We start from the raw sequence: 144179 nt of genomic DNA, 5'->3' as shown, positions 1-144179 counted from the left end.
GTCCTGTTGAAAAACAAATTATATTCACACTAAGCGCTAACCAGATGGGATGGTGTATCGCTGCAAAATAATGTGGTAGCCATGCCTTGAATTCTAAATCATTGAACAGCCTGCTGTCATTTCATGCCCAACCCACCTCGTGGTAAGATTGTCCTCCTATAGGTTTTCACTTCATCCTTTACCTGCACTACTCATATTGTTTAGCAATGACAATCACATACATTCAGTACAGAACCATCCTCTGTCTAGAGCAATCTTTCTAACCAATAGAAAGCAGTTGGTCATCATCCTCTCTACGTGACAAATGTCCAATGCACAATGCCTTCATGGAGTGTACCAGAAATTTGAGGAACTCTCAGTACCACTAATGATTAATTCAAGGAAAAATCCCCCCAAAACTACTCATCGCTATAATTTACAGTGTTACGTAACACTATTATGTGAGAACAATATTCTTTCGTCGTTATAATAAGGTTGGTAGTAACATGAAAATCGTTGTTGAAATCTGTTTCAAATCAAGTCTACGAGAAAGCCACAATGCAATGCTATCTCTATGGGCTGACTGGCTAGCAAAAGTAGCTACACACAATAATACCAAAGTCAATATACGCATGTGAATTAGCTAGTTAGTGCAGTTTGTTTAGGTGATTTTATAACTATCTCACCATGTTCAACCTGCAGATCGATGTGCCTCAGAGTGGAGTCTGACATTTGTACCGGCACAATGCGATGCACCCTGGACTGAAGAGGCAGACAAATAGGAGAAATATGTTAGACCCTCTGTTAAATTGCAAATTTCTCAAGGTAGGAATATTGCAAAAATATGATCAATGGCTTATTCGAGAGACGACAACCTACCGCATTATGACATGGCAGTATTGAAATCTGACATGTATGATAGACGTGTTCGCGATCTAAAAGTCGTATTCCTATTAACTTCCAGTGTAGTGAGAGCGGCTTTATCTCAATGCTACGTCATAATGGCTGAATTTCTGCCTGCTTGAACGACAATATCTCAGATACACTTGAAAACATTAATTGACACGGGGAATTGATAGGACATCGCTCAGCGATGCACAAAAACAGTATAACATAAAAAATAGGCAAATATTTACTGTAAGTTATGGGGGTGATTGGTTAATGTCAAGGTTACCTGTAGGAATTCCCTAGAGCTCTGTGCATAGAGATGAGCTAAGGTAACCTACAGGAGAATGGACTTCTGTATCTCCTGTCTCTGTCAGCTGAACAGAGAACAACTTTACCACCTTAAACTAATGACAGTAGACCTGCATTGAAAGAGGGTTTGGAGAAAGAGAAATGGTTTGAGGTCATTCGCATTGATTGTGACTTCAGAAAAACTGAGAGTAAAAGTTAACAAATCTTTATTTCAATACGACTGTATCTCGAAGTACGCGATTAGCGGTTTGTAATACTGGCTATTATTCGGAGTATGACATCTTCCCTGTCTGTTCTCACCCTGCCTTCCCGCCCTCTTCTGCCACTCAGTCATGCTCTTTTTCCAAGTCCTCCTCTGCCAAATCCCCTCCTCGACTTAGCTACAATGCTTTCAGTTATACCAGAGACAGTATTGAAAATTAAACCAACTTGGTTTAGGTTAAACCACATGGTTAAGTGTTAGCTAGCAAGTTAGTTAACTAACATTAGCTAGTTAGCCTCCTAGCTAGCTGAAGTTAACCTAGCTTGCCTCATTAATAGCCTGCTTTAATAACAGAAGACCAAATAACTACATACTTTAATTTCAGGATTGAAATCATTGTTTATTAGCTAGCTAGTTAGTTGGTTAGCTAATTTCTCTACTGAATTACTATCGAATTTACCTCTTTCTTGTCAGCTATCATTCACCTTTCACCATCCCATTTCATCATTGTGGTCAAAAATTAGCTTAGAAGTGACGAAAGCATGGATTAGCTTTTCAGTGTTTTTGCAATGTTACAGAGATGGAAAATATTAAGATATTAAATATTATTCAGTAAGACGATTCAACTGTCAATGTTTGTCTATGGAGATTGAATGGCGGTGTGCTTGATTTTAAACACCTGTCAGCAACAGGTGTGGCTGAAATATCCTATCCACTAATTTGAAGGGGTGTCCACATGTATTCGGAAATTTCCCTTGGACTTTATCCATATTTTGTTACAATACAGCATTATTCTAAAATGTATTAAATTGTATTTTATTCTCTCATCTATCTAAACACAATACCCCATAATGACAATGCAAAAACAGGTTGTTCTACATTTTTGTAAAAACATTTTTTTTTAAATAATCACATTTGTACAAGTATTCAGACCCTTTACTCAATACTTTGTTGAAAAACCTTTGGCAGCGATTACAGCCTCGAGCCTTCTTGGGTATGACGCAAGCTTGGTACACCTGTATTTGGGGAGTTTCTCCCATTCTTCTCTGCAGATCCTATCAAGCTCTGTCAGGTTGGATGGTGAGCATCGCTGCACAGCTATTATCAGGTCTCTCCAGAGATGTCCGGGCTCTGGCTGGGCCACTCAAGAACATTCAGAGACTTGTCCTGAAGCCACTCCTGAGTTGTCTTGGCTGTGTGCTTAGGGTCGCTATCCTGTTATAAGGTGAACGTTTGCCCTAGTCTGAGGTCCTGAGCACTCTGGAGCAGGTTTTCATCAAGGATCTTTCTGTACTTTTCTCCAATCCTCTTTCCCTCGATCCTGACTAGTCTCCCAGTCCCTGTCACTGAAAATCATCCCCACAGCATGATGCTGCCACCACCATGCATCACCTTATGGATTGTGACAGGTTTCCTCCAGACGTGACACTTAGCATTCAGGCAAAAGAGTTCAATCTTGGTTTGATCAGACCTGAGAATCTTGTTTCTCATGGTCTGAGAGTCTTTAAGTGACTTTTGGCAAACTCCAAGTGGGCTGTCATGTGGCTTTTACTGAGGAGTTTATTCCGTCTGGCCACTCTACAATAAAGGCCTAATTGTTGGAGTGCTGGAAGTTTCTCCCATCTCCACAGAGAAACTCTGGAGCTCTGTCAGAGTCACCATCGGGTTCTTGGTCACCAGCCTGAAAAAGGCACTTCACTCCCGATTGCTCATTTTAGCCAGGCTGCCAGCTCTCTTGGTAATTCCAAACTTCTTCCATTTAAGAATGATTGAGGCCACTGCGTTCTTGGGGACCTTCCATTCTACGGACAATTCCTACGACCTCATGGCTTGGTTTTTGCTCTGACGTGCACTGCCAACTGTGGGACCTTATATAAACAGGTGTGTGCCTTTCCAAATCATGTCCAATCAATTAAATTTACCACAGATGGACCCCAATCATGTTGTAGAAACCTCATGGATGATCAATGGAAAAAGTATGCACCTGAGCTCAATTATGAGTCTCATAGCAAAGCGTCTGACTGCTTATGTAAATAAGGTAGTTCTGTTTTTTCATTTTTAATACATTTGCAAATGTATAGAAACCTGTTTTCATTTTGTCATTATAGGATATTGTATGTAGATTGTTGATAATTTAAAAAAATCAAATTTAGAATAAAGCTGGAACGTAACAAAATGTGTATAATGCGATGCTACTGGCCGCAGAGAAGTCAGGTGCAGGAGAGCGGAAACTGATTTACAACGTTTGTGAGTAATAACCATAAACCACCGTCAACAGAATAAATACAATAAATGGATCAAACAAAACCCGGTAAATACCAGCATACTGTGAACAAGCAATACAACAAACAACTACGGACAAGGACATGGGGGGGGGGAACAGAGGGTTAAATACACAACATGGAATTGATGGAATTGGAACCAGGTGTGACAAGACAAAACCAATGGAAAATGAAAAGTGGATCGGCGATGGATAGAAAGTTGGTGACGTCGACAGCCAAACGCCGCCCGAACAAGGAGAGGGACCAACTTCGGCGGAAGTCGTGACAATGTGGATAAAGTCAAGGGGTCTGAACCCTTTCTATCTCGAGCTTAAACTGATGGAATTTTATGGGGATTTCTTTATTATGCTATTTAGATTTCCACGGGGAGCAGACATTGGCCTTAGAGGGTTTTCATACAAACATGCATAGTAATTAAAGGAAAAGTATATAGAAACATTGTGAGAGAATACCAACATCAGAAAGATTGACTTGAAGGTATTGATGTGGTAAGTATGTGGTAATAAATAAACAAAATATCTGCAGATGTTGTTACTAGGTATTTATATGATAATTAACTTGTACCTACTTTTAAGGTTCTCAATACCTCTGGTTGATATCCCTTTAAATGGAGGATAGGCATGCATAGGAACAGAAGGGTTTCAAAATAAGAGGCACTTCCTGATTGGATTTTCCTCAGGGTTTCGCCTGCAATATCAGTGCTGTTATACTCACAGGCAATATTAGTTTTGGAAACTTTAGAGTGTTTTCTATCCTAATCGGTCAATTATGTGCATATTCTAGCATCTGGTCCTGAGAAATAGGCCGTTTACTTTGGGAACGTTATTTTTCCAAACATAAAAATAGTGCCCCCTAGCTTCAAGAGGTTAAGACATTTTACCACAAATTTGGAAGTATGCCTGGGGTCATTGTCCATTTGGAAGATGCATTTGCGACCAAGCATTAACTTCCTGACAGATGTCTTGAGATCTTTCTTCAATACAGTGCCTTGCGAAAGTATTCGGCCCCCTTGAACTTTGCGACCTTTTGCCACATTTCAGGCTTCAAACATAAAGATATAAAACTGTATTTTTTTGTGAAGAATCAACAACAAGTGGGATACAATCATGAAGTGGAACGACATTTATTGGATATTTCAAACTTTTTAACAAATCAAAAACTGAAAAATTGGACTTGCAAAATTATTGATTGTGTCCCACTTATTGTTGATTCTTCACAAAAAAATACAGTTTTATATCTTTATGTTTGAAGCCTGAAATGTGGCAAAAGGTCGCAAAGTTCAAGGGGGCCGAATACTTTCGCAATGCACTGTATATCCACGAATACCTGTCTCATGATGCCATCTATTTTGTGAAGTGCACCAGTCCCCCTGTAGCAAAGCACCCCCACAACATGATGCTGCCACCCCCATGCTTCACGATTGGGATGGTGTTCTTCAGCTTGCAAGCCTCCCCTTTTTCCTCCAAAGATAACGATGCTCATTCTGGCCAAATAGTTATATTTTTGTTTCATCAGACCAGAGGACATTTCTCCAAAAACTACGATCTTTGTCCCCATGTGCAGTTGCAAACCGTAGTCTGGCTTTTTTATGGCGGTTTTGGAGCAGTGGCTTCTTCCTTGCTGAGCGACTTTTCAGGTTATGTCGATATAGGACTCGTTTTACTGTGGATATAGATACTTTGTACCTGTTTCCTCCAGCATCTTCACAAAGTCCTTTGCTGTTGTTCTGGCATTGATTTGCACTTTTTCACCAAAGTACGTTCATCTCTAGGAGACAGAATGTGTCTCCTTCCTGAGCAGTATGACGGCTGCTTGATCCCATGGTGTTTATACTTGCGTACTATTGTTTGTACAGATGAACGTTGTGTCTTCAGGCATTTGGAAATTGCTCTCAAGGATGAACCAGACTTGGCTGGAGGTCTTCAATTGGCTGATTTCTTTTGATATTCCCATGATATCACGCAAATAGGCACTGAGTTTGAACATAGGTCTTGAAATACATCCACAGGTACACCTCCAATTGACTCAAATGATGTCAATTATCAGAAGCTTCTAAAGCCATGACATAATTTTCTCGAATTTTCCAAGCTGTTTAAAGGCACAGTCAACTTAGTGTATGTTAACTTCTGACCCACTGGAATTGTGATACAGTTAATTATATGTGAAATAATCTGTCTGTAAACAATTGTTGGAAAAATGACTTATGTCATGCACAAACTACATGTCCTAACCGACTTGCCAAAACTATAGTTTGTTAATTAACAAGACATTTTTGGAGTGGTTGAAAAACGAGTTTTAATGACTCCAACCTAAGTGGGTGTAAGCTTTTGAATTCCACTGTGTCATTGGAATGAATAAGTAAAACATGCAATCTTTCACGAAAAGTTGCCTATTTCCCCTGTTGCATTGTGTTTAGCTCCATGCATGTATAAAGACACTGAATCATTTAGACTGATTTGCAGGTTTGTAAAGTAAGTCATTACAACTACTCTTGTTACTGTAATTAAGTAACTTTTCTGACTACTTGCACTTTTTTGTAATTTTTTAAGTCAGCAATTTTACTTTTACTTGAGTATTATGTTTCAGTACTCTTTCCACCCTTGGTGAGTGAGTGAAAGAGTGAGTGAGTGAGTGAGTGAGTGAGTGAGTGAGTGAGTGAGTGAGTGAGTGAGTGAGTGAAGTAAGAGGTAGTGAAGGAAAGAGGGAGTGAGGGGAAGATGGGTGAATGGGTGAGTGTGTGACTGTCAGCCAGTCCCATGGACAAGTAACAAGTAACAGCGTTGTGAATGAGTGATTGAATGGGTGAAGGAATTAGGTACGTTTATTGCTGGAGGAAGAAATGTATTGAAGTCTGGCAACTATTGTATATGCACTTTATTTTGTATTGCTTGTAAATCCTTCGTTTTTTTCTACTATTAATTTTTATCTCTTCTTTTTCAATTTAATGCTTGGAAAAGAGAATGTGTGACATATTTTAGGTAACCTAAGTGAAATTATCGAATTATCAAGTGTCACACCCTGACCATAGAGAGCCCTTGGGGTTCTCTATGGTGCAATAGGTCAGAGCGTGACTAGGGGGTGTTCTAGTCTAGAACTTCTATGTTGGTTTGAGTATGGTTCCCAATTGGAGGCAGCTGATGATCGTTGCCTCTAATTGGGGATCATACTTAGTGTGGTCCTTTTCCCACCTGCATTTGTGGGATATTTTTTCATTTTGGTTTAGTGCTATGTGCGCTACGAACTTCACGTTTGTTTATTCTTTGTTTTGTTTTGAAGGTTCACTTTAATAAATATGTGGAACTCTACTCACGCTGCGCCTTGGCCTGCTCATTATGTATACAATGAACGTGACAGAATATCCCACCACTACAGGACCAAGCAGCATACCATGGAGGTAAAGGAGAGATGGACATGAGAGGAAATAATGGGTGGATGTGAGACCCTTCCTTGGCGGAAGTCGCCAATGAGTTTAGGAGGACAGTGACAACGCCGGGGTCCGCGACCACAAAAACCCCAAGATTATTTTGGGGGGGGGGGGAACAAGGTGCTGTCGGCCGACGAGAGAGCCAGAGACCGTCTGGGAGTCGGTGGAGCAGTTTAGGGAAGGATATCGGAGAGAGGTGTTGGTTCACAGTCCTCCAGCGATGGTTCATGGTCCGGAGCTTCCAGTGACGGTTCACGGTCCGGAGCTTCCAGCGACGGTTCACGGCCCGGAGCCTCCAGTGACGGGTCACGGCCCGGAGCCTCCAGCGACGGTCCACTGCCCGGAGCTTCCTGCGCCAGTGCTATGGCTGGAGCCTTCTTCTGCACCGGTGCCCATTCCAGGCACGGCGACCAGTCCCGCTCCATGGCCAGAGTCTTCCTCTGCACCGGTGCCCAGTCCAGGCACAGCGTCCAGTCCCGCTCCATGGCCGGAGCCTTCCTCTGCGCCAGTGCCCAGTCCAAACACGGCGTCCAGGCCTGGTCCATGGCCGGAGCCTTCCTCTGCGCCGGTGCCCAGTCCAAACACGGCGTCCAGGCCCGCTCCATGGCCGGAGTCTTCCTCTGCGCCGGTGCCCAGTCCAGGCACAGCGTCCAGTCCCGCTCCATGGCCGGAGCCTTCCTCTGCGCCGATGCCCAGTCCAAACACGGCGTCCAGGCCCGCTCCATGGCCGGAGCCTTCCTCTGCGGTTTAGTGCTATGTGCGCTACGAACTTCACGTTAGTTTATTTTTTTGTTTTTTGAAGGTTCACTTGAATAAATATGTGGAACTCTACTCATGCTGCGCCTTGGTCCGCTCATTATGTATACGACGAACGTGACATCAAGGTACATTTTTTTTCTTTTACCCAATTACATTTACTCTGAGTACTTTTTAAATGAGCTACTTTTTACTTTTACTTGAGCCGTTTTCTTTACACCTGTAATTTTACTTCTTGAGTGAGATGTAATTAAATTATTAACAGTGCTTCTACTTGAGTTGGATATTTCAGTACTTTTTTTGTTCCTACTGATATGTGGGTATTGAATCACGTTTGCTTGTCATAGTAATGAAATGACTCTTCCGCTAATGCTGCATGCATGCACTAAGTACTTTATCATCTCTCCTACAGGTCATTTAGCCTTTGAGGGTCTCCAAATGTATTATTTGTTATATCTAAATAATGCAGGACATAGCATGCTCTCTCTCATGTGTTTTGCTCTCCCTCCATTATACTATTCCAGATTCATAGATTAATGGGACTGCACACTAAGTAGCAGAATCTAATTGCTGTGCCATCCATGTCAACATGGGTACAACTGTTTAACTAAGTGCAGTCATGTAAATGAGTGACCCCCATTGAAATCATTTGCATGTTCCTGGCTGGATCTCTTTAGATCAGGTTCTATGAAAGTAGTTGATCTTTGAATCTATCCTTCTAAGGGCCCAATGCAACTATTTTCATCTCAATATCAAATCATTTCTCAGTAACAATTAATTAAGTAACAAAGGGAAAAATAATTGTTATTGTCAGAGACTTGGAACTTTCTTGTGTAATAGCTAATTTACCACCTGGTGATATCACAAGGAAGGCCAAAACTCCATCCCACCAAAACATGCAGTCTTTTCAAACAGCTCTTACACTAAAAGGACATTATCATTTTCAAAATGTCACAGTATTGTTCCAACCTCAGTGTGGAGATATAGGATGGGTCATACTGTAGCAATTGTCAAAGATTATGAAATCTTATGAGATACATTTTGATGCTTATCTATTTGCATTTTTATTCAATACCTTGCCTTTTCCATTATCAACCACTTGGTCAATTGGCCTCAACAGTAATCAACCTGTTTGACTGCACACCGCTTTTTATTTTGCAAATCTCCCCAAATTTCTGATGATTGTCATGCAATCCCCTAAAGGTGCTTACAAGTTGATCGTACAATAGTTGTTCTACTTGATTAGTGCAATAGATCTCAGCCTTACATCATTTAATTTCTCTGAAAGTATTTAAATCTTGTTTTATCAAAACCACCTGATTAATTAAGTCCAATCCTCAAGAGTCTGTTTACTTTGTTCTCTCCTGAGAAGCAGGAGGAGGGTTTTCCACAATCTTAAGACTCCAACTGCAGCTTGGAATGAAAAGAGTATAGTAAATGAATAAAAGGTACCGAGGGACCTGATCAAAGCAGTCTAAGAGTTTGCTTGGTCTAATAAAGCTAATGAATAGGTGTTACAATCACAGGGTCTGGTCCTTAGCTACCGTCCTCAACCCTGAGGTACTGTAAAGTGCATGGAAATTAATGCAAATGTGCTAACAGGAGTATTGCTGTAGCACACATCTACACTAACAACAATAATAATCAAATCGTATTATACTATATGTTGCATAATCTTTCAATTTAAAAATACAGAATGACACTTGCACATTGTTCCCTTGAATCTAACTTATTTTTATGATAATACTTTCTAAATTTTAATATTCTTTGGTACTTTTAATATTCTTTGATATTCTTTTGATTATTTGTTGTGGTTTTTCATGCCAACCAGTTTCCTGTGTACATCAAGAATGGTCCACCACGAAAGGAAATCCAGCCATCTTGACACAACTGTGGGAAACATTGGAGTATACATGGGCCAGGATCCCTGTGGAATGCTTTCGACACCTTCTAGTCCATGCCTGACGAAGTGAGCTGTTCTGAGGGCAAAGGGGGGTGCGCAACTCAATATTAGGAAGGTGTTCTTAATGTTTGATATACTCAGTGTATAAAGTTTTAGATTAATGTGTCCAGAATGTTCTCCCATGCAACAAGAATTAAAGACTCAATGAAAATACAACCACAAACTGTATTAGGCTGTGTTCAGACAGGCAGCCCAATTCTGCATTTTTTTTCACCAATTGGTCTTTTAACCAATCAGATCAGCTCTGAAAAAAGATCTGATGTGAATAAATCTGATGTGATTGGTTAAAACACCAATTAGTGGATAAAATTGGGCTGCCTGTCTAAACACAGCCTTAGCTACTGTAGTGAAAGGGGCAGCAGGGTAGCCTAGTGGTTAGAGCATTGGAAGAGTAACCGGAAGGATGCAAGTTCAAATCCCTGAGCTCACAAGGTACAAATCTGTTGTTCTGCCCCTGAACTGGACGGCACATTAGAGAATTCTATCAACAGTGACTCTCAAAGGGTTGACATGCTTTTTCTTTGAAGTTTGCACACTAAAAAGAAAACACAAGTGTTTGATGCAATGCAAAACAATCTTGTCTCGACAGTAAAATGCAGTGTTACTAATACATGGTTTTAACAGGGTATTACATTGACAATATACCAAATCTTGGCCATGTCTCGCATATCCTCAGCGTGGGCATGATTCCTAACTGCATTTATCTAATTTCCCCCTGCCACCTGTATTGACCGACATGTCTGGTCTCTCCACAGTAACTTGTATCCATCTCAACTAAATCAAATCAAATTGAATTCATCACAGACTTAGTTCCATCAAGGTGTAGACTTAAAGTGCTTCCCAACAATTCAGAGAGAAATAAAATAGAGAAATAATAGAATGGTAAAACACATAATAAAAGTAATAATAAGTACACAATGAGTAACAATAACTTAGCTATAGTACAGGGTACCAGTACCGAGTCAATGTGCAGGGGTATGAGTTAATTAGGTAGATATTACATATAACTAGAAATAAAGTGAGAGATAATAAACAGTACCAGCAGGATATGAGATGAGTAAAAATGTTAGTGTAAAAAGGGTCAATGCAGATAGTCCAGGTAGCTATTTGGTTAACTATTTAACTAACTATTTAGCAGTCTTGGCTTGAGGGTAGAAGCTGTTCAGGGTCCTGTTGGATCCAGACTTGGTGCATCGGTACCGCTTGCCGTGCAGTAGCAGAGAATACGGTATGACTGGCTGGAGTCTTTGACAATTTTAGGGCCTTCCTCTGACACCACCTGGTATAAAGGTCCGTAAGCACTACACTCTGTAGCGCCTTGCGGTCGGTTGTCAAGCAGTTGCCATACCAAATGGTGATGCAGCCACTTGGTGGATCTGAGGGCCCATGCCAAATCTTTTCAGCCTCCTGACGGGGAAGAGGCGATGTCATGTCCTCTTCACGACTGTGTTGGTATGTTTGGACCATGATAGATACTTAGTGATGTCGACGGTGGAATTGCACTACAGCCCCTTCGGTTCCTTTATTCCACGATCAGCTCCTTTGTCTTGCTGACATTGAGGGAGAGGTTGTTGTCCTGGCACCACAACTAATCAACTGAAACCCAGTCGCTCACGATCCCTCCCCAGCTACCAGCCTCTTGGCAGCCAGACAGATAGCTCACATTTCCAAAACGGAGATATAATTTGTGTATACAAATGTCAAAATGTCAATGGATGTAATCCTTTCAAAAGGTGATTGGGGTTATTCATTTATGTTTTGGACGGTTTCTAATACCCGGGGAGTGCTTTTTACAACACATAACACGCACACACACACGCACATACATACACACACTGTGGAGGAGGGTGCTGGTGGTGTCCACAGGATGGGGTGGGTGGGGGATGCTATTGAACAGATTGGGTTCTCAGATGGGATTGCCTGCCCTTTCTGAATTGCTGGCCTCAGAAGCGCTTGCTGCTTTCACTCAGAATAGACGTATAGGGCGCTGAGTCTCACTGGAGACTTTTGTGGAGGTGTGCTTGGTTTTCATCCATTTCAATCTAAGGTAGATGAAGGACACTGATTGAAGTGGATTTAACAAGTGACATAAATAAGGGATCATAGCTTTCACCAGGATTCACCTGATCAATCTATGTCATGGAAAGAGCAGGTGTTCATGAAAATGTAAAAGAATATGCACTCACTACTGTAAGTCGCTCCGGATAAGAGCGTCTGCTAAATTATTCAAATGTAAAATAATGTTTGCTTACTCTGCTTACAGTATATAGATATATCCCCTCTGTAAATTGTATATTCCCACTGCAATCAGCCTGTCCTCCAGAGTTTACTGTTATGATATTTGATATTCTGTATGATATCTGTGGACTGTGGAAATGTGGAAATGAAGTGTGATGATCAGCCTCCAGTATTTAGGCTGCAGTAGTTTATGTGTCGGGGGCTAGGGTCAGTTTGTTATATCTGGAGTACTTCTCCTGTCCTATCCGGTGTCCTGTGTGAATTGAAGTATGCTCTCTCTAATTCTCTCTTTCTCTCTTTCTTTCTCTCTCTCTGAGGACCTGAGCCCTAGGACCATGCCTCAGGACTACCTGACATGATGACTCCTTGCTGTCCCCAGTCCACCTGGCCGTGCTGCTGCTCCAGTTTCAACTGTTCTGCCTGTGATTATTATTATTTGACCATGCTGGTCATTTATGAACATTTGAACATCTTGGCCATGTTCTGTTATAATCTCCACCCGGCACAGCCAGAAGAGGACTGGCCACCCCGCATAGCCTGGTTCCTCTCTAGGTTTCTTCCTAGGTTTTGGCCTTTCTAGGGAGTTTTTCCTAGCCACCGTGCTTCTACACCTGCATTGCTTGCTGTTTGGAGTTTTAGGCTGGGTTTCTGTACAGTACTTTGAGATATAGCCCTTCGTACATCAGCTGATATAAATACATTTGATTTGATTTGTATTATGTTTGTATATTGTCTATTGCTGGCAGCACCTATTCACTAATCAAATTCTAGGTATGTGTAAATGTACTTGGGGAAAAAAGGTGATTCTCATTCTGAAACACCCCCCCTTTGGCCCTTTGCTTAGAGTAGAAGACAGTGCTCTTAGTTATATGAATTGAAGTCACCATTAATGTGACCATTTATGCAACATAGCTTATTATCTTTCTTCATTTTACATTTTGGGGAAAATTTGCCTTACAAATGTGACCATTGTGAATTGAATTAAAGGACACAGACTACCACTTAGAGAACATCGTAACTGAGTTATTGCTTTAAATGTCTTTACGTCAAAACTATAGTTTGTGTTCAAAGTAAAAATGCAAAACACCCTCGCTTCTGGACAGCCACATCTAAACAAATGGAGCATTTTAGTCATGATGTCAGATGAAAACAGTAGGTTGTTAACACTATGTGACCAGTATGTTAGATTTACATGCAATTGGCTCATCAACTCGTCTTGACAACACAACACAACAGCATGAGCTCAGTGGACAGATTGAGGTTAATAGTGTGTGTGTGTGTGTGTTCGGGTTTTATTTGAGTAGTACTACACATTATGTAGCCTTATCATTAAGGGCATGTGGCATATTAGATGCACGGAGGAAGGGAAAATAATTCTACCCACCTCAACAGACTGGCATTAAAATTCATGTGCAGGAAGGATGTGAACAATCTTTTTTTCTGCTGAATTTGCCATCAAAATTAAAGAGAATCCAGTATCAGGTAGGTAAACTGCATTGGAGCATGTGTGTGAATGTGTGTGTGACTGTGGATGTGTGCAGGGGTGCTGATGTCTGAAGGAAAGAACAGGGTTCAAGAAGAAGAGGGAGCCGAAGCAATCAACCCACTCCCACTCGACTTGCTCCCACAGTTTTGTGAAGTGGATGATCTTTTGCACATGTCTGCATCTGTCGCCTAATCAGATTCATAGTGGGAATAATTCAGTCACAGTCCTGCATGGAGAAATTAAGTGTGATGATTACTTCAAATAGATGCTAACCCGATAATTTCATGTTGTTTTCTCAAAGTGCTCAGGCAAATGAATAATCACATTTAATCAGTGCATGCATTGTGGGCCCGCTGTGGGTTCAGGGAAGCCTGTCACAGGGACGAGTACAGAGGTTTTAGGTGTTGGAGGTGTTGACATCACCGTGATCTTAGCCTCTGATACAAGGTAACAGAGAATACATGATTACACATAACCACACAGGCTCACTCATACACCTGGACACATGCATACACACACTAAACGTCACGCATTCTCCATCCGAATGTGTTTGCATTTCATATCTCAGGTCTCCCTTGTCTTTAATTGATTAAATATCCCATTTCAGACATGACTCAGGCATGTTATGTGACATTGGAATCTTTTAACATTACAGCTAAGCATGTTTCCAGATGAAGATAAACCTGACATAAGAAAGGTGTTCTCATTGTCATGTGGAGCAGTGTCGGTTCTTCAGGAGAGGGATTGGCCCTACATCCATGATGTAATACATAGCCAACTGGCTAACTGTTCTGTAAATGTTAGATGAACACTGATTTCTTACTTAGTAACTATAGTATGTCTTAATTATGGAATATTACACATGGGCAAGTGAAAAATCAGTGCCAGAAAGAAAATAAAAAATGAAGATCACTCTGACCTTTCATGAAGCTAGCTTACTTCCTGCTTTCTTAATCCAATTATTGATTGGTAATGCTTAGTGGTGCTCTATATATATACTGAACAAAAATATAAGCTCAACATGCATTCATTTAATAACTTTACAGAGTTACAGTTCATATAAGGAAATCAGTCAAATGAAATAAATATTTTAGGCCATAATCTATGGATTTCACATGACTGCACAGGGGCACAGCCATGGGTGGGCCTGGGAAGGCATAGGCCCACACACATGGGAGCCAGGCCTACCCACTGGGAAGCCAGGCCCAGCCAATCAGAATAACTTTTTCCCACAAAACGGCTTTATTAAAGACAGAAAAACGCCTCAGTTACATCAGCTGTCCGAGTGGCTGGTCTCAGACGATTCCACAGGTGAAGAAGCCGGATGTGGAGCTCCTGGGCTGTTGTAGTTACATTTGGTCTGCGGTTGTGCGGCCGGTTGGACATTCTGTGGCTTATGATAGAGAAATGAACATTACATTCTCTGGCAGCCGCTCTGGTGGATATATCTGTAGTCTGAATGCCAATTGCACGTCCCCTCAAAACTTGAGACATCTGTAGCATTGTGTTGTTTGACAAAACTGAACATTTAAGTGGCATTTTATTGTCCCCAGCACAAGGTGCACCCCTGTAATGATCATCCTGTTTCAAATCAAATTGTATTTGTCACATGCTCCAAATACAACAGAGCTAGACCTTACCGTGAAATGCTTACTTACAAGCCCTTAACCAACAATGCAGTTCAAGAAGAAGTTATGAAAATATTGACCAAATATACTAAAGTAAAAATAGCTAAATTAAAACAAAAGGTGACACAATAAAAATAACAATAACGAGACTATATACGGCTGTATACTGAGTCAATGAGTGGGGGTACAGGTTAGTCGTGTTATTTTGTACATGTAGGCTGGGGTAAAGTGACTATGTATAGATAATAAACAGCGAGTAGCAGCAGTGTAAAAACAAAATGACATACCCAAATCTAACTGCCTGTAGGTCAGCACCTGAAGCAAGGTTATGCATATTCTTGATACCATTTGAAAGGAAACACTTTGGAGTTTGCGGAAATGTGTAATTCATGTAGGAGAATATAATACATTCGATCTGGTGAAAGATAATACAAATATCATCTTTAAAATGCAAGAGAAAGGCCATAATATAATATATCAGTTTAGGTGCAATTTAGATTTTGGCCACTACATGGCAACAATATGTGTGTAATGGTTCAGATTGAACCAGTGAAGCATTGCAATACTGGACAATATTTTGAATGCCCAAATGTGAGGAATTGGTCAATTGATACATTTTCAAGTACATAACTATAGAGAACATTCAACAATGATGTGGAAATACAAAATGCAAGATTGCACAATCCCAGGAATGTCATAAATGATGGATCATTAACTTATATACTAACTTTCACACATCTTGACGGCCAGGCGGGTTTAAACTGTAGAACCCAGTTCCAACATTTGTTATAAACAATGATTTTATCAAAAACTATGCAACATTTTATCTCTGGGACACTCAGAATGACAAATTACTAAAAGATTACTAAATGTAAGTACATTATTTATCTTCAGAGGTAAAAAAAAAACAGTAAAGTATTTTTTCACTGTAACAGCTACTGTAAATAGGACAGTGCAGTTAGATTAACAATAGTTTAAGCTTTCTGCCCATATAAGACATGTCTATGTACTGGGAAATGTTGTTGTTACTGTCGTGCTAATCACATTAGCGCATGTTAGCTCAACTGTCCCTGTATAGGGACACCAATCCCATGGAGGGTAAGGAGCCTTTTGGTCCTAGATTTGGCGCTCCGGTACCGCTTGCCATGTGGTAGCAGAGAAAACAGTCTATGACTTTCGTGACTGGAGTCTTTGACAATTTTCTGGGCCTTCCTCTGACACCGCCTACTATGTAGGTCCTGGATGGTAGGAATCTTGGTCCCAGTCATGTACTGGGCCTTACGCACTACACTCTGTAGAGCCTTATGGTCAGATGCCCGAGCAGTTGCCATACCAGGGGGTGATGCAACTGGTCAGGATGCTCTCGATGGTGCAGCTGTAGAACTTTTTGAGGATCTGTGGACCCACGTCTCCTGGGGGGATAAAAAGAGTTGTTGTGCCCCCTTCATGACTATGTTGGTGTGTTTGGAACAACATAGTCGTCAACTCCTTATGTGGACACCAAGGAACATGAAACTCTCGACCCACTCCAGTACAGGCCCATTGATGATAGTAGGGCCTGTTCGGTCTGCCTTTTCCCGTAGTCCACGATCATCTTCTTTGTCTTGCTCACATTGAGGTAGAGGTTGTTGTCCTGGCAGCACACTGCCAGGTGTCTGACCTCCTCTCTATAGGCCGTCTCATCGTTGTCAAGGGAGTCAGGCCTACCACTGTTGTGTCATCAGCAAGCTTAATGATTGTGTTGGAGTCGTGTTTGGCCACACAGTCGTGGGTGAACAGGGAGTACAGGAGAAGACTAAACACGCACCCCTGAGGGGCCCCAGTTTTGATAATCAGCATGACAGATGTGTTGTTGCCTACTCTGATCACCTGGGCGCGGCCCTTCAGGAAGTCCAGGATCCAGTTGCAGAGGGAGGTGTTTAGTCCAATGGTCTTTAGCCTAGTGATGAGCTTTGGGGGCACTGTGGTGTTGAACGCTGAGCTGTAGTCAATGAACAGCATTCTCACATAGGTGTTCCTTTTGTCCAGGTGGGAAAGGACAGTACGGAGTGCAATTGAGACTGCATCATCTGTGGATCTGTTAGGGTGGTATGCGAATTGAAGTGGGTCTAGGGTTTCCGGGATGATGGTGATGATTTGAGCCACGACCAGCCTTTCAAAGCACTTCATGGCTACCGACGTGTGTTACGGGTCAGTAATCATTTAGGCAGGCTACCTTTGCTTCCTTGGGCACATGGACTATGGTGGTCTGCTTGAAACATGTAGGTATTACAGACTCGATGAGGGAGAGGTTGAAAATGTCAGTGAAGACACTTGTCAGTTGGTCCATGCATGCTTTGAGTGCAAGTCCTGGTAATCCGTCTGGTCTCGCATCTTTGTGAATATTGACCTGTTTAATAAAGGTGTTGTTCACATCGGCTACCGAGAGCGTGATCACACAGTCATCCGGAACGGCTGGTGCTCTCATGCATGCTTCAGTGTTGCATGCCTTGTAGCAAGTATGTTTAATCAGCTTCTTGATATGCCACACTTGTCAGGTGGATGGATTATCTTGGCAAAGGAGAAAAGCTCACTAACAGGGATGCAAACAAATATATGCACACAATTTGAGGGAAGCTTTTTGTGCGTATTGAACATCTCTGGGATCTTTTATTCCAGCTCATGAAACATGGGACCAATACTTTACATCTTGGGTTCATATTTTGGTCAGTAATAGATCAGAGAGCACTAATGTAAGAACTCCAATACCATCTATGCGGTAGAGACGCAGCTTAGCAACTCAAACCAGTGTCCATGACCCACTAGTTCTACACACATTTTGGATCATTGTAATTAATATGAAAGTTGTGACAGTTCAAATGACGTGCCCATTTCCATTGACCTCCCTTGATTTTGTTCATATGTGCATGGTTTAATCATTGACTGGATAACAGGCGGACATCAACTCCTTATCAGTGCATGTTTATCGAGGGAATGCAGGGGTGGCCTTTCCTACCTATGAATGTTTACTGGATGATTGCCAAACGTTTCATTAATTTCAGAGAATTTGGATGAATTAAGTTCATGATAACTGCCCCATACTGACAATGCCCCATACTCTTCCACATCTCTCTGCTCTTTCCACATGGTTTATCAGAGGCACTTTGCACGCTCCCATCTATTGATAGGCATAGCTGACATTTTCTGTGCATGAGCTCTTTCCTCTGGAGTTAAGATGGGGATGGAGGACATCTGACCCACTCAGCTGTACAGTAACATCAGAGCTAGCCATCCATTACCTACTGCAGTTCTAAACTCTTGGTCAGAGTAGCCATGCATGGCAGGATGAAGTGTAACATGGCAGAAGCTATTCAGACACTGTGTGGTACTTTATCAACAGTGGCATGCAGTTAGGAAGGAAAAAAGAAAGCACCTTAAGGCTTTCAAAACACAGCCATGTTGTCACTAGACAGTTAAAGTTGAGTTGGATCCTTGCACCTCCCTCACTTTGACTTTTGTTTTTATTGGATGTGTGCGGTCTCCCCTGCACTGTGCCGCAGTACAGATGTCTAACTACCTCTGAGCAAACATGGAGGATGTTAGAGCTTCACAGGGAGCGCTCCCTCTGAGGCTTATCTGTCCAGGTCCAGGTGGTGGGGACAAACCAGAACGAGACAGGGCCTGGCAGAGGGCTGAAGAAAGGAGAGAGAGGAGACCGGTTAAGAGGCAGCCATCATTTCAGAGGCTGACAACCACCCAAGGGGGGATGGAAAGTGTCAAGACAAGGAAGGCACGAGAGAGACACACTGTGAGACCCACACATAGATCCAAATGAGGAGAAAAATGTATTACCCTTCAGAAACATTTGTATAAATCCCCTTGTTTCGTTTGGTTTGTTTTTTGCACTGACATTCTTCCACTGGCTCTATGCACACTCACTGGACTCTACCCACACACTCAAACATACTACACTGACACTCCAACACACACACTATATACGCTCACACACACAAAACACACAAATGCATATTGACGCCACACACACACTCACACATAGACACACTTTCACCCTCTTCACATACGGTCCTGCTACTCTGTTTATTATCTATCCGGATTGCCTACTCACTTTTACCTCTACCTACATGTACATATTACCTCAATTACCTCAACTACCTCGTAGCTCTGCACATTGACTCAGGACTGATAGTCCTTGTTTATTGTTGAAATTTTATTGTGTTACTATTTCCTTTATTTTTTATATTATTATTTTTTGCTAATATTTTCTTACTTTTTACCTCTGTATTGTTGGGAAAGAGCTCATAAGTAAGCATTTCATGGTAAATTCTACACCTGTTGTGTTCAGCGCAGGTGACAAATAACATTTGATTATGAAAATCTAACTTTTTTTTATTTCAAGTTAGAATTTCAAAGTTTCGAGCAACGTTATCAAAATGCAACATTGGGCTTCATTCAATGTTATGACATTTTTTGGTAAGAGATATTTTTTCCACATCAAAATGGATAAAACATTAGATAGACTGACCAGGTGAATCCAAATGAAAGCTATGATCCCTTATTAATGCCACTTATTAAATCCACTTCAATTAGTGTAGATGAAGGGAAGGAGACAGGTTTAAAGAAAGATTTTTAAGCTTTTAGACAATTGAGACATGGATTGTGTACATGGCCATTCAGAGGGTGAATAGGCAAGACAAAATATGCAAGTTCCTTTGAACGGGATATGGTGGTACAGTAGGTGCCAGGCGCACCGGTTTGTGTCAAGAACGGCAACGCTGCTGCTTTTTCACACTCAACAGTTTCCCGTGTGTATCAAGAATGGTCCACCACTCAAAGGACATCCAGCCAACTTGACACAACTGTGGGAAGCATTGGAGTCAACATGAGCCAGCATCCGTGTGGAACGCTTTCAACACCTTAGTACGTCCACGCTCTGACGAATTCAGGATATTCTGAGGGCACTCGTCTGTGGTCTCAGACAGGTTTCTAATGTTTCAGAGGCTACTGATGCCACAATAATTCTCTGTGCCAAGTGTATACTGTTAGTATTGTGCATACACAGACACAGTAGGTTATTTGTTCTGCCAGATATCGTCTAACTTTTCAGGCCAGCTGTTCTTGCTTCATGCAAGCAGATGCTGTATATCTTTCTATTCATTATATATTTACTCAGTCTGCCCAATAATTTTTGTGATGGCAGCAAACTACTCTATAAAAAATGATATGTCAGTGATTTTCTTGGTTTTATTTATCTACTTCATAAATGGATTGAAATAAGTGAGTGCACGCCTTTTACTGAAATTGTATGCCTAATGAAATTGGGTAAAAATGAATTCAAGTCAATGTAATCTTCTTCACAAAGGGAATTCTGGATTGATTGGCAGATTTCTCTATCAGATCAGAGGAAAGATATGTGCCATATTAAACCGTGGAGGGGAAGTACTCTCTAGCAATGCCAGTAAAATAAAGAGCTGTGTACAGTATTTTCTCCCTCCAGAATGGTTTATTAAACATGTGGCTTCAACAGATTGAGTCAGAGACACTGGGAAACATGAGGTCGAGACAGCATATGTTCCAGTACTTTGTCAGTACATTTGTCCCAGCCACACCACTTTCAAAGCAGCAGCACCGACAGAGCCAGTTACATCTCAGCACATTTTTGCGTTCCAGTTCATAATTGATCTACTCTGCCGCAGTCTACCATTGAAAACCATTGAAGACTACGCACAGAAAAGTTGTGCTATTTGTATTTGAGCAATATGATTGGCCATTCATTCAAGCACCACAATGCTACCACGAGTCACAACTTCTTGAGCACTCGATCAGTGCAGAAGTTGATGGTTTCGTTCACACAGCTCATGCGAGCTGTCCTGAGCAAAAACAAACACCCATCAATCTACTCGCTGAGCTTATTATTTTTATGGAAAGTGATTTACAAAAGTTATCATTCAATAGTGAACATACTAGCAATATCCTGGCTACTGTTGACAGTCTGCAGAAATAAACCTACAAAAAATACACTTCTGGTTAGCCTACTGTAGCCAGGTCAATATCTGTTTCGAAAGCCAAATGTTTTAAAGAGGCAGCGTCCTATATTGAGATTTTAAAATAAATGAATGCAATTAATACGATGCAATTCTAAAGAGTATGGTAATGACTTACATTACATAATTTCAAATCATATCAATGATCCGATGTGAACAAAAACTTGAAAAGTACACTTGCTGAAGAAAATGTGCTGTGCATGCTAGCTTGTGAATTAATTGATAGGATGGCCTGAACATGTGAAAGTTGGTTTGGTGTCTAGCTTGATTTTTATTTATTTTTTAATTTGACCTTTATTTAACTAGATATAGAGTTATAACTAGTTATAGACTACGTAGACACCCCACAAAACAAAAACAAATTATTATTTTCAATGACAGCCTAGGAACAGTGGGTTAACTGCCTGTTCAGGGGCAGAACGACAGATTTGTACCTTGTCAGCTCGGGGGTTTGAACTTGCATTCTTCCAGTTTCTAGTCCAACACTCTAACCACTAGGCAACCCTGCCGTTAAAGAGTTACTGTTGGTGGGTTATTTTATATGGTTATAGTCAATAAAAGTTTAAAGAAGTTGAAGTTAGGATATCCTGAACATGAGTACGTTTGTTGAGTATCTCTTGCTTGAATGGGACTGTGGTGATTTATGTTATGCTAATTTATGCAAATTAATATAATTGAAGTTGATTCGAGTTTTAAAGAATTTGAATTGAAGATAGCTTGAACATGTGAAAGTTGGTTTGATGTCTCTAGCTTGAACGGTTCAAGAGTTATTTTATGCAAATGTATGCAAATGTATGCAAATGCGAAGTGGGGAGAACAAGTATTTGATACACTGCCGATTTTGCAGATTTTCCTACATATAAAGCATGTAGAGGTCTGTAATTTTTTTAATAATATGTACACTTCAACTGTGAGAGACGGAATATAAAACAAAAATCCAGAAAATCACATTGTATGATTTTTAAGTAATTAATTTGCATTTTATTGCATGACATAAGTATTTTATACATCAGAAAAGCAGAACTTAATATTTGGTACAGAAACCTTTGGTTGCAATTACAGAGATCATACGTTTCCTGTAGTTCTTGACCAGGTTTGCACACACTGCAGCAGGGATTTTGGCCCACTCCTCCATACAGACCTTCTCCAGATCCTTCAGGTTTCGGGTCTGTCTGTTACGGCTTTCTTCCGTCGAAGGAGAGTCGGACCAAAATGCAGCGTGGTTAAATCGAGACATCTTTAATGATGATAAATACGAAACATACAAAAACAAGAAACGGAACGTGAAAACCTAATACAGCCTGTCTGGTGACAACTAACACAGAGACAGGAACAATCACCCACGAAACACTCACAGAATATGGCTGCCTAAATATGGTTCCCAATCAGAGACAACGATAATCACCTGACTCTGATTGAGAACCGCCTCAGGCAGCCATAGACTACGTAGACACCCCACAAAACCCCAAGACAAAAACACACCACAATAACCCATGTCACACCCTGGCCTGACCAAATAAATCAAGAAAACACAAAATACTAAGACCAAGGCGTGACACTGTCGCTGGGCAATACGGACTTTCAGCTCCCTCCAAAGATTTTCTATTGGGTTCAGGTCTGGAGACTGGCTAGACCACTCCAGGACCTTGAGATGCTTCTTCAAAAGCATTGCTTTGAATGCAAACATAATTACTTTAGGATGAGAGTGAAATAGGCTAATGATAAACATATTTAAATATAGTTGTAACAGCTGTTCATAGATTATTTCACTATAGTGCATTCAGTATTCAGACCATTTCCCTTTTTACCAAATTTGTTACGTTACAGCCTTATTCTAAAATTGATTAAATGAATTTGTTTCTTCCCTCAATCTACACAATTATCCCATAATGACAAAGCAAAGACAATTTATTGGAAATTCTTGCAAATGTCTAAAAAAACTAAATCAGACATACCTTATTTACAGAAATATTCAGACCCTTTAATATCAGTCTCGAAATGAAGCACAGGTGCATCCTGTTTCCATTGATCATCCTTGAGATGTTTCTACAACTTGATTGGGGTTCACCTGTGGTAAATTCAATTGATTGGACATGATTTTGAAAGGTACATACATGTCTATATAAGTTCCACAGTTGACAGTGTATGTCAGAGCAAAAACCAAGCCCTGAGGTCAAAGGAATTGTCCATAGATCTAGGGAGGGTACCAAAAAATATCTGCAACATTGAAGGTTCTCAAGAACTGTCACGTCGTTCGTAATAATGAGTGGACCAAAGCGCAGCGTGATCTGGGTTCCACATCTTTTTATTACTAAGTGAAACTCACAGTAAAACAAAACAAGAAATCTCAAACGAAATGTGAAGCTAACAATAGTGCTAACAGGCAACTATCCATAGACAAGATGCCACAAAACACAAGGGGGAATGGCTGCCTAAATATGATCCCCAATCAGAAACAACGATAAACAGCTGCCTCTGATTGGGACCATACCAGGCCAACATAGAAATATAAATCCCCTAGATGACCCACCCTAGTCACACCCCGACCTAACCAACATAGAGAAGAGAAAAAGCTCTCCATGGTCAGGGCGTGACAAGAACACAGTGGCCTCCATCAGTCTTAAATGGAAGAAGTTTGGAACTGCCAAGACTCTTCCTAGAGCTGGCCGCCCGGTAAAACTTAGCGATCAGGGGAGAAGGGCCTTGGTCCGGGATGTGACCAAGAACCCGATGGTCACTCTGACAGAGCTCCAGAGTTATTCTGTGGCGATGTGACGTGACGACCATTAATGGGAGATGACGGCTATTCATTGAATAATTACATACCAGGTTGAATTATTATGCGATTCAATTAATCATATAACAACTAAATAAGTAGTATCTGCGACACGACGGGAAAAGTTTATTTAACGAGTTACTGTTTCCCGAATTAACTCAAGAATATCAGAATATCTCGATTTACTATCTGTCATCATCAATCATTTGCTCTTATTTCAGTCTCATTCTGAACATCGTACTATCCTATAAATCTGCATGAACCCTAGTTTCCATGAGGAATCAGCTTACACATAATTATTGATTCACTAACTAATGATATAATCACACAGAAATACATAAACATACACACAGGATAGATTAAACACTGATAATTAACATGATGCAATGAAAAGTCCCGAGTGGACTAACCCGATAAGACGGTTGAAAGGGGGTGGGGAATGAAAGAGCGGGAGAAGAAGAGACAAAGGAATTCAACTATCCTACATACAGTTGAATAATACGCTCATCATAAAAATGGATATTTAGCACCCTAACAACCCCTCATTCGTATTTAGAAATGCAATGTACATATTTACTCTTGTATGTCCTTGTCATCAGTCTGTTGAAAACGCCTGGTCCATTTTCTGGGGAGTCAGTCGACAGAAAGTCTCTGGTTGTATAAGTCTGTGGTTGTCCACCAGAGATCACCATGTCCTTTGTAGTCGTAGCTTCTTGGTCTCGGAGCGTCTCTTAGGATCGGATCTTCCAGAGGTGTATCACGCAGTGTTCAGCGGGCTTTGTCCTTCACTTTGTTTGTTTAGAATAGATACCCTAGAGATACCGACAGTGGTGAGAGGAAATTGTTCTTTTTCTCTACTCTTCGGGCGAGTTTCCTAGGCTAACAGTGCATAAACAGCTGCAGACTGAATGTTCCTATGTATTCTTCTTCTATCAGAGAGTTTGAGTGGGTCTTAACTTTTTCTGATATTGAAATCTTTAATTAACCTCATGGGGGCACTATTTTCACCTCCGGATGAAAAGCGTGCCCAAAGTAAACTGCCTGTTACTCAGGCCCAGAAGATGCCCAGAAGATTGGTAGATTTGGATAGAAAACACTCTAAAGTTTCCAAAAATGTTAAAATTATGTCTGTGAGTATAACAGAACTGATATGGCAGGCGAAAACCTGAGAACAGTCCATCCAGGAAGTGGGATTTTTTCATGTTTGTAGTTTTCTATTGAATGCCATTACGGTATCAATTGACTTAGGACTCAAATTGCACTTCCTATGGCTTCCACTAGATGTCAACAGTCATTAGAAATAGTTTCAGGCTTGTATTCTGAAAAAAATGAGGGAGTAAGACCACTTTGAGTGAGTGGACCCTGCAGGGTCCCAGAGCTGTTTACTGCGCACGACCGAGAGAGCGCCTTTCTTATTTATTTTTATATTGACGAAGCTATTGTCCGGTTGAAATATTATTGATTATTATGACAAAAAATAACCTGAGGAATGATTATAAACATGGTTTGACATGTTTTGACGAACTTTAAAGATACTTTTGGGATTTTCCGTCTGCCTGTTGTGACCGCCTTGGATCCATTGGATTACTGAACAAAACGCACCAACAAAATAGAGGTTTTTGGATATAAAGAGGGACTTTATCAACCAAAACAAACATGTATTGGGTAACTGGGAGTCTTGTGAGTGCAACCATATGAAGATTATCAAAGGTAAGTGATTAATTGTATTGCTATTTCTGACTTTTGTTACTCCTCTGCTTGGCTGGTAACTGTTTGTAATGTTTTGTGTGCTGGGTGCTGTCCTCAGATAATCGGGTGGTATGCTTTCGCCATAAAGCCTTTTTGAAATCTGACAGAACGGTTGGATTAACAAGAAGTTAATCTTTAAGCCAATGTATAACACTTGTATGTTTTTTGAATTTTTATTATGAGTATTTCTGTTTTTGAATTCACCACTCTGCAATTTCACCGGATGTTGGCCAGGTGGGACGCTCTACACTGTGTGGTCTAATGTAAATGTCATTAGGAGTCCTTTTACAAACACTCTGGGGAAAAGGGGCGTTCCATCCTTTTCGCATGATGTCTGTGCTCACGTGGGCATGGTTACTGGCAGGGTAAAACTTTACATGAAAAACTATTGTCTAATTTAGAAGGCTAGAATCAAATCTTCTCACAAATAGTTTCATATTTAATTATATAAGTTCGACAACATTTAGATGTAAATCTGCTAACTGGGACGTATACATTTGTAGAGTTACCATTATTTGGTTATACCATCCTTGTAAGGGATGCGTGACTGGCTGCAGGGAAGTCAGGTGCAGGAGAGCAGAACTGGGTAATAACCGGAGCAGTTTAATATGCCAAACCAACGGCACCCAAAACAACAAAACATGGGTACAAAGTAACCCGTCAAAAAAAATGAAAGATGGCTCGCCGATGGCGAGAAGACCGGTGACGTCGACCGCCAAACGCTGCCCGAACAAGGAGAGGAACCGACATCGGCGGAAGTCGAGACAATCCTTAATGATACCACAAAACAACAACTGATTTGACATGACTGTTTAGAGACCGACCAAAAACTTCCAACCTTATTATGTTATAAATGTTGTTTCAATGTCCATAGTAACCCCCCCATCCTCTCTTGATCCTCACCCAGGAGGGAAAGACATGACAGTAGAGATGGAAGAACATTCCAGAAAGACAACCATCTCTACAGCACTGTATCAATCAGGCCTTTATGGTAAAGTGACTAGACGGAAGCCACTCCCCAGTAAAAGGCAGATGACAGCCCGCTTGGAGATTGCCAAATGGCACATAAAGAACTCAGACAATGAGAATCAAAATTCCCTGGTCTGATGAGGGATCCTAGATGAAACCTGAGAGATCCTTGATGAAAATCTGCTCCAGAGTGCTCAGGACCTCAGACTGAGGCAAAGGTTCAGCCAAGACAACATAGGAGTTGCTTCAGAGACAAGTTTCTGAATGTCCTTGAGTGGCCCAGCCAGAGCCCGGACTTGAACCTGATTAAACATCTCTGGAGAGACCTGAAAATAGCTGTGCAGCGACGCTTCCTATCGAACCTGACAGAGCTTGAGAGGATCTGCAGATAAGAGTGGGAGAAACTTTTCAAATACAAGTGTGCCAAGCTTGTAGCGTCATACCCAAGAAGACTTGAGGCTGTAATCACTGTCCGGGGGTATCATCGGATGGGGCCACAGTGTCTCCTGACCCCTCCTGTCCCAGCATCCAGTATTTATGCTGCAGTAGTTTATGTGTCGGGGGGCTAGGGGCAGTTTGTTATATCTGGAGTACTTATCCTGTCCTATCCGGTGTCCTTTGTGAATTTAAGTATGCTCTATCTAATTCTCTCTTTCTCTCTTTCTTTCTCTCTCTCTGAGGACCTGAGCCCTAGGACCAAGCCTCAGGACTGCCTGGCATGATGACTCCTTGCTGTCCCCAGTCCACCTGGCCGTGCTGCTGCTCCAGTTTCAACTGTTCTGCCTGTGATTATTATTATTTGACCATGCTGGTCATTTATGAACATTTGACCATCTTGGCCATGTTCTGTTATAATCTCCACCCGGCACAGCCAGAAGAGGACTGGCCACCCCACATAGCCTGGTTCCTCTCTAGGTTTCTTCCTAGGTTTTGGCCTTTCTAGGGAGTTTTTCCTAGCCACCGTGCTTCTACACGTGCATTTCTTGCTGTTTGGGGTTTTAGGCTGGGTTTCTGTACAGCACTTTGAGATATCAGCTGATGTACGAAGGGCTATATAAATACATTTTATTTGATTTGAATCACTGACACAGGTGCTTCAACAAAGTAAAGGGTCTGAATGCTTCTGTAAATGTGCTATGTTTTTCTTATACATTTCCAAAAATGTCTAAAACCTGTTTTTGCTTTGTCATTATTAGATATTGTGTGTAGACTGATTAGTGAACAAAAATGATTTAATCAATTTAAGTAAGTCTGTAACGTAACAGAATGTGCAATAAGTCAAGGGTTCTGAATACTTTCTGAATGCACTGTATTTTGTAAAACGTTTTGTTTATTCACATTATATAACAAATTACAGTAAATACAGGTGAACATTTATATTTATTATGTGGCAATGTCTACAGATAAGATCATCATAAACTGTATGTGAATAATGACTTGATTTTGCCTCCTGTCCTGGGTTGGCAACCTCTGTGGAGACTCATTCTGCTGGTGAATGCTGTTTCTGTATCTCCTCTTTTATGTCTGCCACTGTCTCGCTGTCTTAAAAAAAGTTTTATATTTGCCTCAAGAGGATCAACCAAACAGTGTGAAGTGGAGTGAGAACAAATATGGATGAAATAGTGCTGTTCGGACACATCCCCATGGCATTCCAGCTAAAGCACTGATCTCATCTCTAAGAAGCTAATCTGTTTTGGGCTTAATTGCCATGTACAGTGCCTTGCAAAAGTATTCATCCCTCTTGGCATTTTTCCTATTTTGTTGCATTACAATCTGTAATTTAAATAGATTTTTATTTGGATTTCATTTAATGGCAATGTCACGGTTTTCTGTATGGCAAAGAGAGTCGGACCAAAATGCAGCGTGGCTATTGAGATTCATGTTTAATAAACACAAAGTAAACACGAATCAATACAAAAACAATAAACGTAATGTGAAAACCGAAACAGCCTAAACTGGTGCAAACTAACACTAGACAGTTACAAGGACAATCACCCACAAAACCCAACACCAAACAGGCTACCTAAATATGGTTCCCAATCAGAGACAATGACTAACACCTGCCTCTGATTGAGAACCATATCAGGCCAAACACAGAAACAGACAACCTAGACACACAACATAGAATGCCCACTCAGATCACACCCTGACCAAACAAACATAGAAACATACAAAGCAAACTATGGTCAGGGTGTGACAGTACCCCCAAGGTGCGGACTCCGGCCGCAAAACCTGAACCTATTGGGGAGGGTCTGGGTGGGCATCTGTCCGCGGTGGCGGCTCTGGTGCTGGACGTGGCCCCCACTTCACCATAGTCTTAGTCCGCCACCTTGTCCGCTTCCTTGGCCTCCTAACTACAGCGACCCTACTACATGACCCCACTGGACTGAGGGGCAGCTGCTCGGGACAGAGGGGGTCTGGTGCCTCTGGGCAGAGGGGGTCTGGCGCCTCTGGGCAGAGGGGGTCTGGCGTCTCTGGGCTGACTGGCGGCACTGGCGCCCCCTGGCTGACTGGCGGCACTGGCGGCCCCTGGCTGACTGGCGGCCCCTGGCTGACTGGCGGCACTGGCGGCCCCTGGCTGACTGGCGGCACTGGCGGCCCCTGGCTGACTGGCGGCACTGGCGGCCCCTGGCTGACTGGCGGCACTGGCGGCCCCTGGCTGACTGGCGGCACTGGCGGCGCTGGGCAGACGGGCGGCACTGGCGGCGCTGGGCAGACGGGCGGCACTGGCGGCGCTGGGCAGACGGGCGGCACTGCCGGCGCTGGGCAGACGGGCGGCACTGGCGGCGCTGGGCAGACGGGCGGCACTGGCGGCGCTGGGCAGACGGGTGGCTCAGGCGGCGCTGGGCAGACGGGTGGCTCAGGCGGCGCCGGAGAGGAGGAAGGCTCTGGTAGCACCGGAGAGGCGGGAGACTCCGGCAGCGCCGGAGAGGAGGAAGGCTCTGGTAGCGCCGGAGAGGCGGGAGACTCCGGCAGCGCTGGAGAGGAGGGAGCCCATGTAAGGATGGACCGGAGAGACAGCCTGGTACGGGGGGCTGCCACCGGAGGACTGGTGCGTGAAGGTGGTGACGGATAGACCGGACCGTGCAGGCGCACTGCAGCTCTTGAGCACCGAGCCTGCCCAACCTTACCCGGTTGAGTGGTCCCGGTCGCCCTGCCATTGCGGCGAGGTGGAATAGCCCGCACTGGGCTATGCAGGCGAACCGGGGACACCGTGCGCAAGGTTGGTGCCATGTAAGCCGGCCCAAGGAGACGCACTGGAGACCAGATGCGTAGAGCCGGCTTCATGGCACTTGGCTCGATGCCCACTCTAGCCCGGCCGATACGCGGAGCTGGAATGTACCGCACCGGGCTATGCACCCGCACTGGGGACACCGTGCGCTTCACAGCATAACACGGTGCCTGCCCGGTCTCTCTCGCCCCCCGGTAACCACAGGAAGTTGGCTCAGGTCTCCTACCTGGCGGAGCCATACTCCCTGTGAGCCCCCAAGAAATTTTTGGGGCTGACTCTCAGGCTTCCATCCACGACGCCGCGCTGCCTCCTCATACCAGCGCCTCTCCGCTTTCGCCGCCTCCAGTTCTTCTTTGGGGCGGCGATATTCTCCTGGCTGAGCCCAGGGTCCTTTACCATCCAATTCGTCCTCCCATGTCCATTCTTCCAAGTAGTGCAGCCTCTCCCACTGCTGCTGCTGCTGCTCCTGTTGCTGCTGCATCTGTTGCTTCTCCTGCTGCTGCTTTTGCCGTTGCCCATTGCCACGCCGCTTGGTCCTGTTGTGGTGGGTGATTCTGTCAAGGATTTCCTCCTCTTCATCTGAAGAGGAGAGGCATTTTGGTCCTCCGATCCTTCTCGCCTCTCCTCTTCAAGAGGAGGAAATCCTTGACAGGCAAATTGGTGAAGTGAAATTAAATAAATTGTTTAAAAAGATTCTACACAAAAAAAAGAAAAGTGGCACGTGCATATGTATTCACCACCTTTGCCTTGAAGCCGCTAAATAAGATCTGGTGCAACCAATTACCTTCAGAAGCCACATAATTAGTTAAACAAAGTCTACCTGTGTGCAATCTAAGTGTCACATGACTCGTCACATGATCTCAGTATATATACACCTGTTCTGAAAGGCCCCAGAGTCTGCAACACCAGGAAGCAAGGGGCACCACCAATCAAGCGGCACCATGATGACCAAGGAGCTCTCCAAACATGTCAGGGACAAAGTTGTGGAGAAGTACAGATCAGGGTTGGGTTATAAAAAATATATCTGATATGGCACCACAACAAACCTGCACAACAAAACTCAGGGACCAGACAAAGAGGGCATTAATCAGAGAGGCAAAAAAGAGACCAAAGATAACACTGAAGAAGCTGCAAAGCACCACAGTGGAGATTGGAGTATCTGTCCATAGGACCACTTTAAGCCGTACACTCCACAGAGCTGGGTTTTATGGAAGAGTGGCCAGAAAAAATCCATTGCTTAACTTCTTGGTGACAGGGGGCGGTATTTTCACGTCCGGATGAAATGCATGCCCAAATTCAGCTGCCTGCTACTTATACTCAGGAGATGAGATATGCATATTATTAGCAGAAGTTTCTAAAACTGTTTGAATCATGTCTGTGAGTATAACATAACTTATTTAGCAGGCGAAACCCTGAGGACAAACCATTCAGATTTTTTTTTGAGGTCACTCTCTTTTCAATGGGAATCCAGATTTCTAAGGGACCTTCTTGCAGTTCCTACCACTTCCACTGGATGTCACAAGTCTTTAGAAATTGGTTGAGGTTTTTCCTTTGTGTAATGAAGAAGTAGCCCTGTTCAGAACGAGGATCACTTGTAGTATACTGTTAGATAGAGGCGCATGACCAGAAAGCTAGCTAAAGTTTGTTTTCCTCCTGTATTGATCACAGATCATCCCATTTTCAATTTTATTGATTATTTACATAAAAAATTACCAAGAGTTGTATTACAAAAGTAGTTTGAAATGTTTTTGCAAAGTTTACAGGTAACTTTTGAGATATTTTGTAGTCACGTTGTGCAAGTTGGAACCGGTGGTTTTCTGGATAAAACACGCCAAATAAATGGACATTTTGGATATATATCAACGGAATTAATCAAACAAAAGGACCATTTGTGATGTTTATAGTACATATTGGAGTGCCAACAAAAGACTCTCGTCAAAGGTAAGGCATGAATTATATTATTATTTCTGCGTTTTGTGTCGCTCCTGCAGGGTTGAAATATGCTTTTCTCTCTTTGTTTACGGAGGTGCTATCGTCAGATAATAGTATCGTTTGCTTTCGTCGAAAAGCCTTTTTGAAATCTGACATGTTGGCTGGATTCACAACAAGTGTAGCTTTAATTTGCTATCTTGCATGTGTGATTTAATTCAAGTTTGATTTTTATAGAAATGTATTTGAATTTGGCGCACTGCATTTTCCCTGGCTTTTGGCCATTTGGGACGCTAGCGTCCCACATATCCCAGAGGGGTTTAACCTTTCTGGCACAGGCATTCCGCTAGCGACCCACTTTGAAAACATCCGGCTAATTTGCGGAGCGCCAAATTCAAAATACAGAAATAGTCATAATAAACATTCATAAAAAATACAAGTGTTATACATCAGCTAAAAGATTAACTTCTTGTTAATCCAGCCGCTTTGTCAGATTTCAAAAGGCTTTATGGCGAAAGCATACCATGCGATTATCTGAGGAGAGCGCCCCGCGTACAAAAGCATACAAACATTTTCAAGTAAAGGAATTACAAAAAGTCAGAAATAGCGATAAAATTAATCACTTGCCTTTGAAGATCTTCATATGGTTGCAGTGACAAGAGTCCCACCTACACAATAAATGTTTGTTTTGTTTGATAAAGTCCCTCTTTATATCCCAAAAACTCTGTTTTGTGGGCGCGTTTTGTTCAGTAATCCACTGGCTCAAAGGCGGTCAAAACATGCAGACGAATACATCCTAACAGTACCGGTAAATTTTGTTGAAACATGTCAAATGATGTTTATAATTAATTCTCATGTTGTCAATTGTCTAAACAATCGATAATATTTCAACCGGACAATAGTGTCTTCAATAGAAAGGAAAAACAACGAAGGGTGCGCACTCAGTCATGCGCGCAAACCAGCTCTGCCATTCTTCCTTAGTCCACAGACAGAAAGGTCTCCTTCTTCTTAATTTTTCAGAAAACAAGCCTGAAACCATGTCTAAAGACTGTTGACATCTAGTGGAAGTCATAGGAACTGCAATCTGGGTCCTAACCCTTTAGATACTCTATAGGTATTCAAATAAACAAAATCCAATTTCCTGGATGGATTTTCCTCAGGTTTTCGCCTACCATATCAGTTCTGTTATACTCACAGACATTATATTAACAATTTTGGAAAGTAGAGTGTTAGAGTGTTTTCTATCCAAATCTACCAATTATAAGCATATCCAAGCTTCTGGGCCTGAGTAACAGGCAGTTTACTTTGGGCACGCTTGTCATCCAGACGTCGAAATCCTGCACCCAAGCCATAAGACGTTTTAAAGAAAAAAATAGGCAAATACGTTCTGTGTTCACCAAAAGGCATGTGGGAGACTCCCAAAAATATTGAAGAAGGTACTCTGGTCAGATGAGATTAAAATTGTGCTTTTTGGCCATCAAGGAAAATGCTTTGTCTGGCGCAAACCAACACTTCTCATCATCTTGAGAACACCATCCCCACAGTGAAGCATGATGGTGGCAGCATCATCCTGTGGGGATGTTTTTCATCGTCAGGGACTGGGAAACTGGTCAGAATTGAAGGAATGATGGATGGTGCTAAATACAGGGATATTCTTGAGGGAAACCTGTTACAGTCTTCCAGGGATTTGAGACTGGCATAGAGGTTCACCTTCCAGCAGGACAATAACCCTAAGCATACTGCTAAAGCAACACTTGAGTGGTTTAAGGGGAAACATTTAAACGTCTTGGAATGGTCTAATCAAAGCCCAGAACTCAAAGAAACATACCCCACGAGACTTGCAGCTGTAATTGCTGCAAAAGGTGACTCTACAAGGTATTGAATTTGGGGGGTTGAATAGTTATGCACACTCAAGTGTTATTTTTCTTTGGTCTAATTTCTTGTTTGTTTCACAATAAAAAATATTTTGCATTATCAAAGTGGAAGGCATGTTGTGTCAATCAAATGATACAAACCCACCAAAAATCTATTTTATTTCCAGGTTGTAAGGCAACAAAATATGAAAAATGCCAAGGCAACTGCTGTGGCCCAATGTCAAGTACTTTCGCAAGCCCCTGTATCCTCATGTCCTCCTATTCCTCATTGGGCCACAGCAGTTGCTTCTCTATCACTATGCAATGCTAATGTTCTAGATGTTTTTTAATGTCCTTGAGATTGTAATGCCATGCTAATAATAGAAAACCCCTATGTATTATTCTCTGTATTCATCCAGACACAGTTTCCTATGAATGAGGGATGGGAGTATAGTGGTATTGCTTAGTAAATCATGGTAGGAGATACATTACATATATAGTGTCTTATATGCTAGGGGAAAATGTACTGGGAAAAAAGGCATTTGACAGAAACAAAATCAATGACTCCATTGGTGGCTATTGAAGCACACTGAAAATAAACATTTAAGATTAAATTCAACCGTGGCACAAAATGACAATCAAAATCAAAACTTTTACTCGCGCCACAGTAATGAAATGGTTTAGATGGCATGATTCTTTTCAGCCACAAAGCCAATCGCCTGATACGTCAGCATTGCCCGCGGGCAGAGAGATCCATCCAAGTAGTGGCATTAATCTAACAGCAGGTTCCTGGTGCAGACCCACAGCTGTCTGGCTGTCTGCGATGACTAAACGTCCCAGTGTTTCTCTCAGTGGGGGGGCTGTGCAGTACCCCTTCAACACACATACTGTACACACATGCACACAAAAGCTCAGGAGTACTCACCTTGAGTCGGGACAAAGGGAAGGTTCTACAAAGTCACCTCATCTGGGGCATGTCCACCTTCTGCTGTCAATTACAATTACACAACTGTCTTGCTTTTCTCTCCCTCTCTCTACATTTAAAAAAACCTATCTTACTTTCTCTCTCTCTTTCTCTACTGAGTGTACAAAATATTAGGAACTTATTCCTAATATTGAGTTGCACCCACTTTTGCCCTCAGAACAGCTTCAATTTGTCGGGGCATGGACTACGAGGTGTCAAAAAAGCATTCCACAGGGATGCTGGCCCATGTTGATTCCAATGCTTCCCACAGTTGTGTCAAGTTGACTGGATGTCTTTTGAGTTGTGGACCAGTCTTGATACACACAGGAAACTTTTGAGTTTTAAAAATCCTTCTTTAACCTGTCTTCTCCCCTTCATCTACACTGATTGAAGTAGATGAATATGTGACATCAATAAGGGATTATAGATTTCACCTGGATTCACCTGGTCAGTGTGTCGTGGAAAGAGCAGGTGGTCCTATTGTTTTGTATACTCAGTGTATGTTCCCCAGTGCAGCCTAGGATGATTACAAAGTGTCACCAAACAGGACAGGTTTCTGCTTAAAAGCATTATGTATGCATTGTCGTGTCTTTGGCTATGTCGGATTAAGTGATATGACATGCTATTCTATGAAATAATTTCTCTGTAATTAAAAAAAACGACTCCGAAAAAGAGGGAAACGAGGCGGTCTTCTGGTCAGACTCCGAAGACAGGCACATCGTGCACCACTCCCTAGCATTCTTCTCGCCAACGTCCAGTCTCTTGACAACAAGGTTGATGAAATCCGAGCAAGGGTAGCATTCCAGAGGGACATCAGAGACTGTAACGTTCTTTGCTTCACGGAAACATGGCTCACTGGAGAGACGCTCTCCGAGGCGGTGCAGCCAGCGGGTTTCTCCACGCATCGCGCCGACAGAAACAAACATCTTTCTGGTAAGAAGAGGGGCGGGGGCGTATGCCTTAAGGCTAACGAGACATGGTGTGATGAAAGAAACATACAGGAACTCAAATCCTTCTGTTCACCTGATTTAGAATTCCTCACAATCAAATGTAGACCGCATTATCTACCAAGAGAATTCTCTTCAATTATAATCACAGCCGTATATATCCCCCCCCAAGCAGACACATCGATGGCTCTGAACGAACTTTATTTGACTCTTTGCAAACTGGAATCCATTTATCCGGAGGCTGCATTCATTGTAGCTGGGGATTTTAACAAGGCTAATCTGAAAACAAGACTCCCTAAATTTGATCAGCATATCGATTGCGCAACCAGGGGTGGAAAAACCTTGGATCATTGTTACTCTAACTTCCGCAACGTATATAAGGCCCTGCCCCGCCCTCCTTTCGGAAAAGCTGACCACGACTACATTTTGTTGATCCCTGCCTACAGACAGAAACTAAAACAAGAGGCTCCCACGCTGAGGTCTGTCCAACGCTGGTCCGACCAAGCTGACTCCACACTCCAAGACTGCTTCCATCACGTGGACTGGGATATGTTTCGTATTGCGTCAGATAACAATATTGACGAATACGCTGATTCGGTGTGCGAGTTCATTAGAACGTGCATTGAAGATGTCGTTCCCATAGCAGCGATTAAAACATTCCCTAACCAGAAACCGTGGATTGATGGCAGCATCCGCGTGAAACTGAAAGCGCGAACCACTGCTTTTAATCAGGGCAAGGTGACTGGTAACATGACCGAATACAAACAGTGCAGCTATTCCCTCCGCAAGGCTATCAAACAAGCTAGGCATCAGTACAGAGACAAAGTAGAATCTCAATTCAACGGCTCAGACACAAGAGGCATGTGGCAGGGTCTACAGTCAATCACGGACTACAAGAAGAAATCCAGCCCAGTCACGGACCAGGATGTCTGGCTCCCAGGCAGACTAAATAACTTTTTTGCCCGCTTTGAGGACAATACAGTGCCACTGACACGGCCTGCAACGAAAACATGCGGACTCTCCTTCACTGCAGCCGAGGTGAGTAAGACATTTAAACGTGTTAACCCTCGCAAGGCTGCAGGCCCAGACGGCATCCCCAGCCGCGCCCTCAGAGCATGCGCAGACCAGCTGGCCGGTGTGTTTACGGACATATTCAATCAATCCCTATACCAGTCTGCTGTTCCCACATGCTTCAAGAGGGCCACCATTGTTCCTGTTCCCAAGAAAGCTAAGGTAACTGAGCTAAACGACTACCGCCCGTAGCACTCACTTCCGTCATCATGAAGTGCTTTGAGAGACTAGTCAAGGACCATATCACCTCCACCCTACCTGACACCCTAGACCCACTCCAATTTGCTTACCGCCCAAATAGATCCACAGACGATGCAATCTCAACCACACTGCACACTGCCCTAACCCATCTGGACAAGAGGAATACCTATGTGAGAATGCTGTTCATCGACTACAGTTCGGCATTCAACACCATAGTACCCTCCAAGGTCGTCATCAAGCTCGAGACCCTTGGTCTCGACCCCGCCCTGTGCAACTGGGTACTGGACTTCCTGACGGGCCGCCCCCAGGTGGTGAGGGTAGGCAACAACATCTCCACCCCGCTGATCCTCAACACTGGGGCCCCACAAGGGTGCGTTCTGAGCCCTCTCCTGTACTCCCTGTTCACCCACGACTGCGTGGCCACGCACGCCTCCAACTCAATCATCAAGTTTGCGGACGACACAACAGTGGTAGGCTTGATTACCAACAACGACGAGACGGCCTACAGGGAGGAGTTGAGGGCCCTCGGAGTGTGGTGTCAGGAAAATAACCTCACACTCAACGTCAACAAAACTAAGGAGATGATTGTGGACTTCAGGAAAAAGCAGAGGGAACACCCCCCTATCCACATCGATGGAACAGTAGTGGAGAGGGTAGCAAGTTTTAAGTTCCTCAGCATACACATCACAGACAAACTGAATTGGTCCACTCACACAGACAGCATCGTGAAGAAGGCGCAGCAGCGCCTCTTCAACCTCAGGAGGCTGAAGAAATTCGGCTTGTCACCAAAAGCACTCACAAACTTCTACAGATGCACAATCGAGAGCATCCTGGCGGGCTGTATCACCGCCTGGTACGGCAACTGCTCCGCCCACAACCGTAAGGCTCTCCAGAGGGTAGTGAGGTCTGCACAACGCATCACCGGGGGCAAACTACCTGCCCTCCAGGACACCTACTCAACTCAACTCCAGCCACTTTAATAATGGGAATTGATGGGAAATTATGTAAATATATCACTAGCCACTTTAAACAATGCTACCTTATATAATGTTACTTACCCTACATTATTCATCTCATAAGCATACGTATATACTGTACTCTATATCATCGACTGCATCCTTATGTAATACATGTATCACTAGCCACTTTAACTATGCCACTTTGTTTACATACTCATCTCAGATGTATATACTGTACTCGATACCATCTACTGTATCTTGCCTATGCTGCTCTGTACCATCACTCATTCATATATCCTTATGTACATATTCTTTATCCCTTACACTGTGTATAAGACAGTAGTTTTGGAATTGTTAGTTAGATTACTTGTTGGTTATTACTGCATTGTCGGAACTAGAAGCACAAGCATTTCGCTACACTCGCATTAACATCTGCTAACCATGTGTATGTGACAAATAAAATTTGATTTGATTTGATATTACCTGATTAAGCTAATCAGGTAAATAATTAACTAGAAAGTCAGGGCACCACGAAAGAATGTTTATAGAGCTGTTATCTTCCAAATAAACTCTTAAAGACCTGGTAATATTTTACATCAATAGCAGTCAATATTTAATCGTCACCTTGGTTAGTCTCATCTGAAAGTGGTACATTTTTGGTTATCTTCACGAACCCTGGCTAACAAGTTGAATCAGCAATACAAAATTGTGTTTAGTTATTTATTGACTAAATACCTAACTAATCACACAGAATTACATATACTCAGAATGAATCATATACACATAATGAATAATACATTGATGGACTTATTATGTCGTTAAAGAAAACGTCCCTGGTGGACGGAACAAATACAACGGCTGGTTACACAAAGAGAGGGGGTTGGGTTTGAGTGAAAGAGCAGGAAGACTGGGTAACAAAGGGAGAAGCTATGCTATCGTGAATACAGATTTCTTATGCATTCTAAATAACCAGCCATTTGAAAGGAGAATGCAATAAATATTTACTCTGAGCTGCGTTTCGGTAGATTGGTCGTTGATGGATGGCCGGTTTGTCCTTTATGGATCTCTGGTCCTCTGAAGAATGTCTAGTGGTGAACTGGAGTGTGGTAGAATGGATACTCTGTCTTTCCTCTCATAGCCCACGTTTAGCAACTGCTGCTAACTCAACGGCTAGGTGGTATCACTTCTGGAGTGAATAAGAGTTCAAAGTTCATACCAAATTGCCGTACTTTTAAGCTCATGCTATATTCTGGCTGGTATAGTCGAAATTCATCCTTCCGCGGTGTAGGTCGTCACCTTCACATTGAAATTCGATGCTAATTTCATTAGGTTCTCTAAGTTTGGTTTTGTTCTGTAGGTGGTCATTGTCCTTTCAACGTGGGGACCTCACGTCCACACATCCTTGGAACAGCTTATTATCTGAGCCATTTTACGTGTAGGACTGTCGCCCTAACGTCCTCGGAACAGAAAGGTACATTTTCGTCAAGGGCTTTATGTAGGAGGGGAGAGAAGGGCGTGTTTAATAGTTCATAACCAATGTCTGTTCACATGGGCAGAGCCACTGAGTTGAGCATAGTTCACTCATGAAAACCCAATTCTCTCATTTGGAAGCTAAAATTACATAGAATATTTTCACAAATAGTTTCATATTTAAACATTTAAATTGCCCAACAATTCCATGTGAATCTGATAACTACAGTGGGGAGAACAAGTATTTGATACATTGGCGATTTTGCAGGTTTTCCTACTTACAAAACATGTAGAGGTCTGTAATTGATATCATAGGTACACTTCAACTGTGAGAGACGGAATCTAAAACAAAAATCCATAACATCACATTGTATGATTTTTAAGTAATTAATTTGCATTTTATTGCATTCACTAAGTATTTGATCACCTACCAACCAGTAAGAACTCCGGCTCTCACAGACCTGTTAGTTTTTCTTTAAGAATCCCTCCTGTTCTCCACTCATTACCTGTATTAACTGCACCTGTTTGAACTCGTTACCTGTATAAAATACACCTGTCCACACACTCAATCAAACAGACTCCAACCTCTCCACAATGGCCAAGACCAGACAGCTGTGTAAGGACATCAGGGATAAAATTGTAGACCTGCACAAGGCTGGGATGGGCTACAGGACAATAGGCAAGCAGCTTGGTGAGAAGGCAACAACTGTTGGCGCAATTATTAGAAAATGGAAGAAGTTCAAGATGACGGTCAATCGCCCTCGGTCTGGGTCCCCATGCAAGATCTCACCTTGTGGGGCATCAATGATCATGAGGAAGGTGAGGGATCAGGCCAGAACTACACGGCAGGACCTGGTCAATGACCTGAAGAGAGCTGGGACCACAGTCTCAAAGAAAACCATTAGTAAAACACTACGCCGTCATGGATTAAAATCCTGCAGCGCACGCAAGGTCCCCCTGCTCAAGACAACGCATGTCCAGGCCTGTCTGAAGTTTGCCAATGACCATCTGGATGATCCAGAGGAGGAATGGGAGAAGGTCATGTAGTCTGATGAGACAAAAATAGAGCTTTTTGGTCTAAACTCCACTCGCCGTGTTTGGAGGAAGAAGAAGGATGAATACAACCCCAAGAACACCATCCCAACCGTGAAGCATGGAGGTGGAAACATCATTCTTTGGGGATGCTTTTCTGCAAAGGGGACAGGACGACTGCACCGTATTGAGGAGGATGGATGGGGCCATGTATTGTGAGATCTTGGCCAACAACCTCCTTCCCTCAGTAAGAGCATTGAAGATGGGTCGTGGCTGGGTCTTCCAGCATGACAACGACCTGAAATACACAGCCAGGGCAACTAAGGAGTGGCTCCGTAAGAAGCATCTCAAGGTCAAAATCCCTGCTGCAGTGTGTGCAAACCTGGTCTAGAACTACAGGAAACGTATGATCTCTGTAATTGCAAACAAATGTTTCTATACCAAATATTAAGTTCTGCTTTTCTGATGTATCAAATACTTATTGCATGCAATAAAATGCAAATTAATTACTTAAAAATCATACAATGTGATTTTCTGGATTTTTGTTTTAGATTCCGTGTCTCACATTTGAAGTGTTCCTATGATAAAAATTACAGACCTCTACATGCTTTGTAAGTAGGAAAACCTGCAAAATCGGCAGTGTATCAAATACTTGTTCTCCCCACTGTATAATGTGTAGACTTTCCAAGATACAGTTTGTCGTGCTATCATCAGTAATCATGTCTCAGACGCCAAATGAACTGACATCATATTCATGAATTCCCAACACATATTTCCAACAGGTTTGATTACTGAAATATGGTTCCTTTCCCCGCAACTTTTAATGTTCCCAGACTCTCCATGTTTAACAAAGGCTTTTCAAGAGTCCTTCTGTTGAGTCAAGAGAGAGGAAAGGGAGAAAGGTATTTATGGGGGGGTCATAAACCTTACCCACTGGCTAACGTCATGACAGCACATAAAAGGAGCACTTCTCTCAAGTTCATAGGAACACATAAAAAAGCATACAGAAACAATGCATGCACATGACTTCTCACATGACTTCTTCTTCCCTCAGGGCAAGAAGGCATGTCAAAAGGTGTAGGTAGTCTAGCGCTTAAGAGCGTTGGGTTCAAATCCCATAGCCAACTAGATGAAAAATCTGTCGATGTGCCATCAAACAAGGCACTTAACCATAAAAATAAGCAACCCCCCTCACCTGGTTGTCTAGGTCTTAATTTAAAGTAAAAAACAGAAACTGCAGACATTAAGACCTCAGTGGAATGAGTTTAACACCCCTAATGTACTGTACAGTATACAATGTATGTTACATGTGTTCAGCATGCTGTAAGGCTCGGCAGAATGGTACTGGAGAATGCAGAAGTTACCGTGAAGGGACAAACTTAGTCCGAAATTAGATCAATATTTTTGTCAGGATGAAGCAGTTATTGGGAAACAGAGATACAAGAGATATATTTTGGGTTTGCAAAATGAGCACATCTATCAATGTCATCAACTTTCTGCCAGTTTAATTTCACCACAACTTTATATGGATTACTTGCTCAAATTTCACTTGCTGACATAGACAATTCATCAAAATAGCCATATTGCGTTCTTGCAGACAGTTAGATGGCACTGTCTAGAGAAAAAGCATGAATAACATTTCAGTAAGATGGGTATATATTTGTGTTCCAAATTAGCCCATTTTAAGGTAAAGTTGGAAAACTTTGTTACAAAAGGTGTAGCCTACGTAAGTAGATATCTTGCTTGTATGGCAGTCTGTCTCCTCATAGATTAGCATTGCTAGGTAATTATATGCTAATAGGATTGCAGCGGTATCAGTCATTACACAGTTGGAATGAGGAATGTGTAATTACTGATGTTTTACACATTTTCTTTATTCCAATTTGTAACTAATGTTACATACATTATTATTATAATTATCATGCACCTACAGAGGAGCAAGCAACTTAATGTAAAGTGAAACTCAACAGGGTATTTAATTACAATGTAACAACCTTTGCAGACAATTGAGTTACCAGGAATAATTAGGAGACAAATAACCACTTTAGTTACATTGTACTTACAATATAATAATCTTTAACAACCAATTATGTCATTTCAATGTTTTTACAAGGTATATACATGTATTTAAAATATACTTATCCAGGAGCAAGCAACTTAATGTAAAGTGAAGTGATATGTTTAATTACTAATGTAGTTTCAATATAAGAACCTTTGTAGATAGAATAGGCTAAACATGACACATTTAGGAGAAGGAGGAAAGTTGGTGGACTTTTTTTTCAGGTGGACTTTTCATTAATGGATTTGACAAAGATTCATATTGAATCCTTTCAATTTAAATTCCCCCTTTTCAAAGTGTGTAGTTACAGGTATCAAGGTCACATTTTGGTTTGAATTATTTACATGGTATTTCACAGGTAATTTTCAGGTGATTAAAATCAAAGTTCATTTGTCATTTACACAGATTAGCAGATGTTTATGTGCATCCACTTGCTGGAGGTTATTACACATGTAATTACTAAACATTAGTTACATAGTGGAACAACAACATTTGTAAAAACATCAGCAATTACACGTGTGGAATAACCTCCAGCAAGTGGATGTGTAATTACACAGACCTTGTTCCAATTGTGTAATAACTAATACCACTACAACCTATTATACTGCATTAACATAGTATTATCAATGTAACTACTATGTTGTTACTACAGTTATTACTGTGCAGTTACATAGTAATAGGGGCAACATAATTTAAAGTGTTGCAATTTTTTACTCTCAAACTAGGGCTCTCTAGTTAGCATGTGCACTCAGAGGTCATAGAGAGAGCTAGATACAATATACCCAGGAGCTATCTGCAGACGGGCATACATTAACTTCAGTCTTCATGAACACATTTTTATTTCCTCTATGAGAGAGTTGGACTGCTCCACATACAGATGACATGTCAGAATGAGGATTTTTGATTGACAGACAAGATCGTGACTGGGATTCATTACGACTTAATTTTTGTCGAGCACTGTCAACCATACTGCTTTTAAAGGCAATGGTCCCACGTTCGCAGAGATCACGTTCACTGTAAAAACTGCAGAATCGGAAATTACCTTTAAATGTCAAGCACTCTACAATGCGTGATCAAATTTATCCTAGGGGTAAATCTTTTTAGGATCTGAAAGGGTTTGGCATAACTCACAACTCTCCCAGAAGCTTTACTATGTTCTTTCCCTGAAGTAGGCCCTTTTCTTGTCCTGAAGTAACTCATGTGCATGCATCTTATTTGATCTCATTCAATATTCTATATCCATGGTCTCCAGCTGTACACCCAAGGACTCCTCCTGTATATTCTGTTTATCCTCACCGTGGTCCACATACACAGCTAACAAATGGCCTATGAAGGAGTAATGCAATAATAAGCCTCTCCACACCATTGATGGAAAGATGAATTGGAGGACCATATATTATTAGCCTACCAATTACATGCATATATCATTTGTTTGTAGCTCAGCTCTTCCTCCCCCGAAAGTCACAACAGAAGTTTTGTTGCAGAGCACAAGGCATTAATCTCTCAGAACAAATGGGCCTTGTGACCTGTGTCATTTGTATATGTTCAACAGCACTTAGTCATTCCTTTCTCTCAGACTCTCCTCCGCCTCTGTATATCCAACAAAATCCCTGTAATCATTTTCATGCAACTTTTCCATATTCACCAGTGGTAAACATATGCAATGAATCATAAATCTGATACAGAAAGACCCATTCCTCTACTCCATTGGATCCTAGATATAGAGTTTCCAGAATGCTACGCTAGCTTCCTCTTTTCACAGATCTATGCATTTAATGGGATTTTGCTGAGGGCAATTATTGTCGGTAGTTGTTGGGAAAGCATATGTTGGGAAAGCAGATGAAGTGGAATGGAATTTTTAGACAACGTGGCCCTGCAGGACTAAGCTGAAGAAAGGTTGGCTGTGGAGAGGGAGGGAGGGAGGGAGGGAGGGAGGGAGGGAGGGAGGGAGGGAGGGAGGGAGGGAGGGAGGGAGGGAGGGAGGGAGGGAGGGAGGGAGGGAGGGAGGGAGGGAGGGAGGGAGAGCATTTTCAGCCCCTTAATAAACAGAGTGGTTTTCAGGGCATGCCCTTTATCAGTAATGTACAGGGCAAGACCACATCCAACTCATTGATGGACAGCAGTAGCAACAACAGACACAAGCTGCCAAGACCATATTATTCATATGTTGCAGTTTTGTAAAATCCAAGATTTTTGATAGAAAAACATAAAATCATGACCTCAAAATCATGACCTGTAAACAAGTTGTTCTGGGATATACAGTGAGGTACAGAATTATTTACACCCTTGATAAAGATTAGCAAAAATTACTGTATGAAATAAATTATTATTATATTGTTTGCAAAAAAAATTGGGCAATTATATTATTTTATACTAATTAAATAGCTCAGAGAAAGAGATTTTGTTTAACAAGTAATTTTTTTGTTCGTCAAAAAGGTAGGGAACAAAATGATTGACATCCCTATTTTCAATACATTTCAGTACCTTTTTCTAAAAAGTTTAATGAGTTGGTGAACACATTGGAAGGGATCTTAGACCATTCCTCCATACAGAATCATTCCAGATCCTTGATATGCTTCGTCTGCACTTATGGACTGCCCACACAATGACATACAGAGCCTTCGGAAAGGCACACCTCTCTACACACTGTTGGCAGAGCATGTCAGAGAAAAAACAAGCCATGAGTTTGAAGGAATTGTCCGTAGAGTGCAGAGACATGATTGTGTTGAGGCACAGATCTGGGGAAGGATGCCAAAACATTTATTCAGCATTGAAGGTCCCCAAGAACGCAGTGGCCTTCATCATTCTTAAATAGAAGAAGTGTGGGACCACCAAGACTCTTCCTAGTGCTGGCCGCCCGGCCAAACTGAGCAATCGGGGGAGAAGGGCCTTGGTCATGGAGGCGACCAAGAGCCCAATGGTTACTTTGACAGAGCTCAAGAGTTCCTCTGTAGAGATGGGAGAACCATCCAGAAGGACAACCATCTCTGCAGCACTCCACCAATCAGGACTTTATGGTAAAGTCGCCAGACGGAAGCCACTCCTCACTAAAAGGCACATTACAGCCCGCTTGGAGTTTGCCAAAATGCACCTAAAGACTCTCAAAACATGAGAAAAAAATAATCTCTGGTTTGATGAAACCAAGATTGAACTCTTTGGACTGAATGCCAAGCATCACATCTGGAGGAAACCTGGCACCATCTCTACTGTGAAGCATGTTGGTGGCAGCATCATGCTGTGGGGATGTTTTTCAGCAGCAGAGACTTGGAGACTAGTCAGGATTTAGGGACAGATGAACGGAGCAAAGTACAGAGAGATCCTTGATGAAAACCTGCTCCAGAGAACTCAGGACATTAGACTGGGGCGAAGGTTCATCTTTCAACAGCACAATGACCATAAGCACACAACCAAGACAATGCAGGAGTTGCTTTGCGACAAGTTTCTGAATGTCCTTGAGTGGCCCAGCCAGAGTCATTGACTTGAACCTGATTGAACTTTTCTGTGAGACCTGAAAATAGCTGTGCAGCAACGCTCCCTGTCCAACCTGACAGAGCTTGAGAGGATTTGCAGAGAAGAATGGGAGACTCTCCCCAAATACATGTGTGCCAAGCTTGCAGCGTCATACCCAAAAGCACTCGAGGCTGTAATTACTGCCAAAGGTGCTTCAACAAAGTACTTAGGAAGGGTCTGAATGTAATACATATTTCAGTAAAAATAAAATATAAATAAAAATAATGTTATTTCCTTTGTGATATTGTGTGTAGATTGATGAGAGAGAAAACATGATTAAATACATTTTAGAATAAGGCTGTAACGTAACAAAATGTAACAACAGGTCTGAACACTTTCCCAATGTACTGTAGGTGACCCCTTCACATTGACAGGCCTGCTCAATTCCATTGAGAAATACAATGAGGTGTGCAGTGTTGTAGGATCCAAGGAATGGCCTACGACCTACCACACCATCTTCAGAGAAAGCTGTGCGCATGGAGATGCTTCCCCCACATTGTCCAGGCACTTGGATGGTTGCCCGTTCGCCGATGAGGTTCCGCCCACGGTTTTGGCCGGGATGAAGCCTGCTTCATCAATAAAGATAGTTATTTTTGCAATATAATTCTAAGATGATATTGTAAAGTAGCATGTGCATCAAATAGTAATACAGTATATAGTGCTGTACCTGAACGTACTCGGCCCTCAGTTGATTCACTCAGGGGTTGTTTCTCTCAAAAGGCATCAGGTAAATGTGTTTCATAGATACCTGGTGCCTCTTCAAAAGGTGGGCAATTGTTGGTAGGCTGATGGTTGCCACATTGTTCTCCTAAATGGCCTGCTTTATTTCAGACAGCCATATGACATTCCTGGTTGGTCAAAACACACGGCCACGGTCCCCACCATGGGGCCATCTAGCAGTTCTGAGGATAGAACTCCAGAGTGACGCAGCAGTCTAAGGCATTGCATCTCAGTGCTAGAAGCGTGACTGCAGACCCTGGTTTGATCCCAGGCTGCATCACAACCGACCGTGATCGGCTGTCCCTTAGGGCGGTGCCCAATTGGCTCAGTGTCGTCCGGGTTAGGGGAAGCCGGGGTAGGCCGTCATTGTAAATAAGAATTTGTTTTTAACTGACTTGCCTAGTTTAAATAAAGGTTAAATAAAAAATAAAAAATTATGGACTATACTGTCAATAGATCATATTGTAAGAATAATGCAACATGTTTTGTGAATTTACATGTATTACCAGAAGTAATTGACTTTAAAAGTAATGGTAAAGCATTTTTCTTGGCGAAATGTTCTTATAATCAAATTGACAGTTGATCTTTTCAGATTGGGGTGAACTAATCTGGCAGCCTCTGCCATGGTAAGGCCTCTGTTTACCACATGGTCAACGACGATTGTATGGACTCCATTAGACACAACAGTTCCCTGCCGTCTGCCTCTCCCTCTCTGATGTCCACCTCTTTGACGGGGCCCATGCCAACCTTTTTGACCTCTTTGATAGGACCCCTGATAGGACTACAAAATAATTTCCACTCAATGAAAACAATCCAGTTCACAAAAATGTAACAACAGTTTAACACAGAACAAACACGCACAAAACCATATTTAACCAGAGGGTTAAATAAGGAACATAATTATGGGAATGGAAACCAGGTGTGTACAATGAAGACAAAACAAATAGAAAATGAAAAGTGGATCGGTGGTGGCTAGAAAACCGGTGACGTCGACCGCCGAACGCCGCCCGAACAAGGAGAGGGACCAACTTTGGCGGAACCAACATTGAGTAGTCATTATGTATGGTTATCATGTATCATAATGTCATTCATAAACACACGTTTATTTCTGTAGTTCTCAAAATCCATATTAAGTAAACAAGCCCGTTTAAAATCTATAGGTTTATCAAATGGTTAAGTGATTATCCATTAAGCGAGATTGGATTAAGTTAGAGTCAAATGTATTCAAACAAATGAGCAGAGAAAAATATTGTGAGCATTGCATTGTGAAAGGCAATTACTTTATATAAAAGTTATTTCTAGATGAAACACTGATTAGGTTTGGTGAAAAAGTTACTGTGTGATTTTGTGTGCTGCACAGTCAATTGAAAATATGCTTAAAGTTTAGATGATTGTTTTGAGATTTGTACAGTTGTGAAATTTTACCAAATACTTGTGAAAATTGCACCAAAGCGATTAAAAAACACTGTATATATATCCCAGAACAACCCATTTAGAGTTCTTGATTTTGTGTGTGTGTGTGTGTGTGTGTGTGTGTGTGTGTGTGTGTGTGTGTGTGTGTGTGTGTGTGTGTGTGTGTGTGTGTGTGTGTGTGTGTGTGTGTGTGTGTGTGTGTGTGTGTGTGTGTGTGGAGAGCCTGTAGGCAGGACTAGTTCATTGTGGTTAATTGGCTGATTGATTAATTGATAAACATAAATGACAAAGCGGATTAATAAGCCCTCTGGAGGACGGGGAGATTGATGTTGTGATGTAATTATGATACCAATCACCAGCATATGAAATGAAAAGTGAGTGACAAAGCATCCACACCAATGCAAACCAGAGATCCATTCTGAAGGGTGCTCTGAAAGGGACTGGAAGACCAATATGGTTTCACTGACATCAGTCATTTATTTTCCTAAAAAAGGAGAATGTAAGAGGCTCTAAGAGGTACACAACAACAAAGCTGCACATAGATAGATAAAACATCTCTAAGAGTGGTTCCAAAGAGACAGGGCACAGCTAAGAGGAACATGAGAGTGGCACACTAGGCCCTAGCATTGATCAGCCGTTAATTTACCCAGGCTGCCTGAAGCGAAGGCTAAGGAGAGAAATGAGGAGTTTAATGGTGTATTAAGGAGAAGCAGGTGGAACAGTGGGCCCTGGGCTGTGTTTTGAATAGACTGATGTTATGAATACTAACCATGGCACATCCTCGACCTTGATCAAAGGGAAAAGTGCTTGGCATCGTAATGCATTGTTCCTTCAAGGAACAGCAGGGGCCTCAGCTTTTTGTATGTGCACCTTGCACATCGCTCTGAGTAGAAAGGAAAACATTTGAAAAATGTAGTGTAATGAATTGCGGTTGAAATAAATTATTTTGGCAATTGAAATAGCATTCATTGAAAGAGATAGAGACAGAGGTATCAACAACAATACCAATTATGTGCACCACACTGCTTAAACCATGGTGCATCGTTTTGTCCCCATTCTAAAATCAGGAGTAATGCTGGATCAGTCCTACGCATTGGCAGTCAAGCCTGCTAGAGCTAAAAAATATTCAGCACTGCCCACTCTCTTGCCTAAACACCTGCTGGAACCAAAGCAGCCCACCACAACCTGTCCTTCAAACACACACACCGTGGGGCAAAGAGAAAAAATGTATAGCTAATTGCATAGCTAAAGTTGTATAGCTAATCTCATGCTATTCCACACATTTTTCCATGAGGCTGAGAGAAAATGTATTCTCCTCAATAACAAAGCAAACCCGACAGTAGACTGTCATGCTGTTTTTAGTGCTCAAACATAGTAAGAGTAAAACAGGTACAGTACATTTAGACATTGCTAACTACACATTTGCCTGCTGTGTTGTAAAGCAGCTGTAGCATTTCTTGCAAGATCAGACAGTAGCACACACTGTGTTTACTGATGCACAGGTCCTATACTCAGGCTTCTGAATCCCTCATTCAATAACGCCTGCAAAATGTAATCCAGGCAGAAAATGACACGATCCTGTCACAGGCTGGTAGGCATTTTTGTCTAATAAACATGCATCTAAAGTCCTCTAAAGTTTGATGTTATTTTACACACCAGAGAACTTTGAGTCTATCAGATACTGTACATAGATTTTTCTTTTGTGTTATTGACTGTACCTTTGTTTATGTCTAACTCTGTGTTGTTGTTTTTGTCGCAATGCTTTGCTTTATCTTGGGCAGGTCGCAGTTGTAAATGAGAACTTGTTCTCAACTGGCCTACCTGGTTAGATGAAGGTGAAATAAAAAATATATAAAAAAACATACATAGATCCGTTTTAAGAAAAATGTGGCTACAATGGATACAAGAACACATAATTTCAGGTAAATGTCATTTTACTTGATTCTGCAAACGAAGCCAGACATCCCATTTCAAATAGTTTACAGGTGCCTATTACGAACTTCAAAATATGTTTGCACTGAGGAAGCAACTGGGATTTGATTTGATTTTGAGGAGGCAACTGGGTTATAATGACTGTGGCTTGTATCAACACCCTGTTATTGCACAAACAAACACACAAAAGACAAATTCATCCAAGTTGCAGAACATTTATGTTTCAAATTAATTTCATTGCTAATGCTTCTTCTCCTTCCCTCAAGCGTCTGAATCCTCAGTTATGTAAAGTGTGCTAACAATAGACTTGCCGAGATTATCTGTAATTACAATCAGATTTTATGATTAGTTTAATCCAAATCTCATAAACCTTGGTGTGAAAAAGTCAAGCGCAGTTGTAAATCCAGACCTCTCCTCCCGGGAGGGTACTGTAAGAACACATGCTTTTCACTAACTACTGATGGTGTGGGGTTTTACGGGGATGGTGGAAATGTGTTTACTGTTGTGGTTGTTAAATCAGAGTTAGTTATCATTACTAGTTAGTAAGTAGTTAGTAAGAGTACAAGTCATTTGAGAAGCGAGGCATATTGTTAGCACCTTGTATCCTTTTGACCCTGTTACAGTTTCCTGTTCTTCACCAGATTGTACAACAATTAAAGTAAGTAATAACCACCATCATTCACACTTTCCAGGTCTATATCTAAGTCTTTAATATGAAACTTGACAAGGACGAGTGCTAGTGGTAATTTGATAATCATTCCCACTGTAGACAATCAACCATTTACAAGAACATTAGTCATTGTTGTAACCTGCTGGCAATCTCCATAATTATATGCAGAGACCGTGATGCTGTATGCAATGAATAGAAGGAGAAAAAGCTATTATCACTTCATATACAGCTGGCATATTCACTTACTTATACCGCAACCTCAACGGATGACCTCCCTTGCACAGAAAACACTTCTGGGTGGTGTGTTGTTTTGTGGCTCTAACTACAGAGAAAAAAAGGTTGTAAATAAGAACCAGACCGTACAGAAAAACAACAATAGTTTATTTGTAACCTTATTTTTGTGTATGAACTACAAACTCTGGTTTCTATAATCAATCTTAATCTTTTTTAAAAGGTCATGAAAGTATACTTACATGATAATCAATTTCTTATTCTTTTACAGCATGTTTCTCTTTTTCACTTGTTAAACAGTTTGTTGGCACATGTCAAATTAAAATTTACAAATGTTTTTTTTTTGTTTTATTTTATTTCAAAATGTATCTTGATATAAATCTACCACTAGAACAGCATTCCCTTTCAGAGAAAAATAAAAATGACGTGGAAAGAAAAACATCTTGCCCCATCTACCCAACCAAAACATTGAGATACAGTACATACAGAATGAGATGGATTGACTAAATGTCAATAGATTCACCATAAAAGACTCCAAATGATGAAGGAAAGAGAAGGGAAGATGGATAAACTCTTATTTCAAACTTTTGGATCCAGACCACACCACACCACGATCCCCAAACACACAAAGACATGGTTTACCACTGTGCTAAACTTCATGTTTCACCATGAGTAATTATTGTATTGGCAGGGATGTCACACTGAGGAACATATTTGTTTCATGTTGACTAAAACTGGGTTGTAGAAGCTCATGTGAGATGGAGTTAAATTAATTATTAATGATGTCATTAAGTCCCACATGACATTAAAATGAGTTATTCATTCATCTTTGTGGATTACGTCTTTCTGTGCACCTGCTGCCAAAAGTATACCATAGAAGTGACTTTTATACTGATTGCATCATTTATCTATTCTCTGGTTCTGCATCCCCTACTGTCTGGGTTTAAGTGGAAAAGTAACTGGGATGACACAACTTCGCATTATCATCTGCAACAACCTCTATACCCTATTGTTAAATGCCAAACACTGGTCAAGTGCAAGGGGATGACATGCTATTACGTCACTGTAAAAATATTGTAACATAGTTGAGGTGTATTTCCATTAACACTATCCATAGAAATATTTCCATTTGACTATGATTAATGAGTAAAGCATCTAGCCAATGGGAACACTGTTAGCTCATGCCTTTCCGCTCAAGGTCAAGATTTATATGGTGAATGAATCAGCCCACTACTGTATTTGACATCATATCATTAATAGTGCTTTCTCCCAGAGAAGAACTAGATGACATCTGGATGGTAAACAATGATAAGAATTTACCCCCAACCTTCTGGAAAATGTAAAATACTACACAATCATTTATTTTCTCAGAAACAGAATGGAACTGAATGAAAAAGGACTGTTGCATACTCTTTCTTAGATGTTTGACATTATGGAGGGTGTGGAGATCAAAAGTAAAAGGGAGAAAAAAATATCAGTTCACTTCATCTATAAAGAGACACCTGGGGCATGTGGCTAAGCCTTGGATGTGAAGGGTACTTGTTTGGCCTCTGTATTTATGGCACCATCTTTCACTGTGGGGCCTATTGAACGTTTTCCAGGGAACAGGGTGCCTGTGAAAAGCTGTCCACCCAAAGCCCCTGCAGGCACATCAATTAAAATGGAAATGGTGCCATGGCCGAGGTAGAGGGATGCAGGTGTGACCTGAACATCTGCTTGATGCCTGACGTCACACGCTTCATACCTAAATCCTCTCTCTGCAAAAGCCCTGGCACTCTGTCCTCTGGGCTTCATCCTGAACTTGGCAGGATCCCGGTGTGAATCTGAGGCTGCCGTGCCCAATGTGGGAACAGAAAACAGACGACAGGCAATGTGCTGGAAGAAACAGCTGTGTTCGGGGTCCTAAACCCCCTCTCCCACTCACCAGTCAGCTCCTTGAATCAGGGGTCAGAGGTCACAGAGAGTTCATACAGGAGTCTCATCAGAATTATTGGGGGAGTTCTAGGTATCTTATTTTGGACAAATGATTAGATCTTTCAACACCTGGAGAAGTGCTTAATTTCTCAGGAACCACATTAATATGAAACAGCAATCTTCTGGAAATGCGCCCATATCTGTGATGGAATGGCACACCATTATAACAGATGGTGTCAGATGGAAACAAGGGGTGTGACATTCAGGGAGCTCTCATATGCCTGACTACATTTGCCAAAGTGATCTTAAAGCATCTTTGTGTGACTCACAAAGTTATGATGGATTAGAGCAAATAGAATAAAGAAGGAATCACAAATAGTATAAATGCACAACGTGTAAATGAGACAAAAACACTGTGTGAAACGTGTGATTTTCTGGCAAAATAAACACAGTGAAACAACTATGAATCGCTTGTTGCTAACAGTTGGCCCTGGGTTAGTTTGGAACACACTTCCCTCGTTTAACGTCCCCAATCTATCGATGGCAGAGCCAAGTGTACATCTGTGTCTAATGCATTTGAGTGGAAGATTTAATGAAATATTGTGTTATTATCAGATTTCATCGCTGACAGTCCCAGCGTTCACCCTCAGATAACAACCAAGCTTTTAATCCATCTAAATTAACAGATGGTCACAAAAGATTTCATCAATTAATTTGTGGCAGGAGGAAATCTCTGCGGTTATCTAGATATTCTCAAAGTATGTGGGGTAAAAAGTGATTGCCAACTTGCCATCACATACACACTTATGGTTAGCATTAGATTCACATAGAGTTTGTAAGCATATTAGTAAACCACCCTCCCTCAAATGAAGAAAAACAAAACATCTGATGAAATAAGTACTGAAAAAATAATTGCAGAATACAGTTTTTTTCTTGATTAACCACAATATATTTTTTCTTAAATAAATAACTTCTGTTTTGTAAAGACACTTTTTGAAACATTAGACATACCCTAGTTCCTTCTCAATGTCATTGAATAAACATCAACCACTGATACCCTGGACACACAGTGAGTCAAGTCCTCCACTTCCCATACATAGTCCTCATAACTAATGTCCCTATTAGTAATTTTATCAGTTCGTCTCATTATGAAAAAAGTTTTAGATCTGGGTCTCTTGTACATTGTCTTTCGAGCTGGCCCGGATTAACAAAGGTTCGTGCGCCGAGCTGTGTATGGAGTTGATGGTGGAGACGTGGTTGTACGCAGTCTTATAGGTGTTGTAATGGTTGAGGTGCTCATGCTCGAGCGGGGGAAGAGTCAGGTGGCCCTCCATGGCCGGCCCGCCCGTCACACAGTCCTCGTCCACGTTGATGATCTCGATGGTGCGCTGGGGTGCATGGTGATTCTGCTGGTGGTGCTGCTTTCTCATCTTGTAGAAGATGATGAGCATGACAGCGGCCATGAGGGTGATGGCCACAAAGCAGCCTATGATGATCTTGGTGGTCTTCATCACCTCGTCCAGGCCGGTCATTGAGCCACCGTTCAGGTCTGTGACGGGGATGGTAAAGGTCTTCTCTGTGACCCGGGTCGAGAGGGGTGTCCGGGCCGTGGTGGTGGTGGTAGAGGTGGATGAGACGGTCTCCCAGGAGCCGGCAGAGGGGGTAGGGCCCACATTATGCCCAACTGTGGTGCGCCCCTCGTCATGCACTGGCTCTATGGTCTCCACTGTCACTGTGGTAAAGTAGCTGAGGACGTTCTCTGTGGATGACACGTTGAGCGTGGCAGATGCTGTGGTATTGCCGGCTGAGTTGCTCACCATGCAGGTGTAGGTGCCCGTGTCCTGCATGGTGACGTTGGTGAAGTTGAGAGTGCCATCGTTTAGCACGGAAATGCGGATCTTGTATGCACCGTGGGTCATAATGGAGCCGTTAGGTGTAATCCAACTGACTGAGGTCAGAGAACTGGCCCTGCACTTCAGCTCCGCTGCCATGCCCTCTGTCACGTTCAGGTCAGCCGGAGGCTCTACAATAACCGGTGCATAACAATGGAAATAGTTCTGATCCAGCTCACCAATGTAGCGCCCCTTGTGGCTTGCTGGGGAACTGCAGCGGGCGCAGCAGCTGGTGTTGGCCGGCACCATCTCTTTGAGCCACCAGCTGAGCCACAGGATGTCACAGTTGCAGTTCCAGGGGTTGTGGTGGAGGTGGACTCTCTCCAGGTGGTGCAGGGGGGTGAAGAGATCATGGGGCAGCAGAGTGAGGTTGTTGTGGGCCAGGTTGAGCTCCACAAGCGACTGCAGGTCATCAAAGGAGTTCCTCTCAATGGTCTGGATCTGGGCGTGCATCATCCACAGCTTCTGCAGATGGATCAGCCCTTTGAAGGAGCCGGGTCTGATGACCGTCAGCTGGTTCCCTGACATCTCTAGCTCGTCCAGCTTGACCAGGGGTATGAGGTTGGGAATCTCCTTGAGATTGCACATGCCTAGGTTCAAGTAGCGCAGGTTGCTGAGTCCCTCGAAAGCTCCCTCTGAGATATACGAGAGGCGTTTCAGTTCCCCTAAGTCCAGCCTCCGTAGTGAGGGCACCCTGTTGAACGCATACGAGGGAATGCTCTCGATTGGGTTGTTCCTCAGCCACAGCTCCTTGAGTTTGGAGAGGTACTCAAAGGCCCCGTTGGGGATGGTGGTGAGGCGGTTGTCGAACAGCTCCAGGGTGTTGAGACTAGCCAGGCCGTTGAAAGCCCCAATCTCAATGTTGCGGATGTGGTTCTTGCTGAGCTGGAGGATCTCCAGGTGCCGCAGGTGCTTGAAGCTGTCCACCTTGATCACCTGGATGAGGTTCTCCTGAAGGTTCAGATATCGTGTGTTGGTGGAGATGCCGTCTGGGACATCACGAAGTCCCCGCCGGGTGCAGATCACCTTGCTGAACTGGTTGCTGCAGGAGCAGACGGATGGGCAGGTCTGCGCGCGCACCAGGCCCGCCACCGCCAGGAGCTGGAGGGCCAGAAGCAGCACAAACAAAGGGTCGGACAGGACCCGGTTCCACCTAGGACCTCTCATCGTCTGCTGCTGCCAAGAAGAGTTCATTTTGTTCAACATTCATAATTCATTGGCTGGATCATCCACTCTTTGGGAAGAGGCGGGGTTGGGGAGAGCTGAAATGAGAGAAGAAGAGAGAAAGCGGAGGGGTAGGTTACAAGGGAGGAATGTAAAAATGCAACTCCATCATGTATTGCAATATGATGTGATTATAATGTGTTTACAATATATAATTATAACATGTGTACATGAGCTCTGAGTCTTTTAATGCAGTTCTTGTGAAATTAAACATTGAAAGGATAAACCGTGCATAATTAGGGATGTGGCGGTCATTACATGTAGTCAGCCGGTGATTGTCAAGCAAATAACTGCCGGTCTCACGGTAATTGACCGTTAATTAACATAAACACATTTAGCTTCTTCTGGTTTCCACATTTCGCCTACAAGCCACTGATGCAAACCTTTGGAACATCTACATTTGAAAAACGAAACATGATATGTAGTCTATTTTAGAAGAACAGAATAGCATACTTTGAGTTGTCCTTATGTTACTGTAGGCCATGATCTGGCTATGCCAATGGCTATGGGCTACACTAATTAATTTAGCTGACAAGATATTCTTAGAGACCCATGGCATTATTTGTATTATTTTATAGTATGAAGAATACAACTGAACATAGCTGAATAAAATAGAAAGGATATTTTCCCAAAATGATTATAGGGAGTGCACACAAGTGGCTATTCTGTGTTGAGCAGTTAACAAAGAAACAGGTACTCCTATATGCTTAAAACCCCTTTTTTTCAATTTTGTCCTGAATGACATACCCAAATCTAACTGCCTGTAGCTCAGGCCCTGAAGCAAGGATATGCTTATTCTTGGTAACATTTGAAATGAACCACTTTGAAGTTTGTGGAAATGTGAATTTGTATGTAGAGAATATAACACAATAGATCTGGTAGAAGAAAATATAAAGGAAAAAAACAACCAGGGGAATTTTTAACACAATCTGAAACGCAAGAGAAAGGTCACTGTTATAGCCATCACTCTGGTTTTAATTCCGATAGTGTCCACAAGAGGGCAGCAGTGTATGTGCAAAGTTTCAGATGGATAACTTGGAGTATGACTGCTCCTCAAGACTTTTAGTGTGAAGTCCCCATGTACATTTGGGCAAATCATGAAAAACACATTCGTGTTCATATTCCATTTTTCTGCAAGAATATCATCAAATCTGTATACTTGAACATTTATTTAGCTTGCAAAACAACCAGTTTTCATAAATTCATAACTCTGAATATCCTAATATTTTTTGTCCAAAATGAAAAGGCATGATGTCGTACAAGGTTAGTACCTACATTTTATGACATGGTTTACTCCTGTAAATCCCAGCTCATTGACTATCTAGATAGCTTTGTTTGAACCCGATTGTTGCTTATTTGACAAAGATACAGTCGTTCAAGTGATGGCTACCCGCGTCTTTGGCGTGCCATGAAGTCCTCGCTCTCTGACCAAATATGGTGTCCTATAGGATATACTACACTCCTAATGAAATAGTGAAGTCATGTTACCTTCTAGGATCTTTGAGGAATAGATATGAACGTGATTTGACTTGTTCAAACAACGTTCAGGGTGAGATTTTCACAGATTCCTTAATTTGCAAATTGAACATGTGGAAATACAAAATCAATCGTGTGTGTTATATGGACCTTTTTAGGACATGAAAAAGGATTTTATCTAACAGAACGACACTTCATGTTATCTTTGGGACCCTTTGGATGATAAATCAGAGCAGGTTTTCAGGTTGTAAGTACACATTTCACCTTCAGAGGTGAATTTATCAAACCTATCACGTTGAAAAAAAGTGTTTTGTTGTTAGGAGCTCTCCTAAAACAATAGCATGGCATTTTTTTGCAGTAATAGCAACTTTACAATGGACAGTGCAGTTATATTAACCACAATTTAAGCTTTCAGCCAATATAAGACACTTATATGTACCGAAGTTTGTTGTTTCTCTAAAATCTGCGATCTTGACCTAACACACTGTATGATTTACAACTGTCCAGTTGATGGAACGCCGATCCTCTTAATTTAGTCATTTATGTAACTTTAATTGTGATACAAATGTTGGGGTATATGATTACATGTTTATACATTCTAAGGCTGCATGATGCAACTCTAATGATGATTTGAAAAAAGTTCAATGAAAGGCATGAGCTCTTTGTTTGTTGCGAAGGCTGAACACACTTCATCAGTCTCTCATTTCCAATTTGACAAGCACTTGATAATGCCTCGAGTTTCCCGGCTGCATCCACTTTGTGTGGCCGTAATGCCCCCTAAAAGAATCTATGCCTTTTGGGGCTAGTGCCCATTGTGCCCTTGGGCTGAATATAATAATGATAGTTCCCTTCTCCCGGCTGCATGTCGAAGCACCTCTCACTCACATGGCTCTCGGTCTCGTGATCTGTGTCCTTATCCAACTCTGAGGTGCATAAGGAAGATATTGGAAGAAATGTCCACATTTACTTTTCATCAGTCAAAAATATGAGTAGGCCTAACGAACTGTCACGATTGTTTGAATGATTGGACCAAGGCGCAGCGTGCGTAGAATTCCACATGTTTAATAAATAAGAAACTCACCAAACAAAACAGAAGAAAAAATAAATGTGACATTCTGGGTTGCTCACAGGCAGCTACACAAAAACAGGATCCCACAAACAACAGGTGGGAAAGGGCTGCCTAAATATGATCCCCAATCAGAGACAGTGATAGACAGCTGCCTCTGATTGGGAACCATACCAGGCCAACATAGAAAACAAAAAACTAGAATGCCCACCCTAATCACACCCTGACCTAACCAAATAGAGAAATAAAAAGGCTCTCTCAGGTCAGGGCGTGACACGAACAGCAAAAGCACTAGCCTATGTCAATCTACTATCCCCCCTAGTACAACAGTTGACCTATTCTATTCTGTGCGAGAAACAAATATTCCAAACATAGTCTGGGACAGTTGTGGGATGCGATAGATCCCAAATGAATACAATCACTATCATCAAAACACCTGTTTTAAGCAATGAGCCTGACGCAACAGATGAGAACATTTAGGTTAGAGTGTTGATCAACTATTAGGCTGTTTCTTCACATTATAAGCGTAGCAATGTTCACACAGCAGTAGGCCGGCTATAAGAGCAAATGTTCCATTAAGCAGGAAAACCAATTCTCAAAATTGACCACAAATGCAATTAGGCATGTAATGCTTTTATTATAAAGGTGCATTTTAATAGTGAAAAGTATCTTCCATAAACTCATGCCAGCTAGGCTCTACACCCATTGCAAAGCAATAAACTGGGCATCATTCACAAGTGATAGGCTAATATATCATTCACATGTGATAGGCTAATATTGTTAACCATCACACTATTCTTGATGTAATCTTGTCTTCACGTACACTAAATAATATATGTTTTAAATGTGTTGTGATTTAGAATGGACCATTATCTGCACCTGACTCGAAACAGGGGCAGTGGAAAAAATACATATCATCTATGCACTTAAATAGCATATGGAGAACACTTTTCCTGTGTTCCTTTTCATGCCAGCCAGGTAGGCTACACTCCTGATGTAAAGAGAAGCAAGGTGCTTAATATTAGGAAAGTTGAGAAATAAATATAGTAGGCCTAGTGTGTAGAAAGCTGATGGGATCTTCCTTTTTTAAACCTTTTGCCGAGGCCATCACTTTTCTCACGCAATTCCATAGCCTATAGAAATGTTGCGCAACATGAGCTCATGCTGTCATGATTTTCAAATTTTCATTGATGTCAGAGTGATTAGAGGGCCAGTAGAGTGATGAGTACCAGGCAGTTATCAAGTTTGGTAGGCTATTAATGGCCATCAGCAGCATCAGAGCTTGGAGAAGCCTAATTACTGTGACTAAACGTTCACGTGGAATTTGACTGCTGTCATGACTTGTGACCGCTGGTGTGGCGGTAATACGGTCACCGTAACACCCCTATGCATAATCTGCCTAAATAAAAGGTTACAGGATTAAGTACACACACACACACATACACAAAACAGAGACAGAGACACCAACATACACGCACACACATGCACACAGACATGCACCACACAGAGCCCAAAATATAAGCAATCCTCTGTCATTCACAGGTTATTCACAGGGTATGGCCACATCAACCATTTCAGATAGGATCTGACAAGACCATAAGGTGCCAAAACCCCAAACATAAAAACAGAGAGGGAAATGATCCCATCCACCCCACAATACACTCACTCACTCACAATGTGAACCACAATATGAACCGGCGATGACCTTGGCAGTGTGTTTTATATCTATTTCTGTCTCTGAGAGTGTTCCCTTGCAGTCTCAATCTCAGTCACATAAAACAAAATCACAATAATTCCTCCAACATGTGTGCTGTATCTCTCCAGTGGAGAGGAGGAGTGGAGGCAGGCACAGCCATGTCTGAAGCTGTGATGTGATTTATATTTCAGACTGTGGGGACATAAATAACAGGAAAGTTGCCACCCACAAGTACTTCAATCAAGCAGACATTTTAGGAAAGTTCTGATTACACTTCGCAGTGATGCTCAGAGGCCTCTGTGACTGGACTGTGAAAAGGCAGAGCCACAAAGATAGCAGGGAATGATTATCTATCATATGTCATGTTGTTAGGGGATGTGTATGCTGTACTATGCTTTCGTCCCCTCTGTGCTGGTGTGTGTGTGTGTGTGTGTGTGTGTGTTTGCAGGCATGTGTGTGTAACAGTATAACTTTAGACTGTCCCCTCACCCATACCCGGGCGCGAACCAGGAACCCTCTGCACACATCAACAACAGTCACCCACGAAGCATCGTTACCCATCGCTCCACAAAAGCCACGGCCCTTGCAGAGCAAGGGGAACAACTACTTCAATGTCTCAGAGCAAGTGACGTCACCGATTGAAACACTATTTAGCGCACTCCGCTAACTAAGCTAGCCGTTTCACATTTGTTACATGTGCATGCATGCCTTAGTATGTAAGAATAAATTATGCATGTGTACTTTCATGTGTTTGTGCTCTTAAGTTTCTATATGTACTTTTGCAGCAGGTTCAGACATGAGTATATATTTGTCATGCTTGTGCTCATATAGCTTTGTGTCTGTCTGACTGTCACTATGGATCAGTGGAATCACCATGATGCAGTACTGTATTTTAATGACATTTGACTTCAGTGTTGCAACCTACCGTATGTATGAGGGAGCCACACTAGTGCTCTTGAAGAAGGTCTTAGCTACAGTACATTCTCCAATGTGTCAGTCTAGCCATAGGGCCAGCTCTGGAACAAAATACGTCCCATTTTCACTGGAGGATGGGCAGGCTATTACTGTAACTACCGATTCATTTCATGATTACCAAGGCCATTCATTATTTAATTACCTTTACCCCAATTCTGATCAGCCCATAGCCTGAGGGTGGACATGGTGTTTCTGTTCAGGAGATCAGGGAAATGTGACAGGGAACACACACAAGGCTGAAAATCACATTCCATTACAGCTCCTTTAATTTGTTGGGCATTAAGGCAGAAAGCAATTGACAATGGTTAGAAATTTAGAGCACAATGTTACTTTATTTTGGCATGCCTGGTCTCTTTCTCATAACTCATTGCTTACCATGCCTTATGGATTGACATTGTATTGGAGGTGACTATTTGAGGTGATATATTCAGTGCAGTACATTAAATTAAGCTGATCAAACTTTTGTCCATAAGATACAGTAAGACTCACTACCTACATCCAGCAGAAGTTAAATTAGCAGCTACTTTTAAAGCACCCCATAGACAGCTGTATCCCTTATCCCCTTATGCAATGTCATTCTCTACTTATTTCCTCATCCCCTAATTCTCCACCAATAGAGCCTTGAAATAAATTAAACAATGAAATCAAAGGTACGCAATCCAATTCATGACGAGAGAGAAAAGAAGATGAAGTTGATTTACGAAGCAATCCGTCTCCTCACTGACAATGAGAGCAGCGAAATTGGATTTAGAGCTGGGAGGGAATTAGATGGAAAAAAAGATAAACAAAATGAGATTAAGAAATGAATAGGTTTTTAAACTTTTGTCCCCATAAGAGACGATGAACTGGCAGTAGGCTTCTTGGAAGCCTGAGAGCAGGGGAAACGGCTAAAGCATGACCCAGATTGGCAGAAAGCAGCAAAAATTAGATAAGCAAGATTTGTGAATTCATTTTCTATGTAGCTGACAATGGGGAGAACTGTTTGAGAAGGAGAGCTGTTTAAAACTTGCCATCTCTGTCATGAAATGAAAAGGCCTCCACAATGTCAACAATCAGGCAATTCCAGGTGATTAGAGTTACGCACAGGGTAAATGTTGTGCCTCACCAAAGATGTAGGATCAGATTCAGACTGAAAACCCAACCTTGATCATTAGAAGTATAACACCATCTGACCCTGGACAAGCAGTCTGAGACAATTACTACCGAATCCTAGAGCTGGACTGCAGAGGCCAATTACCCTGATCAGCACAGTAGCTCTCTGCCCTCAGAGCATGGCCCAGCATCATGGCGTAGCTTCATGCAATCACGCTCCCTGATAGTCCTCTCGCCACACTGCTAGGTACAGTGGGTGTAATGACTACAGCCCATGTGACATCAGGCAGCAGGAGAAGAGCATCACGAGTTCTGCTGCCCAGTCTCTTTATTTTTGGGATGTATATGCCCTTTGATACGACAAAGCCAATGGAGCCAGAGGTATATGTTTCAACTAAATTCCAAGCCATCAGATAGCAGGGGAAGAGTAACCAATGCAGACCCAGTTCAGAGCAATGACTGGACAATACTTTGAGGTTAAGGATCTCAAACTGTACACAACATCAAACATGAATACAAATACCAGGGTAAAAAAGGTCAACCTTTACAGTATATAAGGCGTAACTATTGCAATATAAATTTGACTTAGATTCACCACATACTGTAGGTAGGAATATAAACTGGGTATACCAAACAATAACTTCCTAATATTGAGTTGGACGCCAAATCCTTCTTTAACCTGTCTCCTCCCCTTCCTCTATGCTGATTGAAGTCTATTTAACAAGTGACATCAATAAGGGATCATACACTACCTGACCAAAAGTATGTGGACAACTACTCGTCGAACATCTCATTCCAAAATCACAGGCATTAATATAGAGTTGGTCCCCCCTTTGCTGATATAACAGCATCCACTCCTCTGGGAAGGCTTTCGACTAGATATTGAAACATAGCTGCAGGGACATGCTTCCATTTTGTGCAGGCCAGTCAAGTTCTTCCACACCGATCTCGACAAACCATTTCTGTATGGACCTCCCTTTGTGCATGGGGGCATTGTCATGCTGAAAAAGGAAAGGGCCTTCCCCAAACTGTTGCCACAAAATTGGAAGCACAGAATCATCTATAATGTCATTGTATGCTGTAACATTAAGATTTCCCTTCACTAAAAATAAGGGACCTAGCCCGAACCATGAAAAACTGCCCCAGACCATTATTCGCTCTGCATTCGGGCAGTTAGTGTTCTCCTGGCATACACCAAATCCAGTTTACTCTGTCGGACTGCCAGATGGTGAAGAGTGATTCATCTCACCACTGTTCCAGTATCAGCAAACTTTGCGCATGGTGATCTTAGGCTTGTGTGCGGCTGCTTGGCCATGGAAACCCGTTTCATGAAACTCCCGACAAACAGTTATTGTGCTGACGTTGCTTCCAGAGGCATTTTGGAACTCGATAGTCATTGTTGTAACCAATAACAGACAATTTCTACATGCTTCAGCACTCGACGGTCCTGTTCTGTGAGCTTGTGTGGCCTGCCACTTCGCTGTTGAGCCGTTGTTGCACTTCACAATAACAGCACTTACAGTTGACCGAGGCAGCTCTTGCAGGGCAGAATTTTGAAGAACTGATCTGTTGGACAGGTGGCAACCCATGACGGTGCCACGTTTAAGCCATTATGCCACAACTTTGGAAGTATGCTTGGGATCATTGTCCATTTGGAAGACCCATTTGCGACCAAACTTTAACATCCTGACTGATGTCTTGAGATGTTGCTTCAATATATCTACATAATTTTCCTCCCTCGTGATGCCATCTATTTTGTGAAGTGCACCAGTCCCTCCTGCAGCAAAGCACCCCCACAACATGATGCTGCCACACCCGTGCTTTGCGGTTGGAATGGTGTTCTTCGGCTTGCAAGACTGTCCTTTTTTCCTCCAAACATAATGATGGTCATTATGGCCAAACAGTTCTATTTTTGTTTCATCAGACCAGAGGACATTTCCCCAAAAAGTACAATTTTTGTCCCCATGTGCATTTTCACACCATAGTCTGGCTTTTTTATTGCGGTTTTGGAGCAGTGGCTTCTTCCTTGCTGAGCGGCCTTTCAGGTTATGTGGATAAGGACTCGTTTTACTGTGGATTTAGATACTTTGGTACCTGTTTCCTCCAGCATCTTCACAAGATCCTTTGCTGTTGTTCTGGGATTGATTTGCACTTTTTGCACCAAAGTACTTTCATCTCTCAGAGACAGAACGCGTCTCCTTCCTGAGCTTTATGACGGCTGCGTTGGCCCATGGTGTTTATACTTTGCTTAATGTTGTTTGTATAGATTAACATGGTACCTTCTTGGCGTTTGGAAATTGCTCCCAAGGATGAACCAGACTTGTGGAGGTCTACATTTTTTCTCTGAGGTCTTGGCTGATTTCTTTTGATTTTCCCATGATGTCAAGCAAGGGGCCCTGAGTTTGAAGGTAGGCCTTGAAATACATCCACAGGTACACCTCCAATTGACTCAAATGATGACGCTTACACGTTATAGTGCAGCTTTCAACAAATTCATACTACAGATATGACAATGTTTGTATTGGTAGTATTATGAGTTGGGATTATGCTGGTTCATTCTTTAGCTAGCTAGCTAGCTCCATGTCTAAATAAAAGACTCCACTTCAGCCGGATTATTACATAACCCATCAAATTAGCCAGGTGCGTCTGGGGGTGATTATGGCCATCTATTGTATTTCATGTGTATATGTCTAAACAATAGTGACCCATCCACTTAGCTAGATGTGGCTGGGGGGTGGTTATAGCGTTTCCTTCACATGCCCCATACATTTTGAGAAGTGTGTCAGGTAAGCGTCATCTAATCATGATAAAATATTTATACAATGTTTTTTATCTGGACACTTTCTGTTTTTGATATTATTACTATGCAAGTAACCACTGTATCATTTACACCTTCTGTATCCTCTGCATGTGACAAATAAACTTCAATTTCATTTGATATACTGTTTGTTTACCTCATGGCCTCACATGTGAGTCCTTAAAAGATGGGTGTGGCTTATGCTTAAGAGGGTGTGAACGATGCTGAATCGGTTTAGACAAAGATGAGCTCTCTAGTAGGTGTACCCAAACATTCAAGGGCCATTTTCTCAAAAGTGGGGTTACAAGATTACTTTCAACTGTGAAATCAGAATTACTTTGCCATTGTTCCTCAGCTGTAGTGTATGATATACAAATTTTCAGTTCTGAGTCTTTACTTTTATCCCAATGTAAAACACACAATTTCAAATTTTGCTACATAAGACCGAATCGAGCCGGTCGGTCACATATCTAGTTCTTACCACATATTTAGAGATGGGTTATCTTCTTCATCCGGTTGTTGGATTACCTCATTCACATGCTTAATAATGTTTCAAATAAAGTAGCTTCCATGTGATTTGTCAATGGCTGAATCAGAAAATGAAAGGCTATGTAGTGAGTGAAGTGATGTTCTTTTTTAAGGTTAAAATATAAATATTATCTGCAATAATCTGAACCAATTTCAATGTTTCATTTGATATACTCTTTACCTATGGAAAGGCATAACTGGTAACTGCATAATGTAAATAGTATGCAAACTGTAGATGTAACCTAACTCTGTTTGACTGGAAGCATTAGTCACACAGTGTCTGAAAACACTGTCATTTCTATTACAGCCCACAGGACACGGCACAACTACTCACAGAATCCTGGTATGATCCTGCCTCACACCCTCTCCCTCTCTCTCTCTCTCGCTCTTTTGGACATGATAGGAGGACCTGTCAACGCAGCACCTGGAGGCAACCAAGTGGAAATAGACTTTGGCAGCGGCAAAAACAAAAGGCCCATCTTTTACATGATACACCAAATCAATATCCCTCCAGTGGAGGGGCTCATACTTCACAAACACAAAGGACACCTTGCTCAGTGAGCTCAGCCCACCCTGGCCTGTCAGATACCTTCCTCGATGAACCTGAGAAACAGGGAAACACACACACACATACAAACATATATATACACACACACACTAAAGTATGCCTGCTCAAAGGCACATGCATGTGTACAAAAACACAAGCACAGTAACTCACACACAACCCCCCCAGCCCCCATAACAGCAGCACACAAAGATACAAGGGTGTCTGCTTCTACCCTGGGCAAGGAGCACTACATAGAAAGGACTTTAAAAAAAAATTGCGGCCCACAAACGTTCCCTTTCCCCCTTCACTGCAGCCACATTCACGGCTGCCATAGAGCAGAGATAAAAGAGAGAGAAGAAACCAGCGAAAAATGCTGCTGAGGCTTTTTCCACTTGGTCATCGCTTCAGCGCGCAATCATGATGAGTTTTTTTTGTCATGACTGCTAGTCACATGGTGGGGTTTTGACAGAGCTTGGCATGTGATATGGATAACATGGATGGTATGAGAGGATAGGAGAAGGAGGATGTTGGGGACCCAGAAGATGTTCTGTGAGGGAGGAGGAGGTGGGCTGGGACGGCCTGTGGATGGTGGAAGGAAATTACATGATGGCACTGTGAGGTGCCTACAGAGAGACACACATTAATGAGATGCAAAACTGAATCAGGTCAGCTCTGGCAGAGCCTGAAGTTTTACACAGTACTCCAATAAGAGGAGAGAACAGGGGACCAAAAATACCAAATCAATGACACTCGCAATGCAGTATTTAAGCAGGAGCTCCTTTTCTTGTATTTTTTTTCTCTCTTTTACCCATATTTTAAATCCTATTGTTAACACCATGTAAAATTATGTTAACATTGCTGTGGTGGATTTGACTGAATTCGAGCTGTCAAGGGATGTTTTCTGGGTGGGATAGTCCCTGAGAAGGATTGTTGCTAGAAGTGTGGAACCTGCTGTATACCAAAGTTACCGGAATCTTTTGTCATTTTGGTCATCAACAGTATCTGCTTGTATCTTGGTAATCAACAGTATCTGCTTGTATCTTGGTAATCAACAGTATCTACATGTATTTGTGAGAGGTATTAACATGTTGAATGCACCGAGCTGTCTGTTAAACTACTGGCACACAACTCAGACACCCATGCATACCCCACAAGACATGCCACCAGAATCTTATCAAGTCCCCAAGTCCAGAACAGACTATGGGATGCGCACAGTATTACATAGAGCCATGATTACATGGAACTATATTCCACATCTAATAAATCATGCCAGCAGTAGAATTAGATAAAAAAACGGATAAAAATACAACTTCAGGAACAGCAGGGACTGTGAAGCAACACAAACATAGACATTTACATACAAATAAACGATAACATACGCACTATACACACATGTACACCTGGATTTTGTGTTGTAGATATGTGGTAGCAGAGTAGAGGCCTGAGGGGACACACTTAATGTGTTGTGAAATCTGTTATAAATGTATTGTAATGTTTTTAAAATGTGTAACTGTATTAATTTTGCTGGACCCCAGAAAGAGTAGCTGCCAGCAGCTAATGGGGATCCATAATAAATACAGATATTTATATATATCTATTGTAACTTTGGGAATTTATACTTTAAAAACATTAATATATAGTAATAATGTATTACATCTGTTTCCATATTGTCCATGGGTTTCTAGTAGATCGACCATATGGTTCAAGAGCAAATAGCCTATCTAATGAAAATGCATCTAATCAACATTTGCATTTTTTTTATTAACTCTGCAACTCTTTCAAATATTGACTTTTTTCACAACTGCCACCAGTTTTATGCCAAAACATTGAAATCAAGTACATATTAACATAATCTAGTCAAACAAATTAAAAGTGTGTAAAAAAAATATAAAGGTTATTTTATTCTGAAACACTCATATTAAACACCAATGGTATTCGCTAAGTTGATGGTTTATATTTAGAACAATGTCTTACAGCATTGTCATTTAATATATTTTTTGTCATCTTATTCAATTATTTCATTTACAGTTGAAGTCGGAAGTTTACATACACTTAGGTTGGAGTCATTAAAACTTCTTTGGGATAGGGGGCAGTATTTTCACGTCTGGATGAAAAGCCCAAAGTAAACTGCCTGCTACTCAGGCCCAGAAGCTAGGATATGCATATTATTAGTAGATTTGGATATGAAACACTCTGAAGTTTATAGAACTGTTAGAATGATGTCTGTGAGTATAACATAACTCATATGGCAGGCAAAAGACTGAGAACAATCCAATCAGGAGGTGTGAAACCTGAGGTTTGTAGTTTTTCAAGTGATTGCCTATCCAAAATCCAGTGTAAATGGGGTCAGATTGCACTTCCTAAGGCTTCCAGTAGATGTCACCAGTCTTTAGAAAGTTGTTTCAGGCTTCTATTGTGAAAGGGGAGCGAATAAGAGCTGTTTCAACAAGTGGTCAGCCTGAAAGCAATTAGTTGTGTCTCGCGCGTGGCCGTGAGTGCGACGGTCATTCACTTTCCTTTCTAATGACAATGGAATTGTTGGTTGGAATATTGTTGAAGATTTATGATAAAAACATCCTAAAGATTGATTATATACATCGTTTGACATGTTTCTACGAACATTAATGGAACTTTTTTGACATTTCGTCTGGACTTAGTAACCGCGCTTTGTGCATTTGGATTAGTGAACTAAACGTGCGAACAAAAAGGAGGTATATGGATAAAAAGATGGGCTTAATCGAATAAAACCAACATTTATAGTGGAACTGGGATTCCTGGGAGTGCATTCCGATGAAGATCATCAAAGGCAAGTGAATATTTATAACGCTACTTCTGACTTTTGTTGACTCCACAACTTGGTGGGTAACTGTAATGGCTTGTTTTGAGCGCTGTACTCAGATTATGTGTGCTTTCGCCGTAAATCTTTTTTGAAATCTGACACAGCGGTTGCATTAAGGAGAAGTTTGTCTTTAATCCTATGTATAACACTTGTATCTTTTATCAACGTTTATGATGAGTATTTCTGTAAATTGATGTGGCTCTCTGCAAAATCACTGGATGCTTTGGAGGTAAAATATTACTGAACATAACGCGCCAATGTAAACTGAGACTTTTGGATATAAATACGAACTTTATCGAACAAAACATTCGTATATTGTGTAACACAAAGTCCTATGAGTGCCATCTGATGAAGATCATCAAAGGTTAGTGATTCATTTTTATCTCTATTTCTGCTTTTTGTGACTCCTCTCTTTGTCTGGAAAATGGCTGTATGTTTTTGTGACAAGGCGCTGTCCTAACATAATCGCATGGTATGCTTTCGCCGTAAAGCCTTCTTGAATTCGGACACTGTGGTTGGATTAACAAGAAGTTTATTTTTAAAATGGTGTGTAATACTTGTATGTTTAAGGAATTTAAATTATGAGATTTCTGTTGTTTGAATTTGGCACCCTGCAATTCCACTGGCTGTTTTCAAATCGATCCCGTTAACGGGATTTGATCCATACAAAGTTTTAAAACTTATTTTTCAACCACTCCAAATTTCTTGTGAACAAACTATAGTTTTGTAATTTTTCCAACAATGGTTTACAGACAGATTATTTCAGTTATAATTCACTGTATCACAATTCCAGTGGGTCAGAAGTTTACATACTCTAAGTTGACTGTGCCTTTAAACAGCTTGGAAAATTCCATAAAATGACGTCATGGCTTTAGAAGCTTCTGATAGGCTAATTTACATAATTTGAGTCAATTGGAGGTGTACCTCTGGATGTATTTCAAGGCCTTCCTTCAAGCACAGTACCTTTTTGCTTGACATTATGGGAAAATCAAAAGAAATCAGCCAAGACCTCAGAAAACAAATTGCAGACCTTCACAAGTCTGGTTCATCCTTGGGAGCAATTTCCAAACACCTGAAGGTACCATGTCCATCTATACAAACAATAGTAAGCAAAGTATAAACACCATGGGCCCACGCAGCTGACATACCGCTCAGGAAGGAGACGCATTCTGTCACCAAGAGACGAACGTGCTTTGGTGCAAAAAGTGCAAATCAATCCCAGCAGAACAGCAAAGGAACTTGTGAAGATTCTGGAGGAAACAGGTCCAAAAGAATCTATATCCACAGTAAAACGAGTCCTATATAGACATAAACTGAAAAGCTGTTCAGCAAGGAAGAAACCACTGCTCCAAAACCGCCATAAAAAAGCCAGAGAAATGTCCTCTGGTCTGATGAAACAAAAATAGAACTGATTGGCCATATTGACCATCATTATGTTTGGAGTAAAAAGAGGGAAGCTTGCAAGCCAAAGAACACTATACCAACCGTGAAGCACGGGGGTGGCAGCATCATGTTGTGGCGGTGCTTTGCTGCAGGAGGGACTGGTGCACTTCACAAAATAGATGGCATCATGAGGCAGGAAGATTATGTGGATATATTGAAGCATCATCTCAAGACATCTGTCAGGAAGTTAAAGCTTGGTCTCAAATGGGTCTTCCAAATGGACAATGACCCCAAGCATACTTCCAAAGTTGTGGCAAAATGGCCTAAGGACAACAAAGTCAAAGTATTGGAGTGGCCATCACAAAGCCCTGACCTTAATCCCATAGAAAATTTGTGGGCAGAACTGAAAAAGCGTGTGCGAGCAAGGAGGCCTACAAACCTGACTCATTTACACCAGCTCTGTCAGGAGGAATGGGCCAAAATTCACCCAACTTATTGTGAGAAGCTTGTGGAAGGCTACCCGAAACATTTGACCCAAGTTAAACCATTTAAAGGCAATGCTACCAAATACTAATTGAGTGAATGTAAACTTCTGACCCACTGGGAATGTGATGAAAGAAATAAAAGCTGAACTATATAAATCTTTCTACTAATATTCTGACATTTCACATTCTTAAAATAAAGTGGTGATCCTAACTGACCTAAGACAGGGAATTATTACTAGGATTAAATGTCAGGAATTGTTAAAAACTGAGTTTAAATGTAATCTTCCTACTTCAACTGTATTCGACATGTGATTAGGCCACAGAGAGGGTCAGAGATTATTACAGACACCTGTGATAATTGGAAGTACACAAAAGGGCCATCTAGATGTCTTGTGATAGATTACATAAAATCCTTAAACGATGCCAAATTTCTGTCAGTTTACTGGTAAACTTTGAATGTTTCCAGTAATATACCATCCCTTGCAACCCTAGCTGCTGCACATACTACTCTCACTATGCATCTCACATAACCATGAGCACAAACTGAACATGAGAAAAACAAAAACTGTGACCAATGCAACAGATAGGATTACCATAGATGTTATCGCTGGCATGGTTGTATACAATAAGCAAAGGGTTTACTGCTGTTAATCTTAAGCATGGGTATGGAGAGAGAGGTGGGAAGAGAGGGCACAATTTCCCTTTGGGGCAAAGTCTACAGATTAAAAAACAGCGAGTGTTGTTGCTTTTGAGTTACCCAGAGCACTTGTTTTCTGCATGACTACAGCAAGCATAGCACCGGTACTGAAATTGTGCTATTTGTTTAAGCACAGTGAATAATTTGGAGAAACACTCCAGTGTTACAGCATGGGATGCCCAGGGACATGGGATTCCCATAGCAGCATGCTACAACTAAACAGACCCCACCCATTGATATCCCAGCTGCCTTCCCTCCCAGCCCCCAACACATACTCACACAACACACATACACTTCATCAGGGGACCGCAGAAAGTTAATACTTCGAGTCTCATTAGTAATCATTCTTTGGTTGGCATCATTTTACTTCCTGTCCTTGGTTGCCATGCCAATGATCACAAAGGGAAATACCGCTGCTAGGCATACTAGATTGTTGTATAATACTCTTCACTGTCCTTCCTCCCACTGAATCCCAAGACACGTCTATGAGAGATATTTTTCCCTATCTAATACCTCTCTATCCTTGAATCATCTTTACCATTACAATAGCTTCATAAGTAGGTAGGTAGCCCAGCGGGTGAAGAGCGTTGGCCCAGTAACCGAAAGGTTGCTGGTTTGAAACCCCGAGCTGGCAGGGTGGAACATATCTGCAGTTTTGCCCTTGAGCAAGGCAGTTAACCACCAACAACAACTGCTTGACGTGGATGCCGATTAAGGCAGCCCCCAACACCTCTCTGATTCAGATGTCCACAATGAGTAGGAGATTGAAGGGTTTGGTTGATGGATCAAAATCACATTTCAAAATGCAATCTTCTTTTTAGTCTTTACAATGAAATAACTGTTTTCTGTATTATCTGTACAAGCTTCTGTAGAGATAGACAGTCTATCACAACGCAAGCTTTTCTGGTACAAAATTACAGTTATAATTTGCAAAGCAATTTTAATATAATTTATTAAAGTATTATATTGAAGGAAATATGACACTTTAAGTGACAGACTAAGCTTTAAGTCACATAACTCTAACTTGTTTTTTTAAGTTGTTGGAGAAATAGACTGTATACAAAACATTAAGAACACCTGTTCTTTCCATGGCATAGACAGACCCGGTGAATCCAGGTGAAAGCTATGATCCCTTATTGATGTCACTTAAATCCACTTCAATCCGTTTAGATGAAGATGAGGAGACAGGTTAAATAATACTTTTTAAGCCTTGAGAAAATTGAGACATGGATTGAGCATGTGTGCCATTCAGAGGGTGAAGGGGCAAGACAAAAACTGTAAGTGCCTTTGAACGGGGTATAGTAAGAGAGGGCCGGGCGCACCAGTTTGAGTCAAGAACTGCAACTCTGCTAGGCTTTTCACGCTCAACAGTTTCCCTTGTGTATTAAGAATGGTCAACCTCACACTGTGGAAAGCATTGGAGTCAACTTGAGCCAGCATCCCTGTGGAATGCTTTCGACACCTTGTAGAGTCCATGCCCTGCTGAATTGAGGCTGTTCAGTGTAATTTGGGAAGAGTAAGCTAATGGAGGATAATTGGAAAACACCATCCATGAAAGACTAAACAAATTAATGAATAAATAAATGCAACAGGACTCGTCAAAACGTACATTTAGTGAGAAACAAATATGAAAACACATTTTTGATAAATAAAACTCAGTCAGTGTTTTGTGGGATTTCAACATTTTGGATTAGAGTTCTCTTCCTTAAACTGGTAGAGATAGAGAGGAGGGAGGGGAGGGGAAATGGGACAGAGGAATAAATGACACATACAGAGAAATTAACTACATACATAATGTGAACTGTGGTCACATCTTATCTATTCATCCACACAGAACTGGATTAAAAGTTCATCAGGATGAAATGCATAGTCCAGTGGTCAAGCACAGTATATCATAACAGGTGCCAGTTATTGAATCATATCTGAGGGAATAAAGGGGAGAACATTATTTTAACTTTAAAACACATTCTGTACTGTAATAGTTTCTGCTGTGCAATTTTCATTTAAATTAATGAAATATACAGTGCATTCAGAAAGTATTCAGACCCCTTGACTTCTTACACATTTTGTTACGTTACAGCCTTCCTTATTAATCTACACACAATACCACATAATGAAAAAGCAAAAACAGTTTTTTAGAAAGTTTTGCAAATGTATAAAAAAAACAAAAAACAGAAATATCACATTCACATAAGTATTCAGACTGTTTACTCAGTACTTTGTTGAAGTACCTTTGGCAGCAATTACAGCCTCGAGTCTTCTTGGGTATGACGCTACAAGCTTGGCACACCTACAGTGAGGGAAAAAAGTATTTGATCCCCTGCTGATTTTGTATGTTTGTCCACTGACAAAGAAATGATCAGTCTATAATTTTAATTGTAGGTTTATTTGAACAGTGAGAGACAGAATAACAACAAAAAAAATCCAGAAAAACGCATGTCAAAAATGTTATAAATTGATTTGCATTTTAATGAGGGAAATAAGGGAAATGAGGGAAATAATAATCCCCAAAGCATTATGCTGCTACCTCCATGCTTCACCATAGGGATGGTGCCAGGTTCCTCCAGTCGTGACGCTTGGCATTCAGGCCAAAGAGTTCAATCTTGTTTCTCATGGTCTGAGAATCTTTAGATGCCTTTTGGCAAACTCCAAGTGGGCTATCATGTGCCTTTTACTGAGGAGTGGCCTCCGTCTGGCCACTCTGCCATAAAGGCCAGATTGGTGGAGTGCTGCAGAGATGGTTGTCCTTCTTGAAGGTTCTCCCATCTCCACAGAGGATCTCTGGAGTTCTTTCAGAGTGACAATCTGGTGCTTCATCACCTCAGTGACAAAGGACCTTCTCCCCTATTGCTCAGTTTGGCCAGGTGGCCAACTCTAGGAAGAGTCTTGGTGGTTCCAAACTACTTCAATTTAAGAATGATGGAAGTCACTGTGTTCTTGGGGACCTTCAATGCTGCCGAAATGTTTTCGTACCCTTCCACAGATCTGTGCCTGAACACAATCCTGTATTGGCGCTCTACGGACAATTCCTTCTTTCTCATGGCTTGGTTTTTGCTCTGACATGCACTGTCAACTGTGGGACCTTATATAGACAAGTGTGTGCCTTTACAAATCATGTGAAATCAATTGAATTTACCACAGGTGGATTCCAATCAAGTTGTAGAAACATCTCAAGGATGATCAATGGAAACAGGATTCACCTGAGCTCCATTTTGAGTCTTAACGCAAAGTGTCTGAATATTTATGTAAATGTGATATTTCTGGGGGGGTTTTATACATGTGCAAACATTTATAAAAACCTGTTTTCACTTTGTCATTACAGGTATTGTGTGTAGATTGATGAGGAAATGGCATTTTAGAATAAGATTGTAACATAAGAAAATGTGGAAAAAGTAAAGGGGTCTGAATACTTTTCAAATGCACTGTAGCTATACCCATTGAATCTTATACTGCATGTATAGCATGCTTCTGTCAAAATAAGAAAAGAAAGTACACCAAAGCAACATATCAAGGTTATGTGTTACATAAACGAGCCTTGTGATTTGTAAGGATTTGTAAGCCCTTGAGAGATACCTTGCGATGGTTCTAATTGAACTCTTACATGGTTCTTCTATAAACACCTGAGTGAGTCTATATGTTATATAGGAGCAACGTATAATCATGCATTTTGATTATGCTAATTTGAACCATTATTTAAGGTACTAGACATCTACTGTGAAGCACCTGATACATTCATATACAACCACACACGACTCAGATTCTCACCGCACACTTTTATTTGACGCTATTTCGATATGTATGATATGTCTCAATTTCTGCCACTGGGGTGGCTGGCAGTGGCTCATTTGTGAGTCAACACTGACCATCGGTCTACATCCAGCCAGTGTCAGGGACGGCGATGTGGCCATCGGAGCATGAAAATAACCATGTAACGTGTCTGCAGGGCAGCCCATTCACTATACAAATGAGCTGGGATCATATCCACGGGCTACGTCTACAGCGCCGAGCCAGCCACAGAGCTGGAGCAATCGTCCGATCACCCAGTCGGGGAATGACCCCGGAGCAACACATTTTCATGACAAATGAGGCACAGTAATTCCGATTGGCCTCTTTAGACACGAGTTTCGGGCAGAGAGCTCATTTAGACTGTTGGCCCTGTAACCCATGTACGACCACAGCATCATGCACATGCACACAAACACGCACGCACGCAGGCACACACACACACACACACTCATGAATAGATACGGATATAGACACACACCGGCACACAAACGTACACACAGACAGAAGGCACGGAGCATTGTGTCAAGGTAAGTTTACATTCTGCAAACGCACAGGCTCATTCATTCAAACCCACATATATACTGACATACACATACCCTCTGTCAATACCTCCCTTTCTTTCACATGCACAGATTTTCTTTGTCATTGCTATTGTGTATACCTCACTGAATTCCTGACCAATTTCTTCACTGACCAATGGAGAGGTCTGTTGTTGTAGTCTGTTGTCCTTTAATGTCACTGATTTATTTCCACAATTAAGCAGCATCTGACATCCAGGTGCTTTATCGATCATCTCAGGCTGAGGAGCGGGAGGGGAGGGCACAACTCAGGAGATGTGTATCGGTCTAGATCAATCTCCCTAGATGTTTTCTTTCACAATCAATGTCCAAATAGCTCTATCACATAGGCAAGGATAAAATCCCCAAGTCTGTGTCCTGTGTGTGTGTGTGTGTTCCTTTGTGAGTCTGTCTATGTTTGCGTTTGTGTGAGTCTGCATTTGCTCATGCTGTGTGTTCGTGTGTGTGTGTGTACCTCCCATTCTGTGATGCTTCATCCTGTTAAGGATTCCGAGTGACTGTGGTTAGAAAATGGCCTCTAAATATTATGCTGTCATTTCATGGCTATGTGAAGCAGTCAGAAGCACCTCTCTCTCTCTGTCCACATTAATCCGGTCAACCTGGGTGTCTGGCAGAGGACAGGGTGACCATGCACAACATAAAGTCTGACCCGGCCATCTAGAGGTCACAACCCTGGGCCGCCAGGTTGCAGGCTAGAGCAGCAGCAGCAGCAGCCTGTGGTCTGTGTGATGGAAGACGTGCCACAGACACAACAGCTGCTGGACCAGGAAGAGAGAGAGACAGAGGCAGCTCCCAGGGAACAGCTGTCTGCTAAAGGCTACCAGCGAGGGCAACAACTAACCAACCCAGGTGTTTGGTGAAGAACGGAGGAAGTGTTGCGTTGAATAACCTTTGTGACCCATTTGGTTTCTGTGAATGGGGTAACTAAAATCAAAGGTGTGTTATGAGTTTGGATTTTCAAACCTGGAATCCAACCTGGAAGTGCTGTTTTTCCTGAAAGCTCTGTGTTCCATTGCCTGCCTTTGCTCCATTTAAAGGGATATCAACCAGATTCCATTTCCTATGGCTTCCCCATGGTATGAACAGTCTTTAGACATAGTTTCAGGCTTTTATTTTGAAAAATGAGAGAGAAAGATCACATCGAGTCATTGGATGGCTGGGTGCCAGCAGTGTTTTGCATGCGCAACAGCTTGGAGCAGACATTTTCTCCTTCTCTCCTATTGGAGAAGCTACAGTCCCGGGTTGAAATATTATCGATTATATATTGTAAAAACAACCTGAGGATTGATTATAAAAAACATTTGACATGTTTCTACGAACTTTACGGATACTATTTGGAATTTCCGTCTGCTCGATCGTGACCGCTCAAACCTGTGGATTTCTGAACATAACACGCCAACCAAATGGAGGTATTTTGGATATAAAATAATCTTTATTGAACAAAAGGAACATTTATTGTGTAACTGGGAGTCTCCTGAGTGCAAATACCCGAAGATCATCAAAGGTAAGCGATTCATTTTATTGCTTTTCTGACTTTCGTGACCAATCTACTTGGCTGCCATCTGTTTGCAATGTTTTGTCTGCTGAGAAAGGTGTCCTTACATAAACGCTTGATATGCTTTCGCCGAAAAGCTTTTTTGAAATCTGACACGCCAGGTGGATTAACAACAAGCTAAGCTGTGTTTTGCTATATTGCACTTGTGATTTCATGAAAACTAAATAGCTTTAGTAATTTAATTTGAATTTGGCGCTCTCCAATTCAGCGGATGTTGACGAAAATGATCCTGGTAACCGGATGGGTGCATCAAGAAGTTAAATATATGTTTTTTTTCTCACCCATCTACACACAATGCCCCACAATGACAAAGTGAAAACAATAACATATATCTTTTTAACATTTATTGAAAATCAAATAGACAAATATCTAATTTACATAAATATTCACACCTTTAAGTCAAAACATGTTAGGATCCCATTTGGCAGTGATTACAGCTGTGGGTGTTTCTGGGTAATTCTCTAAGAGCTTTGCCACCTGGATTGTACAATATTTTCACATTGTTATTATTTACATTCTTCAAGCTCTGTCAAGTTGGTTGTTGATCACTGCTAAACAGACATTTTCAAGCCTTGCCATACATTTTCAAGGCGATTTTAAGTCACAACTGTAACTAGTCCACTAAGGAACATTCAATGTCATCTTTTTAAGGAACTCCAGTGTAGATTTGGCCTTGTGTTTTAGGTAACTGCACGACTGAAAGGTGAATTTCTCTGCCAGTGTTTGATGGAAAGAAGACCAGGTTTTCCTCTATGATTTTTCCTGAAAACTCTCTAGTCCTTGACGATGACAAGCATAAGCATAAAATGATGCAGCCACCACCATGCTTGAAACAGTGAAAATATGAAGAGTGGTACCCAATGAAGTGTTGTGTTGGATTTGCCCAAAACATAACACTTTGTATTATGGACATTAAGTTGATTTGCCACATTTCACACAAGGTTTTCAGTTGTACTTTAGTGCTATATTGCAAAGAGGATGCATGTTTTGGAATATATTTTTTTTGTACAGTTGTCCGTCTTTTCCCTCTGTCATTTAGGCTAATATTGTGGAGTAACTACACTGTTGTTGATCCATCCTCAGATTTCTCCTATCACAGCCATTAAACTCTGTAACTGTTTTAAAGTCAGCATTGGCGTCATGGTGAAATCCCTGACCGGTTTCCTTCCTTTAGGAAATATGCCTTTATCTTTGTAGTGACTGGGTGCATTGATACACAATCCAAAGTGTAATTAATAACTTCATCACGCTCAAAGGGATATTCAATGTCTCCTTTATTTATAGGTGCCCCTCTTTACGAGGCAACGGAAAACCTCCATGGTCTTTGTGGTTGAATCTCTGTTTTGAAATTCTGTTATACTCACAGACAATATTTTGACAGTTTTGGAAACTTTAGAGTGTTTTACTTTGGGAACGCTATTTTTCCAAACATAAAAATAGTGCCCCCTAGCTTCAAGAGGTTAAGCACATGTTTTACTCCTGAACTTATTTAGGCTTACCTTAACTTAACATTGACACTACTGTGGAAAGCATCAGAGTCAATAAAGGCCAGCAAGGCCCTGTGGAATTCTTTCGACACCTTGTAGAGTCCATGCCACAACAAATTGAGGCTGTTCAGAGTGCAAAAGGGGGTGCACCTCTATTAGGAAGTTGTTCCTAATGTTTTGTACACTCAGTGAATATTCACTTAAAATATTTATTGAAACTACAATATCACCTGGTGATATTATGTCATAGAAAAAAATCTTTAAAAATGCGGTAACCTTAGCAGTTGTGCTTAATTGTAAGAACTCTATGGCTGTGCAATGGCATAGCCTTGTTTTGCTAATTTAGCAGACAGTATACATATTTACAGAGCCCTTATCACAGTCAAAAAAACACAAGGTAATATAACAGAATAAAATGGAACAGAATATTTTCAATTTAGTTTATTCTGCCTGTTATTTGGAATTTTCTAAATGGACAATTCCATATCGAAAACTGCATGGTGATGAACTACTGCCACAACATCTGTTTGGTGAGTAGGCCTAGGCTTAATGATTCTGAAGAAAACATTTTCTTTGTCTTCATCGAACCAATGTTTTTGCATATTTTGAGTGTGTAACGAGTCTATGTTTAGGGGGGTTATAGTGTAGCCCTAGGCTAACCAATTCTAAATGGCACTAGCAGATTGCGAAGTAGCCTAATCGGAAAATAGATGGGACACAATTATTTTAAAACTGCATGTTGTTGTTGGAACTTCAATCAACCAGTTCATTTTGGCATGGAATATAGCTTGGGTACCCCATCAGTTAGATACATTTTTATAAGCATGTGCAGTGCCTTCAGAAAGTGTTCACACCCCTTTACTTTTTCCACATTTTGCTGCATCATGTTATGGGTATGCTTGTAATAGTTAAGGACTGGGGAGTTGTTCAGGATACAAAATAAATGGAATGGCGCAAAGCACAGGCAAATTCTAGAGGAGAACCTGGTTCAGCTTCCCACCAGACGCTGGGAGATGAATTTACCTTTCAGCAAGACAATAATCTAAAACACAAGGCAAAATATACACTGGAGTTGCTTACATTCAATGTTCCCGAGTGGTGCCGTGATTGGCTCAGAGTTCTGTCACTCATTTGGACCTGAAGATCACTGCCGTCATAATTCACCTAATTTTTTTTTCCAAGTCCCCAGTTGTCTTGAAAGCACCACAAATCCAGTGATTGCCAACCTTTGATGGCAAAGTTTGATGACAAAATATGCCACAAGAAGGACACCTTCCTGTTCAAGTGAGCACAGCACATCAAGGTGAGTTCAAAAATGGCTTGTATGCTTCTGCATAAATGATGTAATTTACCAGGGAGATATGAATACTGTAGCTAAGAAAGTAATACTAAGTGTATGTTGTGTAGTAAGCTGTTAGTAGCCCATGTGCCTCACCCTAATAATTTGGTCCCTTTCCCCCGCATAACTTAGCCTACTGTTCTGACTAGGTGGTACACATGTAGCCTTATAGCCTGTTTTAAAGAAATGTAATCATTAAATATTGTAAGAGCTTTCAGTGTCTGCTTTATATGACTCCTTTATTTATCCTACGGTTCTGACTTGGTGTACAGGGAGAATGCTGTAAAAATGCCCCATGTTCTGAATTCGGTCACTGTACATTTCAAAGGTGCTGAACTAATAGTTATATTGACTACGTCCGTCCTAGCTCGCTCATTACTGTCTTATTCTAAATTACGGATTGCCTTTTATCTACTCGTCGTCCCCTTATGCCGTAGTTTGTACATCTCAATTGAAAGTAGAAACCACATTTGTTTAACCCCTGTGTAGTCTTAACATGCTGTATATGCCCCTTGTCCTAAGTGTAAAAAATAACCCGCTTTCACTAAACCCCTAAAATAAAGCAACTTAATTGAATTTTAAACCCCAAATCTATTTTGCATGAAAAGATAACCTGTCATTCATCACAAACTTTGTGAATATCTGGGTTTTCCCTCTTCACAATGCAGAAAGACTGCATTTAATCAGTGGACACCACTCTTTTTAATTACAACACACCTGTCATAATTGTTTTCTTTACTAAAGTAGAGGTTTATTATTATTATTATTGCTAAAGGTACTGCATAGCTGTAAACATATATTTTTTTGCAAGAACTTGCAATTGTATAGCATAAGAAAGTAGCAGAACGTAGTTTTGAATGCATTTATTTGAAGGGAAACAATAACAGTCTTGAACTTTTTTGGCAACATAGAGATATATTCTCCTCTTGCCTGCCCCAGCTGCAGCCTCAGGTGGATCAGGACAAGATTCAGCCCCCTGAACAGCTTTCACAAGCGCTGCAGAGGCTGCTGTGTGGGGGAGGCGCTCCCTTCTTTGAATATGTGAGGTTACAAGTGCCCTTCCCTGCTGCTCCAGGAGGTAAAGGCACTTGTTCCACTTATCAGGCATCCAGGTAGGGTTTATCTTGTTCCATATCACAAAGGCATTGTATGAGGACACATCAATGATGTTATGGAAGATGACCAGGGACCAGCGGGCAGTCATCCTCCTGCAGCTGTAAGTTCCCATCATCTTGTCCAGGTTGTCCTCTCTTGTGGTTGTAGTCCAGGATGATGGCTGGCTTCCTGTCCTCACGATCATTGATCTTAGCTGTTTTATGCAGTGTGCTCAGGAAGACCACATTATTGTTCGTTTTTGGGAGGTAAGAAACTAGAGTGGTGGCAGGGGTGAAGGCAAACTTTGATGAGAAGGCCTCTCTCCCCCTTGTTGCGAGGAGTGCAGGGGTGTAGCTCAGGCTTGTTCTTTCTAACTGTGCCAACCATGGTGATCTTCCTCTTCAGGAGCTGCTGGCTGAGTTCAATTAGTAGCACACATCATCTCATTTTCTCATTGTGTGTGTGTGTGTGTGTCTTTGTGTTTTTTTTGTGGTGTGTAAATCATTGTATAATGACTCTAAGACAATCCTTGTACCCTGGTGGTGTACAGCTTTCATGGAAATATGAACAAAGGCAATGTTTCACTTTTCTAATGTTGGGGTCACTCTAGGAAAAGTCATCAAATTTCAAGTTGAAAAAATATCATTTAGGGGGATTTCTCTGCTGTTAAACATAGTGGGGGGTTTTGACCTTTAAGACAACACAAGGGTTAAGCAAGTCAGCCATATCAGCTATGTTTTTTTAAAGGCAATAAATTAGGCTTAATGAACTGTTTCGCTGCCAGACAAGTCTCCACTGATAGCCAGATGTAGTGGTGGTAAGGATTCACTCCATGGTTCTGAAAAGAAAGCTCTGCTGTTGGGACAGCTTTATTTAGGCCCTAACAGTTTGTGGGCACCGTTTGTCACCGCTATAGTGCAATTAATGTATTCTTAGTGTTATGTTGTGTCGTGGCTTTGCTGGCATGTGGTTTGCCCCACCAAGATTTACATGCTTAAATCACCACTGCATAGGGGACAACACAGAGAATTAAGATCATTTAATATTGCTATCAAAGCGCTAAGGAGAATAAATATCAAGGGGCTAACTTAGTAAGCAAGAGTCGAATACTTGAACTTTATACTTTTTTTTAGTTACATAATCATACTTCCACAATGACTAAGGAATTAGCGCATCTTTGGTACTACTGTATGCTTTGTTATTTCCTGGAACTTCATAAAGGAAGATTATTGGAACTGAGATATCAATTTCTATTGTGATAGGACACCACGGCCTGACAAAGGCCACCCCGAAACCCAGGTCTCTTTGGACCTCCCTTCAGGCCAATGAGGAGTCATGTCCCTGTCACTAAATCCCATGCTCCGCCCCTCCCCATCAGACTGGGCGGAGTCAGGCCCTGCGGCTAATCCAGGATTAGCCTGTAGCCCCTGGTTGTCTCTTTCTCTCCTTTTGCCTCTTGTTCTGCTCTCACCTGCCAATTTATTTACAGCCTCCGTGGTTTCTGGCCATCCTCACGTTTGCTCGCTTTCGGCTGCTGGCTCACCCTGAAAGGAGAAGAGAGGAAAAATTACTCATTATGAATACTTAAAAAAAAGAGAAAATAATGGCTGTGTTTACAATGACAAGCCAAGCTGCTTGGATGACACTTGGTTTTGTGGGATCCTCACTTGGCAACTGCGGCTAGCGGAGTGCATTGGTACTGCGTAGAGGGTGCCAAGGTCTTTGTTGAAGCGGGCGAGTGTAGTACCGCCAAAGCAAGGGCTTAGCGAAAGGAAATGTTCTACCGGATAGGCATGGAATCACAGAGACTCTTATTACTACATCCCACTCCAGCTATAGACCTTTAAAAATACATTACTGACACAGAATTCTGGCTAGGCCTATATCGAGTATCGCTGGAGACTATGTTGGCAGACTGAACCTGTTTTCATTAACCATGTGGAAACCATAAAAATCTTATCCACCCACATGACAAAAAAATAACTCATACCTCCCCAAACCCCTTTCTTCTCCAAAAATATCTCTCTACATTCCTGGCTCTATCCCCTGCCCCCTCCCTCCTCCTCCTCTCCCTTTCGGCTCTGCTGAGGCAGGTTTCGGTGCTTTTGAGGAACCAAGCGTTACATAACTGGAGGAGCGAACGTCCAGCTGGGCCAAAAAGACTTTCTACTCAGTGGGGGGTGGGCTGCTCCACATACCCCAAGGACAGCGGACAGTACACATCTAACCATAGACTGAGGAGAGGAAATAGAGGATCCACTCACTGAATAAATGATAGAGGAGTAAAAAAAACACACCGATAAAGCCCTCAATCCTTCCATCCATTAATGTAAAGGGACGAGTGTTAATAAGGGAGTGTTTGATTCTCAGGAACATAAAAGTAGAAGCCTTTCCGGAGCGCTGTCCTTATTTTCAGACTGGGTTTACAGTGGACTTCTCTCCTCGTCCCCTCACCTTCATCTGCACTGTTCTGTACTGAAACAAAGAACAGGTGACAGTAATATGGTTGATCCCTATCCAGCACTTGCTTTCACCTGTACATTTCCTTCCACCCAGAGCAGATGAAGGCAGGAGACATGGAGAGGAAGTCTCTGTAGACTATTGAGATCCCTTGTCAGGGTTTTCTCGCTTTCTCTCTATCTCATCCATGCTGCGGCCCAGTGGGCGCTGTTCCACAATATTGTTGTATTATTTGCAGGCGCACGCAGCTAATGGCATTAAAGCCTTGCGTAAGCCCAGAGCATCCAAATGTGTCTCTGTGTGTGTGACTTTGTCTGTGTGTGTTTGTGTGTGTTTGTGTGTGCGTGCATGGGTGTGTGTGTGTGTTTGAGAAATAGTATCGAGAGAACGAGTGTTTGTGAGTGTTTGTGTGTACAACAATGAACTCATCACACATCACACAATACACTCCCTGAGGGCCCAAACCAGTGCATCTCTCGCTCTCTCCCTCTTTTTGTCTCTGGAGCTAGCTGATGCCGCAAAGCATATATTCAACTGAGAGTGACTAATTATACTAACAAAGAAGATGACGGAGATGATGGATATGAGCATTGCCACACTAATCATCATCATCGTCATCCTCATCAACAATGATATCTTCATAAAACAAACACGCACACGCACACACACACACACACACACACACACACACACACACACACACACACACACACACACACACACACACACACACACACACACACACACACACACACACACACACACACACACACACACACACACCTCCTACTTTGACAAAACACTGCATCATCACATTTCCAACTGTGGATCTAGAGTCATTGTCTCATAACGGGAATTTGTTCTCTCTAATGAGGACAGAGGAAAATACATATTCAAACATTATGTCAGAGAGAGAATAGTACCAGGGCTGGAGAAGCCTCCTCTGTGTCTGGGTCCTACCATGGAAGGATGGGGAGATGCAACCTACAGTTCATTGATATGCGTTCACTGTTTGAACTAGATATAGTTAATGCTAGAAGAACAGTATAGAGTACATGCTGTCTATTTCAGCTCAGCCACGGGATGGAGAGAGGTCAGGTTAGTGCAGCTGATGCTCCGAGGAGGAGAATGAATGGAAAGAACAGCAGCATATATTTTGAATAGTTGTCAAGACATCTCTCAACATTAATAAAAAATCCTAACACTAAAGTCCTGAAATTGTATTCAAGGCACCATTTCACTTTGATGTCTGTATTTTTCTGTGAAATGTGTTCTACCTTTCCATATGGGTGAATGGCACTCTAACCGATTGTATCAAATGATGGGTCCTATGTATGGGATAAGCACAACAATTTACTGGTGTTTTTTTGGTCTACTGATAATAACCTCTGAATTCACCAACCCTTGAAGTAATTTTCCACACAATGTGCAACCTCAATTTCAACCCAATAAACCTAGAGATTGCAATACCTCCTCCAAGTCTCCAGAGACTTATGCTTGTACGCTACCACCTCCCCACTACAGCAGTAGGGCTAACATATACCATGCTCGTATCTTTCCCTCTCTCTATCTCTCCTGAACTCATGGACACAAGGTGTATCGCTCCAGGAGTAGAAGTTCAACAAATCAAGTGATGTCAGCAATCTGCGCTCCTTCTACTCCTCTGGCCGCCCTATCACCATCTGACCCACAGGTCACCCTCCATCACCCTGTGGAAATGACCAAGAAGTGTTGTCAGGCCCAATTAATGGGCAACACAGCCGCTTCTATAATTAAGGCTTGGGGTGGGGGGGTCGAGGCTGGGGTGGTGAAGGGTGAAGGTGAGGCCACCCTGGCCAGGAACAGGAGGTCCCGGAGGGGCTGTGAATGCTGAAATCACCTGGGCCGGTCCTCCCGTTAATCATCACCTAATGGTAAATCCATCTGTGTCTGGACCAGCTCTCTCACCAGGCCAGCGCACACACACACTGACCACACCACCAAGTAACCAGAGAGAGGGAGGGAGGAAGGGGAGAGGGGGATGAAATTGAAAGAGAGACAGAAAAGGAAGAAAGAGATGTATAGAGAAAGAGAGACAATAGTACACGTAGATGGAGATGTGTTTGGAGTGGAGAGAAGAATGAAGACATTGGGAGAAATAGATCAAATGAAGGGAGGGAATAGCCTGCTGTGTGTGCAATCCAGCTAATAAAGAATGTCTGGATGCCCCGCTGTTAGGACAATGTCTGAAGACCAGACAACATTTTGTGTCGAGACAACAAATGTCGATGAAACATTTGAAAGACTTGTAACTGAATAGCTGTTCATCACACATACTTCAAATATCTTTATGAAGGCACCAGGAGGTTGACTAGGAGTATAAGGTTGCGGGCCCAACATCAATCTTTGTGTTGCGGTCGTCATTTTTCGTGCTGTGGGTGGAAGCCGGAGGTCAGACAGACAACTTTGGGATGAAAATATTTTTGGGGTCCTGCAGATTATTAGGAAACGGGCTTCTTTCTTCTTGGCTTGGGTTAGCATAGGTCTACCTTTTGTATTAATAGCACATATTTGTTGCATTATTCACAAACTCAAAATCCGCTGCTTTGACTTCAATCAGTCTACCTCTCCTCTTCTAGTTGTGTTCGCGAGATCAAGTGTGCCTGTAGTAGTCTGTATGTGTGGGCTCAATGCAATAGAGTAGGCTGCCTATGCATGGGCGGAGAATCACGTGGGGGTTATCTTTCAGAGGAAATGAACTTAATTAAGTATGATTAGAATAATAGTTTAGTACGGTGTCTGTAATTGAATATTAATCATGGAAAGAAGTGAAAGGGCCTCAACCAACATGAGTCGAGGTGCAGTCCAAAAATGTTTCAATAAATATTGATTACCAATGTATTTGTCTCTGCCTGCAAATCCTCATCCTAAAATGTAGGCTATATCCTATATGCAAAACATAAGAGAAAGTGCAAGTGACCCGCTGTCATCATGCTTGCTGCTTCAAGTTCAGTAGCCATGTGTGGTCTCATAGAGTAGGCTATAGCCTACGCATGGGCGCAGAATCACGGGGCAGTTCATCTGTCCACGGAAATGTACTTAATAAATATGATTAGGCTATAGTTTACTACATTGCCAAAAAATAAATATGTGTGTCTCCGTCTGAAAATTGAGAAAGTGCAAGTCTTTCCAACTCTACTCTCTTCAAACTAAGACTAGTAATACCGATAGCCTAATATAATGGGCCATGTGAGAATCTCTGGTAATTTAGTTATTTTTCTTTTTTTTTTCTCTTAGGTTATTTTTGCTTGTTTTGATATTAACTATAGGGCGCAGGTTTCCTGAGACTAAGCCTGGCAAGTGCACTGAGTCACATATCCTTAAAATAGCATTGCTGGACTGTGGTTGGGTTTGGGACCAGTTTTTTGCAGTAGCGGGTGGGAGTCGGACAGAAAGCCAGCGGGGGTGGGCGGGTGCAGTATGAAAAGCTGCGGGTGTGGGCGGGTGCAGTATGAAAAGCTGCAGGTGTGGGCAGGTGCAGTATGAAAAGCTGCAGGTGTGGGCGAGGGCAGTATGAAAAGCTGTGGGTGTGGGCGGGTGCAGTATGAAAAGCTGCGGGTGTGGGCGGGTGCAGTATGAAAAGCTGCGGGTGTGGGCAGGTGCAGTATGAAAAGCTGCGGGTGTGGGCAGGTGCAGTATGAAAAGCTGCGGATGTGGGCGGGTGCAGTATGAAAAGCTGCGGGTGTGGGCGGGTGCAGTATGAAAAGCTGCGATGTGGGCGGGGCAGTATGAAAAGCAGTGGGTGTGGGTGTGTGCAGTATGAAAAGCTGTGGGTGTGGGCAGGTGCAGTATGAAAAGCTACGGGTGTGGGCGGGTGCAGTATGAAAAGCTGTGATGTGGGCGGGGGCAGTATGAAAAGCAGTGGGTGTGGGTGTGTGCAGTATGAAAAGCAGCGAGTGTGGGCGGGTGCAGTATGAATAGCACCGGGTATGGGCGGGAGCAGTATGAAAAGCACCGGGTGTGGGTGTGTGCAGTAGGAAAAGCTGCGGGTGTGGGCGGGTGCAGTATGAATAGCACCGGGTGTGGACGGGAGCAGTATGAAAAGCTGCGGGTGTGGGTGTGTGCAGTATGAAAAGCACCGGGTGTGGGTGTGTGCAGTATGAAAAGCTGCGGGTGTGGGCGGGAGTGGGATGAAGAAATCACTCCCGTGCAGACCTCTAACTAGGAGGTTGGGGAGAAGCAGAGAGCTTTTCCAAGCTGCCAATGATAGTTATAATAGAGTCATAACTAGGACCTGACAGTGATCCATCACAATTGAATGTTGCTTTATTCCTGTCTTGACGTGTCTCATATACAGACAGGGATTTATAAGTAATGCTGGTTTCTTTTATTATAATAAATATGTCTTGGGAGATGATGGTGATGAGATAAGGCAAATTAGGGATAAAGTGGGAATTAAGTGGGAATACATGTATCTGGAACAAAGAATATGATTTGGTAATTCTGTGTTAGAGGATCTGTGACTTCATTAAATTAAAATGCAGCTAAAGCTCTACTTTAATATGATTTGTAATTAACACATTTCCCAGCCATATACATCATTTCTCTTAAATTGTGCTTACAGGCTTTTCTGTTTCAACCTATATTGTATTGTATTGTAGTGTGTGTGTGTGTGTGTGTGTGTGTGTGTGTGTGTGTGTGTGTGTGTGTGTGTGTGTGTGTGTGTGTGTGTGTGTGTGTGTGTGTGTGTGTCTTTGTGTTATTGTGGTGTGTAAATAATTTTAAAACAAAAATGACCCTTAGACAATCTTTGTGACCTGTGGTGTACAGCTTTTGTGGAAATATGAACAAAAGCGATGTTTCACTGTGTGTGTGTGTGTGTGTGTGTGTGTGTGTGTGTGTGTGTGTGTGTGTGTGTGTGTGTGTGTGTGTGTGTGTATTATTTGCAACATGATGTGTTTACATGTTTCCTTGTAATCGCCTCTACTGACAACCAGCCTGTAATGCTGAAAAATTCGACACCATTATGTTTCACACAGACAGGCTAATAGAGAGACAATGGTATGGTGTTTAGCCAGATGCCCTTCTCAGTCATTGACAATGAGGACAGAGAAGGCCTGCTTATTCTTATGTCGTTGACAGGGCTGCTGCATCTGGTCTTTCACAACATCTGTCAAGACCTCAGAATTGGCTGCCAGTCTTATAAAACCAATGACAAGAGGGACGATTAACAGCAACAATGCGTGATGGACATGACCTACCATGTTATTGCATTATCAGTTCCTAACTACTCCAATGTACAACCACAATCATAGATTCTATTCAATGGTTTTACCACCCAGCGCTAATTCACAATTGTATAAACAAATGTGGATACTTAAGACACTGTGTTTTGTAGTTCCAGAAGTAGGGAGGGCCTGCCTATCGAGAGAGATATAGTATTACTATGTCTGATTAAGTGGCTGACTGAATTAGCATGTGGAGTGTAAGGAGGGTTTTGAAGGGAGTGAAAGAGTGGGAGGGAGGGATTATATAAAAAAAGATGTCATTACAGACGGACAGCGTCCCGCTGAGAAGATAATATTTCCTGGTTTTACCTCGTCGAGTTACAGTGGGGCCCGTCTCTTCTCTTTGATTAATTATTTTTGACAAGGAAATGTTCCTCCGATTCATCTGACTGTGAAATTGATTCCTATTCACCCTTCTGTTTTAGGTTTTCAGTAGTACACATACCAGCTGTCAATTCTTCATGAAGGGGAAGATAATTGTTTTGGGCCCCTTGAAAACTTCAGATTCACAGAATAAATGATGAAACATTTTTACTGAGAGAGATACTGGTATTAAAGATGAGTGGGCCTTATGAACGTGCTTAACTGGGGAGAGGAGATATGAAGGCAGGTACAAAGATAATTTCCTCCTAAGAAGAGAGAAAAAAGGAGACAATGCCAAAAATTCAACAGTCAGAGGAAGAAGATTGGGAAAAGTAGTTTGTGAAAAAGCAAAAAGCCGAGAAGATGAAAGCCCTATATGGTGAGGCACGGGGGAGAGGAGTTAATTAACAATATATGGAATCACCCACCCCTCAGAATGTTTGAGTCTCCTATGAAAGCCTGCCAAACACTGGGATATAGGAAGGTTTCAGGCTTTAAGCATGACACTGAGGGAGTCATCTGAAGACACATTACATGCACATTTCATATGACTTGTTTTAACTTTCTCATGGAGCATGCCAGCTGAGTTGTATAATACCCATAACATGTTTACTGTTGAAACTGGCCTCAAATTACACATTTATTACAGCTGTTTTCTATGGACCTATGTGGGTGGAAAGGGTTTAGGAAACAGAGAGAAGAGAAATAGCATAAGACTAGTGGAGAGGAGTGAGGGAGGGAAAGATGAAAATAGTAAAAAGAAAGGCAGAAGAGAGAACGTGATGAGGGAGGCATGGAGTAAAAGGAGAGCAAAGGAGAGCAGTGGGAAGGAAGAGGAAAAAAGTTGAGAATGGCATAATGTATGATGGTAGAGGAGACGAGAGAGTAGTAGAGTAGAGTAGAGTGATTGGCTCGTGGTGATTCAGTAGGCCTACTCATCTGTCCACCACTGAGGCTAGTCTGGGTCACAGGGCGTGATGTCAGTCTGTCTCTCTGGGCCAGGGGAAGTGACCGCTCGCACGCTCACAGACACACACACACACACACACACACACACACACACACACACACACACACACACACACACACACACACTTGCAGGACCGTGGAGCATACCTGGGCCATGAAGACTCAGGCTCCTGGTCTCTCATCAAAGGGCCATGCTAAAGGACTGGGGTGATTACAAATTAGAGCAACACCTCTGATGTTCCCCTCTCTTACTCCCAGGAGACTCCTCCAGGGATGGAAGTCCTGTTGGTTCCTCAGCTGCCTCACAGGTTGGCTGCTGCTTTTATTCTACATTTAACATGGTCACATAAAGCTGTTGTTAAAGTTAAATTAAATTGTTTAACTGTGTAATAAAATCAACAGTGAATATCTGAACCATTAAGTGTTTATGCATTGATAATGTGCAGGCTGAACTAACTGCATAAAATATTTAATGGTTTGGGAAGTGACAGAGTGTGAACTGAAGATTCTGTCACTCCTTCTAACTGCCTCAGATCACAACACATCACTCTGTTCCTCCTAACTCTTACAACTCCAACAAACAGCCATTTCCACCGACTTCCATGCATCTAGCACACACACATATACAAGTTCCTCAATCCGGATTCTCTGTTTCAGGTGGGAGCAGCCAGTATTTGGGAGACTGAGGCCTAGATTCAATCAGATCAAGTGTTAACCAGCGATAGCAGCTACCCGCATAGCAGATGTTTTGGTGGTGTCGGATGCGGCTAAAGCGGATCTGATTGAATCAAGCTTTGTGTGTCTCAGTTTGAGAGAAGCCTCCCAGAGCATGTAAGCCTTGTGTTTCCGCACGCTTACACCCTTCTTACACCTCTCTGCTCCTCCTCAGCCCAATCTCCAAATCCTCACAGACACGTCTCACCACAAAGTGTAACATCCCACACAAGTCTTGTCGAGGAGAGAACAGAACACGCAACGGGAGGAAACTCATGCGATGAGGTTTTCCATCCTTCTCTCTCAGCCAGAGAGAGAAAGACAGAGAGAGGTGAGGTTAGGTGCAGCTCTCATTGCTGCTTCCTTAAGAAAGGATCTGCCCCTTTTTTCAATTTTCGCCTAAAATGACATACCCATATCTAATTGCTTGCAGCTCAGGACCTGAAGCAAGGATATGCATAGTCTTGATACCATTTGAAAGGAAACACTTTGCAGTGTGTGGAAATATGAAGTTAATGTAGGAGAATATAGCACATTATGTATGGTAAAAGATAATACAAAGAAAAAAACATGTTTTACATTTTTTTTGTACCATCTTTGAAATGCAAGCAAAAGGCCATAATGTATTATTCCAGTCTAGACGCAATTTTGATTTTGGCCACTAGATGGAAGCAGTGTATGCGCACAGTTTTAGACTGATCCAATGAACCATTGCATATATGTTCAAAATGTTGTATCAGGACTGCCCAAATGTGGCAATTTTTTTTAGGAATACATTTTCAAGTTCATAATTGTGCACTCTCCTCAAACAATAGCTTGGTATTCTTTCACTGTAATAGCTACTGTAAATTGGACAGTACAGTTAGATTAACACGAATTTAAGCTTTCTGCCCAAATCAGATATGACTATGTCCTGGGAAATGTTAATTTACTTACAACCTCATGCTAATCACATTAGCCTACGTTAGCTTATCCGTCCTGTGGGGGGGGGGGGGGGCAATCCTGTAGAGGTTATTAAGAGGATTTCAGATATCAGCGCTAAGCATATCGTTCATTACAGGTATTGAGGAGGGGAAGTGGATGGTGGAGTTAAGAAAGGAACTGCTGACGTGGTACCAGAGAAGCAGAGTGTAATGTACCGTCTGTAGGCCAGATTAGAAGACGGCCTCGTATCAGAAGAGCTGTGAGCCAGATAGCTTCATACTGCACATACACACACACACACACACACACACACACACACACACACACACACACACACACACACACACACACACACACACACACACACACACACACACACACACACACACACACACACACAAAACACACTCATCTGCTACTCAACAACTAGGATTGCTTGTGTGAAAAATACAGAAGGGGAGACACGCATGCCTGTGTGTATGTGTGTGCCTGTTTGTGCAAGTGTGTGTATGTGTGTATGTGTTTGTGCAAGTGTGTGCTAGAGTGTGTGCATGTGTGTGTGTGCGCGTACTGCATAGCACCAAGGATAGAGCTCAAAGGATCACGTATACCAGATCTCTCAATAGAAACTTTGAGTGGATTCTTTAGAGGTTTAATGATTACACACACTGAGCCAACAATATGCTCATTTGTTTATCTTACAAATATATCAGTTTAACAAAGCATGATTGGTAAGAGGTACTATCATTTCCACTTTCAATAGGTGCGAAAATCCTTTTATTGCTTAAAATGTTGACACAAATGATGATGCTGACAATTATGTGGTTGATAACAGCTAATTGTTATGCATCAACAACAATGGCAACAACAAATAACAATAATGAAGTCAGATGATATCACTCAAATTGATTAGGTTTTAAGCTTGAACAATGGCAATGAAATAAGGGGAATGACAGAGGAGAATGGGAGGGAAAAATACAGCAAACAAAGAGGAGAGAAAGACAGACAGTCAGAAGGATAACGAGACAGATAGAAAGCAATCCTAGTGGGAGATAGAGCACTACTAGAGTGAAAGAGTAATGCTTGAGAGAAAAAGTACTGCTATAGAGAAAGAGCACTATTAGATAGAGAGATCACTGCTGGAGCGAGAGAGAGCACTGCTAAAGAGAGCGATCACTGCTAGAGAGAGAGAGGACTACTAGAGAGAAAGAGTAATGCTAGAGAGAAAGAGCACTGCTAGAGAGAGATAGCACTGCTAGAGAGAGAGAGCACTGCTCGAGAGAGAGAGAGAGAGAGAGAGAGAGAAAGAGAGAGAGAGAGAGAGAGAGAGAGAGAGAGAGAGAGAGAGAGAGAGAGAGAGGGAGAGCACTGCTAGAGAGAAAGAGTACTGCTAGAGAGAGAGAGAGCACTGCTAGAGAGAGAGAGCACTGCTAGAGAGAAAGAGGAATAATAGAGAGAGAGCACTGCTAGAGAGAGAGCACTGCTAGAGACAGAGCATTGCTAGAGAGAGAGTAATGCTAGACAGAGAGAGCACTGCTAGAGCGAGAGCACTGCTAGAGATAGAGAGAGCACTGCTGGAAAGAGCACTGCTAGAGAGAGCACTGCTAGAGAGAGCACTGCTAGAGATAGAGAGAGCACTGCTGGAGAGAGCACTGCTAGGGAGAGAAAGCACTGCTAGAGAGAGAGCACTGCTAAAGAGAGGACTGCTAGAGAGAGAGTGAGAGCAGAGCTGGAGAGAGCACTGCTAGGGAGAGAGGGCACTGCTAGAGAGAGAGAGCACTGCTAGAGAGAGGGCACTGCGAGAAAGAGAGCATTGCCAGAGAGAGAGCACTGCTAGAGAGAGAGAGCACTGCTGAAGAGAGCACTGCTAGACAGAGCACTCCTAGAGAGAACGAGTAATGCTACAGAGAGAGAGTACTGCTAGAGAGAGATTTTGCACTGCTAGAGAGAAAGAGCATTGCTAGAGAGAAAGAGTACTGCTAGAGAGAGAGAGAGCACTGCCAGAGAGAGAACACTGCTAGAGAGAGAGCATTGCTAGAGAGAGAGCACTGCTAGACAGCGAGAGCACTGCTAGAGAGAGGGAGTACTGCTAGAGACAGCACTGCTAGAGAGAGCACAGCTAGAGAGAGCACTGCTCAAAAGAGAGAGATAGAGAGAGAGAAAGAGAGGGAGAGAGAGAGAAGGAGAGAGAGAGAGCACTGCTAGAGAGAGGACTGCTAGAGAGAGAGCAAGAGCACTGCTTGAGAGAGCACTGCTAGAGAGAAAGAGTCATGCTAGAGAGAAAGAGTAATGCTGGAGAAAGAGCATTGCTAGAGAGAAAGGGAGCTGCTAGAGAGAGAGAACACTGCTAGAGATAAAGAGTAATGCAAGAGAGAAAGAGTAGCAGTGCTCTCTCTCTAGCAGTGCTCTTTCTCTCTCTAGCAGTAGAGAGAGATCACTGTTAGAGACAGCACTGCTAGATAAGGAGAGCACTGCTAGAGAAAGCACTGCAAGAGAGAGCACAGCTAGAGAGAGAGCATTGCTAGAGAGAGAGTAATGCTAGACAGAGAGAGCACTGCTAGAGAGAGACAGCACTGCTGGAGAGAGCACTGCTAGAGAGAGCACTGCTAGAGATAGAGAGAGCACTGCTGGAGTGAGCACTGCTAGGGAGAGAAATATTTGCTAGAGAGAGCACTGCTAGAGTGAGAACTGCTAGAGAGAGAGCGAGAGCAGAGCTGGAGAGAACACTGCTAGGGAGAGAGGGCACTGCTAGAGAGAGAGAGCACTGCTAGAGAGAGAGCACTGCTAGAGAGAGAGCATTGCCAGAGAGAGAGCACTGCTATTTTTTTAATTTTTTTATTTCACCTTTATTTAACCAGGTAGGCTAGTTGAGAACAAGTTCTCATTTACAACTGCGACCTGGCCAAGATAAAGCATAGCAGTGTGAGCAGACAACACAGAGTTACACATGGAATAAACAATTAACAAGTCAATAACACAGTAGAAAACAAAGGGGGAGTCTATATACAATGTGTGCAAAAGGCATGAAGAGGTAGACGAATAGTTAAAATTTTGCAGATTAACACTGGAGTGATAAATGATCAGATGGTCATGTACAGGTAGAGATATTGGTGTGCAAAAGAGCAGAAAAGTAAGTAAATAAAAACAGTATGGGGATGAGGTAGGTGAAAATGGGTGGGCTATTTACCAATAGACTATGTACAGCTGCAGCGATCGGTTAGCTGCTCAGATAGCTGATGTTTGAAGTTGGTGAGGGAGATAAAAGTCTCCAACTTCAGCGATTTTTGCAATTCGTTCCAGTCACAGGCAGCAGAGTACTGGAACGAAAGGCGGCCAAATGAGGTGTTGGCTTTAGAGACAGAGAGAGCACTGATAGAGAGAGAGAGCACTGCTAGAGAGAGCACTGATAGAGAAAACGAGTAATGCTAGAGAGAGAGAGAGTACTGCTAGAGAGAGATGTTGCACTGCTAGAGAGAGAGCACTGCTAGAGAGAGAGCATTGCTAGAGAGAGAGGACTGCTAGACAGCGAGAGGACTGCTAGACAGCGAGAGCACTGCTAGAGAGAGAGAGCACTGCTAGAGACAGCACTGCTAGAGAGAGCACAGCTAGAGAGAGCACAGCTAGAGAGAGCACAGCTAGAGAGAGAGAAAGCAAGAGCACTGCTTGAGAGAACACTGCTAGAGAGAAAGAGAATGTCTAAAGAGAAAGAGTAATGCTGGAGAAAGAGAACACTGCTAGAGAGAAATAGTAATGCAAGAGAGAAAGAGTACTGCTAGAGACAGCACTGCTAGAGAGAGCACAGCTGAAGAGAGCACTGCTCGAGAGAGAGAGAGAGAGAGAGAGAGAGAGAGAGAGAGAGAGAGAGAGAGAGCAAGAGCACGGCTTGAGAGAGCACTGCTAGAGAGAAAGCGTAATGCTAGAGAAAGAGCATTGCTAGAGAAAGCGAACACTTCTAGAGAGAAAGAGCACTGCTAGAGAGAAAGAGTAATGCTAGAGAGAAAGATTACTGCTAGAGAGAAAGAGTAATGCAAGAGAGAAAGAGTATTGCTAGAGAGAGAGAGCGAGCCCTGCTAGAGAGGGAGAGCACTGTTAGAGAGAAAGAGTATTCGTAGAGAGAAAGAGCAATGCTATAGAGAACGAGCACTGCTAGAGAGAAAGAGAAATGCTAGAGAAAGAGCATTGCTTGAGAGAAAGAATACTGCTAGAGAGAGAGAGAACACTGCTAGAGAGAAAGCACTGCTAGAGAGAGAGAGAACACTGCTAGAGAGAAAGAGTACTGCTAGAGAGAGAGCACTGCTAGAGAGAAAGCATTGCTAGAGAGAGAGAGAGAGAGAGAGCACTGCTAGAGAGAGCACTGCTAGGGGAAGAAGGCACTGCTAGAGAGAAGGAGCACGGCTAGAGAGAAAGGGTAATGCTAGAGAGAAAGAGTAATGCTAGTGAGGGAGCATTGCTAGAGAGACAGCACAGCTAGACAGAGAGAGCAGTGCTAGAGAGAGAGAGAGCACTGCTGGAGAGAGCACTGCTAGAGATAGAGAGAGCACTGCTAGGGAGAGAGAGCACTGCTAGAGAGAACACTGCCAGAGAGAGAGCACTGCTAGGGAGAGAGAGTACTGCTAGAGATAGAGAGATCCCTGCTATAGTGAGAGAGCACTGCTAGAGAGAAAGTATTGCTAGAGAGAGAGAGCATTGCTATAGATAGAGAGAGCACTGCTAGAGATAGAGAGAGCACTGCTAGGGAGGGAGAGCACTGCTGGAGAGAGAGAGCACTGCTGGAGAGAGCACTGCTAGAGAGAGCACTGCTAGAGAGAAAGTATTGCTAGAGAGAAAGAGTAATGCTAGAGAGAAAGAGTACTGCTAGAGGGAGAGAGTACTGCTAGAGAGAAAGAGCACTGCTAGAGAGATATAGTATCTCTAGAGAGAGATAGAACTGCTACAGAGAAAGAGTACTGCTAGAGTGAACGAGTATTTCTAGACAGAAAGAGTAATGCTAGAGAGAAAGTTTAATGCTAGAGAGAAAGAGTACTGCTAGAGAGAGAGCCCTGCTAGAGAGAAAGAATATTGCTAAAGAGAGAGAGAGCACTGCTAGAGAGAGAGAGAGCACTGCTAACGAGAAAGAGTATTGTTAGAGAGAGAGAGTTCTGCTAGAGAGAAAGACTACTGCTAGAGAGAAAGAGTACTGCTAGAGAGAGAGAGCCCTGCTAGAAAGAGAGCACTGCTAGAGCGAAATAGTAATGCTAGAGAGAGAGAGCACTGCTAGAGAGAAAGAGCACTAGTAGAGAGAAAGAGTAATGCTAGAGAGAAAGATTACTGCTAGAGAGAGAGCACTGCTAGAGAGAAAGAGTAATGCTAGAGAGAGAGAGCCCTGCTAGAGAGAGAGAGCACTGCTAGCGAGAAAGAGTAATGCTAGAGAGAGAGAGCACTACTAGAGAGAAAGAGTAATGCTAGAGAGAAAGATTACTGCTCGAGAGAGAGCCCTGCTAGAGAGAAAGAGTAATGCTAGAGAGAAAGAGTACTGCTAGAGAGAGAGAGCCCTGCCAGAGAGAGAGAGCACTGCTAGAGAGAAAGAGTATTGCTAGAGCGAAAGAGTAATGCAAGAGAGAAAGAGCACGGCTAGAGAGAAATGGTATTGCTAGAGAGAGAGAGATTACTGCTAGAGAGAGAGAGCACTATTAGAGAGAAAGCTTATTCCTCGAGAGAAAGAGCAATGCTATAGAGAACAGGTACTGCTAGAGAGAAAGAGTAATGCTCGAGAGAAAGAGTAATGCTAGAGAGAGAGCATTGCTAGAGAGAGAGCACTGCTAGACAGAGAGAGCACTGCTAGAGAGAGAGAGAGAGAGTACTGCTGGAAAGAGAGAACACTGCTTGAGAGAAAGATTAATGCTTGAGAGGAAGAGTAATGTTAGAGAGAAAGAGAGCACTGCTGGAGAGAGCACTGATAGAGAGACAGCGAGAGCACTGCTGGAGAGAGCACTGCTAGGGAGAGAGGGCACTGCTAGAGACAATGAGTAATGCTAGAGAGAAAGAGTATTGCTAGAGAGAAAAAGTACTGCTAGAGAGAAAGAACACTGCTAGAGAGAGAGAGCACTGCTAGAGATAAATAGTGTTGCTAGAGATAAAGAGTATTGCTAGAGAGAAAGAGTAATGCTCGAGAGAAAGAGTACTGATAGAGAGAGAGAGAGCACTGCTCGACAGAGAGAGCACTGCTAGAGAGAGAACTGCTGGAGAGAGCACTGCTGGAGAGAGCACTGCTAGGGAAAGAGAGAGAGCACTGCTAGAGAGAGCACTGCTAGAGAAACAGAGTAATGTTAGAGAAAGAGCATTGCTAGAGAGAAAGAGTACTGCTAGAGAGAGAGAGAGAACACTGCTAGAGAGAAAGAGTACTGCTAGAGAGAGAGCACTGCTATAGAGAGAGCATTGATAGAGAGAGCACTGCTAGAGAGAGATAGCACTGCTAGAGAGAGCACAGCTGGAGAAAGAGCAAGAGCACTGCTGGAGAGAGCACTGCTAGAGAGAGCACTGCTCGAGATAGAGAGAGCCCTGCTAGAGAGAGAGCACTGCTAGAGAGAAAGTATTGCTAGAGAGAAAGAGTAATGCTAGAGAGAAAAAGTAATGCTAGGGAGAAAGAGTACTGCTAGAGAGAGAGCACTGCTAGAGAGAGAGGATTGATAGAGAGATAGCACTGCTAGAGAGAGCACAGCTAGAGAAAGAGCAAGAGCACTGCTGGAGAGAGCACTGGCCGAGATAGAGAGAGCCCTGCTAGAGAGAAAGTATTGCTAGAGAGAAAGAGTTATGCTAGAGAGAAAGAGTACTGCTTGAGGGAGAGAGTAATGCTAGAGAGAAAGAGCACTGCTAGAGAGAGAGAATACTGTTTGAGAGAACGAGTAATGCTAGAGAGAAAGAGTACTGCTACAGAGAGAGAGAAATGCTAGAGAGAGAGAGCACTGCTAGAGAAAAAGAGTAATGCTAGAGAGAGAGAGCGCACTGCTAGAGAGAAAGAGCACTGCTAGAGAGAGAGAATACTGCTTCGGAGAAAGAGTAATGCTAGAGAGAAAGAGTATTGCTACAGAGAGAGAGAGAGAACGGCTAGAGAGAGAGAGCACTGCTAGAGAAAAAGAGTATTGCAAGAGAGAGAGCACTGCTAGAGAGAGAGAGAGAGAGAACTGCTAGAGAGAAAGAGTATTGCTAGAGAGAGAGTATTGCTCGAGAAAAAGAGTAATGCTAGAGAGAGAGCGCACTGCTAGAGAGAAAGAGTATTGCAAGAGAGAGAGCACTGCTAGACAGAAAGAGTATTGCTAGAGAAGGAGAGAGTACTGCTAGAGAGAAAGTGTTATGCTAGAGAGAGAGAGCACTGCTAGAGAGAGAGAGCACTGCTAGAGAGAGAGAGCACTGCCAGAGAGAAAGAATAATGCTAGAGAGAAAGAGCACTGCTAGAGAAAGAGAGCACTGCTCTAGAGAGAGAGAGAGCACTGCTAGAGAGAGAGAATACTGCTAGAGAGAAAGAGTTTTGCTAGAGAGAAAGAGTAATGCTAGAGAGAGAGAGCACTGCTAGAGAGAGAGAGCACTGCTAGAGAGAGAGAGCACTGCTAGAGAAAAAGAGTATTGCAAGAGAGAGAGACTGCTAGAGAGAAAGAGTATTGCTAGAGAGAGAGTATTGCTTGAGAAAAAGAGTAATGCTAGAGAGAAAGAGCGCACTGCTAGAGAGAAAGAGTATTGCTAAGAGAGAGAGAGCACTGCTAGAGAGAAAGCACTGCTAGAGATATTGCTAGAGAAGGAGAGAGCACTGCTAGAGAGAAAGTGTTATGCTAGAGAGAGAAGAGCACTGCTATAGAGTTATGCTAGAGAGAACTGCTAGAGAGAAAGAGTAATGCTAGATAGAAAGAGTAATGCTAGAGAGAAAGAGTACTGCTAGCTAGAGAGAGAGCACTGCTAGAGAGAGAGAGCACTGCTCTAGAGAGACAGAGAGCACTGCTAGAGAGAAAGAGTATTGCTAGAGAAGGAGAGCGCACTGCTAGAGAGAAATAGTTATTCTAGAGAGAAAGAGTACTGCTAGAGAGAGAGAGAGCACTGCTAGAGAGAGACTGAGAGAGAGAGAGAGAGAGAGAGCACTGCTAGAGAGAAAGAGCACTGCTAGAGAGAGAGAGTACTGCTAGAGAGAACGAGTAATGCAAGAGAGAAAGAGTACTGCTAGAGAGAGAGAATACTGCTAGAGAGAAAGAGTTTTGCTAGAGAGAAAGAGTAATGCTAGAGAGAAAGAGTACTGCTAGAGAGAGAGAGAGCACTGCTAGAGAGAGAGAGAGCACTGCTCTAGAGAGAGAGAGAGCACTGCTAGAGAGAAAGAGTATTGCTAGAGAAGGAGAGAGCACTGCTAGAGAGAAATAGTTATTCTAGAGAGAAAGAGTACTGCTAGAGAGAGAGAGCACTGCTAGAGAGAGAGAGAGAGCACTGCTAGAGAGAAAGAGTAATGCTAGAGAGAAAGAGCACTGCTAGAGAGAGAGAGCACTGCTAGAGATACATAGTATTGCTAGAGAGAGAGAGCATTGCTAGAGAGAAAGAGTATGCTAGAGAGAAAGTGTAATGCTAGAGAGAGAAAGCACTGCTAGAGAGAAAGTGTATTGCTTGAGAGAGAGTATTGCTAGAGAGAAAGAGTAATGCTAGAGAGAGAGAGCACTGCTAGAGAGAGAGAGCACTGCTAGAGAGAAAGAGTATTGCTAGAGAGAGAGAGCACTGCTAGAGAGAGAGAGCATTACTAGAGAGAAAGAGTACTGCTAGATAGAAAGCACTGCTAGAGAAAGAGCACTGCTAGAGAGAAAGATTATTGCTAGAGAGAGAGTATTAGTAGAGAGAAAGAGTATTGCTAGAGAGAGAGAGCACTGCTAGAGAGAAAGTGTTATGCTAGAGAGAAAGAGTACTGCTAGAGAGAGAGAGAGAGAGCACTGCTAGAGAGAGAGAGCACTGCTAGAGAGAGAGAGCACTGCTATAGAGAAAGAGTATTGCTAGAGAGAGAGCACTGCTAGAGAGAAATAGTTATTCGAGAGAGAAAGAGTACTGCTCGAGAGAGAGAGAGAGCACTGCTAGAGAGAGAGAGCACTGCTAGAGAGAAATAGTAATGCTAGAGAGAAATAGTACTGCTAGAGAGAGAGAGCACTGCTAGAGAGAGAAAGCACTGCTAGAGAGAGAGAGTGAGTGCACTCCTAGAGAGAAAGAGTTATTCTAGAGAGAAAGAGCACTGCTAGAGAGAGAGAGAGCACTGCTAGAGAGAGAGCACTGCTAGAGAGAGAGAGCACTGCTAGAGATACGTAGTATTGCTAGAGAGACAGAGAGCACTGCTAGAGAGAAAGTGTAATGCTAGAGAGAGAAGGCACTGCTAGAGTAAGAGTTATGCTAGAGAGAAAGAGTATTGCTAGAGAGAAAGAGTATTGCTACAGAGAGAGAGCACTGCTATAGAGAGAGAGAGCACTGCTAGAGAGAAAGAGTATGCTAGAGAGAATGTGTAATGCTAGAGAGAGAAAGCACTGCTAGAGAGAGAGAGCACTGCTAGAGAAAAAGAGTATTGCTAGAGAGAGAGTTATGCTAGAGAGAAAGAGTATTGCTAGAGAGAGAGAGCACTGCTATAGAGAGAGAGAGCACTGCTAGAGAGAAAGAGTATGCTAGAGAGAATGTGTAATGCTAGAGAGAGAAAGCACTGCTAGAGAGAGAGAGCACTGCTAGAGATAGAGAGCAATGTTAGAGAGAGAGAGCACTGCTAACTAGAAAGAGTATTGTTAGAGAGAGAAAGAGTACTGCTAGAGACAAAGAGTAATGCTAGAGCGAAAGAGTAATGCTAGAGAGCGAGAGAGCACTGCTAGAGAGAAAGAGTTATCCTGCAGAGAAAGAGTATTGCTAGAGAGAACGAGTAATGCTAGAGAGAGATAGAGCACTGCTGGAGAGAGAGAGCACTGCTAGAGAGAAAGGGTAATGCTAGAGAGGAAGATTACTGCTAGAAAGAGAGCCCTGCTAGAGAGAAAGAGTAATGCTAGAGAGAAAGGGTACTGCTAGAGAGAGAGAGGCCTGCTAGAGAGAGAGAGCACTGCTAGAGATAAAGAGTATTGCTAGAGCGAAAGAGTAATGTTAGAGAGAATGAGCACTGCTAGAGAGAAAGAGTAATGCTAGAGAGAAAGTGTACTGCTAGAGAGAGAAAGCACTGCCGGAGATAGAGAGAGCGCTGCTAGAGAGAAAGAGTATTGCTAGAGAAGGAGAGAGCACTGCTAGAGAGAAATAGTATTGCTAGAGAGAGAGAGAGAGAGAACACTGCTAGAGAGATAGAGTAATGCTAGAGAGAAAGTCTAATGCTATAGAGAGAGAGTACTTCTAGAGAGAAAGAGTTATCCTAGAGAGAAAGAGTGTTGCTATAGAGAAATAGTATTGGTAGAGAGAGAGCACTGCTAGAGAGAGAGAGCACTGCTAGAGAGAAAGAGTATTGCTAGAGAGAAAGAGCACTGCTAGAGAGAGAGAGAGTACTGCTAGAGAGAAAGAGTATTGCTAGAGAGAAAGAGTAATGCTAGAGAGAGAGAGTACTGCTAGAGAGAGAGAGTAATGCTAGAGAGAGAGTACTGCTAGAGAGAACCCTGCTTGAGAGACAGAGTATTGCTAGAGAGAAAGTGTACTGCTTCAGAGAGAAAGCACTGCTAGAGAGAGAGAGAGCACTGCTAGAGAGAAAGATAAATGCTAGAGAGAAAGATAAATGCTAGAAAGAAAGAGCAATGCTCGAGAGATAGAGAACTGCAAGAGAGATATGGAGCACTGCTTGAGAGAAAAAGTCAATGTTGAGAGAGTCGGTAATGTTAGAGAGAAAGAGTAATGCTGGAGAGAGAGCGAGCACTGCTAGACAGAGAGCACTGCTAGAGAGAGAGATCTCTGCTAGCGAGAAAGAGCACTGCTAGAGAGAGAGATCACGCTAGAGAGAAAGAGTAATGCTAGAGAGAAGGATTACTGCTAGAGAGAGAGACGACCGCTAGAGAGATAGAGAACTGCTGGAAAGAGAGAGCACTGCTTGAGAGAAAGAGTAATGCTTGAGAGAAAGCGTAATGTTAGAGAGAAGGACTAATGCTGGAGAGAGAGAGAGCACTGCTAGAGAGAGAGAGAGCACTGCCAGAGAGAGATAGAGCAATGCTAGAGAGTCTGTCACGCCCTGACCATAGTTTGCTTTGTATGTTTATAGGTTTTGTTTGGCCAGGGTGTGATCTGAGTGGGTATTCTATGTTGTATGTCTAGTTTGTCTGTTTCTGTGTTTGGCCTGATATGGTTCTCAATCAGAGGCAGGTGTTAGTCGTTGTCTCTGATTGGGAACCATATTTATGTAGCATGTTTTGTCATTGTGGGTTGTGGGTGATTGTCTATGTGTAGTGATTGTGTCAGCACGATTGTTCATTAGCGTCACAGTTGTCACGTTGTTGTTTTGTAGTGTTCAGTTTTTCCATTAAAATGACGAACACTTACCACGCTGCACCTTGGTCAAGTCCTTCAGCCAGCCGTGACAGAGAGAGCACAGCTAGAGAGAAGAGTACTGCTAGAGAGAGAGAGCACTGCTAGAGAGAGAGAGCACTGCTAGAGAGAGAGAACACTGCTAGAGAGATCACTGCCAGAGAGAGAGCACTGCTGGAAAGAGAGAGCACTTCTTGAGAGAAAGAGTAATGTTAGAGAGAAAGAGTACTGCTAGAGAGAGAGACCACTGCTAGAGGGAGAGAGAGCACTGCTGGAAAGAGAGAACACTGCTTGAGAGAAAGAGTAATGCTTGAGAGGAAGAGTAATGTTCGAGAGAGAGAGAGCACTGCAAGGAGACATATTTTCCTTTTCTTTGATAATCTCTTGCATGAGGGACAATGAAGAAAGATAGAGATATAGACAGATATTTATATAGAGAGAAGGAGAGCGATAAAAGAAGAGAGGGAGGGAGAGAGGCAGCTGATGATGAGGAGTACAGGCCACGCACCATCAGCCATGCGTCTCTGTCTTGCCCAGACCATCCGTCTTCCGGTGCTTTCCGGAATGATCTCACCCCAGTCTAGCCCATAGCCTCAGTGCCAGCAGCAGCTGTTTTCGCCCGCCAGCCCTCCCCATCTAGGGGGTGTAGTGTACGCACCAACGCATCAGAGAATCGTCAGGGTACCACAGTCAGATACTGTAGCAAAACTGCCTGCCATGCAGACTCCCTGACACCGAAACATAGCAGAGAGAGTTACAGTGAGGAGAGTAGGATTGGATGTTGTGTTTAGTACAGGATAGGTAGGTTGCAGCATTGACAAAGGGGTTAGAGATGTGAGGAGGTAAGAGACAGAGGGAAGAACGAGTTATAAAGGGAGAGAAAGAGAGTCAGTGAGAACGTGTCTGCACGAGAGAGAGAGAGAGAGAGAGAGAGAGCTATAGGGAGGGACAGAGAAAAGAAAGCAGGATAGAGCTGAAGAGAACCTGGAGGAGCTACAGTACAGCCTGTATTCCATAGACATGTTTGGTTATCAAGACCGAATAGTTCTGCTAGTTTTGTTTGCTCATCTATACAGTCGTGGACTGATCTGATAAATTGGCATTGGCCATATCTACACACTTAGAAAAAAAGTGCTATCTAGAACCAATAAGGGTTCTTTGGCTGTCCCCATAGGAGAACCATTTGAAGAACCCTTTTTTGTTAAAGGTAGAAAGAACCCTTTTGGTTCCAGGTAGAACCATTTTGGGTTCAATGCAGAACCCTTTCCACAGAGGGTTCTACATGGAACTCAAAACAGTTATACCTGAAACAAAAATGGGTTCTACCTGGACAGACACGGGGACAGACAAAGAACCCACATTGTTTCTAGATAGCACCTTTTTTGAGTGTATTTGGGTAACAGCTGAAGGATATAGGCCATATTTCAGTGAATGGAGCCATGCTTGCAATGTGCTCTCTGTAATTGATGGCTATCAGTCGAGGTGTGTGTGTGTGTGTGTGTGTGTGTGTGTGTGTGTGTGTGTGTGTGTGTGTGTGTGTGTGTGTGTGTGTGTGTGTGTGTGTGTGTGTGTGTGTGTGTGTGTGTGTGTGTGTGTGTGTGTGTGTGTGTGTGTGTCAACAGCAGGCTTACCAGACAGAGTCTACATGTGTGTCTGAGAGTAGGCATGTGACATGATAGAGATAGAGACAGATGGAGAGTGAGCAACTCTCTCTCGCGCTTCTCTATGTGGAGAAGCAGGGCATCTGAAGAGGTTATATATTTTTCATCTGGAGATGAAACTGAAGAGCTGTGTGGAGATCCCCAGCGGAATTACTGACTAGGGATGTACACTCTTGGGGCTCCCTGTTTCTCTCTCCCTATCTTCCTTTTTCTTTCTGCATTTCTCTCTGCTTTACCTCTATCTTGCTCTCTCTCTTCTCTTACCCTCTCTTACCCACCATTCTCTCTCTATCTCCCACCTCTCTGATCTTCCCCAGTGAGCTCACACTGCTCATTCTAGTCTCCCTCCTCCTCCCGGCTGCCTCTCCAGCCATCTCACCTCTAATTCAAACTCCTTTCAGCCCAGACTGAACCATGACAGCCATGCTGAGATCCAGGCTCCTCATAAGTCCTGTCTGACTCTATGTGGGAGAGCACACACCACACACACAAGCGCATGCGTGCACACGCAGGCACGCACACACACATGCACACACACTTTTATTCAAGCCCTGATTATTAACAGCACCCCCATCCCACTCCACAGTCATTCAAAACCCAGCCCTCATCCCTCCGTCCTCCCATGTGTTTTCCTTTCATCCTTCCTTCTTGGGATCGGACAAGGTTTACGATGAGGACGGCGGCTCTGCTGACACCTTAACTCTGCCAGGGCTGCTGTGTAAGTTATAGTTGCGAGGTGAAATGAGGCTACATAAAGCAGAGTAAAGCTGGGTCTCCTAGGCCTGCACTGGGCCTGCTTGTGTCTCCCGGGGGTGATGTACGGAGCTGTACGAAAAGTGCTATGCTATCCCGTCAACTCCATCCTTCTGACTGCAAGACACTACAGAGGGTAGTGTATATGGCCCAGTACATCACTGGGGCTGAGCTCCCTGCCATCCAGGAACTCTATACCAGAAGGTGTCAGAGGAAAGCCTTACGTTTTCAAAGACTCCATCCACCCAAAACTGTTATCTTTGCTACCACACGGCAAGCAAAACCAATGCACCAAGTCTGGAACCAGCAGGATCCTGAACATCTTCTAAGTGAATGCAAGAATGCTAAATAGTTAGTTAAATAGATAATCCAATAGCTACCCAGACTATCTGCATTGACCCTTTTTGCAATAACGTTTTTTTGATCACATGTGCTGCTGCTACTGTATATTATCTATCCCAACAGGATAGAACATGTATTAATAGCTATATGTACATATCTACCTCAATTACCCCATACCCCTGCACATCGACTCGGTACTGGTAACCAGTGTATACAAGCCAAGTTATCATTACTCATTGTCTCTTTGTTATTACTTTTATTATAACGTGTTAATACTTTATTTTCTTTCTCTGTTAATTGTTGGGAAGGGCCCATAAGTAAGCATTTCAATCTTAGGCTACATCTGTTGTTTATGAAGCATGTGACAAATAACATAGATTTTATTGGATTTTGGAGGTTTGGAGAAGCCACATAATTAAGGTGACACTGTGGTTCTGGTGAAGTGGACCCAGGCAGCAAGCCTTCCTGCAAACTCTCACTTGATGAGAGTGTGGCACCCTGTGAATTTACACTTCCTGACTGTTTCCTGTTTAAGCATCACTTCCTTTATCAATCTGACCCCCCCAACCCAGCGTACACAAACACCCATCCTCCTCCTCCCTGTCCACATGTGTGCTGTGAGGGAACCAGAAGAGAAACGGAGAAGAATGTCACAGATAGTTGGGTGGGTTGTCTATGTTCCTTTTTCTATGTGGTGTTTTTGTGTTTGGCCTGGTATGGTTCTCAATCAGAGGCAGGTGTCGTTAGTTGTCTCTGATTGAGAATCATACTTAGGTATCCTTTTCCCACCTGTGTTTCGTGGGTGATTATTTTCCGTTTCAGTGTTTGCACCAATCGGGACTGTTTCTGTTTTCATTTTGTTTCTCTTGTTCTTTTTGTATTCTGTATTCATTCTCATTAAATTACATTATGGATACACACCACGCTGCATTTTGGTCCTCCGATCCTTCCTACTACTCCTCGTCAGAGGAGGAGGAAGAAAGCCGTTACAATAACCCTGTTCAGCGGTGCCGTGGATTGTCGTAGCGGGTGAAAGTGCAAGAAAGAAAGAAAGAAAGAAAGAAAGAAAGAAAGAAAGAAAGAAAGAAAGAAAGAAAGAAAGAAAGAAAGAAAGAAAGAAAGAAAGAAAGAAAGAAAGAAAGAAAGAAAGACAAGGGAAAAGAGACATGGAGATTGAGAAAAAGGGAGGATGGAAAGAGAGAGAGAGAGGGAGATTATTCAAATAGAAACAAGCCCAGCCTCAGCTAATCTCCGTCACAACAGAGCCTAGAAAATGGATCTCCACTTTCTTTGCCTCTCAAAGCCCTGGACTAACAATGGACAGACAGGGAGGAAATCAAATTTGCACCCCACACACAACAATACGCACGTATTTATCCACAAGCACATAAGACACACACACATCCCAGACTAGCCACTCATTCCTTCATCCCCTTTCCTCCCTCCATTCCTACTGCGTCCACTCTCCCTCCCCCACCTAGTTAACTTCATTGGTGAGGGAGGAAGAATGCTGAGGGTGCAGACTCAGGAGAACCAGCATCAATTAGAGTCTAAAGTGCACTTTGTTTTGGTCCTCTTCTGCCAAATTCAATTACGTAATCAATTAATATAAGCGCAATGGAGAAGAGATGAAGTCTAAAATTAAAACAGTCCTCAACTCCCTTTACCCCAGTGTACTGACGTGTTTTTGTAAAGACTGTGTGATGGAACCACACCTTATGCTATAAAATATCCTCACATGCAAAGACCTTTTTTTTGTTTTTACAATATTAAAAATATCTATCACTGCATTCATCAGAACTCAGCTAGAGTAGTAGCAGTGGGTTAGCCTTGTCAAGAACAAGAGCCCCCACTGTGTATTGTTTGTTCTCTTTTCTCTCTTTTGACTTGGTTAGCATTTGCATATATTAGTGCAGATCCAACTGCTTTGATAATTCAGCTGAAAACACAATTAAACAAAGGAAACAAGATAACCTCAGTCAGTATGTGAGGAGGGGTGGTGCTGTGTGTGTGTGTGTGTGTGTGTGTGTGTGTTTGTTACATGCTTCGTAAAGAACAGTGAAATGTTTACTTACGGGCCTGTCATGCCAAATAGTGTTCCCCTTTACGTCACAATGGGATTCGATAAGTTCTAGCTTCTGTTGCTAGGGCTGTTGCTAGAACTTGAAACATTCTGACCGGATTACGTAATGAACCAAAGCGTCCGTTGCTATGCTGGTTGCTTGGCTCTATTTTACCTGGTAGTGGTCGCGAAGAAAGGAGGATGTGGGCAGTTCTAGTTTAATTTCACCTCATAAATGCTTGATCAGTCCGTGCAAAATTATTACCTCAGAATTGCTCTCCAAAGATGGTGTTTTTTATGGTGACAACCTGCTGACTACCTACTGCTTCAGAGGATTGAAAATCCTGGAAAGATAACATTTTCTTTACCATGTGTGTGTCCTTATATAAGTACATATTGTTAAATAGGAATAAATCATTTAAGCTGTTTTTAGATTTACATTGTTAGCTACTGCACTTATATAAGGTTAATTTATATAACATTAGCTAGCTAGCAAGCAAGCTACTGTAACTGTTATTTTAGCTTTCTGTTTGTATGTAGCTTGCACTTCAATGGCATCCCTCGAGGAGATTCTCTTTTATCTTTCCAACCAGGCAAAGTACTATGAAGACACCACTGATCTCAACAAGAGAAGCAACATTCAGAGAAATTCACAACCATTTTCGATCTAATGTTTGCTAGGTGCTGACTATACATGTAGTTCAGTGGAGGTTGCTGAGGGGAGGATGGCTCATAATAATGTCTGGAATGGGATTAAACACGTGATTTCCATGTGGTTGATACCATTCAATTGACTCTATTCCAGACATTATTATGAGCCATCCTCCCCTCAGTAGCCTCCAATGATATAGTTATATGTCTGTCATATTGAGTTGTCTAGCTATAAGTTAAACCTGATCAATCAAATGGATAGGTGTAAGGAATTTTGGAAATGACAAATTCCCTTAACTAGGTGTCTTCGCTAGACAGACACAGAGAGGGGGGAGGAAGAAAGTGAGAAAGAAAGGATGAAAGAGAGAGGGAGAGAGAGGTGAGAAGAAAGTGGAAGACAGACAGAGAGCAAGATGGAGAGAGAGAAACAGAGAGAGAAAGACAGCAGTGCAAATCTACTTAGACTTGGGTATTTCAACAACTCTTCTCTTCCAACTTGTCATATCTACTTACGGGGGAAGGATGGCCAGCCACACAGGAGGGTGATTTTTATCAAGGAGGAGAAGGCGGCTGTGCTGACCGAGATGTATGCTGGCCATTTCGGAGTGAAGCTCATGTTTGCCAAAATCAACCTACGCTTTCTTCTGATGGGGAAATGTCAAGGAGGTGGAGAGCTGGGCAAATGAAATAACTTTTTGTTTATCAATCAAGTTCTATTATATACAATTATTGCATATACTGTAGTCTATCAAATGTGTGATTGACTTAGTGTTGTTGTTTGGCTATTGATGTGGTGGAAGTTGTCAATCCAGATCAGAACGCCTTCGACAACTACCTTCAGGCACGGCTGAGAAGGATGTGGAGGTTTTCGACCAGGTAAAAAGGATTGTCTGCTGTTAATTTATTTTCTGTCCCTCCAAGAGATATGCAAGAAATGTATTTGTAATATTACATATAATTGCATGTATTCCTGTCATCAATCAAGGTGAGACTGAACATGGACAAGGCGCAGGAGAAACAGAAGGAGAGCTACCAGAGCCGAATCAAGAGGGGGACCAAGCGCTATGACATATGGCTCAATTACTTGGTTTGGAAGGACGAAAGGAAGGCGAGACCTGGGAAACCTTGCTGCTCTTTCGCTCCTAGCTGGGGTCACCATCTATTAAAGTGAATATAAAAAATCTCAGATAATAATTATTTGCATTTGCTCACAAAATAACCTGAAGCTAGTATTAACTTCCCTAACACAGATCATTTTCTCTTTGTCTTCCTAGGGTTACCTCGGTGGAAGTCAACAATCATCCACAGTTGGAGCAGTTGGACGGTCAACCACTGGAAGCACTGACGCCCTACACTTCGGTGAAGCCCAATAGACAAAGTATGTTAAGGTTTGGTTGACTTTTTTCACCTTTATTTAACCAGGTAGGCCAGTTGAGAGCAAGTTCTCATTTACAACTGCGACCTGGCCAAGATAAAGCAAAGCAGTGTGACACAAACAACAACACAGAGTTACACATGGATTAAACAAACGTACAGTCAATAACACAACAGAAAAACATCTATATACAGTGTGTGCAAATGAGGTAAGTTTAGGGAGGTAAGGCAATAAATAGGCCGTAGTGGCGAAGTAATTACAATTTAGCAATTAAACACTGGAGTGATAGATGTGAATCTGCAAGTAGAGATACTAGGGTAAAAAAGGAGCAAAAAATAAATACATTGGGGATGAGGTAGCTGGATGGGCTATTTACAGATGGGCTATGTACAGGTGCAATGATCTGTGTGCTGCTCTGACAGCTGATGCTTAAAGTTAATGAGGGAGATATGAGTCTACAGCTTCAGTTATTTTTGCAATTCGTTCCAGTCATTGGCAGCAGAGAACTGGAATGAAAGGCGGCCAAAGGAGGAATAGGCTTTGGGGGTAACCAGTGAAATAGGCTTTGGGGGCTTTACCTAGCAAAGACTTAAAGATTACCTGGAGCCAGTGGGTTTTGCAACAAATATGAAGTGAGGGCCAGCCCACGAGAGCATACAGGTCGCAGTGGTGGGTAGTATATGGGGCTTTGGTGAAAAAAACAGATGGCACTGTGATAGACTGCATCAAATTTGCTGAGTAGAGTATTGGAGGCTATTTTATGAATGACATCACCGAAGTCAAGGGTCGGTAGGATAGTCAGTTTTACGAGGGTATGTTTGGCAGCATGAGTGAAGGATGCTTTGTTGCGAAATAGGAAGACAATTCTAGATTTCATTTTGGATTGGAGATGCTAAATGTGAGTCTGGAAGGAGATTTTACAGTCTAACCAGACACCTAGGTATTTGTAATTGTCCACATATTCTAAGTCAGAACTGTTCAGAGTAGTGATGCTGGACGGCCAGGCAGGTGCTGGCAGAGATTGGTTGAAGAGCATGCATTTAGCTTTACCTGTATTTAAGAGCAGTTGGAGGCCACGGAAGGAGAGTTGTATGGCATTGAAGCTCGTCTGGAGGTTAGTAAACACCGTGTCCAAAGAATGGCCAGATGTATACAGAATATTGTCATCTGCGTAGAGGTGGATCAGACAGTCACCAGCAGCAAGAGCGACATCACTGATGTATACAAAGAAAAGTGTTGGCCCAAGAATTGAACCCTGTGGCACCCCCATAGAGGTTGCCAGAGGTCTGGACAAAAGGACCTCCAATATGACACACTGAACTCTGTCTGAGAAGTATTTTGTGAACCAGGCGATGCAGTCATTTGAGAAACCAAGGCGGTTGAGTCATAAGAATGTGGTGATTGACAGAGTCGAAAGCCTTGGCCAGGTCGATGAATACGGCTGCACAGTATTGTCTTTTATCAATGGCGGTTATGATATCATTTAGGACCTTGAGCGTGGCTGAGGTGTGCCCATGACCAGCTCGGAAACCAGATTGCATAGCGGAGAAGGTGCAGTGGGATTCGAAACGATTGGTGATCTGTTTGTTAACTTGGCTTTCGAAGACCTTAGAAAGGCAGGGTAAGATAGATATTGGTCTGTAACAGTGTCTAGAGTATCTCCCCCTTTGAAGAGAGGGATGACCGTTGCAGATTTCCAATCTTTGGGGATCTCAGACGATACGAAAGAGAGGTTGAGCAGGCTAGTAATAGGGGTTGCAACAATTGAGGCTGATCATTTTAAAAGAGAGGGTCCAGATTGTCTAGCCCAGCTGATTTGAACTCTTTCAGAACAGCAGCTCTCTGGATTTGGGTGAAGGAGAAATGGGGAGGTTTGGGCAAGTTGCCGTGGGGGGTGCAGGACTGTTGACCGGGGTAGGGGTAGCCAGGTGGAAATGATATTATTTCAGTGTCGACAAGGGAAGGGCAGGTTAAAATGAAAACATGACAGCCAGGCAAGCCAGTGTTTGAATCAAATGGATTTGCATATGAATTGAGTGGTAATTAGCTGACTTGGTGATCTGTAAGGTCAGTAACTTCAATGTGGTAAGCAGATTACACGTTTTCTTTGTCATTTCTGAAATGTAGCAATGTTTAAGACATGGATTTCATGTTGTTGTAATGTTAACAAGGTACCCAAAAGTAGTTTGAATTCATGTTTTCATTTTATTAGCTAAAAGAAAACTTGTTTAACCAGTGAAATTGCCACGGAAATCAGCCTTGTTTGAGTAGCGATGATGAAAATAATGTAATTTAGGCTGTAATGATCTCCAAAATGTTAATCATTAGATCGTCACACCGTTGATATAGCAACGGACGGTAATTGCTTATCGAATCCCACTGTGACGTAGAGGGGGACATTATTTGGCCGGGAGACATTATTTGGCATGACTGGCCCTTCTCAACAACGCAGTGAGAACAGAAATATATATAATAGAAAAAATAATAGCACAAGGAATAAATACACAATGAGTGTGTGTGTGTGTGCAACCATGCAAAGCATCCTTGCCTGCATGTGTTTGTATATGTAGACTGCTCTGCTGATCTACTGAAGTAGTCATTTATGATGTGGATGTCTGGAAGATGTATCAGGACCAGAGGTGCTGAGGGCCTGTTCATTAACTCTCAGGTGTCAGATACACATGTCATGGATGAGGTAGCACTGCAGAAGAACAGGCCTCAGGTACACACAAGCAAACACGTATATATGTACACGCACGTGCACACCCACGCGCACACACACACTTGTGCGCACACACACACATACATACACACACATTGAGCAGCTTCTCTACTTGGGGTCATCAAGGTACATATCCAGATCAGGTATATTCAGTAACACATTTATCTAGACCTGTTATACAATTATAGCAAACAATGTGTGGATCGTTGTCTTTCATCAGCGTTGCCACTTGCCGGTTTACATAACCAGGATTTAAAAATAGAATAAGCACAGTTACTCTCCCTGACTGTTCTCCTCTGTTCCCGTCTGGTTAGGAGAGAATAATGAGCAGGTTTGTGATACTATTTTCATAATGAGAGAAAGAAGGGGAGAGAGAGAGATAGAGCGAGATGGGGGAAGAGAGAGAGGGGGGAGAGAGAGAAAGACAAAGAGAGAGAGAAAAAGAGAAAGAGAGAGAGAGACGCGCATTCCCTTGCCACATCTGCCATTCACCTCACTGTAGTGGGAAGTGTCATGGCCTCTTCTGTGTTCTTGGATGCTGTGTTGTCTCGGGAGTTTGAAGCTTGTGCATTTAATTTGGCATCAAAAGCATGGATCAAAAGAACAGAGCTCATGGCTTTGTTTCAGATTTGCTCATAAGAAGGAGCTTGTTGCAGTTCAAACAGGAGCAAATAGTCCATTACAGATGACGTCCGTACACTCAGTGCAAACAAGCACCGTTCTCTCGTTAGTTACTATTTGATCAGGCTCAGAGCGTGTGTGTGTGTGTGTGTGTGTGTGTGTGTGTGTGTGTGTGTGTGTGTGTGTGTGTGTGTGTGTGTGTGTGTGTGTGTGTGTGTGTGTGTGTGTGTTTGTGGTTCTCTGCCTGGCCTGAGAGACCCCAAAACTGTGAAAAAACAAGCCCAGAGGAACAGCCAGAGAAGGGGGAAATGTCTGAACCCCTGAGAACAGCCAGTCTGCCATCAGAACCCTGGGCAGCTGGGTCTCCCCATGGGCACTGTTTAGGGACACAACCAAAATAGTCATAACACTCAATACATTTAGATGCAGGGGGGTAGTCACACAAAACAGATGATGTAATTTCAGTGTTACAAATACCCTCTCAAGTGATGAGGTTAGGGTTGGTAAGTGATAAATCAATCTTCTAAATAGGTGAATATAATATTCACATGGTTAAGCTGTGACAAATCCCAAATCCATTTGATCACTGGTACACAAATGATAGGGTTTCAGTTGGGGACAAACAAAGCTACCCAGCTGAACGTGTCTTCAACTTTAGCTAAAGATCCAGAGAGAAAGAGAGAGAGAAAGAGAAACAGATTAGAGGAAAAAGAGAGATGAGCGAAAGAGAGAGTAGAAGAGGCCGAGGAGAAACGGGAGAGGACAGAGAGAGATATAGATAAAAAAGAAATTAGGAGAAAGAAATGAGTGAGGAGAGAGAGAGAGCAGCGAGAGCCTCAAGCACTGTGTCTTAGCAGTCAGATCACATCCAGCTTGAAAGCACATTCATTAAGAAAATCCCCAGGCAGACTAATGTGAACCAGGAAGATGCTATTATTGGTAACCACTGATTTCAACTCTTGTGGACCGAACACCACAAACACCCCAATGCTCTAGAAAATGTTGTCTGACATACACTTCACAGATCAAGTGTCAAGTTCCAGAGAGTGGTAAACAAAATGGTGGGGATGTGAAATGAATGAATTCATTTGTTGTGATCGAGGCAGCCTATCACATAGTCTTTCATAATGAAAATTAAACAAATCCAATTACCTTGAGCATATTCATTCAATCATCTTTGAAGATCTCTTCTAAACCTCAAGGATGGTGCGATTCGATTTCATTGAGTCCAGACATAAGACTAATTTCTCAAACCTCTTGAACCCTTCTAAAAGAACAGGTTCAAGAGAGCTAGCCATCCTGATTAGGAAACTACTAAAGAAGATAAGAAGACAGTGGAGTCTTTTCAGCCTTCTATTCTCGACCGTGTGTTCTACACTCACGACGACACACATGCTTCACCACAGCCTGTGTGCGTGTGTGTGTGTGCGTGTGTGTGTGTGCTAGCTTACATGTGTGTGTGACTGTTTTGCCGATATTTGTTTGTTGATATATGCCTCTCTCTCTTTGGGGATAAGGTCCTCTGAGGCAGCTGAAGCCCATACTAGTGGAGAGCATAGCCAGTGGAGGCATTGCCAAAGCCAGTGCCATCCATAACACTGGACATATTCTCCATATTCAAACACATGAATTACAGCACACACCTCCCACAAGGTCCAGCACCAGCAAAGCACAACAGAGGAGAGGGGGGGGTGAGAGGAGAAGAGCAGGGATACAGTATTTTGAACAACAAAAATTGTGAACGCTTACTTGTAATCACACAATGAAAGATGGACAGGAAGAGATTATGCTGAGAGAGAGAGAGAGGGACAAACAGAATCAGGAAGTTTAGTAAAACGAATGTAAAATGATAAGATTGAGAGATGTGTGGGAGAAAAATGCTTTCCATCCTCTCTGAATGTGTCAGTAGTTGGAGTCTATAAGATGGGGGTTGTTGGAATCTGATTGAGCACAGATGTGTGTCAAGTCATGGCAATATTGTTGGGCTGCCGTCCTCTAGGAATGATTAGCCCAGAAGAGCTTTATATAGACAGGGAGAAAATGAGAGAAGAGAGAAAGAGAGAGAGAGAGGAGAGAGAAAAGAGGGGCAGAGGAGGGTGTTCAGCACCACAGAGACACTTTACCTCTCCACGTCAGACCATGAACGCAGGCATTTAGCAATCTGTCTTCTAATTAATCATGCACTCTAATCAGTCAGAGCTGCTGGATCTGTGTGTGTGTGGGTGGGTGGGTGGGTGGGTGTATGAGTCTGTGTAAATCTGGCGTGTATTCATGTGTCTGTTCAAGTGTGTTTGTGTGTTCACGTGTGTATGTGTTCATGTGTGTTCATGTGTGTATGTGTGTGTATGTGTGTGTGCATGTGTAGACCTGGGGCCAAAGCTTGATGCAGACTGTAAGAGGGGTCCAGTTAGTGTTTACTTCTGGACAAACTTGTTTCTCAGAATATGAGGTTGTGGTCTAAAAAACTATATTTTCTCTGCCTTCTAAACGTTCGACCTGGTTATTTGACCTGGTTATTTGACCTGGTTATTAGACCTGGTTATTTGACCTGGTCATTCGACCTGGTTATTCGACCTGGTTATTCGACCTGGTTATTCGACCCGGTCATTCGACCTGGTTATTCGACCTGGTTATTTGACCTGGTTATTCGACCCGGTTATTCGACCCGGTTATTCGACCCGGTTATTCGCCCTGGTTATTCGACCTGGTTATTCGCCCTGGTTATTCGCCCTGGTTATTCGACCTGGTTATTCGACCTGGTTATTCGCCCTGGTTATTCGACCTGGTTATTCGACCTGGTTATTCGACCTGGTTATTCGCCCTTGTTATTCGACCTGGTTATTAGACCTGGTTATTCGACCTGGTCATTCGACCTGGTTATTCGACCTGGTTATTCAACCTGTTTATTTGACCTGGTTATTTGCCCTGGTTTGCTCCTGCTTCCAGGAATACATTATGGGAACATGTGTTGATGAGAGAAAAAAGTGCTCATCTGTTCCAATTCCAAGACCTGAGGCCTTACTTTTAAACCATGTGAGTGAGACCAGGGTCATTTTGTCCACTGTGATCTTGTTAAATAAAGGAGTCGGAGAAGATCTAGCAAAGCTAACAATTGCCTGAATTTTCCCTTGATTCCTGTCCAGGTGTGAAATCCTCAGGGTGAATAGGCTGCAGAATTCATCACTTTGATAATGATCTCTGCAGTAGTGATATTACCGTGACGGGAGACGGATTGACTCCACCGCCACCAGGCCCAGCAATCATGTCTGCAGCCATCAAGGCTAATTGTGACACGGTGGCAGTGTTCTGTTTAGCAGGGGTAGCTTAGCTTAGCGGCCAAACTATCAGCACCAACTACACAATCTCCAGCTAGGTGACTAACAAAAGCACTGATGCGGTCACTTTCCAGATGAGCTGCTGTTCTCTCCGCCAACCTCAGGGCTGTTTGTGCAGGTCGGCGGCAGCCTTCTTTAAATCTCTCCCATTACCTGTGGGACGGCAGTGCCAAAATCAGCCAAGACATTGTTGCTCCCTGGAATGGCTGTCTGATTGAAGGCATGCAGGGGAGCGTATTCGGTGTGGCGCGAGTGGGGACGTGTGGGGGCCAGGGATAAACAGTTCTCTAAACCAATTACTGAGCATAGAGCATGCAGAGCACATTGAGATTAGTCAGACAGAAGAAAACGGAGTCAGGAGGGGGTAAAAAAAATATGGGAGAGAAAGAGACTCACTGTGTGACAGAGAGGGGGAGATTATAACAGAGAAAGTGAGAGGGAGTTGTCTTGGTGTGTGAGCGCTAATGCGTGTGTGTGTGTGTGTGTGTGTGTGTGTGTGTGTGTGTGTGTGTGTGTGTGTGTGTGTGTGTGTGTGTGTGTGTGTGTGTGTGTGTGTGTGTGAAAGAGAGCGTCTGGCAGAGAAATACATAGTGTGTGTGTTCATGTGTATCAGACACACAAGCACACAATGTGTCAGACAGATATGGAAACTAAAGAAGCCTCATGTTGGGCCCAACAGTACAGGTCTCCATATTACCCCACAGTCTCTCTGAGAAAGACTCAAACCCTATTCTCCATCCTCAGAATCTTTGTGTTCCTCTCTGTCTCCATTCAACTACTCATCCTCTACTTGTCTGCCCCCTTAGAACTGATCCGTATACCTGCCAGCCCCCACAGATCTCTGCTCCATCCTCAGTGCAGATGTAGGATCTTCATTTAAGCCAGTTTTCTCAGTGTGTCTGCCTGCCCCCATAGAACTCTGCACCACCCTCAGTGTATACCGGCCTGCTCCCACATAACTCTACTGGAGCCTCACATGGACTCACCCTGAGGTGGCAGGCTAACTTACCCTGTACACCCCTACAACTAAGAGCCAGAGTTGTCTTCTCTATCAGGAGTTCTGTGAAAGCAGAGACTGAAGTCTAGCTGCAACAGCACATTCTGCCCACTCGATTTGAAAAAGCCAGTGCATCGTTAGCTAATGTACGTGGGTAAGAAGGTAACGAATTTGGAAACAATCCTCATCTGATGAAGTTGAATGGCAGCCAAAGGAAAGATATGCTTCTACGGGGATGCAATGGCTTGAGACAGGAGACTTGTCTTAGCCCTTCCTGGCAAGTCAGCGTAGGTTAGTAGGCAGCTGGATTTACTTTAGCTTGGTGTCTGAATTCACTACCCAGTCTCACAGGAGACTCACTGCCCAGAACCTGTCCAGAAGCTGAACCACCAATAAAATAAAGTTGAAGTAAATGACAAAGTTTCTGTTTTTATTTTTCATGTTCAAACTTCATAAATATACTAAGAAATTAATGGAATCCACAGAGCCAGGGACAAACTAGCACTATTTCTCCCTTATACCTGAGGATCTACAGTGAGTTCCCTCACATGGACTGGAACCTCTGCTGTCACAACAGCTGATGAGAGAGAACATGGCTTTGGGGAGTAAACTCCCTCCTATAAGCTTTAGCCACCCACCCAGTCATCCATTTAAGGCCATTTGCATTTTTGACACTTATGGAAGGGCTTTCCGCGCTTTCCGCATAATTTATATGACTTGTACAGCTCATTTACAGATTGATAGCTGCCATTCCTTAACAAAGCGTAATGAATGCCTCAGGAACACATCTAAGTCAGTGTGCTGGATCAGACGCTATGGCTAACAGTCCACAGAGACACTCATTCTTCATTAAAGCCTCATTTGTCATTGGGTAGGCAGCGACTCTCCAATATTCTTTCTCCCACTTTTTTATGCGTAATTTCGTTCCGTACAGGAAACACAATTGTCCGTTGAGGTTCATCTCCTGAATCTGAGGAGTGATATCAAACAGACAAGGAGCTTATCCCAATTAGCCAACAGTGCCTGGGAGAGATGAGAACAGGAGAGTGGATTGGAGTGCACAGGGTGACTGTGTAGGGGACATGTCTTAGTCTGTAGCAGCCGAAATATCAGTATGAATCATGGGAAGTAGTCTTATTAGAGATAATAATGCTAGAACCAAATCAGCGCAGTCTCTCTGATAGTGTGCTATGATACTAGTTTGACCTTGAACATATCCTCAGGGCCATCATTCAACATAACCTATCCTCTATGACCTCATTGGAATGGGCCTCAGCTCCTCAGAAAGGACAGGCTGTCACACCCTGACCATAGTTTGCTTTGTATGTTTCTATGTTTTGGTTGGTCAGGGTGTGATCTGAGTGGGCATTGTCTATTTCTATGTCTGGCCTGATATGGTTCTCAATCAGAGGCAGGTGTTAGTCATTGTCTCTGATTGGGAACCATATTTAGGTAGCCTGGGTTTCACTGTGTGTTGGTGGGTGATTGTTCCTGTCTCTGTGTTTTGCACCAGATAGGGCTGTTTTTGGTTTTCCACGTTTATGTTTTTGGTTAGTTTATTAATGTCTAGTGTCTTTATTAAAAAACATGAATAACCACCACGCTGCGTTTTGGTCCGCCTCTCCTTCACCTAAAGAAAAACGTTACACAGGCTTCTCTGAGTACATGTTATTGAGTCTAAGTTGTTAAGACGTTTTAACCAAAGACTCTCTTTCCAATTCAAAAGCTGAGAAAAATAAATAGCGCGGCAGATTTGTGCCTTTGAGCATATTGTAGAGAAGTCATTGTGATGACCAGGCTGTGATGGGGCCTTTCTGGAATAAAAGGAAACACCTTGAGATGAAGCTAATGGATGTAGAAGGACTCCGTGTCTCTTCCATGCCCCCATCAGTGTTATGCTAATACATAACACCCCGGTAGGGAAGGGAGGCGAGATGGGGGGAATTGGCATAGCACAACACGCCAGTAACTGAGGGGTCCTACCTGTTCCATCAAGGCTTAGGATCCTTTTAACCTGGCCGCAACACCCTGCAAACACACATTTCCCGCAGGGAGGGCATACCCTGTCTGATGCTGCAGCCTAAAAACAACTCAGGTTATATTGCATTTGAAATGGATGGCTGAAAATGCACCACCTGGTCTTCACATTTTTCTGTCTTTACATCCATTTGTTCAGACATTGTGAGACAAAGAGATACATGTTTTTCTACAATGCAGTGCATGTCCACAGGGATTTCAACTATACAAATCTTTTCATTTCAACAGAGGTGGGATAAAAACATGATGCAGAGACTACAAGCGTTGTAACTGCTTCTCAGGAAGACTTCAACATAAATCAAAGTAGAACAGTGAAGGGTGCCTAACCTCCCTAGTCTAACACACACACACACACACACACACACACACACACACACACACACACACACACACACACACACACACACACACACACACACACACACACACACACACACACACACACACACACACACACACACACACACACACACACACACACACACACACACACACACGACAGAGAGAAACAAAGAAACACCCACCCACACAGCGACACAGAGAAACAGACACACACACTTTCACACACACACACACACACACACGCGCACACGCGCACACATGCACACGCACACAAACACACACACACACACAAGCGCACACAAACACACACACACAAACACACACACACAGACACAAAGAAACGTACTAACACACACACAGAGACACACAGAGACACAAAGAAACACCCACCCACACAGCGACACAGAGAAACACACTAACACACACAAACACACACACACAGAGAGAGAGAGAGACACCGAGAGAGAGAGAGACACAGAGAAACACACACACAAAGAAACACTCACCCACCCACACAGAGACACAGAGGAACATACTAACACACATGCATACACACACACACACACACACACACACACACACAGAGTCACCTCTGCAATCCCATAACAAAGGCAAACCTTCCAGTTCATGAATATGCCGATGAGATGCATCTGGCTCATTAACATGACACAGGCGTGACATGGAAGGCCGATTAGTACTATGACACCATACATGGATCAGGTGGTGCCATCCAGGACCTGTATACTAGGCGGTGTCAGAGGAAAGCACAAAAAATTGTCCGACTCCAGTCACCCAAGTCATAGACTGTTTTCTCTGCTACCACACGTCAAGTGGTACCGGAGCATCAAGTCTAGGTCCAAAAGGCTCCTTAACAGCCTCTACCCCCAAGCTATAAGACTGCTGAACAATTAATCAAATGGCCACCGGACTATTTACATGAACCCCCCTCCATTTGTTTTGTACACTGCTGCTACTCGCAGTTTATTATCTATGCAAATTCACTTTACCTCTACCCACATGTACAAATGATCTAACCTGTACCTCCGCACACTGACTCGGTACGGGTACCTCCTGTGTATAGCCTCGTTATTGTTATTTTATTATGTTACTTTTTATAATTTTTACTTTAGTTTATTTGGTTTATTTGGTGACAAATAAACTTTTTCCCTTTAGGATATATTCCCGAAGGCCTATACCTGACAGGAATATCAAACATGCATTCATGTAGACTCTGTAATCAATATGAACCACATGAAGTACAGCATAGTGAGTGGTATAATGTGGTAGCTAATGGGATGTGTACAAAACAGTGAAGTTTACATATCTAACCGGCTATCTTCACTTCATCTAACATTATTTTTTTATAGATATATATCCATACATGTACATGTGTGCATGGATGAGTTGATATTCTGTATTGCTGCATTACCAGAGGATGATAATAAGTACTGTATGTGGACAGACCTTGGCAATTGTGTGACAGTGTTGTTCTGTTTTGTGGCAGACGGGCCTGTCACAGCCAAACATTGTGCCCCACGGGGCGAAGAGTCTGGCGTAGGCTGCAGGAGGTGTGCCATGGGGTAACACACACACACACAGACACACACACACACACAAACACACACACACACACACACACACACACACACACACACACACACACACACACACAGCGAGATTGAGAGAGAAAGGGAGTCACAGTACCCTCCTATAACCTGCTGCCACTCCAAGTGACCAAATCAGACTATTCTTTCTTTTTTTTAATGACCATTCGTCTTAAATCATGTTGGCATGGTAGATCTGGGCATGGTTATGGGTGACTGTGGATGGAAGGAAGGGTGAGTGGATAGGGTCATATGTACAGGATAAGGGATATGATAGTGTAAAATGTACATGATAAGGGATAGGATAGGGTCATATGCACAGGATAAGGGATAGGATAGGGTAATATGTACAGGATAGGGGTTAGGATAGGGTAATATGTACAGGATAAGGGATAGGATAGTGTAAAATGTACAAGATAAGGGAAAGGATAGGGTCATATTTACAGGATAGGGGATAGGATAGGGTAATATTTACAGGATAGGGGGTAGGATAGCGTAAAACGTGCAGTACATGATAGGGTATATGATAGTGTAAAATGTACATGATAGGGGACAGGATAGGGTCAAATGTACATGATAGGGGATAGGACAGGGTAATATGTACATGATAGGTGATAGGATAGGGTAATATATAGATGACAGGGGATAGGGTAATATGCACATGATAGGGGATAGGATAATATGTACATGATAGGGGATAGTATATGGTAATATGTAGATGACAGGGGATAGGATAGGGTAATATATAGATGACAGGGGATAGGATAGGGTAATATGTAGATGACAGGGGATAGGATAGGGTAATATGTAGATGATAGGGGCTAGGATAGGGTAATATATAGATGACAGGGGATAGGATAGGGTAATATGTAGATGACAGGGGATAGGATAGGGTAATATGTAGATGACAGGGGATAGGATAGGGTAATATGTAGATGACAGGGGATAGGATAGGGTAATATGTAGATGACAGGGGATAGGATAGGGTAATATGTAGATGATAGGGGATAGGATAGGGTAATATGTAGATGATAGGGGATAGGATAGGGTAATATGTAGATGATAGGGGATAGGATAGGGTAATATGTAGATGATAGGGGATAGGATAGGGTAATATGTAGATGATAGGATAGGGTATAGGATGAGGGGATAGGATATGTAGATGATAGGGGCTAGGATAGGGTAATATGTAGATGACAGGGGATAGGATAGGGTAATATGTAGATGACAGGGGATAGGATAGGGTAATATGTAGATGATAGGGGCAGGATAGGGGATAGGATAGGATAGGGTAATATGACAGGGGATAGATGACAGGGGATAGGATAGGGTAATATGTAGATGACAGGGGATAGGATAGGGTAATATGTAGATGATAGGGGATAGGATAGGGTAATATGTAGATGATAGGGGATAGGATAGGGTAATATGTAGATGATAGGGGATAGGATAGGGTAATATGTAGATGATAGGGGATAGGATAGGCACACATAACACCACTCTATCTGTGTACATGAAAGATCCAATCTCTAATTACAAATACATTGGATTATGTCAACTGTGAAGGTGTAATTTTGGTCAGGCACCGGGAAGATAAGACACTTTTTAGGTAGCACCATATTGGATAGCTTCTATATAAAAACAATAGCTGCATTATACTGTATCTCAAGGAGTTGTTTCCACCATGTAGTTCCTTCCCTCTATCATCCATGTTGTCTGGGAGTGAGTTGGCAGTCTCTGTCACAGGGCCCTGACCTTACCAGGCAGACACACTAGTACCTCATTAGACTCCCCGGAGACATGCAGGATTACATCAAGTTCAAGTCTCGTCCTGTCAGATCAAACTCCCCTCATAGGGCAAATCCAGTCGACACACAGGTAGCTGAATGACTGACGCATCAAGGACAGAGACAAGGAGAAAGAGGGAAAGAGAACAAGTGAAGGATAGAGAGAGAGAGAGAGAGAGCGAGGGAGAGAGGGAGAGAGAGAGAGAGAGGGGGAGGGAGAGAGAGAGAGAGGGGGGAGAGAGAGAGAGAGAGAGAGGATAGAGAGAGAGAGAGAGAGAGAGAGAGGGAGAGAGAGAGAGAGAGAGAGAGAGAGAGAGAGCGAGAGAGAGAGAGAGAGAGGGAGAGAGAAAGTGATACATACTGGTTGAGATAGATGTGAAGAAAACACAGACTTGTGTACTGTGCTGTACTCTAGTATTAACTAATTGACTGGCCGGCCAGGCTCTTCCTGCAGGGGCAGAGTGGAGCGGTGCTAGCTGTGTGCTAGCTGTGTGCTAGCTGTGTGCTAGCTGTGTGCTAGCTGTGTGCTAGCTGTGTGCTAGCTGTGTGCTAGCTGTGTGCTAGCTGCACTAGTGTTTGAGTCCTGCCAGGCTGATTGGGTCTGGGAGTTAAAGAGAGGTTCAGGGAGACAGATGGAGAAGCCCGTCCCAGCTGTCCAGATCCCAGACGCTCATCCTACACCCCTGGGTCTACAGAAGGCTGCAGTCTGGGGGAGACCAACACAGAGGGAGGGAGGGGGAGGGAGGGAGGGAGGGAGGGAGGGAGGGAGGGGAGGGAGGGAGGGAGGGAGGGAGGGAGGGAGGGAGGGAGGGAGGGAGGGAGGGAGGGAGGGAAATGGCAGCCATTACATGACTTTCCTTAGTGTTTTTATCCCTTGATCATTTGTTGAATTAGACATGTTAGTACAAAACTCTGGGATTGAAGGACACTGCCTCATTGAGATATACAAAAACTAATAAATATTGATCATGAGACACCTCAGTGCAGGTAATACACATAGCTAACGAAAAGCAGGACAAAACACTGATCTATAACCTCAAAGAAACCATACGAGGGACTGATCCCAGCTTTGTTTGCATTATAGCACACATCTCAACTGGACCTGAGTATACAAATTCTCAAAATGGAGTCAGAGTACATGATCATATCACAGAAAACATGATCATTTACATTATCAAATCTGATGCTATTACAGTATATACTATGAATATGGGGTGATTATATTAAGCTCTGTAATCGCGTTAGTGAGTTTTCTGTAGCCTCTGATTAATCTAGATGTGAGGTAATATACGTGGGTGTTTGAGTCATCAGCGATGCAGGCTTCTCTCTCTCCCTCCCTCTTTCTTTCTTTCTCTCTCTCTACAAGGCCCTTTCATCTGCATAGTAATAGATGTAATAGCAATCCATGATTATGTTACAGCTTCACACCATAAAGCAGAGGTTATTGTTTGCAAGGAATGACACACTCACAAACGTAGCCTAAAATGTAACATACCATGCCTTTGATGCTAACTTCTGACCCGTGGAATGGAGAATTTAGAATTTAACCTTAGATTATATAATGAGGCTCCTTGACTTTGCCCAAAGTTAAGAGGCAACAGTAAAAGAGATTCCGGACACAGTAAATCTGAAACATTTCAAACACCTGGCTGACAGTTACATTTTCAGTGCAATGTGCTCGACTCAACCACCGTTGCCCTATTTTCTCAGCCAACAGTGATGAATAATGATGTCTCCAGACAACCCATGAAAGGAGAAACTCTCTGAGGTTAATGCATACACACAGGTGATATATTATGCCTGTCCTCATACTGAGTGTTGGCTTCAGCCATCACCATTCTCCCTCTAGACTGGGCTACAGTATGCCTTTGAAAGGGACTGCAGAGGAAAGGACTGCAGCAACCAGAAAATAAAACACAATCTCTCCCCAGTAACAGGTCACCCCTCCATACCAGCATCAGGGCACCACTTCGCTCAAAGTCCTTCCATCTCAATTTATAATCTTTCAAAACACCACATGTTGACAGGGGACACAGACAAGTCTGTGTTTGTGTCTGTATGTGCGCACGTGTGTGTGCATATGTGTGCTATGACACAGTCTTTTACAGAGCACATAGGCCCAGTCACCATGACTGATTTAGTCATTCTTTTAGCTTGAAAGGTTCTGCACAGGCTCTTTGTGAGGGGAAATTGCATTAATGAACTCAAATAAGAACAATCAACTCCAGCAGTTTCCCTTTTTCTGCATTTCCAAATAACCTATTACATGCAGATTACTCCTGCTCCCATCATTAACATTTCTTCTCTCTCTCTGTTTATCCCTCCATATTCTGTCTCTTTCCTTTGGTCCTTTTTCGCAGTGAAGGGAAGGGATCTATAGTCTCACCTTCATTAGGAGGAGGCCTGAGAGTGGGTGGGAGGAGGTGAAAGACAACACGTCACCCTCTCTCAGTCCCTTTAACCTTTTCATTTAGCAACAGAAATTAATGTGGCGACCTGGGCCACTATCACTTTCAGCAGATGCTGTCACACTGCCCTGGAGGCAAGAGGATTGGCTTCTCTGGAGACACGTGTGTCGGTGGTGTGTTGCCGTGTATGTATGCATGCGTGTGTATGTTTTCCTTCACCCAGGCTGTCACGTCATCACAACCCTACTTCAGGGGCCGCCACTTTCTCGATTCTGCACCTTGTACATTCATGCATGGTGTAAGGGGGAAGGAGACAAGAGGGGGAGGCTAAGTCATTAAGTTGAACCTCGGCAAGACTGACAAGGTGGGTGAGGTAAGGCCTGTGGTGACTGACTAACGTGGCAACTTGAATTCCAGGTCACTACTTTTAGTTGAGTTTTGGGGCGGAAGAATGAGGGGTGAGGGGCGAGAGGGAAAGGGACATCGTTGAGTCACAGCACAACAAGAATATTTCAGCTTGCCATTACCTGCTACGGGTTAGACTACTGGACCACCAATATGGAGTAGACTACTTGACCACCAATATGGAGTAGACTACTGGACCACCAATATGGAGTAGACTACTGGACCACCAATATGGAGTAGACTACTTGACCACCAATATGGAGTAGACTACTGGACCACCAATATGGAGTAGACTACTTGACCACCAATATGGAGTAGACTACTTGACCACCAATATGGAGTAGACTACTGGACCACCAATATGGAGTAGACTACTTGACCACCAATATGGAGTAGACTACTGGACCACCAATATGGAGTAGACTACTTGACCACCAATGTGGAGTAGACTACTTGACCAACACTATGGAGTACACTACTTGACCATCACTATGGAGTAGACTACTTGACTACCACTATGGAGTAGGCTACTTGACCACCAATATGGAGTAGACTACTTGACCACCACTATGGAAAAGACTACTTGACCACTACTATGGAGTAGTTTACTTGACCACCACTATGGAGGAGGCTACTTAACCACCACTATGGAAAAGACTACTTGACCACCACTATGGAAAAGACTACTTGACCACTACTATGGAGTAGTTTACTTGACCACCACTATGGAGGAGGCTACTTAACCACCACTATGGAAAAGACTACTTGACCACCACTGCAACCCCTAAAAGGTATGCACACGCTACAGCTGCGGTCACTTATCCAAACCTCACATGCCCCTACTCCTCCTCTGGTACAGTACAATTGGATGTAAAGGAGAGGACAGTAATAGGAGCAGTGCATGCCGGCATCCAGTGTGACAGAAGAGATGTCTCTCAGATTATTCCCTGAGATTGATGGGAGAGAGGAGCAGCCATTGATTAATCCATCGACTGAAGGAATGTAGTGCTGCTCTCCTCCGGATCTGCTGTCCTTTCCCTGGATGGCACATTCAGAGAGACAAGCTAGAGACGATGACTAATGAGCGAGCCCACTACAGCCGCTGTGTGTGTGTGTGTGTGTGTGTGTGTGTGTGTGTGTGTGTGTGTGTGTGTGTGTGTGTGTGTGTGTGTGTGTGTGTGTGTGTGTGTGTGTGTGTGTGTGTGTGTGTGTGTGTGTGTGTGTCTGTGTGTGTGCTAATGTGGGCTGTGTGTGTGCCCAGAGCACCTGTGTGTGTTTGCACACACTTGTGCGTGATGCATGAGTTTGTGCCTGTCTGGCTGCTTGCATTTCTGTGCTTGTGTGTATGTGTGCAGGATGTCTGTACGTGTCTGTCGACTTAGTTGATTTAGAAAGCCAGTGCGTTGGTTCACAGCTCACTGACGTCTTCAGTCTCCACATGATTGAAATAGTAACTCTGATCCTTAACAAGAATCTAGATCAATGTCAGTAGTGCCTGAACCCAAAATCAGAAAACTCTTTGAAGACTGGATTGATTACCTTAACTACCAAAAACCTGAATGAAAACACATTGCTGTTCCTATTTACTCTACTAGTATGGTATTGCACAGGGTCACTAATGGTGTTAAGAGCTACAATAAACATCAATGCCTGTGTAGATCATTGTAGTGCTACAGAATTAGCTTGAGCCGACAAAACAATAACAACCACAAATAAAACAAAATACACCAAAAGGTCCACTCTTAGCTAAGCCATTCTACAGCCAAATAATGACTCAACATCTCATCCACAAATAAGAATGTGCATGAATAGCTCACGATCCCAACATCCTGTGTAGGACTTCTGTATGTTAGTTTGAGTGTCGGCTTCCTGCGGCTGGGGTCAAAATACATATTTCTAAGGTCAATTGTTGTGGGGTGACTCAACTATGGCTTTGGTGGTCATGAAATTTTGTCAGACGATTATTGTCATGAAAATAACTGCCGGTCTCACGATAATTGAACGTTAATTAACATAAACACTTTCGCATCTCCAGGCTTCCACGCATAGCCTGTAATTTGAAACAGGTCCTCCTATATGCTTAAAATAGTTATTTATGCAACTTTAGTTGTGATGCAAACCTTAGGCTGTTTTAATTTCTAATACATTCTAAGGCTGCATGATGTGACTCTAATGATAATTAGAAAAAATGTGCATGAAAGTCATGCGCTCTGCTTTAAAAAATAATAATAATGATCTGCAAACACTTCATCAGTCTCTCATTCACAATTTGACAAGCTTGACAATATTCTCACCCATCTGACTATTCTCAGTGTAATCTATTCTTTACATATAACCTACTAATATATGCATGGAATTATTTTTAATTTAGAATGGCCCACAAAAAAACATGTCATCCGTAAACTGCACTCGAATGGAGGAGGCGTTTTTAATATGCCAAGTAGTCTACAAAGGTTGTAAAGCGGATTAATATCCGTAATTTTAAGAATTGGGGAATAAATATAGCAGCATGAGAAAGCTGGGATCATCTTTTAAATAGTGCCTAGTCAAAACTCACACGTGATTGCACAATGACTGGGCTTATAAGAAAACGTTTCACTAGGCTCTGTAGGCTATGGGCTCTCCAACCCTGTTCCAGGGGTCATAGGCCTAAAGGATACACTCATTTGGCCACTTTAGTTGGAATGCAAATCTTATCAAAACAAATAGGCCTATACTGAGCTAGGCTACATAAAGCATGCGACGATGATTTGAAAAGTCGCAAAAAATGCATGTGCTGTTTCTTGCCTTCCTTCACAAGTGATATTGTCACACATCAGACTATTCTCAATGTAATCTTGTCTTTACATATCCTATACAATATACGTGTGCAATGAGTTTTGATTGAGAATGGGCCATTATCAGTGTTGGGTAGGTTACCTTCTAAATGTAATCAAATCAAATCAAAGTTTATTTGTCACGTGCGCCGAATACAACCTTACAGTGAAATGCTTACTGACAGGCTCTAGCCAATGGTGCGGAAAAAAAGGTATGTGTGTGTGTGTGTGTGTGTGTGTGTGTGTGTGTGTGTGTGTGTGTGTGTGTGTGTGTGTGTGTGTGTGTAGGTAGGTAAGTAAAGAAATAAAGCAACAGTAAAAAGACTTATTGAGGTAGTATGTACATGTAGGTATCGTTAAAGTGACTATGCATATATGATGAACAGAGAGTAGCAGAAGCGTAAAAAGAGGGGATGGCAGGGTGGTGGGGCAAAATGTAGATAGCCCGGTTAGCCAATGTGAGCTCTGGTTGGTCGGGCCAATTTACGTAGTATGTACATGAATGTATAGTTAAAGTGACTATGCATATAAGATAAACAGAGAGTAGCAGCAGCGTTGGTGGGGGGAGCACACAATGCAAATAGTCCGGGAAAACATTTGGTTACCTGTTCTGGAGTCGTATGGCGAGGGGGTAAAAACTGTTGAGAAGCCTTTTGGTCCTAGACTTGGCACTCCGGTACCGCTTGCCATGCGGTAGTAGAGAGAAGAGTCTATGACTGGGGTGGCTGTGGTCTTTGACTATTTTTAGGGCCTTCCTCTTCCTCTGGTGTGGAAGTCCTGGATGGCAGGCAGCTTTTCCCCAGTGATGTACTGGGCCGTACACACTACCCTCTGAAGTGCCTTGCGGTCGGAGGACGAGCAATTGCCGTACCAGGCAGTGATGCAACCGGTCAGGATGCCCTCTTTGTTGCAGCTGTAGAACCTTTTGAGGATCTCAGGACCAATGCCAAATCTTTTTAGTTTCCTGAGGGGGGAATAGGCTTTGTCGTGCCCTCTTCACAACTGTCTTGGTGTGCTTGGACCAATCTAATTTGTTGTTTATGTGGACACCAAGGAATTTGAAGCTCTCAACCTGCTCCATTACAGCCCCGTCGATGAGAATGGGGACGTGCTCGGTGCTCCTTTTCCTGTAGTCCAAAATCATCTCCTTAGTCTTGGTTACGTTGAGGGATAGGTTGTTATTCTGGCACCACCCGGCCAGGTCTCTGACCTCCTCCCTATAGGCTGTCTAGTCGTTGTCGGTGATCAGGCCTACCACTGTTGTGTCGTCAGCAAACTTAATGATGGTGTTGGAGTCATGCTTGGCCATGCAGTCGTGGGTGAACAGAGAGCACAGGAGGGGACTGAGCACGCTCTCCTGGGGAGCTCCAGTGTTGAGGATCAGCATGGCAGATGTGTTGCTACCTACCCTCACTACCTGGGGGCGGACTGTCAGGAAGTCCAGGATCCAGTTGCAGAGGGAGGTGTTTAGTCCCAGGATACTTAGCTTGGTGATGAGCTTTGAGGGCACAATGGTGTTGAACACTGAGCTGTAGTCAATGAACAGCATTCTCACATAGGTGTTCCTTTTGTCCAGGTGGGAAAGGGCAGTGTGGAGTGCAATAGAGACTGAATCATCTGTGGTTCTGTTTGGGCGGTATGCACATTGAAGTGGGTCTAGGGTTTCTGGGATAATGGTGTGGTTGTGAGCCATTCCCAGCCTTTCAAAGCACTTCATGGCTACAGACGTGAGTGCTACGGTTCTGTTGTCATTTAGGCAGGTTGCCTTTGTGTTCTTGGGCACAGGGACTATGGTGGATGATTGAAGCATGTTGGTATTACAGACTCAAACAGGGACATGTTGAAAATGTCAGTGAAGACACCTGCCAGCTGTTCAGCACATGCCCGGAGCACACGTCCTGGTAATCCGTCTGGCCCCGCAGCCTTGTGTATGTTGACCTGTTTAAAGGTCTTACTCACATCGGCTACAGAGAGCGTGATCGCACAGTCGTCCGGAACAGCTGATGCTCTCATGCATGTCTCAGTGTTGCTTGCCTTGAAGCGAGCATAGAAGTGATTTAGCTTGTCTGGTAGGCTCATGTCACTGGGCAGCTTGCGGCTGTGCTTCCCTTTGTAGTCTGTAATAGTTTGCAAGCCCTGCCACATACGACGAGCATCGGAGCTGGTGTAGTATGATTCAATCTTAGCAGTCTATTGACGCTTTGCCTGTTTGATGGTTCGTCGCAGGGCATAGCAGGATTTCTTGTAAGCTTCCGGGTTAGAGTCCCGCACCTTGAAAGCGGCAGCTCTACCCTTTAGCTCAGTGCGAATGTTGCCTGTAATCCATAGCTTCTGGTTGGGGTATGTACGTACAGTCACTGTGGGGACGACATCCTCAATGCACTTGTTGATAAAGCCAGTGACTGATGTGATGTAATCCTCAATGTCATCGGAAGAATCCCGGAACATGTTCCAGTCTGTGATAGCAAAGCAGTCCTGTAGTTTAACATCTGCTTCATCTGACCATCTTTTTATAGACCAAGTCACTGGTGCTTCCTGCTTAAATGTTTGCTTGTAAGCTGGAATCAGAAGGATAGAGTTGTGGTCGGATTGACCAAATGGAGGGCGTTACAGTTAATAGTTACCTGTTCAAATTTGTCATCAGTAACGTAACTTTTGGATTACCCAAATTCAGTAACGTAATCTGATTACATTCAGTTACCTTTAGATTACTTTCCCCTTAAGTGGCATTAGAAGAAGATACAAATATGTTACCAATTGAACAACATCTATTGCAGGATAAATCACTGTTAAAGTTTACATAGCTGGCTATATATGGAGGTACAATTTTATTTTATGGGTTGGTTATGTAGGCTTCTTCTAACCCATCTATTTCTATTACATTTAATAATATGATTGAATTATATCTATGCATTAATATATATAATTTATAAGTCCAAAAAAGGATGTAGCAACTACAGATTGCCCCTTTAAGTCTATCAAACGTTTACGAGTTTGAGCATGTGTCCATTAGGTCTATAGAGTTTTGTTTTTTTCAGCATGAAATAGATTGAGCAATTAAAGCACCACTTTTATTTCATAGGCTGGGATCCGCACTGTGCAGCTGTTGCATTTTTCACTAACTGTCCACTGGTTTCAAAAACAATGATTGATTGGCAGCTTAAACTTCTTGAATTCAAATATTATTGACTTCAAATACATATTTAGATTGTGAACAGCCATCCACAACAACCCCAATCAGTAAGCCACAAATAGCTAAATGAGAGAGCAGCAGTGTGATTCACATCAATGCGCAATGTAGATATCAATAATAAGTGATATCCGTATCGCTGTAGACTACACCACTGCTGTCATCCTTACCTCCAAGAGTTTTTTCAAGTTGGATAATCTGTAGTCTACAAAAGCTTTTCCGGCGATCCCATCAAACACATTTGTGACTCATTTCAGGAAACTAGCCAAATGTCGCGGGTCACTACATCACAGGAGAGTCATTTGAATGTAAACTTTTTTTTTAATCAAAATGCATTTTTTGGGCAGAAGTACCTTCTGGAACATGTGAACTTTCATATGGCTTAATAACAAATGTGTATCCCATCTGTAAATACGAATACAATTGTTAAATTACGAGCCAAGTTGGTTATGCCACAGAAAAGTACAGCTACCTTCCTACTGGCTTGTCATCATAGTGGTCTCTGACTTATGGTCAGACTCGCTCAGGTGGAACAAACTTAAATTTGAGCTTTTTTTCAATGCTGATTTAAATGTCATTAAGAAAACAGAGAATTGTCAAAGATTTTTTTCACAAACATCCTTTCTGAATTTAAAAGTAATCTTTGAAGTAATCATCTAGTTTTTCAAAAGTATCTGTAATCTGATTACAATATTTTTGATAGTAACAACGACATTACAGTTATGCTTTTTTTGTAATCCCTTACATGTAACGGATTAAAGCTGATGGGATATTCCTATTTTTAATAGATGCCATTAAAACTCTGTTTTCTCACGTAATTGCATAGCATAGCCTATAGAAATGTTGCGCAACATGGGTTTATGGGAACACTTATTAATTCCATGCATCAACCAGCTATGAAGAGCGGGCTCTTGCTGCGCAAGAAGTGATCCTTTTCCGCTCAAACTCTGAATGCCAGGGCTCTCATGAAGTGTTTGATTTTATTTTCGAATTCATTTGCATTGATGACAGAGTGATTAGAGGGACAATAGAGCGCTGAGTACCAGGCCATTAGCAACTGGCCTTAAGCAAGTTTGGTAGGCTAATAATGGTTTCAACGGTCACATGGAATCTGACTGCAGTCATGACTCGTGACTGCTGGTGTGACAATCACCATAGCAGCCCTAGACTCAACCATTGCCTACATCAGCACCTAGACATGGGAAGTCATCAAGGGACTGAACTCATGTAACAAAGCACCAATCATCTGAGATGATGCATCCAGTTAGAGTTTATAGTGTATACTCACAGCACCGCAGCACTGCCTTGACCTGAAAACATATCTGCCTTCTCTTGCTCTCTCTTGGTACCCCAGCCCCCCTCCTCATCTCAACCTCACCCATGGTGTTTCTATCTGCCGGTCTGGCAGCCAACACTTACCCCAAAAGGGTTCTACCTGGAACCAAAAAGGGTTCTTCAAAGGGTCCTCGTACGGGATAGCCAAAGAACCCTTTTAAGTTCTAGATAGCACCTTTTTTCAAAAAGTGTAGATAACACAGGACTGCCTGACTTTTTAATTTCCCTTTTACGACCAATCCAATACCCAGAGAACATTTCTACCCAGAGAAGATGAAAGATGTACGGGCGGTTCCATTATTGATAGAAGTCCCCAGCAGTCAGAGAAATGAATGCTAATGGTGTCCTAAGCTGGGGCTTTACCCAGATTAATCCGATTTAACAAATGAACATTTATTAAATGGCACAAAGCGATGGCCCTGATCTGAACGGAGTCACAGTCTGAAGAAATAAGCAACATTTCAAAGGAGGATGTGGGAAAAGGAACATGGGCATATGCTCTGTGGCTTCATGAGGGGCTGACACCTTGTCGCAATGCTACCCTTTTCTGGCTGACATGTTCATTAATTTTTTGACAGGGCCGCTTGGCACAATTTTCAACGGATTACTGAGACCGCAACGAGGGGAGGAATTGGACATGAAACAGACGTCTGAGGAGGTGACAATGTTATCAACTGAAATCTGGCTTGATGTTAGCAGCAGCAGGACTTTTCCCCCGGTCCTCAGTACCCACACTGCACCTGCTCTGAGACCACTGCACCACTGGGGATGCCTGAGACACACTGGGGATTCTGTTGTTGTCACCAGCACATAATAAAATAAACAAACACGTAGGTGCACATGACTCTAGGAGATTATGGGAAGTTGTCATTGTATCATTGACATTTTACAGAGCATGGACCTACAACAATGATGAAGGCACTACTGTGCGTGCTGAAATGTTGACCATCTTACTGAAATATTAAAAAACAAGAACCCCCACCCAGCCCCAGACTGATGGCTTTCTATCACCTCTATAGAAAGGAAAGCTCAGGAGGGAAGTGGACCTTTGAGAAGTGCTCAACATGCAGAAGGGATAGGCTCCTCGTAGGCATGAATCACTCTGCATCAGGCCACAACAATGGTCAGTGGCCTGATGCAGATACGATTCATGCCTACGAGGAGCCTATTCATTCTGCATGTTGAGCACTTCTCAAAGGTCCACTTCCCTCCTGAGCTTTCCTTTCTATAGAGGTGATAGAAAGCCATCAGTCTGGGGCTGGGTGGGGGTTCTTGTTTTTTAATATTTCAGTAAGATGGTCAACATTTCAGCACGCACAGTAGTGCCTTCATCATTGTTGTAGGTCCATGCTCTGTAAAATGTCAATGATACAATGACAACTTCCCATAATCTCCTAGAGTCATGTGCACCTACGTGTTTGTTTATTTTATTATGTGCTGGTGACAACAACAGAATCCCCAGTGTGTCTCAGGCATCCCCAGTGGTGCAGTGGTCATCTTTGGGATTCATAGAGTGGATTTATCATGCTAAAATCTTTGACAGGGGAAGAACATAAAATGAGCAGTCTAATTTGTCTCCCCAAGGCAACATGCTTTCTCAAATAGGGTGAAAGATGTTCACTCCCTCACTAACCTGAGGGAATAGGGGGCCACTTTAATCAGGTGACAGAAAGCTGCGATCAATTCTACAACAGTAGAATGACAACCGTAACCTCAGTTGCAACTGAAGCTATAACATTACTACTTCTATTACTTCTACTGTGATGTATTATTAATGATTGACTACTACTGTTACTACTAAATGGCATATACTTCCAACACTGAAAGGTAGGATAGATATTGCATTTGTCAATCTAAAACCAAGTCATAATATTATCTGCGCATTCACCAAGCCTTACTACCTGTATCGCCTAAAATTACCTACATATATCCATGATTCAATGTAGCTGTATTATAGGAGAAGATGGTAAAAACATGATGGAAAAATACTATTCGATAGTAGCTTGTATCCAGTATATACAGTGCCTAATTCCACATTTTGTTGAGTTACAGCCTGAATTCAAAATAGATACAATAGTTTATTTCTCACCAATCTACACACAATACCCCATAATCACAAATTCAAAACATGTTTTCTAGAAAGTCTGACTTTTTTGAAAATGAAATACTGAAAGAAATGATTTACGTAAAGTATTCACACACCTGAATCAATTAATCCATGTTAGAATCAACTTTAGTGATTAGAGTTGTGAGTCTTTCTGGGTACGTCTCTAAGAGCTTTGCACACCTGGATTGTGCAATATTTGCACATTCTTCTTTTTTTTATCAGGCTCTGTCAAGTCTTGTGTTTTAGGTTATTGTCCTGCTGAAAAGTGAATTTGCATCCCAGTGTGTTGGAAAGAACTAGGATTTTTGCTTAGCTCTATTCCATTAATTTTTATCCTAAAAATCTCCCTAGTCCTTGTCGCTGACAAGCACACACATAACATGATGCAGCCACCACCATGCTTTAAAATATGAAGAGTGGTACTCACTGATGTGTTGTATTGGATTTGCTCCAAACATAACACTTTGTATTCAGGAAATAAAGTAAACTTCTTTGCCACATTTTTTGCAGTTTTACTTGAGTGCTTTATTGCAAACAGGATGAATGTTTTGGAATATTTTTATTCTGTCCCAGCTTCCTTCTTTTCACTCTGTCATTTATATTAGTATTGTGGAGCAACTACAATGTTATTTATCCATCCTCAATTTTCTCCTATCACAGTCAATAAACTCTATAACTGTTTTAAAGTCACCATTGGCCTCATGGTGAAGTCCCAGTGTGGTTTCCTTCCTCCCCGGCAACTGAGTCAGGAAGGACGCTTATAACTTAGTGACTGGGTGTATTGATACACCATCCAAAGTGTCATTAAAAACACGAATATTCAACACAGGTTTGAACGGATATTCAATGTCTGCTTTTTTTTACCTATCTACCAATAGGTGCCCTACTTTGCTAGACATTGGAAAACCTCCCTGGTCTTTATGGTTGAATCTGTGTTTGAAATGCACTACTCGACTGAGAGAACTTAAAGATAATTGTATGTGTGGGGTACAGAGATGAGGTAGTCATTATTGCACTATTATTGCACACAGAGTGAGTCCATATTGTGTGACTTGTTGAGCAAATGTTTACTCTTGTAATTATGTAGGCTTGCCACAACAAAATGTTGAATACTTCTTGACCCAAGACGTTTCAGTTTTTTATGTTTTCTTCATTTGTAAACATTTCTAAAAACATAATTCCACTTTGAGATTATAGGGTGTTGTGTTTAGGCCAGTGACACAACATCTCGATTTAATCTATTTTAAATTCAGGCTGTAAATCAACTAAATGTGGAGAAGTCAAGGGGTGTGAAACTTTCTGAATGCACTGTAGAGTACCTATTTCATTGTTTTCAGGCAAATGGGTGGTTGAAATAAGAAAACACAATTGGTTAAATTCACATGTAAGAGAGTTGTATACTGTATAACAATTGCTTTAAGCATGCAGATATGATAAAACCTCATTTTTAAGGAGTCAAATTTAATCTAACGTTCATTACTGACTAGATGCAAGGCCCTGTGTGTGCATGTTCTCTGTGGTCTTCTGTCTTGCTGTCCCTCTGCGAGATCAAAGAGACCACTGTGTGAGAAGGAGGGTTCAGGGTGTGTGTGTGTGTGTGTGTGTGTGTGTGTGTGTGTGTGTGTTTGTCCATGTGCTCCTAGTGCCAAGAATGAATGAATGAATGGGTGAGATGGATGAATGAATGAATGAATGGAGAACCAATCCGTTTCAACCTATACACCATATCCCATACCACGGCACACTGTACATCAGTGCATGGTGATCAATTATCATAACATGAATATAACCAAAACACCATTGCTTCATGTATGTGTGCTATACACCACACATTACGTTCGTTTCTAGCCATCAGAGTTTCTAGCCTACGTTCGTTTCTAGACATCATGACAAGCGAAGCTTCATTTCAGCACCACGTTTATGAGAGACAGCTCCCTCAATACCAGTAGTGAGCTAACAGCAATGCCTCCGCATTAAAACAGACACTACCCTCCATGGATAGGTGGAAATGAAAGTGCATTAGCTACAGCCCTATAGTGTTCTTGCAAACATCATTCTCAAAGACATGGCAGTGCTCATATGTTAGGCTTTCCACCGGGAGCATGCGAGGAGCCTTAATAACATAACAGTGTGAAGTCAATTGCACAGCAATGTGCTCTACAAATAGCTATTGGTGGGCCTACTGTGCATATTATAATCAGGATAAAATATTAGATATTCTGAATGTTATTTGGCCTTTGGTAGGTGCTGAAATCCAACGGTCCGAATAGAGCAAATGGGATGCAACAGACTGCATCACCACTACTCAACAAAACAGAGTCAACCATCCTCTCCACACATTTTGATCAGTTTGGGCTATTTGTGGTATCAGCATCAGCCTCATGATAAAATAAAATGTGTATAGGTTAGTCGAATAAAGGCTGAATCGACAAGCATTTCCTAGAGCGCTCCAACACATACGCACGCACGCGAACACACACACCGAATGGTCCATTCATCACATCACACAAAATATGCTTTTTTGTCAGATTAAGTCGAATGAAGCTTATTGTTTAGTCTATGTCGTAATATAACACGACAAAGTGAGATAGAGCAGCAAAGGAACGCGGATTTTAAATAGCCTACCTCTACCAGATTACCAATATGCTTTAGCTAAAACCGTAATTCAATGTGGGCAAGGTTTTAGTGGCATTTAGAAATCATTTCAACTAAACAAAATTAGCACATATAACTTACTTGTCACCAAAGATGCTGATGTTAGCAGGATAGCTGATTCAAACAACGACAGTTGGCTCTTCAGCTCCTTCCCCTCGAAAACTGCATCGAAAATACATCCGCAATTCTCAAGCAATTTGGCAGACTCCGTGGTGATACTTTCACACACCTTATCCGGTCCCCAGATTGCAAACGATGTAGAATTTAATCCATCAATGAATATCCATCGGTTGAGATTTAGGACTTGCACATTGATAATAGAGTCAAATTATCCATCACCATAATCATATTTTTCAAGAAGCAAATAATATGGAGGCACTGTTGAAACTAATGGTTCGATGCAGAGCGATATCCCGCTGTGAGGTTAACAAGGCACAATTATATCTATGTCGCTGTCCGGTACCATTTCGTGAATCAGGAGAAATCCGAGCTCTTCCCAGATCCAGCCCTTATATTTGTATTTTCAATAAAAACAAACCAACCTCTTCAGAGCCAGACCACTAAAGACACCGTCTCACGCAGCCGTGGAGCCCCAGATTGATAACATCCTCAAACCTCATCATAATCTACGGCTGAACATCATCGACATACATATTGAGCAAAAATAAAGAGGTTGATAGTTGTCTTCCCGCTGTCACGCTTTTAGCTGGAACTTTTCTCACGCTTCCCCTTGCTACTCTGCAACCCACTGGAATCTGATTAGATTTCAACGCACAACCCAGTGCGGATTTCAAGATTCTTACTAATCTTTTCCTCCGTATTGAATGTCGTTGGATGGGGTCCCGGAGTTGATGTAGCCTATGAATTCTTCGGTGGATTGGACGAAGAATGATACAGTCGTCAGGCTTATCTTTGTCTTCTGATAGATTATTCCATCGATGTTCATAGGCGTCAGTCAGTATGTTTGATGTAAGAACCTGCGGCGAGTTAGGTGGAAAATCCAGCAGGTTGTATAGCCTATAAATGCATTAAAGCCTTGTTTACAGGGTTAACAACGAAATCCCCTTCCTTGGTCTCTGACTCTCAAATCTAAGGCAAATATTATGAGTATGTTTCATAGGATGAACTAATATAACGCTATATATTAGCGTAGGCCTATTATAGTTCCAAAGGTTTTGTGTCCCGACTTCTCATTGCGTCTCGAGAGCCGTTTGTTCACCAAGCTGCTCCTGTCAGTTTTCCCCCACAGCAATCATAGCCTCCTCTCTCTGTTCTCTTGCTCTATACGTATGTCAGACAGGACTCTCCAGTACCGACAATCCACTGATATCTCACAAGAGGGAACGAATATCCACCTAGTGATGATCCTCCGTGCGCGCTCTTCGCCAACTCAAATTGCGCGTTGGGATGATGGCCAATAGCTCTGACCACAATTTATCAGGCTAATAATTCGTTTACATCCAACAATCTACAGCTTATACATGCAATGCATTTGTGCACTCTCACATAGATCATATGATACCATGCATGTGCAAGTTCAAAGGTCTAGACAATAGATAGTGGACCGTGTGGGGAAGTAGTTTCTCCTCTGTTGCAGCGTGCCGATAGCCTCACACCCAGAACGCACAGGCTTCCTCCCTCACTCAAAACAAGACCATTTGTATATCTCCAGTCAGTGCAGAAGAAATACTCCCTCTAGACTGGCTGAACACCTCTCATTTGACGCACATTCATGTGTTGCGTCTGCCTTGTTGTGGGTCCCTCTATATTTTCCCCATGTACCCTTTCTCACTGTTGATGGGTGAAATACAATTATCCAATTTCCTGCCATCATCTACCCGCTGATTGGTCAATTGCATTATCACTTGATGTCATGAGGAGCGATGCGTCTGGGGGTAATATGGATGCGCGTGTGTTTGCCCCCGTGCGTGCACGACTTAAGAATGTGTGTGTGAGTTAGAGAGAGAGAGAGAGAGAGGTAGAGAGAGAGGTGGGGAGGCCTGTTTCTCAGTGGCTCCCTGCACCAGATGGGACACGACTGCCACCTACCGACCCCCTCCCCTCTATGACACCATCAGAGCCACAGGCTACTGGAGCAGCCGGTCAGAACACGGTGCTTTTCTCATCAACTTACGTTTCACAACGGGTCCATTTTCTTATGGCCTATGCTGTGCATTATGCACACAGACACGACTCAAGATCACACCCATTGTAGTCAACATAATTCAGCGTGAGTTTCAACAAAACTTACACACTCCCGTTGAGCAATATCTGTAGCACCTGACCAGATACAATTAAATAGCCAGTCCATAGTTATTTTTGGCTTCAGTGCGCCTACAGTTCAATTCACATTGGGATGCGCAATTGCGACGTCACCAGAGCAGCACAGATGACATTAACGGTTCTCAAAATGGGACTGTTTGGAAACATTCAGTGAACGGGCGACTCGGGCACACAACTATGAGAAGTACCAGCGCTTTTGTCTGGTTGAATGTAACTCGAAATTACGCACATCATTATCAGGCAGTGAAAAGAGGCCAATGCGTGGTACTATCGCTAATTGCTGTGTCAGGGGTGATTTCTCAATACCAGAACAGAATTAGAGTCAATACAGTGCAGAGTACACAGTATGTGCATATAACTGTCTAACATGTTATCACAATTATGATAAAACATATGTATTTAAATCTAAACTACTGGTAACACTGAAAGTAGTGTAGTTCAGCTGGGATTTCTTTATATGTTTGGATAAAATATGCATTTGCTATGGTCTCAGACAAGGGTACTTATCACTTGACTGTAGCCCACCAAACTACCTCTGCTGCACATACTACCTATGATGGTATTCTCAGTGGCTACCAGAAGCAGCAGTGAGTGACATGACATATACAGAATATACATATACTGTTAAAACTGGACAAAATGGACAGAACTATTTGCTGATGGGGAGGGGGGAGACATTCCACTTGCAGTGGTTGCAGGCCCTTTTAAAAAAAAACTTTGGCACTGTAGATGTGAGAAAACATTATTATGCCAGACCAAGGATCTTTCCAGCTGTCAACGTCTCATCACATCTCAACAGTGAAGGTGTTGCATCATCTATCAGTCTTCAGAAATGTCAGCATGCCTGTCTGTCAGTTGTTGGCCACTCGTCACTAAAAGTGCACTGCCATTATCCTGCGTTCCTCGCCTATGATTGAGCCATTTTAATTGTTTGACATTAAAGGGTCTCTCTCTCTGCCTCTGTCACTCTCTGTCTCTGTCACTCTCTCTGTTTGGCAGTCACTCTTTCTCTCTCTGTCAGTCACACTACCTCTCCCTGTCAGTCACGGTCTCTCTCTGTCAGTCTCTCTCTCTCGCTCTCTCACTCTCTCAACCCGCCACACACCCACACACACACACACCACACACACACACACACACACACACACACACACACACACACACACACACACACACACACACACACACACACACACACACACACACACACACACACACACACACACACACACTGACCATTCATTTTCTCAGACTGACCATGCAAATGTAACCTATTACAATTGCAAACAGCTACAAACAGCCACTTTCCACCTAGGCAGAGTAATAACCTTTTCTAATAATCTCTCCCTTACCTCTGCACAGTAGATTCATGCTGCTCACATGTATTGTTTAGTTCACTGTCATTGCGCACTCTGCAATAATAGCAGCCATGTTATGACAGCCATGCCTAATGGTTTGGATTGAAGGCTTTCATTTGACCACTTTCTTGTGAATCAGGTTACCACTCCTTATTTACTTAAAACCCTATTTGCTCTGTGGGGGCCATCACAAGCGGTCATATTAACTCCCATTTTATCTGGATTAAATGTGCCTTTTGGGGAAACTGAATGAATGTTGATTGATACATCCCTTTGTTACCGTCAAAAGCATCAACCTGTTCTCTTGTTAGTATGTTCTGAGTATACAGCTTTATTTAGTCTGAAATTGGTGTCTTTATTTAAAGATCATTTTTTAGTTTTGAGAAGGAACTTCATTTAACTGTAAATATTCTACAATATATTGATTCATTTCACATCTTAACACCTAATACATGGTCAACAGAACACTTTAATCTCTTCATATGTTTTAGTATTGTCCTTGCATACGGTTAAAAGGGTCTTGTCTTGTTACTTAATGCTAGACATCATTGCTGACATTACAGCTGTTGATCATGTCATGTCTGTTTTGACATGTGAACTAATCTAAGATCAACCTGCACGGTGATATGAGGCAAGCCACAGCAAACAGGAAAAGGCAGTGTAGCTTGATAAGCACATAATGCACATGGCTCTGACAGAGTATGTGCATCTCTTGACTTAACCCACTTCCAAATCTTGGTTCAAAACATCATCCCTGAATGGCTCTGAAAATTCAAATTGCTGGTGGAGTCGACATAGGTTGTTTTCATTATTAATGCTGTTGCTTTTGGAGGGTTTGGAGTAGCGTCACTTCGCTAGTCCTCCTGGGACTCAGAGGAAAATAGAATAATGTAGGAAATGAAGAGGCAGGTGTTGAGAGGCGAGAGCCTTAGTTTGTGTCTCTGAGAGTGCCACTCGTCACTGGCCTCAATTCCGCTCCAGCAGGCCTGGTGGCAGAAAGGGTTACAGTGGTGATAGGCGTACCTCTCTTTCAATCTCCTCTCTGTTCTCTTTCTCACTGCTTTCTTTCTCTTTGTTTTCACTGCCTTGTCTAACAGTAAATCTAACAGTAAATGTTCAGCCACAGTTGTTGATAAAAATAGCAATTGACAGCTCCTCTTGTCTGCTACAGTAATGCTTTTAGTTCCTGACCTCCAACCTAATATTTGCCTGCAACACAACAAGGACTCTGGTGATACATATTGTATGCACTGTAAGTGCCCAGAGCGGGGAAAAACACATGTTGCCATACAATACAGTGGAAAACTCAATGAGTAAAATCCCCACAAACACCTCAGCGACTTGAATGTGATTCATAGAGGTTCAGCAAATTTCAAGGACTTCATAATTAGGCGCATCAATTTGTTTGCCATCCTGTTTAATATCCACTTTGATTCACACTAATCTCTCGCTCTACTCGTTATCCAAGGATTCTTTTGGCCCATAGGGCCACGATCGAAGAGCAGCAGCCCAGTCCTGATTCTCAACTCACTGCTAGCAGCCCCCGTCTCTGCCTTTATTCCTCTATTCCACCCATTCAACTGGCAACATTTTTATAATTCAGCGCTGGGCACACCCTAAAAGCATCCTCCGCCTTGATGGAATTTCAGTATATGACAGGTAACAGAGGGCTTGATAACTGACGGGGTTATTGGATTTAGGCTGCAGCACAGAACAATAAGGAGAAAGGACAAGGGCAGTGTTCTGCACGTGGAAGGATAACAGGAAGTATGATGATTATGATAACCATAATCACTATCATCCCATTGATCATTACAATTCCTCAGCAGCAGCGGTAGCAGC

General features: G+C 42.6%; 1 protein-coding gene across 1 annotated transcript; it reads right to left on the bottom strand.

Annotated features, from left to right (window-relative positions):
• Positions 1 to 51012: 51012 nt before the first annotated feature.
• lrrc4ca (leucine rich repeat containing 4C, genome duplicate a) lies at positions 51013 to 140227 on the bottom strand. Its single transcript, XM_024379703.2, has 3 exons — positions 138778 to 140227; positions 82806 to 82878; positions 51013 to 55951 (listed from the first exon to the last, which is right to left on the bottom strand). The coding sequence occupies exon 3, from the start codon at positions 55893 to 55895 to the stop codon at positions 53958 to 53960; it is 1938 nt and encodes a 645-aa protein (XP_024235471.1). The 5' UTR covers positions 55896 to 55951; positions 82806 to 82878; positions 138778 to 140227; the 3' UTR covers positions 51013 to 53957.
• Between the last annotated feature and the right edge of the window lie 3952 nt (positions 140228 to 144179).

The sequence above is a fragment of the Oncorhynchus tshawytscha genome, linkage group LG19, assembly GCF_018296145.1.
Source record: "Oncorhynchus tshawytscha isolate Ot180627B linkage group LG19, Otsh_v2.0, whole genome shotgun sequence".
Taxonomy (NCBI): Eukaryota; Metazoa; Chordata; class Actinopteri; order Salmoniformes; family Salmonidae; genus Oncorhynchus; species Oncorhynchus tshawytscha.
The sequence above is the reverse complement of the archived record's forward strand: the minus strand, read 5'-3'. Positions and strand labels throughout refer to the sequence as shown.

What these genes read in the sequence shown, in the direction of transcription:
- lrrc4ca (XM_024379703.2), bottom strand. Translation starts at nt 55,895, where the DNA reads ATGTTGAACAAAATGAACTCTTCTTGGCAGCAGCAGACGATGAGAGGT.